This window comes from Saccoglossus kowalevskii, chromosome 2 (assembly GCF_978046115.1).
Source record: "Saccoglossus kowalevskii chromosome 2, keSacKowa6.1, whole genome shotgun sequence".
Lineage (NCBI taxonomy): Eukaryota > Metazoa > Hemichordata > Enteropneusta > Harrimaniidae > Saccoglossus > Saccoglossus kowalevskii.
Genome location: NC_140642.1, coordinates 12,853,755 through 12,965,508, shown reverse-complemented (window position 1 = coordinate 12,965,508; position 111,754 = coordinate 12,853,755). Strand labels below are relative to the sequence as shown.

The 111,754-nt window shown below is 35.8% G+C and overlaps 6 protein-coding genes across 6 annotated transcripts in view; 1 reads left to right on the top strand and 5 right to left on the bottom strand.

Moving 5' to 3' along the window:
- The window catches only part of LOC102801078 (gamma-aminobutyric acid type B receptor subunit 2-like), an 18,723-nt gene extending 872 nt beyond the window's left edge, over positions 1–17,851 (bottom strand). Inside the window, exons 1-17 of the mRNA XM_085504777.1 lie at positions 17,579–17,851; positions 16,549–16,686; positions 15,890–16,060; positions 11,953–12,054; positions 11,787–11,852; positions 10,065–10,262; positions 7,626–7,889; positions 7,326–7,386; positions 5,342–5,525; positions 4,852–5,045; positions 4,277–4,354; positions 3,993–4,158; positions 3,703–3,835; positions 1,571–1,678; positions 1,297–1,419; positions 949–1,095; positions 262–450 (exon numbers count right to left, since the gene is read on the bottom strand). Coding sequence (XP_085360903.1) covers positions 262–450; positions 949–1,095; positions 1,297–1,419; positions 1,571–1,678; positions 3,703–3,835; positions 3,993–4,158; positions 4,277–4,354; positions 4,852–5,045; positions 5,342–5,525; positions 7,326–7,386; positions 7,626–7,889; positions 10,065–10,262; positions 11,787–11,852; positions 11,953–12,054; positions 15,890–16,060; positions 16,549–16,686; positions 17,579–17,851 — 2,595 coding nt within the window. The remainder of the gene's footprint in view (positions 1–261; positions 451–948; positions 1,096–1,296; positions 1,420–1,570; positions 1,679–3,702; positions 3,836–3,992; positions 4,159–4,276; positions 4,355–4,851; positions 5,046–5,341; positions 5,526–7,325; positions 7,387–7,625; positions 7,890–10,064; positions 10,263–11,786; positions 11,853–11,952; positions 12,055–15,889; positions 16,061–16,548; positions 16,687–17,578) is intronic.
- Positions 17,852–34,582: 16,731 nt separating this feature from the next.
- On the bottom strand, positions 34,583–39,420 carry LOC100373662 (centrosomal protein 15-like). Its single transcript, XM_085506372.1, has 4 exons — positions 39,077–39,420; positions 37,066–37,189; positions 36,383–36,457; positions 34,583–34,813 (listed from the first exon to the last, which is right to left on the bottom strand). Exons 1-4 carry the CDS (start codon positions 39,127–39,129, stop codon positions 34,703–34,705), a joined length of 363 nt encoding a protein of 120 aa, XP_085362498.1. The 5' UTR covers positions 39,130–39,420; the 3' UTR covers positions 34,583–34,702.
- Positions 39,421–43,754: 4,334 nt separating this feature from the next.
- LOC100373807 (uncharacterized) lies at positions 43,755–52,889 on the bottom strand. The gene is made up of 6 exons (XM_085491592.1): positions 52,522–52,889; positions 49,797–49,994; positions 48,848–49,109; positions 48,575–48,759; positions 48,182–48,351; positions 43,755–46,060 (listed from the first exon to the last, which is right to left on the bottom strand). Exons 1-6 carry the CDS (start codon positions 52,787–52,789, stop codon positions 45,839–45,841), a joined length of 1,305 nt encoding a protein of 434 aa, XP_085347718.1. The 5' UTR covers positions 52,790–52,889; the 3' UTR covers positions 43,755–45,838.
- A 226-nt stretch (positions 52,890–53,115) lies between these two features.
- On the top strand, positions 53,116–65,564 carry LOC100373961 (uncharacterized). Its single transcript, XM_085491583.1, has 10 exons — positions 53,116–53,442; positions 55,237–55,798; positions 56,043–56,191; positions 56,387–56,669; positions 58,098–58,224; positions 58,873–59,129; positions 59,832–59,987; positions 61,293–61,450; positions 62,797–62,985; positions 63,650–65,564. The coding sequence occupies exons 1-10, from the start codon at positions 53,286–53,288 to the stop codon at positions 64,033–64,035; spliced, it is 2,424 nt and encodes an 807-aa protein (XP_085347709.1). The 5' UTR covers positions 53,116–53,285; the 3' UTR covers positions 64,036–65,564.
- Positions 65,565–68,815: 3,251 nt separating this feature from the next.
- On the bottom strand, positions 68,816–78,217 carry LOC100373512 (N-alpha-acetyltransferase 20-like). Its single transcript, XM_002733912.4, has 6 exons — positions 78,054–78,217; positions 75,150–75,174; positions 74,374–74,464; positions 73,808–73,937; positions 71,204–71,340; positions 68,816–69,204 (listed from the first exon to the last, which is right to left on the bottom strand). The coding sequence occupies exons 1-6, from the start codon at positions 78,104–78,106 to the stop codon at positions 69,119–69,121; spliced, it is 522 nt and encodes a 173-aa protein (XP_002733958.1). The 5' UTR covers positions 78,107–78,217; the 3' UTR covers positions 68,816–69,118.
- A 2,117-nt stretch (positions 78,218–80,334) lies between these two features.
- LOC102801554 (uncharacterized) lies at positions 80,335–111,032 on the bottom strand. The gene is made up of 8 exons (XM_085491576.1): positions 110,861–111,032; positions 110,272–110,460; positions 93,064–94,987; positions 88,164–88,390; positions 87,331–87,493; positions 84,494–84,570; positions 83,740–83,831; positions 80,335–83,336 (listed from the first exon to the last, which is right to left on the bottom strand). Exons 2-8 carry the CDS (start codon positions 110,350–110,352, stop codon positions 83,153–83,155), a joined length of 2,748 nt encoding a protein of 915 aa, XP_085347702.1. The 5' UTR covers positions 110,353–110,460; positions 110,861–111,032; the 3' UTR covers positions 80,335–83,152.
- Positions 111,033–111,754: the final 722 nt, after the last annotated feature.

The following is a 111,754-nucleotide window of genomic DNA, read 5'->3' as shown; positions in this document are numbered from 1 at the left end:
ATTTATGCAAATGTGATACTAAATCTAAAGTATAGTGTTTGAATATGTCTTGTGTATTTTTTGTGCCATGACCCCTCCCCTCGTCTAAGGTATTTTATTTTCAATTGGTGCCCACGCATCTTCATGGTTTTTACATGGTAACAAAGATGGCATTGTTACATGGCAAAAATAAAAATCACATTAAAAACTAACCATATCATTATAAGCAACGCTTTTCTACATAACGTAGATTGCAGAATAAAGATTCTTTTATAACCTTACCTTTGGCACAAATACAAGTAAGAGCGTAATTGAAGTACAGAACAATGCAATGGCAGACTGGAAAGCAAACGACGCGTTCACGTTGTAGTGTATAATGGGACTGACAGATACACCAATGATGCATAAAATGATGACATTGTAGACACTCATACCAATATACTTGCTGTCATTCAACGCCGGAATAGATACCTGTGTGGAGTGCCGTTTGAGTTTTTACTTATACGATTTCATCATATTGTATGAACATCAGATATAATCGTTTAAATAATTAATATTCACAACAATAAATATATCATGAAATGTCACAATCAAATTCTTTATAAATAATGGTGTTATGTATATTTTTGAACATATAATCAACAATGACACAAATTATTTATGTATTGTATACTTATTATAAATAAATAAGTTCATTCCATGATTTTGTTTCTTTATCTGTATATGAAAAACGCAAGTTTATAGATTCAAGCAATAAATCCGTATGAGAGAAAAAGTTATATGTTATTATATACATTAATCGAAACACATTGGACAGATTCGTCAATATATATACTACAATAGAATATAAACAAGGCAAATATTTGATACACACAATTAATGTTAATTGTTAATAATTACGCGTGGATATCAATTGTCTGTACGATGCCAAATCCACCAAATATAAAAGACAATGAAACACAACCGTACCGTTCTAGTTTCCCATGCCAGAAAAGTACCAAATATGAGTAGGAGTCCTTTATAAGCATATAGTGCACCTAACCAGTAGGTAAAATGTTGACAAGCACAGTATTCCAATATTGGCTGTATCTGTTGGTTAGATACGTCTGGGTCATCCTAGACGCAAACAAACAAATTGGATGCTTAGTCCATTTATTCTACACAAACGACGTGTCAGTATTATTCTTCAAATGTACCACGTGCAATTGAATCATGTTTCAATAGTAAACGATACAATATCGGGGTTCTCTTAAATAATGTTGCTAGCTATCAAATTCAGTGAATTATAGTGATTCACATTTAATAAATGCAATGTACCTCCAAATGAAGCATTTCTGTTTCGCGATAAAGTGGGTCCATTATCTGCCATACAGTCAATATGGCCACGTCTATCATTACCAGCACTAATACCATGACATACAGGTGTGCGTCGGTTACGATCTGGAGGAGAAAACGTATAATGTTTTAGACATCATACTTGTGTCGTGGTAATAGTTAATTAACACACATGAAGGTTTGTATCCATACATCGAGAACAAATCTAAAGCGATGTTAGAGAAGTGTCTCAATATTACGACAATTTTTCACCTACCCTACGTTTAGGGGTATTGAGAGCAGCCACTCGGTGTACCCTCCAAGTTTTACTGAACATTGCACCGTAAGCTGTAACAAAACCAATTGAAATAATCCAAGTACGGACCTATACAAAACATAAATAATCAAAACTCTCAATCGTATATTCAATATTTTAGAAAAAATACAAAGTGTAGATAGCATAACGCGAACAATGTTTCAAATAATTCAAATAATCTACTTTTATAATGTTTTGACAATAATAATATTAATTATTTGTTTCCATGTGAAACATCTACATATTTATTTAACAAATTCAGGCCACAAAAAAGAATATAATGTATATATCATATATATCTATGTATTTTAAATACAGGCTTTAATTGGTTTGTTCTATCTTATTTTGCATCATTTTTATTTCAGTTAATGTTAAGGATGTAGTAGACTTTTGTGGTGATTTTTTTTTTTCTTTTATTAACCGATGACTTGTATCTATGGGCAGCCGTGTGATCTTGATTTTTTATTGAATCACGTTCTTATTTCAAGAAAAAACGTTTTTTTTAAAAAATAACAAATAATTTACAAGTAGCGGAAATCCCGGGAATGTGTTCTTCGGCTAAGCCCCTCTGAGCCGAAACAATAAAATTTGTAATTACCATAATCCCGCAAATAAACATCGCGTGTACGCGTCCGGTCAAACGACCGGATGCACTCACTCGTTACTGATAGTTCATCGCATCGCTCTTCTCTACTATATATTACTGTTCATTTATTTTGTATTGACTATGTTTAATTTGAAAAATGGCACGGGAAAAAAATCGTTAAGTCGTAATCGTAAGTTATTGAATACTACGAAACACAGTCCCTCTACGAAACAAAATCGGAAGAGTCGACAGCAGACGAGTGAAAACCCAAGTGACATTTGCTCCACCACACCGGAGCCTGAAGACACCACCATAACCACCTTAAATGCTAACGATGATGACAGCACTGTATACTGTCACTGGAGGCTGAACGACACGAAATCAACACACAGGATGAGCATGTCGAAACGAAAAATATCTCCAGCGAAGTCTGCAGTATCTTGCGGTGAAGCGAATAACACGAGGCCTGGATATATTGATTACGAATCTGACTGACCACTGTAAATGTTATCGGTGTAAAAAGAGAAAATATAAATCCATGAAGAATCTCGTTATGGCTGTTGTCTCACTTTAGTCATCGGTGCACATGCGGCCTTTCGAACAAAAAAATACGAGGTAGTCAAATATAGACTAATCAAGTCCATTGTGTCAAGTGGGACGGCAAACTGACTTTCAAATGAATTTGAGTGACGCGTCAGTGGTTCGTATACAAAACAGTTACACGTACATTTATAGCTCTTGGAAATGAAAACTGTTTGTGCTAGTAATAATTGTATAACAATCGTACTGAAAGTTGACAGAAATAAACTAAACGAAACTCCGATTGCAACGAGTTATAGAGTAAAAACGAAGACCTGTAATTCACGACAGTGCTGTCGTATAACTTGCTCCCAAGCGGATTCAGTCAGCAAATAGTTTTCACGTTGCTTTTTTCAAATTATCGACTTTTCCATAACTTTATCGGCCATGTACCAAACGGGTTGTATTGATTTTTATAAAACCAACACAATAGCTATCTTAAACATCAAAAAATAATTAGAAAAGTAACATGTCTAAAACCACAAAAATTACGATTACGCGAACAGTTCTTGACAGATTTCATCGATTTTTTGAGAGATTGAACTCAATATCAATTGAAAACACAATGTAAAATAATTTTTCAAGTATCAGTAATATTTCATGACTGTGAAAACAAAGCACTCTAATTTATTACAGAATTCTTTTCCACCACGTTGTAAAAGTACCAAACAATTCAGAAACTACCTATTTTACATTATTTTTGATAACATTGTAGTCTACTACATCCTTACTTCATATAAAGAGAGGAGCTAGCTACTGTATATAATATATTCTCTATAGAGGTCAACACGTTAAGCCAAAATCAAAATCAAATTGAGTGACTACCTGATTCATCCGTGAGAATTATTATATCCAGAATATGTCAAAAAGAAAAGACAATAACTAGCATAAAATAGTCAACAGAAAACCAAAATACAATAACTCTCACCTGGCATACAGCCTGAAGGTACTTCTCACCCATACTGCTGTTGTCCAAACCGAATAAGAAAATCGCCGCATAAACTAAAATACTTCCAAGAATAATGATGTTATTCAAATTCGGACTTGACATCTTGACATATCTGAAACAACAATGTGCGCAATCAGTGTAGTTAACTAGTTAGTGCATTGTGTTAATGAAAAAATATATCGGCATATGCATATAAACTATAAATGCACACTGCATGATTGGAATTATCTTTGTGATTATTACACATAGATGTAATGTAGGTCCCTTACTTCTGTTCTCTGTACTTAACGTTGAATCCCAAAAAGAATAAAGCCATTAGAATTCCCACAACAGCCAAACTACACAGAATATAATAGACCTCGGGTAAAATACACAGATAGCGATCCACTGTGGTTATAATAATCTGTGGCGTATGGTCCAATGGAATTTGTCCTCCTGAAAATAAAATGAATAAAGTTTTTTTCTGTAATTCATAATGTGTTGATATCTTTAAAAAAACATATCGGTTCACAATGAAAAAGTAAGTTAATCATTAGGACAATAATAATCTCACCTTGCCATTCAAACTCAGAGGTATACTCCAGTATGCCATCCTTTTCTTTATATAGAGCAATTTGTTTTTCCATGTATTCTACAACGACAAAAACTTACAAAGTGTTAGTGAATTCAGTAGGCAGTTATTAAAGCATTTTATTACACAATGATGCATTTTGTTACTATACAATTCACAAGAGATGCTTTAACTTTACGTGATTGTTAAATGTAATGATTAAAGCTCTGTGTGAATAAGCTTTATTAATAATATTATTTTCATCTTTTTTTTAACATGTTCGTTATCATAGATAGAGGGAAAAGTATATGCAGAATGTCTGTATCCACCTTTTCAATTGTCATTTTATCCAAAGTTGTAATAGTTACGCTATTTTTTCATTATGCGAACAAAATGTCAAAAGACAAACTCATTGTAAAATATCAGACCCTGAATAAGAGGGTCTTGGAGATGGTTATGCACACGACGACGGTTCCATTTCCTAGAATTGTGTTTTACCTGAGAAAGATGCTTAATTTGCAACTGGAAATATTAGACACATAAAGTCTTTGTTGACTTTATTTCAACAAACAGCTTACCTTCATTTGATTTACATATGAAACTGTTTATTTGGTGACAGCTCGTTGGGTCCAATACGTTGGTGTTTTTATTAATGGTAACACAGGTTTGGTTCGAATCAACCATATTAGGTAGTTGGTTGATGAGGGACATATTACACACTTCTCCATTGAGCCAAACATAATTGACACCGTCGAAGGTAAGACCAATGAACCTAATAATGAAACAAATTGCAAAATTAGCTATGATATATGTTTAGAGAATGCAGAATGTGGATTTTCCATGTAACTATGACATGACCATTCCGGCTTAGCAGCATTAATAACACCATGGTGCTGCCTTAATATTTGAAAGAACAAAGACAACATTCTGTGTTTGGTAATGTAAGCAGAGCGTATATTCATTTAAACGATAGACCAGTGGTATGGGAACAAGGTATTTCCACTTGTAGGTGTATTGCAACCGATAACTGCGTGCTGTTACAATTTTAAGGGGAGCAGTCATACTTACCACTTACTTCGTTCTTCAGTTTTAAGTTTAGAACGAATATGTTGCATCTCATGTAAAGATGTTATAACCACCAAATCGCCGCCATCACGTTGGCACAAGTCGCGAGCGTCGTGCCACGTCATTCCGGAAGTATGTAGAAGGTAGCAATGAGAGTTCCACTTTGAATAGTTGTCTTTGCAGCTGGCTAAGAACATAATTAAATCGGGGTTCACAAATGGATATTGTTAGTCTAATAACCAAAATACTTTCTCTATTGTGTTACTTATTTAGCACACTATTGCCTGCACCACAGATACTTCAGAATTTCTTCCGTTTTGAGACAGCCGTGGATACCCCTTTTCAAAGTCTTGTAAACGTCTTGTATTTCATGAATGTATTAATTTAGGGTTATAAATTGATTATCTTTTTATGATTTTTACTTTTTTTTTTAATTTTGACTAAAGGTCATAGACAGATATTGTAGGCTGAATTATGTCCATAATTACCACTTATTGAAATGTACATATTATATACACGTTTCGTAAAAATGTGCACACTAAATATCAGATAAACATCATACAAAGTTATAATGAAATGTGTAGGTAGTACATACAGCTTGCATGAGATTGCGCGATCGAATTACTATATTACTATACTGTTGCTGAGATTTCTCCTTAAACAACGCAAAGATTGCGAATTTGTTGGGAGAGAGCTCCATTCAACTAGCACTCTGCTGTCATTTAAGAAGAGGAGGAATGCTGATAAAAATGGATATCAATTATATTTTGCGTAACGTTATAAAACAACCCCGATTACTAAAATATGTACCGGGTATGTAATGCGATCAATTTAACATGATGCAATAATGTGTTATAATCGATTACCCGGTATTTGGTAATTGTACGCGCAGCACTGTATTGAATCGCTTCAAGTTGTCGCATCTAGCAAATCATATCCGGGTCCCACACTCTGGATGCATTGCAATGATCTTGCCATTACAACATATAATTCATATTAACACCCTTGTTTAACATCCTTGGACGTGTAACTATGTTAATACGGGAAGGTGTGTGGCATGTCAGTTATTAATGTCCGTTATATCTATCACATACATTGCAGAATATGAAATTACCTTGGACGTGTAACTATGTTAATACGGGAAGGTGTGTGGCATGTCAGTTATTAATGTCCGTTATATCTATCACATACATTGCAGAATATGAAATTACCTTGGACGTGTAACTATGTTAATACGGGAAGGTGTGTGGCATATCAGTTATTAATGTCCGTTATATCTATCACATACATTGCAGAATATGAAATTACCTTGGACGTGTAACTATGTTAATACGGGAAGGTGTGTGGCATGTCAGTTATTAATGTCCGTTATATCTATCACATACATTGCAGAATATGAAATTACCTTGGACGTGTAACTATGTTAATACGGGAAGGTGTGTGGCATATCAGTTATTAATGTCCGTTATATCTATCACATACATTGCAGAATATGAAATTACCTTGGACGTGTAACTATGTTAATACGGGAAGGTGTGTGGCATGTCAGTTATTAATTTCCGTTATATCTATCACATACATTGCAGAATATGAAATTACCTTGGACGTGTAACTATGTTAATACGGGAAGGTGTGTGGCATATCAGTTATTAACGTCCGTTATATCTATCACATACATTGCAGAATATGAAATTACCTTGGACGTGTAACTATGTTAATACGGGAAGGTGTGTGGCATGTCAGTTATTAATGTCCGTTATATCTATCACATACATTGCAGAATATGAAATTACCTTGGACGTGTAACTATGTTAATACGGGAAGGTGTGTGGCATGTCAGTTATTAATGTCCGTTATATCTATCACATACATTGCAGAATATGAAATTACCTTGGACGTGTAACTATGTTAATACGGGAAGGTGTGTGGCATATCAGTTATTAATGTCCGTTATATCTATCACATACATTGCAGAATATGAAATTACCTTGAAGCTGCTCTATTTGTATTACACCTAAACGATCCCCATTTCTAAAACCGACAGGTCCCTGTTTACAAAATAATGAACACAAAAAACAAACGTCAAATACAATCGACGTCGAATAACACTGAAAATCTCGCAATTAATATAATTATATCTTCAGATACAAATACACATACTTCAAGTAGAACGAATTCTTTAAAAACAACGTCGAATAACACTGAAAATCTCGCAATTAATATAATTATATCTTCAGATACAAATACACATACTTCAAGTAGAACGAATTTTTTAAAAACAACTCACCGAAACGCCAAGAAAATCAGCTTGTGAGAGGAAATCGAAAAATAATTGAGACATCTCTTTGTCGTCATAAGTAAAATCTTCGAGACGTCGGAATGCATCGCCCGACAGCGGTCTTTTTTCGAGAGTGGACGCAGCTTTGTCCAACGTCAGCGCGATTGCCCATGCTGCATCATATGCATAGGGTGCTACCTCATTCCATATATAGTCTCTGTTTTCAGGCCATTCCATTCGCTCTCGCAGCTCCTGTTCATACTCCCTGGCCGTCTAAGTTGAAAGAATGAAAGCACATAGCTGGGAGAGAATGTATGATTAAGCAACGCATGTTTTGGGGTAATTCCCCTACAATTATATAAGAGTAATGTTTTGTTTTACATAGACATGTTCGAACTCTTTTCTAATCTAATTTCTTATTTCCTAAAATGAATTCAATTTAAAAATCATTACGGAATCCGTTGAATAATGTGCCATGCAATGGGCTAACCGAGATGAAAACTTGAGATGTTGTGAGTGATTGATAGCTGTTAAGTAACTTTCGCATCCATAGACTTGAGAAATGACTCAACAGACGACCAAAGTCTGTATTTAAATAAGATCGTGATGTACTGAAGAACCTGTCTGATATCCGGACAAATCGATTAAACAATATAGCGTTCGTTACATGAGCCCCTCATTAACAAACTTGGGCCTACTGGAAATAATAACTTAATATCAACCTAATCATCAATATAACATTTTCATTATTTTTTTCACTTTGTATACCGCTATGCTACATTATCGGGTCTTTGTTTTGGTAGATATAATAAACTTGATGATGATCTGTGATGACACCGTAGATGACTTATCACTTTCTCATGTTCAAACCATTAGATTATGAATCATTTATGATGGGTGCCATGTCAAACAGAATGTATTCTTTTTACCTCTTGGTTGTATTATGATAGCGACTTCACGTTCGCACATTCGGTTCAAATGTCTATCATGATTTATATTTCAGCTTAATGGTGGTTGCCATGGCATCTACTGATAGGGGTTAAATGACGAGGCCAGTCAGCTTAATAGTGGTTGCCATGACATCTACTGATAAAGGTTAAATTACTGATAAAGGTTAATGATGAGGCCAGATGGTACGGTGATCGTAACCCAAAACTGGGTGTTTGCGATTTCAAACTCATGCGGTATCTTTGTGGAATATTATTGCAAGACTATTAAACCCATAAATATAAATTGACGTTGACAATATGATAGTGGTTTTCTTAATAGATTGACGATTAATCAATTGATTATGATGTGTAAAACTTTCATGTGATTGGTTGTTTGTTTGAAGGCAAGGCCTGGGAGTCTCTTATACTGATTGTAATTGGCTAATGAGTGATAAGTAATAAAGAATGATTTAAAGCTGTCTTGGGTGAAAGCTGGGGACAAGCAGAGAATCGGATGGACATGAACGGAGCTTGTGTGTGTGTGAGTCCAGCGTGGGGAACAATCGAATCCCGGTTACCTAAGTGAAAGGTTTTCAAACATCAAAAATACCTATCACATGTCATTAGACTATTGTTTAGAATCAACAACTTGCATGTTTAGGGTGGAGATTATAAATATATATTACAGGAATTTTATAAATGAATTGGCTTTAACCGTGAGACACATCCTTGGTAATCACGTGGTCGTGCCAACGACTGCAGCGACTGGCTGATCGTATGTTTACTCCGCCATGCCGTAATGTTTAGACTTTTAATATGGAGAGTTTGTAACCTTTGTAAGAGAGAAAGAACGAGAGAACGGTACAGCCGGGGGATCCCTCAGCTGACTGCTTGTCTGAATAAAAGGTGGACTATCTGTAATGAACTAATGTGTATTCATATGGGTCGAATCTGGTATCTCTACGTATAGGTGAAATCAGGCAAGCGAGACGAAGTTCCCGATCCCCGAACACGACGCTGTTTTCACAACAGTATACAGCATGGTCCTCTAATATGACCGTGTAAAGTAAATAAGTTATACCATGTAAAATTCTAGCCATAATTTGGCAAAACGTAATATCTGTGATGAAAACAAAGTATATGCTAAGACTGTTCATTATTCTTGATTCAATTCATTGTCCGTGACATTACCATTCATTCATGCATTCATTCATTCAGACAGACAGACAGACAGACAGATTTCCTGATTATTATATTAAATCCGGTTTGTTTCAGAAATTGTTGTTATGATCACTTTTTGAGTTTCAAGGATTTATGATGTGCATGGTGATATATAAACATAGGCTTTATCCATGGTATAGTTTTGTCAAAGCTCTGTATTCTGTATCAGTCACATTGTCTCTATGTAAAACCACTGGTTTTTGTGTTATCTGAACAATATTGTTGTCTGTGAAACATTGTCAAAATAGCCACAATTCAAGCAAAATAAGTTATAGAAAAAATTATTATCATTACTTACGATACCAGCTACTGTTAGTTCTTCTGATGTAGACAACTGCAAACTCTCTGATGAGATATACCGTGAACCTTCCACAGCGGCCTTCAGTTCCTCGATGGTACAATCTACATACGGGTCATCCACTTCCCACCATTTTGGACCAAACCATCCAATAATGAACCACACATATTCCGGTCCCGTCATCCCTTGCTTGTATGCCTAAGGTGTTGATAACAAATTGGTATATAAAAATTACTAACTTCTCATATAAAGGGTCATTATAAAAGATTATAATGACGCAAGGAAATCCCCCCACTCCCTATATTTAGGCGGCCTATGCTTGATCCCTCATTTTTTTGACCCCCCCCCCTATCTAGGGAAAAGAAGAAAATTTACCCCCCCCCCCTTTCACGGGCTTTTCCGATGAATTTCACCCCCTATCTAGGGAACTTTTCAGTCTAGAACTCCTTTTAAACCCCCCTTTTTTGTATATCTCGGGAAGTGTTTTGAAATACACCCCCTATTTTGAGAATCTCGGGAAAACAAGCAAAAAATACCCCCTTTTCTACGATTTTCTCGGGAAAATGTTCCCGAGACAGATCGTCAAAAAGTACCCTCTTTCCCGAGAAAATGGGAACGCGCATACGGCCCCCTATGGATCCTGAGTGGGGGGGGAGGAAATAAACTCAATAGCGTAAACTATGCAGGCGGTAATGTCCCCGTAATATTACATGAGATTGACAGTTTGTCTTTAAAATAGAATGACTATTGTCTTTAGGGCGTTTATTGTACAAAATAGAATGACTATTGTCTTTAGGGCGTTTATTGTACAAAATAGATTGCTATTGTCTTTAGGGCGTTTATTGTACAAAATAGATTGCTATTGTCTTTAGGGCGTTTATTGTACAAAATAGATTGCTATTGTCTTTAGGGCGTTTATTGTACAAAATAGATTGCTATTGTCTTTAGGGCGTTTATTGTACAAAATAGATTGCTATTGTCTTTAGGGCGTTTATTGTACAAAATAGATTGCTATTGTCTTTAGGGTGTTTATTGTACAAAATAGATTGCTATTGGCTTTAGGGCGTTTATTGTACAAAATAGATTGCTATTGTCTTTAGGGCGTTTATTGTACAAAATAGATTGCTATTGTCTTTAGGGCGTTTATTGTACAAAATAGATTGCTATTGTCTTTAGGGCGTTTATTGTACAAAATAGATTGCTATTGTCTTTAGGGCGTTTATTGTACAAAATAGATTGCTATTGTCTTTAGGGCGTTTATTGTACAAAATAGATTGCTATTGTCTTTAGGGCATTTATTGTACAAAATAGATTGCTATTGTCTTTAGGGCGTTTATTGTACAAAATAGATTGCTATTGTCTTTAGGGCGTTTATTGTACAAAATAGATTGCTATTGATTTGTGAATAGCTGATAAATACTGTAAAACATGTTGAAAAAGCTACATGCAATTTTAGCGAATTGTAGTAAAATGACGTAATAGCGAAATGTTGATTTAGCGAATCTTTCTTGTCATTGTTGATTTCTTAGTTTGGCGGCCATTTTGAATTTATAATAAAGTCATTAGCGACATCTTGAATTAGCAAATCAGTTCACTCGCTAAATTCGCGAAAAAGACATGCTCGCGAAAAAGACATGTTTTACAGTAAACAACTCATTGTAGATATGTGACAATGCAAAATCGTAAGAATATGTGTACACTAAGCTACGTGTAAAACATTACCTCGCAGAAAACTCGCCTTGCCATACGTGCATACGTGTTAGCGACAATGATTTTAGCATCGTCTTTCTGTAAAAAAATCAAAATATAGTATTTCATAAGACAGGCCCATACTAAGTAGACAAAGTAAAACCTGTGAAAATTAAAAGAACAAATAATGAAAATGTACCTTTAAATTTTCAATTTGATTCTTTGGATTTTCGGAGAAACTCTCGGATTTGATGGCAGTTATATTATTTTCCTTCATCAAAGTTAGAAGATTGTCAATTGCCTGTGTCAAGGAAATATACGGAATAATAAGTTTATTGTACTTTCAATTCTTAGAAGTTTAATCATGTATTGTTATTACTGTTTAAGGTAGCGAGAGGGGAAACATAATTTATAGTTTAATGGAGTTTAGGACTTTCCTCACCAGTTACTAGGCATGCAGTTATGGCAATGTATATGTTTTCAGAAAGCTGAGATATAGCAAAATACGATCATATATGTTTCGTCTTGATATTTGCTCAGGAAATTAAGTTACGATCGTTCCCGTTAACCTTCTAAACGGAGAGTTGTTTTGCGGGATTGGCCGTTTCTCGGTGTTCCTTTTTTCCATGTTTCTGATCTTTTCACTGTTGCTTTATAAGATAATGATCTTTGAGAATGCGTCTCGAATTTTTTATGTGTCCCATAGTTCTGGAGATAAAGCCTGTTGAACTTTATGGACTAAATTTTACGAACATCTTCCTGTTCCCAAGGCCGTAACTCAACGTCAACGGCTCACATAAACGTCCACGAGACATCATATTTTAGCCCATTTTGTGGCGAATAGATTGTGTAATTTGTACATCGTTAGCTTAGAGAAAAGTGTTGAAAGATGACATCTTCAATAGTTATGATAGTCAAAACGTTTTTTTTTTTAATTTGGCCACAGATAAACAGCTAATTAATAACAAAATGTCGACCATTTCGATCATACTTTGTAATTATACAAGTATCTGATATGCGTGGAATGTTAGATCGTGAAAAATTGGTTGGTTGTTTCCTAAAACGTGACAAAACTTAGCAGTTTCGTCGAAACAGGGGTGCTAACTTGAGCAAGATGGCGTACCGCGCAATTAATTTATTCAAGTCCCTTTGTTATGTTGAACAGCGTCAACAGTACGATCGGTTCTCTAAACATAGGGCGGGCCTTCGTGACAGCATATATTTTCTTACGGGATTTACATGCCTTCAAGTACCGATATGTTTGCATTACTCTCAGCCTATGGAGCGTGTACCGTTATCGGATTTGTTATAATCAGTTAGCTCTAAGTCAGCACTACCGAATTCGGCCGATACCGGGGTATCTTATGGAGGATTCGATTTTTTTAAGAAAAATGTGGACCAAAAGATCGCCCGGGCGATGTTATGGCAGATATCACGAAGCCCATCTTGTCTGAAAAAATAACCCTGCGCTGACAAAAATGGTCTCAGAAAATGTTTAGAAAAAATAATGTTTCGCGTTGACCAAATATAGTCATTCAAAGTATAAATTCAAAGTGTTTAATACGTTGGTGAGAGGTCGCATTTTACGTGAACAAGAACATGTACTAAAAAGGAAAAGCAAGCCAAAGTCGAAACGGGGTGCATCATGGACATGACATGACACAACACACGATGCGACAACTGAGTGATCAGTGACATCATTTTGGGGTGCAATTGAACTTCAAGTACTTCTTTGCGAAACTTGCTGCGCGGCGATGCTTACATCAAGTGTGTGTTGACCGAGGTTTGACCCCAAATCACGCACTGAACTGGCGCGTTACCTTAGCAACCTTTTTCTTTCATGCTCCGCGCGTCGATCTAGTAAACTTATATCCGACCGGACGGTACTGTAATTACGCAACTTGTATGCAACTCTGTACTTTGAATATATCAACATCGTTTACTTGGTGCACTGCTTTTCTAATTATTACGCAAATGTGTTTACAATATTGTACCAGCTCTGAATATTTCAACTTTGTAATGTATTGCTTTCATGATAACTACGCAGAATTCATTTTATCTTTTACTATTGCTAGGGCACTGACCCGGGGTATTGGGTCTGTGAATATTTCAATATTACTGAATTTATAATGCGTTGCATTCGTAATAATTACGCAAACATAAACATGGGCGCATTTAAATCATTAAAAAGGATAGCAGTCAGGTGTCTACGGAAAGTCAAGAAAATATTTTAAATACTTGTGATTCATCGATGTTCAAATGAGGAATTATTATATTCGAAATGAAGTGAATATGTAATATAAACCATACCGTGCGTTATATATAATATAATAAACTCTGGGCAGCGCACTTCGATCGCATTATTCACGTACATTTCGAATGAACTCTACTAACCACGTGTTTGAATTACGTGCGGCATTGGGTAATGACCCCCAGAGTTCACGCACTGATATTTGAATTCGGACCACCCAGCTTGACCCGTCGACAGAAACCGCTATATCCACTGTTTTTTTTTATCGGTGTCACCACTCTCGTCTATCTCCGCCAATTTTGTTTTCTTATTTCATCGGCGGCATCTTGAAATTCTTGTTCTAATAGTCTTTTAGCAACGTCTAAAACTTTCCTAGTGTTTTCTCTGAATGTGGTTCCAGATATAATAGAGGAGGCGGTAATCCCATATAGCTACTAAATTTAAGCATTGCGCGACGACCCTTTCCAATGCCACGAGCCGCGATCACCAGCTTACGATTCACATCGAAAGAATGTCCACTCTTTTTTGACGCAGGAAAAATGTCAGTCACGGAGTTACATTTTTGATTCCACTCTGCGGGCTGACTATAATATGAGCCCAGGTCACTTTCATTTAGATATATTTTAACGGCGTCAGACATTTTTCGGCGGCCAGTTTTTTTTCATCTTAGAACTACTTCCCATGATATATTAGGTTATTAAAACATCGAGAAAAGCTTGAAATACTATAGTGTAATGTTTGTTTGTGCTTCGATCGCGTAACGGACACTACCTATAGATTACACAGGATATAATAAAGCTGGATGGTCAACAAATCAGTATGCAAATTAAATCCTTTGTCTTAAGTCTGTCACTCAACATGATATGTCAATGCATGAAGGACGTGTTCACCTACAACTAAGTTTCCGGGAATAAATTGAAATTACTCAACAAATGCATCGCGCACTGTAAATTCGGACCAAAGAAAAAGAAAGTACACAATATAAGGTTGCATAATCCGGGATTTTTAGAAAAAAAATTTTTTCTAGTTTTTCTCCTCTCGCTACCTTAAATGCTTTTAGGTTAAACAACTGGATAACGGAAGTTTGTGTATTAATTTCCATATTACTATTTATATGCAAATATGGAAAAACATATATACTGATATTTTCTGTTAAAATTATTAATAAATTTTTAGCATTCGTGTGAATGGTGAATGAATTGGTTAACGGTGATAGTGTTTTGTTTGAACTCCCTAGTGCATACTGTGTAACTCAAAATGTAACACAAATGTCATTTTTGTGGATCAACAACAGGATATGTTACACATGGGCGAGGAAATGTATCACTAGGCGCTCATCATATCCTCCATCAACATCAACAAATCCCTGTGACGATTCCATGCATGTGTATGCAACTCCTGTCATTCGTTGTTTGATGAAGAAAGGTGAGAACTATTGACATGATTGTGAATATGATCATTTATTTGATAGTTTAATACACAATGAACAGGATTCTTATTCCATCAGATACCAGTACGCAATTTTATGTTCAGCTACGAGTGACTTTGGTATGAATCACAGTCCCTCCACAGGGAGGGACTGTGCATGAATACAGGGCAGAAACCCCGGAATGCGAATTAGGCCAAGGCGCGAAAAGAGTTTCGGAAGTGTATATGACTCCGGAGGATGACTTTCCGTGTGCTCGTGTTGGAAAGTCCGGGCGGGTGTTTGGGGCCTTGTCGGGGCTATGGGTCCGCCAATTCGGGGCCAGAGGCGGTAAATGCAGACATTAGCATTGTAAAGGGGGCCTATTTGCCAGCGGGCCCGCTTTAGAAGGTGAAAAACACCCCGCTAACGGCATATAGAGTGATCCCCCGTAATATTAACGTGTCAACATGAACTTACCAATGAAAACAGCTCATAGTTTTCGTGAATGGTTGCAACTCTGGTCCATCCAAAGTCCTTCATCAATCTCACCCTGGCAGGGTTGAGGGCAGTGTCCGGAAGATATGTACGAAAATATGTTGGATATCGTTCTCGATTCGAAAGTGCCGAAGATGCTGCTGAATAAGAAAGCTGGGGGAAAACAGCATGAGATTTGAAAATGTAATTTGCATATATATATACACATATTCCTTCATTCACATGTGATTGTATTGCAAGCCATGGCTATAATACCCTGGATCAGCCTTAGCATTGTGTTGGGTACGAATAAGCTGACTACGATCAAGAAGTCAATATCGAAAGCAGCAGGCTTAACAGGCAAACTGAGTAACCATAGCGCCATCAGTGGATTACGGCAGTTGAATGGCATGTTTGCCAATGCAAAGATCTGTGGAGGAACTTTTAACTTCAACATAAACTGTGTCTGTCGTGGCCCCAACGAAACGTCCACGAGTTATTTATTCTGGTTGCCATCTTAGTTTTCTAGTAAGAATTAACTTTTTCAGGCGTTACAATCAACTCTCCAAATACCTTGGACACTAAGCAAGAAACTGCGTTTCACTGTGACTCGTCCAGAAATACGAAATAAAATTATTAGAATATATACCATTATAACTTACAATTACGAGGTTCCAGTGAACTGCCGTCTCTGCCATGGCCTGACTTCCAGTGGAACATGGTGGCCCTAGTACCATGAGTTTCTGTGGGGAGTGGTATATCTGGTCAAAAAATACTCTTGTGGCCATTCCTGTTTCGCACTGGAAAAGATACATATTATACATGTGTATGTTATGCGCTTGAAGTAATGCTCGAGATATCGAAGAACTGTTTTTTTTTTACAATAAAGCACTAGTCTTAAAGATTGATTGTTATAACCTATTTTACTGATAATCGACTGCGTTACCAAGGTAATTCATCACAAAGTTTTACTTCACTTTGGGATCAATAATTGATCAATAAATCTATAATGCAGCTGAAGTATTAGATATCAAGATATATTACAATGCAAGTGAGCAAAACTGAATTAGAAATTGTTGGCACTCAGGTTAATCTTATACTATTATCTCTGTTATCTAGATTTATCTCTATTATATAGCTCAATGCCATGCTAAGATTACTTCTGGGATTTCATTTTAAATACTATGTACAAGAAAACTTTGATCAAACGCTATATGCGTCTGTAAGTTACGTAACGTAAGTTTTGATATATTCACTTATATATGCCTATATATTTGTTTCACGTCGGTCAGTGTCAGCATAAATCATGTTATTTGCTTTTTCTGATAAACAGTATGTCATACTCTTTACTACACCCCGTTGTGAGTTTCTTCTTTAAATTAAGTTTAGGATATGAAAAAAAATAATTGTATAACTCGAAAGACTAAATTTGTTTGCTTAGAAACCATGTCTACGTACGACAGAAATTGTTAGACGACCAAATAAATTGAATTTGTCAAGGCTGCATGTGAAAATTCAATATGTAGAATATTTACAATCTGGTGAACAAATATGTACTTGTAGTAGACATACAATAAAAAATAAATAAAAAATGAATAAAAACAGTTTTCATTGGAATGGCTAATCAGAAATAAAATAAATTGTCTGGAATATGTAATAAAGTATTGAAATGACAAGAAGACAACTACATACCCTCGTATCATTCCACACCATTCGTAAATTATAATCAGACAGGACATCTTCCTTGGCATTAATATGTTCGAATGCCATTTCTACGGCAGGGATTACACCACCTCCTTCCCAATTGCCGCCCAACGAAAAGTAGGTACCGATGTAAATATCTGTTTTGTTGTTCTGCTTTTGGGGGTGAGCTATATTCGACGGCCAGTGTGTTTCATTCTGTCCGTGCACTGCCCGAGAGAAACAACAGTTCAAAAGTATATACGCACAAAGCAAAACAGCCATGGTGTATGATGCCCAATGCGATGAAAAGATTAAATGATCCACCCGTGGAATGTGCTCTCTTTTCATATACAGTCAAATTGGAAATCGATTAGTCGCACAAAAGATATTCTTCAGACCCGTCAAATGTCTTTAGCTTTGAAAATGTCTTCAAAAATCGAAAATGGTTTCTATAGAAACACGGTAGCATTATCATAAACTGATGCTACTCTCTTATCCAACTGCATCTTCCTTTTTAATATAATCAGTCACGTGATATCAAGGTGCGAAACAGATGTGGATTATGGACTGTATATCTGAACGTTGATTTATCGGAGAACGACTCTATTTTATTTCAAATAATACGACGATTCAAGAATTTCAAATTACTCATTAAAAGTAAAAATACTATTCATTAAAGTGAGGTAGTGATATCAGTTACAAATTTGTTCATTTTGAATATTTCATCTTACACGTATGTTAGAAAAACATACTTCTAAATATGATAGCTTTAAATCCTTATTAAAATCCTTTTAAATTGGACAAATATTACCAACAACTGTATTTTGTACGTGCGTGGGGATGGACACGCAGCTATGAATACACATGTTACCTCAGTTATATATAGAAGACTGGACGTATCATAAGCCATTAGCGATATTCTTCATATATCTGATGAGATCGGAAATTGTTGATGGAATAAGTAAATCCGATACGAATAGCGCCCTGAGAAACTAATATACTATCTGTATAAAGGTCAATTGTCTAGTTAATGGTGTCTTTGGGACACGACATAATCCATACATTTTTTGAGCAATAATTCAATACGATGTTATCTTTGTGGATATGGTCGTTGTTATAATAATTTCCCTCTTTACAATTTAATAATCTATTCTATAATATATGTAAAGTTCTGTGTAATCAAACTGTGTAATACTGTTCTTTATCTCCTTCTTGTGTAATCTGATTGGTCCATGCATAAATATGGTACTATTGACACCATTACTGGTTACCTCAAAATACGCCATTATCTTGTGGATTTACACAATATTTCTTAAATCATTATTAGGTATTGTATTAATTCGAATAGTTTCAAATGCCGACTAAAGCCCCGCGTGTGTGCTATAAAACTGCATATATTTGAGATGTCATTTCAAATTCTACCAACCTCAACTTCTTCTCGCACAGAAATACACTTATGTCTAGTGGCGATTTGTCACGGATTTTCACGGATTACTAATTGACTAATTAATAATTATGTTATCAAAACAACTCCGATTATAGGGATGATTCCGAAAATAATTATATTAGTTAATTTCAATAGTTCACACTAACGGAGATCGGTATTCATAAACAGCACTGGTCTTATTTTCAAATGAGCCATAATGCGCTACAATGTTTTGAAAACCCTCTCACAAATTACGATCACTGCGTTACTTAGTTTTAGCTTTCATGAGCTGCAACATGGGTAAAGATGATATCAAATTCGAGACCCTGAAGACCTCGTAGTCAGTAAAAGTTAATAAGGTGAACAATTCTCTATTTAATATTCTTAGGTTTCCACATTTTGTATTAATTTCAACTTTAAGTATAATTTTTATCAACGTTGCCATTGAGTAATATTATTGAAAATCGTTTTCGACATGCTCAATATTTGCGATTGATTTATTTACCATGTACATTTCACGTACTATAAGTTGAGTGCGCGTGTAGGTTATTTAATTGCACCTTGTGTATGTGGTTCTGGGGTGCCTTCAATGTTTATCGTATTTTTATGTTATTTTATTATTAATATTTTACATACCATCAAATGTCATCGGCCCACAACGATTACATTGCAAGGTAAGTATTCTAGATAATTTATAACATAGTAATTTTACTTGTAATGCATGATTGGAATAAGCAGTCAGTCGTGTAGAACGTCAGTGTTTTGAGAACTTAGTAATTCTATGATTGTCTCAAAAGATGGTGGAACATAATACGTGTCTGTAAAGTACATAGTGTGAAAATGATGGTACACAAGAACACACAAGCAGGAATTAATGGTTCTTTCTGTCGCAAACTGAGCAAATACGCCGACTTATTTTTTTTATAGTGCTAATGCAACGGCGGAATAGCGCGCAAGAGATCCTTTAAGAACAAGCCTTGTATGGCACAGTCCCCGTTAGTTATCGATATATAGTTTTGTTTATAGTAATATAGCTGAAATATAACCATGTCAGGATTATGATTATGATGATTGTTTAACATTAAAATGATTGATATTTGTATCTGATCGTCAAACAAGTACTTATCCATATTGAGAGATATTGCTCTGGAACAGCGTTATTTAAAACAGAGTCAGCCATTTTGAATACATGTATATATCGATGACATGATGTATAATGAATATTACAAATTTGAGCATAATCGGTCAAAACAAGTCAGAGATATGGGTCTAGAAGCCCATTTATTAAAACAAAATGGCCGCCAGTCAGGCATTTTGAATCCGATCTGAAAAATAAAATGAAATGCACCAGGAATCCGTAATGTCTAATGTATGTACCAAGTTTGAACGAAATCCGTCCATAAATACTTGATATTTGATGAATTTTTAGCACAAAAATGGCTACCATTCGGGCATTTTTAATAGAATCGTCAAATCAATATATCTGTATATCTATGGCATGATGTATAATGAATATTTAAAATTTGAACATAATCAGTCAAAACAAGTCAGAGATATGGCGTGAGAACCACATTCATTAAAACAAAAGGACCGGCAGTCGGTCTCATAATGTCTAATGTATATACCAAGTTTGAACAAAGTCCATCTGTAAAAAGCCGAGAAATGCTTGATTTTGATTTATTAGCACAAAAATAGCTGCCATTTGGCCATCTTGAATCAGATCGTAAAACAAATTGATGTGCATATGTATAATATCATGTATGATGTATGTGTGAAGTTTGATTATCATTGGTCCAGGCATTTCTGAGATACAGGTCCGGACGCACGCATGTACACACGCACGCACGGACATACACGGGTCAAAACATAAGTCCCCGTTTTCGGACTGCGTCTGAACGGGGACTAATAAGTGGTAGCAGAAAACAATTATTTTTTCTGGTTGAACTGGGTTTTTAAATTCCCGTTAAATACCAAACTTGTCTAATGTTCATATGACACTACGCCACTCAAGGTGGATATAGCGTTTGAAACTTTCGCCAAAAGTAGTTACCAATTGTTGGATGTTTTTAAAGCGCGTTGGTTGTCGCGTAGCACGTGTTCGAATTTCATATGTAAATAAACAATGTATTTTACACGCGTTGTATACGTCGCTATGTGATCCATATCGAACACGACGCGGCACGACGACTGCCGCCCTGCCCGCGACTTTTTGTGAATACCAAACATGTTCCAAATAATACAAAAATAGCAAATTCTTCGCGTCGGCATTCCACGTACGATTTGACCAGACACTATTGTATATAACATTTATGTGGATATCTGTTACATGACATATTTAATCAATTTCGTCCAGTATTTAATGCAACGCTTGGTCATGTATTAACACTCGCCAAAAACACAGTTATTATGGAACTTTGTAGAAACAGTTAGAAAATACCTGCATGCGAAACAATGCGCATCTAATAGATGACATATATATTTTCTGAAACCACAAATTTTTGACCCATATTTTAAATTGGTAATATCATAGAATCAAAAATGCGTCATAATTTAGTGATCCAGTTACGTTATGTTTCTGATAATAGACGTGAATGCTTTTTGACTTGCTGTTCCAGAACATGGTTGCCCTGCAAGAGAATTTAGGCAGAGGGTTCTGGGAACCGGCCTATTCACATAGTTCATGTGCACCATAGACTTCGGTCAGTCAAAATTTTTAACTATAGGCATTAATCTGCGATTCAGCCAATGACGGAGAAATAAATCTAGGTCAGGGGAAGCCCCATGACCTCAAGATTTTCCCTCACGTCACGAACCACATGACCGAGGCCATGAGGCATAGCCATATTTGCCAAATACGTCACTCTGGTTCCTTCTTTCTCTGCGTCCAGGACTAAGCCAAAGCTACGGAAAAAGTGGGGTGGTTGGGGGGTCTATGATGGGTATGAATTATGTGAATATCGGTTTCCGAGAACACTCTGCCTAAATTCACTACGTTGAATTACCCACCATGGACTCTGGTCAGTCAAAATGACTATTTTGAACTGTAGGCAGATTCAGATGCCGATAGGTGGCGGGTTTCCCTGTAAACAGTAAGTGATGAAAAGTGTGTTCCAGTCCGGAATAATGCTCTCCAGTAATAGACTACCACCGAGTTAAGACCAATGCAGGAAATGGTGTCTTATTACCTTGCCTGTACCGTCCTTGAAGCATGAGCCAAAATGATGCCACGGTGACGGGGTTCGGTGTGCCCTAGAATGCTAGACCCCCAACCCCAATTCTGGGGTAACTAGCTTGAAATAAGGACCAACAAAGTTATGCATGAGAGCATAGGTCGAAAGCGAGACCTGGTAATTGCAGGGAGTGTCGAAGGTAGAAATCTGTCCACAAAATTGCTGAGATCCCTGTGGTCGTTCGGGTTGGGTCAGCAAGCAAAGTCTGACTCGCTACGACGGGACCCATCCTGAAGAGACCCTCCTCAATGGATTGAGTATCTCTTAGGTAGTAGTTGATAAAGACGTTCTGCGTTCTCCAGAAGCCTGCTCCCACTATATATTCGAGGGGGCGCCTGACACTAGCGCTAGTGAGTTAGCAATTGCACGGACCTCATGCGCTCATACTTGGTGTCTCTGCAAGTTTTGTGTCGAGGAACTAAAGACTTCTAACACAGTCGCAATAATCCACCTTGTGATGGAAGTCGGGGAGGCTGGCCTGTCCTGCTTGCCTTGGCCGTAACACAAAAACATGTGCTTGGCACCCCGTCTCGAATCCTTAGTACAGTTTTCGTGCAACTCAGTGCTCTATTATATTTTACAGCCGGGGGATGATGATCAGCTGAGGATCGTGTCCTAGGATTTGGTTCTTGGCGAGAAACCCGATTTGCGACTTTAGCACAACTTGATTGTCCATAAAGGCGGCACACTCGTCTGAGAAGGACAATGCCCTCAGTTCTGACTGAAGCCTACCTGAGGCAAGGGCCAATAGGAAGACTGTTTTCCACGTCAAAAATTATTATCTGATTATGGAAAGCAGTAAACAGTCTCCTTATAATAGGATAATTGGCTAGTCTTGTTCCCAAAGCGTTCTCAATCTCCCTTCCACTACACCAATCATTGTATGCTTGCCACTTTGAGATGTAGGCAGTGTTGGTGGGATTCCTGATCACCCTGACCAGGACGTTGGCAGCCCGCTCAGACAAGACTTTCGTCTGTGCAAGTCTACTGAGATCCTCTATGTGTGTAAGTGATACACCGCTGGGCTCGTTGGACGTATCATAAGCCATTAGCGATATTCTTCATATATCTGATGAGATCGGAAATTGTTGATGGAATAAGTAAATCTGATATGAATAGCGCCCTGAAAAACTAATATACTATCTGTATAAAGGTCAATTGTCTAGTTAATGGTGTCTTTGAGACACGACATAATCCATACATTTTTTGAGCAATAAGTTCAATACGATGTTATCTTTGTGGATATGGTCGTTGTTATAATAATTTCCCGCTTTACATTTTAATAATCTATTCTATAATATATGTAAAGTTCTGTGTAATCAAACTGTGTAATACTGCTCTTTATCTCCTTCTTGTGTAATCTGATTGGTCCATGCATAAATATGGTACTATTGACACCATTACTGGTTACCTCAAAATACGCCATTATCTTGTGGATTTACACAATATTTCTTAAATCATTATTAGGTATTGTATTAATTCGAATAGTTTCAAATGCCGACTAAAGCCCCGCGTGTGTGCTATAAAACTGCATATATTTGAGATGTCATTTCAAATTCTACCAACCTCAACTACTTCTCGCACAGAAATACACTTATGTCTAGTGGCGATTTGTCACGGATTTTCACGGATTACTAATTGACTAATTAATAATTATGTTATCAAAACAACTCCGATTATAGGGATGATTCCGAAAATAATTATATTAGTTAATTTCAATAGTTCACACTAACGGAGATCGGTATTCATAAACAGCACTGGTCTTATTTTCAAATGAGCCATAATGCGCTACAATGTTTTGAAAACCCTCTCACAAATTACGATCACTGCGTTACTTAGTTTTAGCTTTCATGAGCTGCAACATGGGTAAAGATGATATCAAATTCGAGACCCTGAAGACCTCGTAGTCAGTAAAAGTTAATAAGGTGAACAATTCTCTATTTAATATTCTTAGGTTTCCACATTTTGTATTAATTTCAACTTTAAGTATAATTTTTATCAACGTTGCCATTGAGTAATATTATTGAAAATCGTTTTCGACATGCTCAATATTTGCGATTGATTTATTTACCATGTACATTTCACGTACTATAAGTTGAGTGCGCGTGTAGGTTATTTAATTGCACCTTGTGTATGTGGTTCTGGGGTGCCTTCAATGTTTATCGTATTTTTATGTTATTTTATTATTAATATTTTACATACCATCAAATGTCATCGGCCCACAACGATTACATTGTATTCTAGATAAGTATTCTAGATAATTTATAACATAGTAATTTTACTTGTAATGCATGATTGGAATAAGCAGTCAGTCGTGTAGAACGTCAGTGTTTTGAGAACTTAGTAATGCTATGATTGTCTCAAAAGATGGTGGAACATAATACGTGTCTGTAAAGTACATAGTGTGAAAATGATGGTACACAAGAACACACAAGCAGGAATTAATGGTTCTTTCTGTCGCAAACTGTGCAAATACGCCGACTTATTTTTTTGTAGTGCTAATGCAACGGCGGAATAGCGCGTAAGAGATCCTTTAAGAACAAGCCATGCATGGTACAGTCCCCGTTAGTTATCGATATATAGTTTTGTTTATAGTAATATAGCTGAAATATAGCCATGTCAGGATTATGATTATGATGATTGTTTAACATTAAAATGATTGATATTTGCATCTGATCGTCAAACAAGTACTTATCCATATTAAGAGATATTGCTCTGGAACAGCATTATTTAAAACAGAATCAGCCATTTTGAATACATGTATATATCTATGACATGATGTATAATGAATATTACAAATTTGAGCATAATCGGTCAAAACAAGTCAGAGATATGGGTCTAGAAGCCCATTCATTAAAACAAAATGGCCGTCAGTCAGGCATTTTGAATCCGATCTGAAAAATAAAGTGAAATGCACCAGGAATCCGTAATGTCTAATGTATGTACCAAGTTTGAACGAAATCCGTCCATAAATGCTTGATATTTGATGAATTTTTAGCACAAAAATGGCTACCATTCGGGCATTTTTAATAGAATCGTCAAATCAATATATCTGTATATCTATGGCATGATATATAATGAATATTTAAAATTTGAACATAATCAGTCAAAACAAGTTAGAGATATGGCGCGAGAACCACATTCATTAAAACAAAACGACCGGCAGTCGGTCTCATTATGTCTAATGTATGTACCAAGTTTGAACAAAGTCCATCTGTAAAAAGCCGAGAAATGCTTGATTTTGATTTATTAGCACAAAAATATCTGCCATTCGGCCATCTTGAATCAGATCGTAAAACAAATTGATGTGCATATCTATAATATCATGTATGATGTATGTGTGAAGTTTGATTATGATTGGTCCAGGCATTTCTGAGATACAGGTCCGGACGCACGCATGCACACACGCACGCACGGACACACACGGGTCAAAACATAAGTCCCCGTTTTCGGACTGCGTCTGAACGGGGACTAATAAGTGGTAGCAGAAAACAACTAATTTTTCTGGTTGAACTGGGTTTTTAAATTCCCGTTAAATACCCAACTTGTCTAATGTTCATATGACACTACGCCACTCAAGGTGGATATAGCGTTTGAAACTTTCGCCAAAAGTAGTTACCAATTGTTGGATGTTTTTAAAGCGCGTTGGTTGTCGCGTAGCACGTGTTCGAATTTCATATGTAAATAAACAATGTATTTTACACGCGTTGTAAACGTCGCTATGTGTCCCATATCGAACACGACGCGGCACGACGACTGCCGCCCTGCCCGCGACTTTTTGTGAATACCAAACATGTTCCAAATAATACAATAATAGCAAATAGCATTCAACGTACGATTTGACCAGACACTATTGTATATAACATTTATGTGGATATCTGTTACATGACATATTTAATCAATTTCGTCCAGTATTTAATGCAACGCTTGGTCATGTATTAACACTCGCCAAAAACACAGTTATTATGGAACTTTGTAGAAACAGTTAGAAAATACCTGCATGCGAAACAATGCGCATCTAATAGATGACATATATATTTTCTGAAACCACAAATTTCTGACCCACATTTTAAATTGGTAATATCATAGAATCAAAAATGCGTCATAATTTAGTGATCCAGTTACGTTATGTTTCTGATAATAGACGTGAATGCTTTTTTGACTTGCTGTTCCAGAACATAGTTGCCCTGCAAGAGAATTTAGGCAGAGGGTTCTGGGAACTGGCCTATTCACATAGTTCATATCCACCATAGACTCCGGTCAGTCAAAATGACTATTTTTAACTATAGGCATTAATCTGCGATTCAGCCATTGATGGAAAAATAAATCTAGGTCAGGGGAAGTCCCATGACCTCAAGATTTTCCAAGATGTCACGAACCACATGACCGAGGCCATGAGGCGTAGCCATATTTGCCAAATACGTCACTCTGGTTCCTTCTTTCTCTGCGTCCAGGACTAAGCCAAAGGTACGGAAAAAGTGAGGTGGTTGGGGGGTCTATGATGGGTATGAACTATGTGAATATCGGTTTCCGAGAACACTCTGTTTAAATTCACTACGTTGAATTACCCACCATGGACTCCGGTCAGTCAAAATTTCTATTTTGAACTGTAGGCAGATTCAGATGCTGATAGGTGGCGGGTTTCCGTGTAAACAGTAAGTGATGAAAAGTGTGTCCCAGTCCGGAATAATGCTCTCCAGTAATAGACTACCACCGAGTTAAGACTAATGCAAGAAATGGTGTCTTATTACCTTGCCTGTACCGTCCTTGGAGCATGAGCCAAAATGATGCCATGGTGACGGGGTTCGGTGTGCCCTAGAATGCTAGACCCCCAACCCCAATTCTGGGGTAACTAGCTTGAAATAAGGACCGAAACAGTTATGCATGAGAGCATAGGTCGAAAGCGAGACCTGGTAATTGCAGGGAGTGTCGAAGGTAGAAATCTGTCCACAAAATTGCTAAGATCCCTGTGGTTGTTCGGGTTGGGTCAGCAAGCAAAGTCTGACTCGCTACGATGGGACCCAGCCTGAAGAGACCCTCCTCAATGGATTGAGTATCTCTTAGGTAGTAGTTGATAAAGACGTTCTGCGTTCTCCAGAAGCCTGCTCCCACTATATATTCGAGGGGGCGCCTGACACTAGCGCTAGTGAGTTAGCAATCGCACGGACCTCATGCGCTCGTACTTGGTGTCTCTGCAAGTTCTGTGTCGAAGAACTATAGACTTCTAACACAGTCACAGTAATCCACCTTGTGATGGAAGTTGGGGAGGCTGGCCTGTCCTGCTTGCCTTGGCGGTAACACAAAAACATGTGCTTGGCACCCCGTCTCGAATCCTTAGTACAGTTTTCGTGCAACTCAGTGCTCTATTATATTTTACAGTCAGGGGATGATGATCAGCTGAGGATTGTGTCCTAGGATTTGGTTCCTGGCGAGACACCCGATTTGCGACTTTAGCACAACTTGATTGTCCATAAAGGTGGCACACTCGTCTGAGAAGGACAATGCCCTCAGTTCTGACTGAAGCCTACCTGAGGCAAGGGTCAGTAGGAAGACTGTTTTCCACGTCAAAAATTATTATCTGATTATGGAAAGCAGTAAACAGTCTCCTTATAATAGGATAATCGGCTAGTCTTGTTTCCAAAGCGTTCTCAATCTCCCTTCAACTACACCAATCATTGTATGCTTGCCACTTTGAGTTGTAGGCAGTGTTGGTGGGATCCCTGTTCACCCTGACCAGGACATTGGCAGCCCGCTCAGACAAGACTTTTGTCTGTGCGAGTCTACTGAGACCCTCTATGTGTGTAAGTGATACACCGCTGGGCTCGTTGGCAGTGCACCGTCAGGTTGGAACAGCATGTCCGGTAAGTCCGGAAGCACAACTGGTTTTTCGACAAGCATTTCCAACAGAAGTGGAAACCAGGCCTTGTTTGGCCAATTGGGTGCTATCAGTGTTAATATGCAGGTGTGTACCTGCCAAAGTTTTCTCTGGTATCTGGTGAACAAGTGGGAAGGAAGGAAAGGCGTACACATCTAAGTGGGTCCACGGGATCGACAAGGCATCCCTGGCCCAGGCTCCTACAGTCGGCAGGAGTGTTACGTACGTCGGGAGCTTGGCGTTCCGGGGTGTGACAAACAGGTCTATCTTTGGACCATCCCACAGCAGATAGTTCATCCAATAGAGGCGCTCACCAACCTTGGAGGGAGGCATCTGTTACCAGAGTCATAGCTGCGGCAAGTGGGTCCAAGGGGACCCCCTATCCTAGGTTGGCCAGTGACGACAACCAGGGCAAGGCTTTCTTCGCTTGGTCCGAGATCAATACCCGCCTGTCTAGTTCCCTAGGAGAGCTCGGTGTTGTAGCAACAAGCATTGTACAGGGCGGCTGCGTAATGCGGCCTGGGGAACTACCCGATGATCCGCATTAGTTCTCGGAGGGACACTGAGGGAACGCTGACTAGGCGTTCAGCTAGGCTGCTTAGTGCCAAGCAACACGCTTGAAATAGATATACCAAGCCTACCTCTGTGTCAAACTCCATGCCCAGGAACACCAACTGTTGAGTTGGGTAAGGATGGGACTTGTCTGATTTACTAAAGAGCCCAACTGGTGAAGTAAATCCTGCATTAGCCTTACTTGCTTGCTCGGCTAATAACCCCTTGTTTGAGTTATGTAATAACCAGTCGTCTAGGTATGGATTGATGTGTACTGACGTTTGGTGAAGCAGCAGCACCACCTGTTGCATCCATTCTGGTGGGACATAGGGGGCTGTACATAACCCGAAGAGGGGGCACCCGAGATTTGAATACTTGGCCCAGCTGGGTGACTTGAAGGAGATGGCAACTTAAGTGTAGTGAGGCTAGTCAGTCAAAACGGTGGAGAGAAGAATGCTGAATGGCGTCTCCATGCGAAACTGATCGAGGAGCACGTACTGATTCAGTCTGCCTAGGTCCAGAACTAGACGCCCCCTGTCTGATTACTTCCGCCCTGCGGGAGTCCCCTGACAGTGCCCCAAATGGGGGAGACATTGATGGGGGAGATGGAGATTTCAGTGGTATCCTGTATCTGTATGTCTCCACCTGGAAAGTCCAGGGATCGGTCACCCGCTGTCTCCAAACTGGACTACACCAGCGCAATTTGTGTGCGACAGGAATATGTGGCCACGGGTTTGGCAGTTGCGAGGTGTTTGTGCTCTCCCATGTGGTGAGTTTCCCAAAGCCTGTGGTAGTAGTAAGTTGTTTGAAGGGTATGAGCGCTTGCCTCCTGGCTGACTCTGGCTAGCGGACGTCGCCTTAGGGCATTGTGTTTTTTGTGCTTGGGGCGCTCTCCGTTTACCCTTGACAGTGGCCAACTGGCTAGCAGATTAGATCTGAACCATCTGGTTTGTTGCACTACTAAGCTCCGAGACTGCACCCACCATCTCCCCCATCAAAGAGGGTGGAAAATGTCCAGTCTGCGTGAAGACCGCGTCTCATTGCACAGTAGTAGCCCCGGCCAGGAGAACTAGGTGACACTGGGGGATGTCGCACGTAGCTGTGTGGTGGCCCACCAGTCAATGTGTCACCTGGTCTAGGAGGCTGGTGCATTCTGCCTCCGAGGTCTCAGAGTCCTGGGCGTGCACAATAATGCGCTCCAACTCTGCCCTCAGGTTGTGATGGATCGTCTCAGACTGAGCTGGCGAGAACGCCCATGGAACGGGGTCGTCCCCCTTTACTGGGTTTGCCAAACAGAAATTCATGGTACTGGGCTCTGGGGAAGGAGCCTTGGGATCTGGTTGGCGTTTGGTCTCATCCCACACTTTGGGGTCTGATCCCGAAACCACATCGACCGGGTAACATTTGGTCCAGGGGAAAGCAGGGGCCTTAAGCATTACCTCCTCCACGGCTGACCAACGTCCGCCCATAAACACCATCTGCACGCCCTGCTCCCCACTCAGTCGGACAGGGGGAGACATGCCAGCGGGGTTGCTTTTGATCCGAGCGCCTGCCATCACATAAGCATTGAAGGGTGGGGGTATATACATCATATCACTAGAATTGATGATACTCCGCATCACCCCCAACGGCGTGGCTCACCAAGTCGTTACGGATGGAAGACTCTGAGGGACTGCCGAGGTACCAGCTGTATCCGATGCGAGCGAACTGTCTCCTTTCAACTTAAATATGTGAGTGAGAGCGTGTTCGATTGTGCGTCTCATGACAGTATCGGTTCTCTCCAAGGACACCCGTGGGTCAGCAAGAAAGGAGTCAAAACCAACAGCGGAGCCCGGACTCAAGGGTAAATTTCTGAGTCTGGTACCGCACGACAAACCCTGGCAGGCTGAAAGTAGGGAGGAGGCACAACGTGTGCCCTGACCTGAAAGCCCTGCCCCGAAATCAGAGGTTTGGCTGCAAGCATCACCGTTGGCATTCAGTGCCTGAGATCCCAGAAAAGACCTGGTGCAACTAGCCTGAGCCTCAGCCTCACCAAAATCAGCAGGAGAGTTGCATGGCTCTGGAAAACATCCCAGGCCTCAGAGCTCTGGTGAAAAACACACGCCTTCAAAGCAAAAACCCTGATCCCCGCATGCAGTCACGGCAAAAATATCATTTCGAATGTGGGTTCTATGCTAGTAAATTCTGATTATAACCACTGCACAGACGCCTCGAAAAACGAGGAGACAAAACAGATGGCGAGCCTCTGGTGCTGTCATTACATCTATCCATTTCTAAATGCATTGGTAAAGCATAAAATGAACACGACATGCATGAGGGGAGCGAAATTGGAAAAGGTGATGCAAGAAAAACCAACGACATGGTTAAATTGTGTCGCCGGGTTTTATTTTCTTTATTGTGAAAATTATATACACAAAGGGGGAAATCGACATGGGGGTAGAAAAATAAGAAAAACTTATCCTACCAGCCACAGTGTCAGCTACCGCAGGCTGCAGTAGCAACCCAGTTAGAGCCGCTAGACTTCATCCCCGCTGATGCGAAGATAAAGAAAGAGTGAAGGTCAAGGTGAGCTGGTGTCACCACATTACCTCGGTCACGTGGTTCGTGACGTAAGGAAAAAAGTCTTGAGGTCATGGGGCTTTCCCTGACCTAGATTTTATCTCTCCGTTATTGGCAGAAACACTTTTAATGCCTACAGTTCAAAATAGTCATTTTGACTGACCGGAGTCTATGGTGGGTAATTGACCGTAGTGAATATATCTAGATATTTATAGTATGACAATGTTTCTGTATCAGCTAGCTGGCTACTAGTTCAAAACATAGTTGAACTCTGGTGACCTTGCCCTTTGTTATATTATATAATTCCCTTTATTATAGTTTGATTCAATATAAATATGCATTGTCATAATTAATTTTGAATACAAACGAGTTTTGGGGTAGAACCAACAGTGGGGAGTCAGTCTACCGAATGTCCTTAAAAGATGTAAATATCTTACAAAATCATTGGTGCCTTATTTGTTTAATTATTTTAAGGGACATAATTTCCAGCTTTATTCAAAGTAATTCAGATATTTTAGTATAAAAACAAATGTCTCATTGCAAAACAAAAGTGCTGCATTTAGATGTGAATAGATTCATAAAACATGCAAGATAACAGAAAATTTTAGCTGGCTTTAGTCCAAGTATTTTGTACAGGTATCTGTCAAAAATTAATGATTTACTGAGACAAATATGAACTGCCTCATTGTGTGACTACTGTATTATATGAAAAGTAAAAAAAAACACCCTTTATGAATAGCTATCATGTTGCAAGCTCTGCTTTGTATGCAAATCAACTTAAATAGTTAGTTGGTGTCCAGTGGAGGGAGAAGTCAACAGTACCGTTGCCTCCTGAGAATCTACATCTTCAAACACTGCAATCTTTGAAGTCCGTTTTTAAACTAGTATTACAAAAACTCTATCATTCTGTTCTAATAGCTGAAACATATTCCTGTGAGTTTTCATTTGTCGAATGAACTGTTTGTCAAATACAGAATACATATATTTTAGAATAATTTTCTTTTTAAAATGTGGATGAAATGTTTTGCTTTTAATGTATTTTTTATGTATTGTTTTTGATTTGATAACTTTGAACTAAACAGATTTTCTATTAGCTTCAGATCTTGATCAAAGTTAGGTACCCAGTTCATAGGAGTGCTTATATTGATTTTCTGACATCTTGTTTGCTGTAAAGATTTTATTGGTAGGTTTGCAAATGTGTATCAGACTGTGCAATCTCTCCATGAGTTGGTTTTGAAACCCAGTATGCGATTCTGAGATACATTACCAAGGATATTATTACAAGATAAATCATTTGCTTCATTGAACACATACAACAATGCATATTTCCACTGAGATCAGTGACCTTTGATGTGTATCACCAGTGATCAGTCAAGTAGAAACAGTCAAAATATTTTATCAGATTTTCTCAATTTTTGCATGATATTTTCATACAGGACATCTGTTGTTCAAACTCAGGGAAGACTTTATACTGATGAATAAGGTGACCAAGTTTGATAAAGTTTGGAATAGAATTAGTAAAGTTATTATGCACACAATAACAATTATTAACGACGACGACGACGACGACGACAACGATGACGACGAGAACAACAACAACGACGGACAAAATTTTTCCCTTAATATACCTTTCCCTTCCATCTTTGATGGTACGGGCAAGGTAAAAAAACACTACCCTCATTTTGTCTTAATTTACATGCATTTTCCATTTTTCATAATACCGGTATATATCAAGTTTTTCAAGAAGTCTTTGTAGACAAATAACGCTGTCTGAAAACAAAGCAATGTCATCAGCAAACAAAAACAACACATTCAACAAGCTAAAGAGAAAGTTGTATACCATGATGCTCGGATTGCGGAAGCTCACTTGCTAATTCATTTATTAAAAAAATGAAAATAGAAAGATTCTTAACATGCACCCTTCTCACATTCATTTGGTGTACACGTGATAATAAAATAAATTAGAAAAATTACAAATATTTACTATATGGGGGCAGCCATCTTGAATACGGCTTGAAACTAAATAGAGATTTCCAGATTGCTATAAATCAGCACAAAAAAAATGTTTAAACTTTTGCAGCCAAACGATTCGTTTGGTTAACATTAAACCAATCGCAAAACAAAATTCGTTTGAATTCTTTGTTTTTGTGTTGAAAAATCCCTTGCAAACGAACACCTCATTACACGAAGAACATAGAACACTTTCTGTTTTTTTTTTATTACCTATTTATTTACTCTACTTGAAATCACGAATGTGCCGATATTTTAATTACATCCTGAATCAAAATGTTCACATTGCATACAAGTTAATTTACCATGAAGCAACCCACTATTCAATGCATGCATCATCGACAAGTTGACCTAGAGATTATGCAACATATACAATGTACGTAAAATACGTTACTTATTAATTATTCATTTCCCCTGCCTTAAGCATTTAAATGATGGATCAATAAAAATGATTGATAAATTAATTATTTTAATGAAATCACAGAAAGTATCCCTGGGATTCAATTCTGCATTTAAGTTTCCAAATAATTTAAATTGTAGGTGAAATTCAGTTTGAATAAAATACAATCTGATACAAATACAATTAAATTTAACACTCTATCGCCACGTATTTGTATACAAAACTAATTTTAAACTAATGTTAAGATACTATTCAATTCCAAGACTGAATAACTAATGCATTAACATTTGATCTCTATGCACACAACACTGTTGAGAACACACAACACTGTTGGAGGTTAAGTATACACTATGTATGTGGAAAAAAAATAATATTAGCTGTGAGTAAGCAGGCGTGTGATTTGTAATGACAATCTCACAAGAATTTAACAAGATTCACACAAATTACGAGATGGTTACAAACTTATTAGAAATTCTAATACATCCACATTTTCTGCTGCAGATAATTCTTTTCACACAATAATGATTTAAAATTAGAACCAAATACCATAAAGTACATATTATCAGATATCATATATTGAAAATTGTGAAAAGGAACCTAATTACATATATATACATACATACATAACATTACATATTGGTATGTAACAATATTTGGAGTGACTTTGATATAGTATTAAAAGTGAAACAATGTTTGCTCAATAACTATTAGATTATTAAATTATTATTTTTTCATTTTGGTAGTGGAAGGGGTTTTGGCATGTTTTTTTTTCTTCTCAACACCCATTAGTCATTCCCTACTAAATTGTAACTAGATACTGTAGTTGACATTTTGGAGCATGAACCAGAAGAACACTGAGGCAGAAGTATAGTATGCTTGTGTTGATGCCCAGAGACTAACACTGACTGAATATTCCAGCTGGCATCTTTAAAGAACCACATACTAGTATTCACCCTGGGAATGGTGACTAAAGTACAAGTGGAAAATGGAGAAAAATAGATTTTGTTAATCTGCGAGATGCACTGGTTTACTCCATACATGGTCATGTTGCTCCCTTGATTGTATGTGTGTGTGGCACTATTCAATGGATTGGAGCTTGTGGTGGTCTTGGAGACCGTGGTGATTTCCTTGCAGACTTCACTTCAAGCTTCCAGTGAGGAAGATCTTTCTCAACCATTGACCAATAATTATCCTGCAAAAATGAACAAAAATCAAGTGACTAAAACATTTATGCAAAATAATATGAGGTTATTACGAGGATACCTCAAAGTATGTACGAAGACAGCTGGAGTATCGACCGACACACAGCGGAGGTCGTTGCATGGCGTACTGTCTGAGTGCATACTTTGAGGTATCCTCGTAATAACCTTATTATTATACATCTTTTGCTTCCACGGACACATCATGGAAATGCAAAAATCCAAAAAGCAAACTTCTTTGTGTAGCTGGTTGTTTGAAAACCCTACCCCTTATCAGGCAGAAATAAACTCAAATTGTCTACCCCTTTTCAGACAAACTGTGGATATTTGACACCCCTTTCCAGGCAATAAGCATAAATGGTACCAAGGGAAAAGCAGGTGGATTCCTGAGGACGGACTTCGGCAATCAAAATGAAGTTACAGAAAGAAAAAAATCGACTTCATTCTCCTGATTGTTGGATTACCCAAACTCTAGACATAAAATGTGGAACCCTTTTCAGACAGAAATAATGAAAAAAGGATACCCCGTTTCAGACAGACAACGTAAAATAACATACCCCTTTTCAGACAGAAGTGGTGAATTTAGGACCCCTTTTGGTGGCACATATACATATACTTCAATGTGAGTACCCCTGGGGGGGGTGCTGTCAAACCCTAGTGGCAGCCTTGTTTGTTTTTATTATCAGAGGACGCTTATGTGCGTAAAACATACCATATTTCGAATTTGCATTTCCTAATATGGTAGGATGAAAATACCCAATAAAATAGCGCAAAATTATGGTACGCTGTAACTTATGGCGTTACGGTGACAGATGTATAATAATATATAATATTTTGTTTTTGTTGGCTTATTGTAAATTAATTGTAATGAATTGAAAATGTAACTGCCTCCTTATTTTTTTAATTGAATAATTCATTTTGATATTTGACATTTGTTCAGGCAATGCATTATGTATTTAAAACTCTAGAAAGAATGTGATTGGAAAGCCATTATTTCCCCCATGTGAAACAATTATCTTTCGACAAATTACGTTCACTAACGAGCCTTAATTGCCTTTAACACAATATGCAGTAATAGAATCATGATCAAATCAATATTGCTATGGCAACTAAATGCACTTAAAACCAGGTATATGCATGGCCCGAAAATCCAGGAGATGTGCAAAGGTAAAATCATGGAATTTATGATGCAATACTATTCCCTGGCACAATACGGCTAATCACTTGTTTAAGGAGTTTATCCACGAATTATGCTAAATGCAAATGCAACATTTTTTTTATTTAGTTTCCGTTTCATGATTTTTACTAAGATGAAATGACAAAGCAATATAATTACACTTATTGAACTGAAAAACTGTATAAAAATATACCGGTAGTTGAAATTATTAAGCATGAATATGAATAACATAAATGAACAATGAGGTGGGTCTGTATTGTAATTGGTCACTTCACGTTTTCTCAGTAAAACATGCCACTTTTTTTATTCTTTTTAGCAGTCATCTATCATCTGTAGGTCATGAATTCATTATTTGCATAAAGTCAAAATCAAAAAACATCCTCACCTTTAATGCTTGTAGTTTTGGGGAATTTCCTTTTACTGCATTTCTTCTGAGCTCTGTTTCTACTCTCTTCACATCCTACAGAAATTTAGAAACCATTCTCAAATTTTATAATAATATTATACAGAATGTGCCATGAAAGGGTTGGTATTTAATTAATTGATAATAGCAATAGTTGATTTTGCCTTCACTGTGAGACCATGTGCATTTCATGAAATGAGCCGACCAAATGCCTGCTGACAAAATCAAATTATTTGATTTCGAACTATAATCTTTTTTTTATAGCTCAATGTCTAAATACAGAACATTCAGAGAGGAATTTGGCGTTGAGACACTTCATCAAAATAGACCTTCATCAAATGTGATATATATCGCATAATTAGTATACCTCGAAAATACTTTAGCGTTTGCCGAATTTCATGCAATGCAACACTATGACCTTTGCTCGTTGAGTTTTTTTTTTGCTTTCATGTCAACATAGTAAATGCTAGTATCATGTGTGCTAAAGTGCACTGGAATGTTTTTGTGTTCCTGTGAAAAATTAACACTTTTGTTTGACAACAGTTTGAGGGTCCCTTTATAGGGACTGTGGTTATTGTATTGAACTTTGCACAATAGGGCTGCGAGTGGATGCTTAATATTCAATCTCAAAAGTTGTGACTGACAAAATAAAAAACAATACTCACCTCAATCAAACTCTGATTACGTGCATTTGCAAGGATAAGTTCATCAGCTGCTGATTTTTTTTTCTTCTCTAAGCTGCCGAGATGCCACTCGGAATGGCGCAGAAGAACTTCTCTTCTTGCCAAGCTGAATGCAAGAAAATAGTCACAATAGTAAGAGATAAAAACATAGAATAATATATATATAAATATATATATACAATTTTTGCATGCGTGTCAATATTGTATATGGCGGGTGGGGATGTTTTGTTTTGTAACAAGTTCTATTACCTCCAGAGAATGAGAAGATATGAATAAAGACACATGTACACATTAGTTATGCACATATGATTAGTATGCATAACAATTTATCACACGCATAATGTGCATCTCTCCAGTGTGTGGCTTAATAATGCCGACTTAGTTTGATGCTGCATACTGTCATAATGATTTGTTATCATTGTACACGCCTGAAGGTTGCCTGGAGATTCTGGGGTTTTATATACAGTCTGAAAACTACAAATTGTGAAATGATTAATTTTCAACAGTTTGCAAAGTCAGTGTTAATTTCAGGATTATTATACAGTCCCTCAAAAAAATTGATTGAAGCTTAATGAAATCTTAGCAAATTGGTGCAAAGTTCATGAATTAGCAGAATATCCACACAACATATGCAAAGAGTTTGCGTGAAACAGAACACCCTTGTATCAACAAAATTGGCACACTGATATATTATTTCAAAAATAGTTTTAACACTCACTTTTTTAAATTTTTGTCTGTGAAAATATATAATCCCACATTATTTTAGGTTGAGGTCAACAGGCACTTGTGATTACCATTAGTGACAGCATAAATTCTCGACAAAAACTTGAATTCATAGAAAAAAATTTTGTGTCAGCTGACCTCAACGTATGGTAAGAGTAAATATCAATTATACCACCACAGTTTTGTAGCAATCCGAGTCATAGGATTAATTAATGCAACACTGGCGGTAATCATCAGGAGAAAATATTGTCCGATTATATAAAACATATATCAGTGTAATCAGTGCGCTCCTGAACATTCTTGGCTATTTTGAATCTAAGCATTATAGTGGCCATTAATCCTTGGCCAAAGCCAACTTCAGGCACCATCCAAAAAATATTTTTATTTATAGTCTCTTCTTTTTTACATAAAATATTGCAAAATATTCAAATTTTGTTATCAAAAACTATAAGTAATGTCACATATTGTTTGTTTTTCCAAAAATTAAGATTGAATTCAATAAAAATGACAGAAAATGTAAACAATTCTATCCCAATTTGAGCGTGAAAAAATTTGGTGCTCAAAAATGTGCTTAATGCTTAAAATTCCATGAGAGAATAATATAGGCAACAATATTTAGCAAACTCTGTAATATTTCTATAATCCTATGAATGCCAGATAATGACACATTTTGCATATTTTAACTATATTCTGTTTATTTTAAATCATAAGTTTCTAAGCTCCAAATAATAATAGTAGTTATGCATTTTTATTCTGTAAACAATGACAAAAGTTAAAGGGCGGCAGTCGTCGTGCCGCGTCCTGTTCGATATGGGACTCGTAGCAATAGTAGTTTATAAATAAATAAACGCTGCTCGGACTGATAAATATGATATATAGAAGATAATATTTGGTAATCGTAGTCCTAAATAACTATTTAAAATAGCTAGACGTTTCGAGCAATGGCTCTTTATCGATAGCATAGAAGAAAAAAGAGAGCCATTGCTCGAAACGTCTAGCTATTTTTAATAGTTATTTAGGACTACGATTACCAAATATTATCTTCTATATTTCGTTTTGTGATGTCTGATAGGGGGGGGGGCATGGCATTCCTGGATATGACATCACAGTATGTATGACATCTCTATCAATAATAACATTTAAACACATCTGAGATATGGATGAAACTAGTATCTACACACACAATAAATGTTTCATGTATATAGACACAGAGATATAAATTACATGCCTCCGTATTTGTTAACGTTTCTGACATGGGTGCCATACTTACATATCTTCATGTATCTGATTTAGTTCTATCTCTCTCTCCAAATAATCATCCATCGTTCAAGCCACGCCAGTAATCTTCGCACTACGTGATGTGTTTACTACGTACACGTACATCAACTGACACGAAAATTGTCGTTGACTCGTTTCCCTCCCACCCGCGGTTTTCATAGCGGTTCCTACACTGTTTTCAATGTACAGCCTAGAACATAACTCATTACATCTGTCTCAGCGTCGAGAGAAAAACGTCATGAACACGATATCACTGCATTCGATACAGAAAATGGTCACTGTATCTTCAGCTCGCTAACAGATTTACAACCAGGTACATGTACATTCCATTCATTTCAAAACAAAAAAAATAGCAACGCTAGGTTGACCTCTAACCCTTATAGCGCCCTCATAGTTTACTACGTGTTCCAATTTTACCCAAAGCGCGCTGGACGTAAATAACTGACTTGGATGTCATCACACACAAAAAAGGATGTTAAGATATCCAAATTTTAGTCCGGCGTGAATGAGAAATGTACAACAAACTCACCACAGGTACCAAGTAGAATTAATAAATCATCATACACATTTATTTCACCACAAAAATAATAATAAAAACGAGTTGAGGGATAAACTCAGGTCTATAAAATAACGGTTTTTACATGGCAGAAAAACAACAACATGTAAAAGTGTAAGTGACAAATTATAAATAATAAACACATTACAAACATATATAAACGTGAATCATCTGGAAAATACTCGGGACGTTCAACTACAGGAAATATTTGTGTTCAACAATATTAAATCATTCTATAAATAAAACACGCCCTATTTCGCAAGTGAATTTCTTGTACGCTGTCGCGCACATGTTTTAGTTTATTCTTTATAAAAAAAACGATTAATAATACTATGAACAAAACGGGAGAAGACAAATCAGATAAAGTTATAATGGTCTTATTACCCACGAGGGATTGTGAATATTGCATGTCTCCATTAAATGGTCGTAATAAAGCATTATTATCGCAATTGTAGTTTTCCGAACCGAGAGCAAATTTAAAGATGAAGGAAATGTAATTTAGACGATTTACCGCAGTAGATAAAGTCTATGATCATATGCTGTCATTATTCCCTGTGTAATACGTAAGCCATGTCACGTGTTCGACAGTAACTTGTAAAACATTGCTTGAAATTTCGTTTCAACATTTTTTTCGTTGCAAATATGTGAAATACCATCAAATGTTGAGATTGTGGATGAGCAAAGGAAAATTAACTTCAGAATATAGTTTTTTTTTTTTTTTTTTTTTACAATACATTAAATTTTAATCAAATTATAAATGACATCTGCTACATCATTTACATACCCAGTCACCATTACACGTTTTTATTGCACATTAAGTTAACATGATTACAACTATTAAGTATTCATATACATCCAAATACATGTAAGCATGTATTAATAAATTAATATCACATAATAATAAAAATCAGATACACAATTTTATGAACCTCCAAAAACAGCTCTGACAAAGGCATGCACAGTAACTTAAACCATGGAAGGCACTAACGTTTGTACCTTACATGCTTAAGGTAGCGAGACTATTATTTGTGTTGAAAATTACGATTTTCACATTTATTTATTAATTGATGAAATGCACTAAAAACTTTCATGTGATAAAGTCAACATAACATAGAATGTCATGTAAGTTGGTTAAAATGTAGATTTTCTGAAGGGAAGCAAGGCAGCCTCAGTAGTGTTTTCCAAAATCAACAACACAGGTTTAATCTGTGTGCCTAGAAGTTTCAAAAATAAACTCAAGACAAAGCAATGTTAGGATGTGTTATCAGTAGCTATATAACACACAATGAGTGTTTCCAAACATTTGAGTGGTTAGAATATAGTTAATAGCCGTGATTTAATCGATTTTTTTACATCAAGCTAGATTTGTAAACAATTGACACTCACCGGGTTAGTGGGGTTTGTTTGTCATTCAACTTGAAGGTCAGTTCCATTGTAGATATGTTTGTCAGACCACCAGTATTTCCAAAATAAAATAGATGGGACTCTCTGAGCAGAATGTCTACAATTAAAAATCGAACATGCGCTGCGCGACGACCACCGCCCACATGTCATATCTCCATCATAGAAACCGATCTGATTAAAATAAGATCCTAGTTTTGGATTTTATTTTATTTTATTTTTGAAATTTTTTGAAATTTTTTGAAATCTTTTTAAAATTTTGATAATTGCGAAAGCCATCAAGACGATAGTTAAAACATATACCGAATCACAATTATGTGTCAAAAAAAACAAAATAATTAAAACAAATAGTAAAAGTTAAATAAATATATAAAATAAAATACACGCCACCAAGACAACAGTTAAAACATATACCGAATCACAAGTACGTAACAAAAAATACAAAATAATTAAACAAAATAGTAAAAGTAAAATAAATATATAAAATGAAATACACGCCGTACAATACATCAGATTTTAATCAGATTGCATAGAACCCAATGTTGAAAGCGTTCCAATATTGTTGAAATGGCCGTCACAATTCACTAATATTCAAGCACTTTCTCGAAAGAGAGGCTAGTGACTTCAAACTTTTCTAAAAGCTAGCATCATTATATTGGCCAGGAGTACAATGTATCGCAGAATAGATGACTTCTGGGTGTTTTTCTTCATGCGTTATATGTCATCTATCTTAAGTTAACCGCGTAATTCATACCGCATGCGCATTTGCGTTATAAGAAGAAGAGAAGAGAACAAAACGACCGTTGTAATATCCAAATTATATAACTACGTGGAAAAGAAATGTTTTCGGACTCTTCATGAAGTAGAATGGTAAATGGAAAACGTTAAACTGCAGGGAAGATTTGAGTTCAACAATAAATAATCAATAAAACTCACAGTCACGATTTGATTTGTACACAATAAAGATTAATTATTATAAAAGTATAAACGAAACGAGACAAATCAACTAGTAAATAACGCTATGATAGACTTACCCATAAGGGATGATATTGCTCCATGTCTCCATTAAATGCTTACAATAAATCATTAATATCGCAATTGTAGTTTTCCGAACCAAAAGAAAAGCTGCAGGAAGTTTAACTGAGACAATTTACCGCAGTAAGTAAAATGCTGCCCTTAGTGAAGTATTCAAGAAGAATCGGGTTTCTCGTATTTTGTAAATCGTTTCACGTGCTCGGGGTCGAGGTCGATGCGGAAATCTGTCAAGATGTTGTAAAATACAGACGTTTTTTGAAATATCATTCCCACAAGCTTACTTGATATGGTGAACTATTTTCACCATAAAAAACATTATAACAACGTTTGAATACCGACAAAATGGTTGCCATGTTTGACTAAAATTTAATCATTTTGTCGAGAAATAGACGTTTTAAAAGTCAGCATCACTATATTGGCCATGAATACTGTTTATCTCGGAATTGATGAATTCTTGGTTTTCTCATTCAAGAGTAATTTCGCATACAATTTTGTTTTGTCAAAATAGTGAAACCGTTGATACGTACATACAATTTTCAACGCAAGTGCAGTTGCGTTATCCATCTTACTTGATCCCCAAGTATTATATGATTCCGTTCAGGGGATTTTTAACTGATTCGGATTCTGCATTTGACAAAATAAATGAATCTCTTCTTTGTTGTATACGAATTGTGTGTTTGCAGGTAAAAAAAACATGATGATGACGTCATCAGTCATCATAAAGTTCAACCAGAAATGAAATATAATCGTCACGTTTATTTGCTTCGTTGTCCACTTAGATACCACCCGTTGTCGTGGTAACCCGCAGTAGTCGGATGGGCATGTTCCGGTATACTTTGATAGCTCGACGGGAATTGTTGAACTCCGGAACTAGGCACATGTTATATCTGTTATCAGGTCTTTATTGTAGTCTAACGCCTGTCACCCGGACAAATAAATAAAACATGCAGTAAAATCAACTATTTTTTTTTAAATTGCATTTCTTAGTATTAATGAGTGATACAGATAGAGAGGAGATATGCTGCATGAGGTTGTACTACGTGGCCGTCAACCGTACTCATCAAGTCAACACAATTATTATATAATTTTAAAATATTATCTTAGATTGTATTTTTTTAAAGATTCTAAAAAAACGACAAATTATTAATAAATTATATCTTCAATTTTAAAATATTTACATGAGGGATAGATTTGTTCACTTTTTTTCAGTCTCATTTTTCCTGACAGTTTCTATCCTGAGACAGTGAGACGAGCAACGAATACGCGATACGCCTGTGAGTGGGGACAGACATGGGAAATATTTATCGTTCATGTTCAAGAAATGGGTCAATACGTTAGACATTTTTAGCACCCCAGACCTCTTGCATATTGCACTATAATATTTTAGTTGTTTGACATTAGTGGCCCAAATTTAGTCTCGTTCTTGACAGAGACATTTCTAAGTGGTGTAGCATCAAATAACATTTATAGAGGCACCTTGTCTTTGATATACTTGGTCCAATACTTGACGCATCGCTGTGCAATCTACTGCACAATTAGGGGTATTTTGAGAGACACCTAAACACATTCTACATGCAAGATATTTCACTCTTACGTTTGCATAAACCCATTAACGTTTTTTTTTTTACATTTGTGAATATTAACAATTAATTTTAAAATCATGGTAGCACAGGGCCAATTTAGTCGTTTTCCTCTTTATAAATTTATTTTCTGCACTTGAAATACAACAATTTTAATCTTAGAAAAGTTAAGTCATTTTCACAAATCGCAAAAATATCTTAAACTATATCTTTAACGTTAGAGTAAATTCTAAATAGCATCCTTTTCCGCTCAAGAGTGTCAAATTCTTTTGAAAAATCCACAAAGCAAGTAAATACCCCCCTCCTCTATTTTGACAAATATTTCTGCACCACAGACTGTAAAGTAAAAACGTTATCAATTGTCGAATTGCCTTTTCTGAAAGTTGCTTGAACGTCGTCAGACGTATATTTAATAAAATGGATGTGCATATTTTACACAAATATACTTAGAAGTGAGATGCCCCTATAATCCGGTGAATCTGACTGACGAATCATGTTTAAACAAAGAAATGGTAATGGCTTCAGACCAACCCTCTGGATAAGAACTATTATCCAACATTTTATTAATTTAAAAGGACATATAAGTACAGTGTAGTATATAATCACTGGATGCTTGGAAAAACTCACTTATTAGACCGCGTGGTTCACCAGCTTGCCAATTTAAGGTTTATAATGCCGGGATGATAGGATATTTTGAGTAGTAATTTTTTTAAACGACAGTTTTTCGAAATTCGATCACCGGAAATCGTGTATTTTTATATATGATCTAACGATATTCCTTTTTAAACTGGCCTCAGCAAACACCACTGCCAGAGTTTGTATTAATCCGAGCCGTAGGCAACTTAATACAGAGTCACTACGTACCAAAAGGTCAGAAGTGTAAATGTGCCATCATAGTCCCAAATCCAACTAATTTGAGACTATGAGTGATGAAGCTACAATAACACAACGCCATTTCCAACAACATGTTAATCAGGTGTGCCAACGTGCTAAAAAGCTGTCTTTTCCCGTCTTTCGAAATTCGATCTCCGAAAATCATGTATTCTTATATACAATTTCTCTGAGATTGACGTCAATCGTCAGTAAACAACCAGCGCAGAGTTTTGTATTAATCCGAGCTGTAGGTGGAAACTGGTGCTATTCTGGCGGTAGTCAAGAGTGTCTTCTGACGTCAACATTAGAGGAAATATCATGGATTATATATTTCGCACGTGCATATGTTCATAGCCCGAAAAGGTAAAACGGTAATAACTTACATCAATCAGTGATAACAATGTGTGTTGGAATCATCTCAATGAAGACATGACTAAATCATTTGTATGAACACATACTGGAATTTATCGAGTCGTTCGCCGGCTCTTTCGTGCAGTAGCTACGGGAAGTTATACTGTCCAGTAACCGCAAGCGCAGCTTATATCCTATGACCACGAGACTGAACTGAACGGAACCACATCTAAAGCTACAAGTATCAAATGTTATTTTTGTACCTAATTTGTTCACCAGTAGTTTTGTGTACTGAAATGTATTACATATGTTACAATTATTATTTTATCATACGAAATCGTTGTTCTGACAGGCACGCGAATAATAAAATAAAGGTAAATCTTTCCAAACAGTCACATTAAAACAAGAATGAACGTATAACAATACATAAACCCTTGTAATCAACCAACTTAACTTCTTGCAAGAAAAAAAAAACATCTCAGTTTTAGGATTAATTGAGGTCATCAAATAAAGTTCTGAAGTGAAAAGTGACTATGTGACTTGGTAAGTGACTTAGAAGTTGCCGTGTGGTACGAAGCGATTTGGGACGAGGTTACCGTGCGGTACGAAGTGATTTTGGACAAGGTTGCCGTGCGGTACGAAGTGATTTGGGACGAGGTTGCCGTGCGGTACGAAGTGACTTGGGACAAGGTTGCCGTGCGGTACGAAGTGATTTGGGACGAGGTTGCCGTGCGGTACGAAGTGACTTGGGACGAGGTTACTTGGGATGAAGTGACCTTAAATGTCCATCATCCGGGACATTAAAATTACATTGCCGGGCAATAAAGAACGAATCTCATTAATTGACTAGCTATTGGGTGACTGCAGTTACTTGAGCATTATATTAGTCAGTGATCAACTGCTGAAAACAAGCAATGTTTCTTGAACTAGAAGAACCCCACTTTGCACTGGAACATGTTCAATTTCGAGGCGTGTTTCCCTGAAGCCATTCGAACTTGCGTTTGGATAATCTGTTCATTGTCTGGGGAAGGTCGACTAAACAACCCCTGTCTTCCCATTCGTAGCAATAAATTAAGATTTCTTTGAGACATGCCAGCTCATTGTCATTTTCTTCCATGCACTTCGTCAAATAACATGGACTCCTAAAATTCTTAACATCGAAGTAACAACGCTCTTCTTCCTGAGAAGAAATAATATGTATAGTATAACTTTTCATGTTTTTTGTTTTTGTTTTGCGTGCACAATTTTCTTGGATTTTTACATTGATATCTTCATACAATGAATAGTACCAGAGGTACATTACTTGGGGTTTGCAACTCGCATAGTACTGTATGGTGACATCATGTCAAGATGCCATTCAAGTCTCTTCTCGTAGATAGCGAGACTGAGGCTACGACCTTCTGACATGACGCGTATCAATGTTCAAGGTTTGTAATGAAAAAAATAAACTTTTCTTGTCACTATCATAGTGAAAAATGTAATACATCGAAAATGTACAGAAAATATAGTTCTCGTAATCCGTCATATCGTGGGCAGCTATTTTGATCCACCTGGACATCCCAATATCCTAGTTACCTCGGGCATGCGCATTCGCATTTTTTCTGAGTTGGAACGCTTATGCGAGAGCGAGATTGTGACGGGATCTTGGTATCATGTCACCGTAGTTACAAACCCCAAGTAATGTACCTCTGATAGTACACAGTTCTGTGTGTAATATAAACATTGAAAAACAGACGATTTTCCGTTCAACTGCGAGATCTCGCGAGTCGCGTGAAAGACGCGCGTCGAACTTTTGCCGCAAAAATCGAAAGATTTGATTTTGAACTCGAACTTTTTTATTTCGTAGCTCACATCGAAAGGCCGATCTTTGACAGGGGAATATTGCGTTTGAACACCCTTACTTTTTCAAAATTGACCGTCATCAAATGTGTACAGCACATTATTAACCATGGAAATAACCCCAAAAATACTTTCTCGTTTGTCGAATCCCAGTTCGATACGCGTTACTTATCATCACTGCACAAAGTAGTTTATAAATAAATAAACGCTGCTCGGACTGATAAATATGATATATAGAAGATAATATTTGGTAATCGTAGGCCTAAATAACTATTAAAAATAGCTAGACGTTTCGAGCAATGGCTCTTTATCGATAGCATAGAAGAAAGTGTGTGTTATTTAGGACTACGATTACCGAATATTATCTTCTATATATCACTGCACAAAGCAGCTTTGCATAGAACTCATTTGCATATTCGAATATGTTCGAACTACAAGACCCCGTCGGTTAACACAGTTACGCTTAAGCCACCGTGTTACTTGAATCACTTTAATAAAACGATTTACGTCCTAAATCTGAAAGAACTGTTCGGTTAATTAAATTAAAACACACATGTTTTACGCTTGGAAAGTGCAGTCCTTTCAAAGTTATCAAGACATTACATTATACAATAAATTACTAACTTTATAAACTTATTAGAACCTGTGTGTTCTATAACTGTTAGACGCGGATAATCGAATCCGTTCAAGCTACAAATAGTATTGAAATATTCACCAGAAAACAAGACGAACGGATTTGTTAGGAAATCCCTTCGAGAAAAATTAGTGTTTAACGTTTCTTCCCCCATCTTATGTACATAAACAAAACGCTGTTTTCCCTAGTTTTAGTTTATCATGTGCGCCAATTCACTACAATAACATTACCTTGCAAAACATAGTCCGTGATAAATTGCTTCGTATTTACGTTTTTACTGAAGTCTGACATTAATAAATAGTTCGGATGTCACATACGTTTTTTTTCCCGTTTTTGTAATACATTTTCAGATGCCAGTGTAACAACTACTGGAAAATGACCGTGCGTAGTGAGGTGATTGACCACAAAATTGAAGGCTGTCTGTGGCAAAGGCACTATTGCGTAAAGCGCAAAGGCCTCTGGGAAGGAGATTGATTTTTACGTTCGATTTCATACATAACGCGGGATCTCGCAGAGAACGGAAAATGGTATATTACAAATATATGGGTTTTATAAAGAAAACATGTAGACTAACTGGAGTTGTTATTGTCTGATCTGCCCTGCATTGTACCCTGTACCCCTTTCTCTCCGTGTTACGACTAAGCTCTAATCGTATACTGAAAAACCATATTAAATTTCTAGAAATTTGGACATTGGGCGTTTAAAAAAAAACGAATCAAGTTCCAATCCAATTCAAGTTCCACATTGACAAATATAAACTATGACATGCATTACGTAAAACTAGTTAAAACATGCGTCAATCAAAAGAGTACATCAACTTCGATTTACTTTCATGTCTAGGTCATTGTGGGTCTCGTCACTCGCCGACTCAAATTCGTATTCACTCATACGTTGTTCCATTCCTGTACACTGGGGGCGCTCTGTCATATCCACGATTTTGTGAAAGAATTCTTCGTAACGTATCAACGCATCGCTGAACGACAACTTTCTAGATAAATCTATAAATAACAAGAATTGATTGAATGTGTTTAGTTCATTCGAAAATCACCGATTCATTTAAAAAACATAAAACTTAATCAAAAATCAATAAATAAGTAAGTAGGAAATAAAATAAATTAAGTAGGATATAAGAAATTTAAAAAATATACGCGGAAAATGTGAACAACTCATTAAATATGTTAATGATTATATACTAATTGGAGGGAGACATCATGAACATACCATCTGCATGTGCTTGGTCCTGATAATTCGCCACGCCCGCGATAACGTTTCTATTCAGCTTCCACTTAAAACTCACCATCTTGTGGTGCCCTTCGTGTAACAAATAATGTCGCCACCACAAGTGAGGGATGAAGAGCGTGTCGCCCTCGTTTAACTCAATGCTTAGCCGGTGGGCATGCCTTACTCTATGGAAACCCAAAAGAGATATATTAACAGTGTTTAATAATGTGCAAAATATCGACACGCGTCATTAAAATGCTAATAATTAAATACCTAGGAAATTTCTCAAGATCCATATTTGTGAAACTGATGGGAGATACGCCTAGTTGGTCTCCGTCGTCGCCGTACACGTCTTTACTATATAGGGGCGACACGAGAGTCACGGTCTGGTTGCCTTTTACAGCGCACAAAAAGACGTCGTCATCTTCTATGTGCACAGAGGTACTCGTCCCACCACTACCTATCTTCAAAAAGCTACCCATTTTCTGTACATACATGTTGTCGCACCGTAAACACGTTGGTAGAATAACGCTGTCTGCAATAGAGAACACAGGCTTTTAGTTACATCACAGTCCCTCTGGGGGACTGTGGTTATATACACTATTATGTTAATATGAAGTGCAAAGAACAGGAATGCGTAAAAATCCCAATAATTGATTTCAAGCACTCAGTTCAGCTCCGCCTGCTGATGCCAACAATCACTAGCTTGAGTAGCATAGCAAACCTTCAACATGTGATGTAATTCAACGTATATCTACTAGGTATGCACGTAGTCGTCGTGGACCCGGGGGGGGGGCTACTTGCATAGAAGTGCAATACGGGTATGTGCCGCCTGACTGGGGTCTCATTTCATGTTATTTTGTTTAGAAGTGGGTGGTCATTTATCAGTGGTTTGGTTTAGAAGTGTGTAGCATTCATTTACTTTTTCACAGGTCCTTATATTCAAAGCCAAATACTGGAAAAGCTGAATAAAATGCATTGCCTAGATGCGCTCACTGGTTGCGAAAGTTGTGAGCTGGGTGTTTTTTTTTCGTTGAAAACACTTGTGTTTAGAAGTGGGTATATAAATAGAAAAGATGGTTTATAAGTGAGTATGGTTTACGAGAGGTGGGCTTCACACCCTTACCCAATTAATGTGGAAGTAAAGACACCCCCCCCCCACCCCCGGTCGTCGACGCAGGCGATAACTTGTCATTCACTCGCCTAAGTCTCGTAAACGTACCATGTAACTTCGACACGATTTCGTGCGAGAACTCAAGATGATGTTTCTCATAGGATTCCATGAAATTTTCAATAGTCATAGTTATTCCTTCTTCGTCTTTATCATGGGGTCGCTTAACGAATACATCTACACCATGGTATGCGTGGGATAAGTACTTATCTGTCCAGTCGCTAAACGCAGGCCAATATCTAACCACATCTTCCAAAAAACAAGAAAATGAAAACTGTTTTAACAGAATTATTAGAATAAATGCTGTCAAAAAAGGAGATGAAGATCATTGATGGAGAATTATCATTTTTATCATGTATAATCATTATCATAGTTATACAGCCTATCATATCCCCATCGAAGAAGGTGCAATTTAATTCAGATGAGTCATGTAATGTTGTAATTGCATACCAATTAGCGGTCCGTATAGCCGAAATAAGTACGCCTAAAATCAATCTGATTAACATAGTTGAACTCTGGTGACCTTGCCCTTTGTTATATAATATAATTCCCTTTATCATAGTTTGGTTCAATATAAATATGCATTGTCATAATTAATTTTGAATACAAACAAGTTTTGGGGTTGAACCAACAGTGGGGAATCAGTCTACCGAATGTCCTTAAAAGATGTAAATATCTTACAAAAACATTGGTGCCTTATTTGTTTAATTATTTTAAGGAACATAATTTCCAGCTTTATTGAAAGTAATTGAGATATTTTAGAATAAAAACAAATGTCTCATTGCAAAAAAAAAGTGCTGCATTTAGATGTGAATAGATTCATAAAACATGCAAGATAACAGAAAAATTTAGCTGGCTTTAGTCCAAGTATTTTGTACAGGTGTCTGTCAAAAATGAATGATTCACTGAGACAAATATAAACTGCCTCATTGTGTGACTACTGTATTATATGAAAAGTAAAAAAAACAAACACCCTTTATGAATAGCTATCATGTTGCAAGCTCTGCTTTGTATGCAAATCAATTTAAATAGTTGGTGTCCAGTGGAGGGAGAAGTCAACAGTACTGTTGCCTCCTGAGAATCTACATCTTCAAACACTGCAATCTCTGAAGTGCGTTTTTAAACTAGTATTATACAAAACTCTATCATTCTGTTCTAATAGCTGAAACATATTCCTGTGAGTTTTTATTTGTCGAATGAACTGTTTGTCAAATACAGAATACATATATTTTAGAATAATTTTCTCTTTAAAATGTGGATGAAATGTTTTGCTTTTAATGTATTTTTTATGTATTGTTTTTGATTTGATAACTTTGAACTAAACAGATTTTCTATTAGCTTCAGATCTTGATCAAAGTTAGGTACCCAGTTCATAGGAGTGCTTATATTGATTTTCTGACATCTTGTTTTCTGTAAAGATTTTATTGGTAGGTTTGCAAATGTGTATCAGACTGTGCAATCTCTCCATGAGTTGGTTTTGAAACCCAGTATGCGATTCTGAGATACATTACCAAGGATATTATTACAAGATAAATCATTTGCTTCATTGAACACATATAACAATGCATATTTCCACTGAGAGCAGTGACCTTTGATGTGTATCACCAGTGATCAGTCAAGTAGAAACAGTCAAAATATTTTATCAGATTTTCTCAATTTTTGCATGATATTTTCATACAGGACATCTGTTGTTCAAACTCAGGGAAGACTTTATACTGATGAATAAGGTGACCAAGTTTGATAAAGTTTGGAATAGAATTAGTAAAGTTATTATGCACACAATAACAATTATTAACGACAACGACGATGATGACGACAATGACAACAACAACAACAACAACGACAACGACGGACAAAATTTTTCCCTTAATATACCTTTCCCTTCCATCTTTAATGGTATGGGCAAGGTAAAAATCCGATGTAGGTATGAGGCTCCATTTTTTTTTTTTTTTTTCTAGTTAGAGGCGAATGGAACACTATTTTCTAAGAATTGATTAACGGCAAGAAAAAACAAAAAATCGACATATTCAAACTAAAATACAAATAAATATAATATAAAGGGTCACACACAAAAAAAAATGAAAAAAAAAATTGGAGCCTCATACCTACATCGGATTTTAATCAGATTGGCCTAAGTAACAAGTCTGCAAGATGGGGCATTCAAGTACTTGTAAAGAATTAACATATCTTGTAACATATATATATATATATATATATATATATATATATATATATATATATATATATATATATATATATATATATATATATATATATATATATATATATATATATATATATATATATATATATATATATCTTCATGGTATAAACGTTATAGAATTTTTTTAAATCGGAAAGTACAGAGACACAAATAACATATATATTCCGATAATTCATTATATGCTTTAACATTCGGTTTCAATTTGTCTTTATTGATTGGTTGTTAAAGGGCGGTAGTCGTTGCGCCATGCATGCGCGAGATATATTGGTCTTATATAAACAAAGACTTTGACTGTTCTGCAGATCACGGGGACTGTGTGTAGATCAACAAGTACGAGCTGAGACGTTTCCAAACTTTAATTAAGTAATTTTAGGTGATTGGAAAGTATCGAAGGAGTCACTGGCGGTAATCAGTGCAAGTCGCGCCCAGGTCAAACCTATCAATGTTTATCAACACAAATGTCGCACATGCGCAGCGCGACGACCACCGCGCTTTAATAAATGCGTCAAATTAACCCCTAAACCGTAAAGAAAAGAAATGGCAGTGCAATACCTCGAATGGCTACAGGTTTTCGTTTTATGACATATCTAGAAAAAAAGTCTTCTGGACTAATCATGTACTGCAACGTTTCCACAGCACCGATATTGTCGAAAAGTGTATCATGTTGTGTGCCGTCTCCAGACTTCCTGGTGTTCGTATCCGACGAATATTTCACTTGTGGATCTTCGTTGCAGCTATGCCCCTCTAACTCGGTGCTGGCGCCACAGTATTGGTACAAATACACCATCGACAACAAAGCTACTGAATGTGGAACACGCATTGCGTGTTATGAAGATGCGGGACAACTTATCTTTCTATCACATTCTCCGAGTCGTTCAGACAACAATGCGGAAGTAAACAGTGTCAATCCTAAACACGGAAGCAGGTAAAGGCTTTTTTAGGCTCGTTCGCAGTAAATAATTCCAAAATTTAATTGATGTATCAAAATATATACCTTTATTGGTGTATAATGTTCAATATTAGTATTATATCTATATAAGTAGGTAATTGTCAACTCAAAGACAATTAATCGTATTAAAAGAACAGTTACTTGTGTTACTAAAATCGAAGATGTGAACGAGAGTTGCGCAGTAGGTTACTAACAAAATAATGGCAGACGGCAGACTATTTGTTCAACTACTGACATAGAGAACTCGCCGTTTATTCGTATGTAAAGGGTCGTGGCAATGAATTGTGTACATATATAGTATCCCGGAATCTTTCTGTTTCTAACACGCCTCCCTGTGCTGTAAAGTAAGGAGAAACTGATTTCAACGATGTCTCTGTTCAGCGGCATGAAATTAAAGGTCGCGTCTTCTTCTGCAAGTGCAACTGCAAGTCATTTGTCAACCGATTCGATATCGAAGAGCGGTGCGACTTCTAAAACAGGGGAACAACGGGCTCAACAAAGCTCATTGACACTTCTCGATGCGGGTTCGTTAGTATGACATATTAGCTGCAGTACAGTAACTACATGTATTACTGTAAATACTTTATTTTAGCTGGAATTAATTTTCACTGAAAAGACTATTTGGGTGTTTTATATGGAATTTACTTCTCTGATTTTTTTGACAACTATAAAATATATTTTTTTTGACGAATTTAAAATTTAGGAAAAAATGTATATAGTTGCTGGATTTTATTTACACTGAATCATTCCTTCAGCGAAAATTAATTCCAAGCGAAGATAGAACATTTACAGTAGTTTATAGCTTCACCCTGTTTTCATCTCCTTTTTTTGTGCGTGTATTACAACCCTACCAGGTGTAATAACCCAACAATTTTTCTTTACAAACTTGCAATTTTTTTATATCACGGTTCACCACAATGAAAAAATGTTGTATTCACAGTTTTTTTTCCTTGCTTTGAAATTATATTATCACTGGGAGCTGAGGAACTATAAGTCACCAATGATTTACCTTTACTTTATCAGTATCAGTAAAAGAAATCATGGAAACTAAACATATTAGCTCTTCTCACGAATTCTGAGTGATTTTTTTTTTTTGATTTTTGTCACTTCGCTCATCCCCTCATACAGTCTGGGCATTCAAGTGATTATATAAACTTACTTGGCTCCTTGTGATAAGAAATGTGCATGTTCAATAGATGAGTTTAGAGTTCCTCCAGTTTCCTGGTAGCTGTAGATTTTGATCTACAACATTACCCTGTTTTAATTTTGTTATTGTTGATGTTTCTTTTAACATTTTCTCTTGTTGAACACTATATGCAGACAAGACATCAGCATTAAGTAAAAATACGACTGACCATGAGCCTATGAACTACAGCTATTTCTCTGATTGCTACAGTTTTAGCTGCTTCAATTGGACTATAATAAACTATTGTCATGGCCAGAGAGCTGCAGGACTCTACGTAGAGTAAACAAACAGTTTTTCTGTGATACATACTGTTAAGGTAGATCACTTAAAGGGTGGTAGTCGTCGTGCCACGCATGTGCGAGATATATGGGTCTTGTATAAACAAAGAGGGCGACTTTGACTGTTGTGCAGATCAACGAGTACAAACTGAAACGTTACAAAGCTTTAATTAGGTATTTTCAGGTGATTGGAAGGTATCGAAGAAGTCACTAGTGGTAATTAGTGCAAGTCACACCCAAGTCAAACATCGTACTTCAATTAGAAGAGCGCAATGGATTGTGGGAAAATCAATGTTTATCAACACATATGTCGCACATGCGCAGCGCAGCGACTACCGCCCTTTAAAATGACATGTGTGGTATGAATTGGTAGATTAAAAGTTGAAATCCACTCTCATTCTAGTTCTGTGGTGGGATAAATAACATTATTATTTTAATATGCTTCTTTTGATCGCTCAGAATATTATTAGATTTTATAGAAATGATATTAATATAAATATATAAGTGTTTGCTCTAGATTTGGACCTGCAGCTTCTTGGCCATAACATAGTGCAACACGGGCCAATCGGAGCTTCTAAAATTGCAGCAAGTTTCCTGGTTGATTCTTTTCTGAGTGTGCAGCCACAACATAAGAGGGCGGACAAACCAGTCGTTCTTTAGCTAGTGGAATAGAATTGCTCATAAAATACCTCGTAAACTATCTTAAATAGAAAATTTATATTTTTCACATTGGTATTGTATCCCTTCCTTCTTAGACACATGGTGACAATGAAACCAGAGAGCATGCAAGTTTTAGGTGCTCTCATCCATTGACAATAAACACAGATGAATAACAATTGGTTTTCTATTTCTAGGACTAAATACTGATATAGTTAAAAGTGACACAGTTTTGAGTGGTTCCATCAACAGTGAAAATACAGCTTCACAAGAAACAGTTGACTCAACATTACATGACGAGTGTCACAATGAGGATGAACTTAATAAACTAGGACACAATTCTGCAGAAAACATAACTTATTTTACAGGACATATTGAACCTTTGCAGAGTAAATTCAGTTCTGACCTTGAAGGCTTGGAGTTGAACTTTCAGATAGAGCAAACTGATGATGTTGATAACAATGAAAAAGATGAATGTGAAGTCCGAAAATGTGTTGATGAAGAGCAGGATGATGAAGTTGCTGATAATGATGTTAAGACAGAGGCTGTTGAATCTATTGATGGATGTAAGAGTGGTTTCAGTTTTATTGGAGATGAATCTTACGATCCCAAAGATGATGTAGTAGATTCAGAACCTCACAATGGCGATAAACCAATTGATTCTAGCAGTCAGCTGCCGCGCTATGAAATTCATTTAACAAAGAATGAAGAATTTGAGTTATTTTTACAAACAAGTGAAGCAAATATTAACAGTATCAGGTAAGCATTTCAGCCTGGATTTTTCAAACTCTTGACATTGTAAGAGTCAGGAGAAACCTTGTCCTACATGTGAAGAAAACCAAGATTACAAATCCAATAAGGCAACATAATAGTTCATAAATTTGGATATACAAGCTCAACTAGACAAAACTTGTTGTATGTGTTCAAACTAAAAATTATTAAATTTTTGATCAGGCCAAAAAAGAGTGATTTGTCAGTATTTTTGTTTCATGTTATATAATAGAGAGGATATATTAGAAGTTGAAAAAAAGCAACAGTACTTACTTGACAGCTACATCAATGTAAATGCTCAAAAATTAGGAAAAATTATGGAAGTGAAGAAATTACAAGATGAGCAGGCACAGTCTTTGCAGAATGAAGACTTTGAAAAAGGTGAGCATATATATCCCATTGAACAGTTATATTTTCAAGGGGTGACTAGGTTGGCAGTTTGTCATGTTTTTTTTATTTTACCTGAATCTGTTCTCAGAGGAGCAAATGTGGAATGTCTTTGTTTCTTTCAGTAACTTTTTTAATACACTCTTAATAAACCACTATCAGTAATAATGTCAACTTTTTTATGCACAGCTGTGGAAATTGACAACAAGATCCAAGCGCTACATGACCAAATAGAGTCCATGTCACAAACTACATTGCCATCGCTAGAGGAAATAACAAGTTTCACAAACACTATATCTAGTCTGTATAGTCAAGAAATTCAACTGAAAAGAGAGAATTTGAACAAAATGAACATTTACAAGACTAAAGAGGAAAATGAATTAGAAGAAAAGAGGAGGAAGTTTGCTGAGGGTTTGTCTAAAGAGGAAGAAGTAATAGAGTTGAAAAGAGTACAGCTACTAAAAGCTACAAGGTAAGTATTTATAGATTCGCTCATCTAAAGTTGCATTGAGATGGGACATTTAGGTTTTGTGACTGTTATGGTTTGAAAATGCAGAAATTATCAAAAATCTCACTGATTTTCAGTGCATTTGAATGTTGGCAATGGGCAATCTATCTGTGTTTGAATTTTTATTTTCTATGTTTTTGAATTGTATTTGAATAACATAGAATATTTCCTTCAAATGCATCTAATGCATTTCATATATTTTGACCTGCTGAGTTGGATATGTATAGCATTATGGCTTCGTTTAAATTTGAGCACTATATAGTAATCTGGCTATTAATATTAATATTAATATACAGTATTTGTGCTAGTGCAGAAGTACAAATAAATGATCACCTGTGATGTGATTCAAAATGTTCAACTGGCAGCCATGATGCTGATAATATGTACTTAATATATTTCCTAAACTTGATAACTCATGAGAACTATATGTAATGCAATTACTTGTTATAAACTGGACCATTCAATTATTACTTATTATTTTGGCCATAGACACACCACTGACATTCACTTATAAACATATGCGCTACTAATTGAGCAAATATGGTAATTATGTTTTCACTATTAAAAATATCCATTTACATGACCTGAAATGCTCCTTTTTGTAATTTATGGGTCAATTTTTGTTGACACTGGATTCCTGAAGTGTATATTCAAATAACTGTGGTTGTATGATTTACGAATAATTTTCAACCACCAACCACATTTCCCTATGGCTACACAGGTAATTTATACCTAATGAATTGATCTCCGGTAATAGCTGAAAAATTTAAATAATGAATAAATAATGAATTGGAATTTTCCATCCAATTCGAAAATCTAAATGTCACTAATTCGCTAGCCATAATTTGTGGAATTATATATTCTCTTTCTCTGAAAACACTTTAGAATATTTTCATTTGCTAACATCATGTCGGTTACCAGTAGCATAGTGGTAGTTTTATCAGACTCATGATCAGTTAATCAGAGTTCAAATCTTACCTTTGGTTAACATTAGAAGGGATTGTCACAGACTCAATGGGAAGGCTAAATCCGAGATTCATTGACTAACAAATGCAACTTTGGGGGAACCTTGGTGCAGCTGCTTGTATGTTCACCTTGGCTGGTTGATCCATGCAAAACGTTTTTAAAAAAAATAACAACAAAATATGATTCTGAAGAACATTATTAAAATCCAGTGCAAAATAATTTGTTTGCAAAATAACTCCTTTTTGTTTGTAATATATATGAAAAATCAGTGAAAAAAAACATTTATTTACTCAGCCATTAAATAAACGACTCATTTATTTGATCAGCAAGTCGCTTTTCACACCATCAGCATCACTTAAATCAAACGAGATACATAAAGAAGCCTGTCATACAGTAACATATATATGAATTGGTTTTTTTTTGCAGTCATTTGTCAATTGATAAAGAACATTTAGAAAAATGTGAAAAACAATTGGAATGTAAAATTGCAGAAAGATGCTCATCATACATTGAAAAGAAATGTGAACTTCAAGAACAGCTCTCTCATGTTCAGGTAAAATTCTTTTTAGTTCTGATTAGTGTTTTATCTATCTTTCTAAACTTATTTCATTATTTATAAGCAGTTCAACCTACTTATCTTATCATTTGATATGATGCCACAGTTAAATTTATTTTGAAGAGTTGTTTTCATTTGTCTAATTTTAATACAAGATTATTCTCGGACTATACTCTATTGCTAGGAATTGATAATTCTGAAAAGATTATGAGGTTATGACGAGGATACCTCAAAGTATGCACAAAGACAGTACAGCGAAAGTATCGACCGACGCGCAGTGACAGCTGAGTACATACTTTGAGGTATCCTCATAATAACCTGATTAGAATACATCTTTTCCTTCCAAGGATACATCATGGGAATGCCGAAATTCAAAAAGTTTGTAACAGAATCAGCGAACTTCTTTGTGTGGAGTTCGGTCAAACCTTGGTGGCAGCCATGTTTGTTTTTATTATTAGAAGACAATTACGTGCATAATCATTCCATATTTGGAATTTTCAATTCCTTATATGGTAGGATGAAAATACCCTGTAAAATACCACAAAATTACGGCACGCTGTAACTTATGGCGTTACGGTGACAGATGTATAATAATTATGTATATTTTCTATTGATTAACTGCTTTCATTCGTTTTGCTTTTACAGAATGAAATTTTAGAGGTTGAGCAGAAATTATCAGCACTCAGAAAAAAAGAAAATGAAATAACTAATGGGATTTCAGAAGAAGATGCAAACATTTCCATTGTAACAGCTGATTTTGCAGAGGAGACTATCAAATTAAAAGAAGAGCGGAACAATATTGAAAGCAAGGAAAAGAATCTCAATGATGAAATGACTCAATTCAAGAAGATGGAGGAAACAACAGAAAGTCTGAAAATACAATTTGAAAAAGAAGATTTCAAGTAAGGAGAAAAATTAATTGAATTTTCAACGACCACCGCGCTTTAACATTTAACAGAACTTCAAGTTACAGGAAACTTTAATAGATTTATGTTGTTGTTAAACATTAATGAGGTAAGCTTGTTTGTTGCAGCTTTTGGCTTTAGTCGCTAGGCATGCGGTGTGCTTGTAGAGTACCTATTCAATACTCAATATAGTCAATACCTTGATGTTGGTATAGTTCATAAATCCAGCACCACTGCAAAGTCACTTGAGACAGGGAATACTGTGACAAATGCAAATGAGTATGGTCTGTTGATCAAGTGTGTGCCCTCTGAAGCAATATGACGCGTCTCTGACACACAGATTTTTCGTGATGCAAATATCAGTAGTTATGCTCATTCCCTTGCATGTCATTGACGCAACAGAAAATAATACATTGAAAAATTTTCTTAAAAATTATACTGTACTTGAGGTAAACAGAGCAAGCGTGAAAACAAAGGAGATCAGAGGCTATGACATTTTTGTTAGCTTCGGAGTCGCTCTCGGACCAACCATATACAATCTTGATTGAAGATCTCTATGCACACCAGTCAACAAGCTGAACCAACTTGATATTTGGCATTCCATATTGACTCATAATCCATACAAAATCAGTCTTTTTAGGTGGCACACTGAAAAGCAACTCCATAATACCATAATTTCATAATTAATTTTTATTTTAGATTTTCAAGTATCATAGATGTGATTGATGGGAAGGTAACACAAGAAGAGAAATGCATTGACCAATTAATGGCTGTCCAATCAAAGATAACACAACTGTATCAAGAAGACTTAGATTGGCCTTCTTTACAGAGGAAAAATAATGAAGTTTTTCTAGAGTAAGAATTGTTGTTACATTGTGATGTTTTTATTACAACAGTCAACTTTTTTCATTTGTATAAACAATTTACTGCCGGTCACTGGTAGCATAGTGGTTGTCGCATTAGGCTGAACATCAAAGGGTCGACCCCTACCCTGGGTGAGTGTGCCACAGACTCAATGGGAAGGCCAATTCCACTGGCCGAGATTCATTCACTAACGAATTGTTTCTTTATCAGAAGACATCTCTTTTAGTTTTATATGCTGGATTTTGTCATATGTACAGCCAGCAGCCATGCATGTAACTTGGCAGTAGTACATCACACAATCAAAGAATATCTTACATTTGGTACGAGTGTAGCCATGAGGCTTATGACATGCATGTATGTTTGAGAATATATTCATAACTCACTGCAGTGCAGGCAGTATATATTATTCTTAAATAATGTTCTTAAAATGAACTAAACAAACGATCTTATGCCCTCATGCCACATAAATTAAATTCCTTTTGTTTTTATCTATGCTTGATGCATACACAGGCTGTGCAATGCTATTTTTATTCTGATGACATAAATTTTAAGACTAAGTAAGCTATTAGTAATAAAGAGATACTGGAAACATCTGAGTGGCTGAACAGTTTAAAACTAGCATAAACATTCCGATTCCATTGTGTCATTAACAAAAAGTAATAAAATTAGTTATGGTGATAATATTGTCTACTAGACCATTTTCCATTCATCATGAGATCTCACAGCATGTGTGAAATTGTAATTACATTAAACATCACATGGGATTTGACAAACGGGAAAGTACAGTGTATTTACACGCTTATTAATATAAACATTTGATGATGTTCAATATTGATTGGTATCTTAGGTAAGGGTATCTTAACACAATCTTCCCCTCTCAAAGATCGGCATTCCAACATTAAGCTATAAAAACGAAATTTGAATTCAAAATCAAATCGTTTAATTTCCGTGGCATACATTCAGTTCGCTCTTTTCACGCAATACACTAGATCACGTAGTGAATCTAAAATCACCTATTGCATGTGCAACTATCATGTAAATTTTTTAATTCTTGGGATTCCACTACAAAAAACAATACTACATCTTTTCTTTCGCAGACTCTGAAAGAACTGCCAATCTCTACCTCTACCCCAACTATAATGCAGATTGTTATATAAGGAAAGGACTACATTAAATATGCAGTTAGAGGGCACTTTTATTGCGTCTGAGAATGACATTGTGTGTACAATGCAATGAATTGTTTGATTGCCCATGGTTCTAGTTCATTCTTTTATTTATTATATGTTTGTGTTACAGCATGAAAAAGAAAGTAACTACTATGGAAACTGACGTGAAAGAAAAAACAACACATGTTCTTAAATTACAAACCTTGGTGACATCATTGAGGAAGAAAGTGAATGACATTGAAGAACAAATCAACAGTCTGAATGAAGCCAAAAAATTAGCTGTTACAGGTAATGGCCACTCCCCTACTTCCATCCCAGGTGTTCATTTGAAATCTATTTAATTTGTGTGTGCTAGTGTATTTTGTACATATTTGACTTCTAAACCAGTAAATAAAAAAAATAATGTTCCGTTTCCCCAATAGAAATGAAATTCCATTGTTTAAACATGGCATGAGTGCTCAATACAGCTTCTTAGTTTAGGCATATAGATCCCACAGTCTGTTGTGGCAGGGTCTATGGATTAACTTCAAGTTCAAATGTCAATCTGTATAGTGCAAGAAAGCTGTTTATAATATAAAATATATAAAACACAGGTTTATCTTTTTGCAGTCATACAAAAATTTAAAGATAAACTCATCATTTTTGAATTGTTATGATAATGACACAACATTTGGTTTATAGCTTACTGAATCCATTCTATAAGGTTTACTAGTTTATCATACCAAAGACACTAGAGTCTTAGATTTTACTAGTCTAAATATTTAATGACAACAATATTATATTTCTTACTTCTCAGTATTAGCTGTATATAGACTTATAGACCTATTTCTTATCTATGATTAATTATGGAGTAGAGCAATTGACTTTAAGATTTGAATAACAGTAATACAAATGCACACAACACAGACAATAGTCATTACTTCCATATGCCACACACAAAGTTGCATTCACTTTTTGCATACATGTAAATATATAAAATGCATAAAATATGTTTTGACTAAAAAATATAAAAAATGAGAAGTAGCTATGTTTGCCCTCACCTTTCCATGCATTTCATATTGAGAGTACTGGAGGTTTTTACCTCTTAGACTAACATATCTACAATGTAAAGACTCAGGACCAAGTTGGCACATGCCGAAAAAAACTTGATCTCAGGACAGAAACTCGGCAAGTGTCGAGATTTGCTGCCTGAACACTCAGCACGAGCAAAAATCACACACTGGGTGGTGAATTTAAGAGAACATATACTGATTCATATCGTTCATGTGCACGATGACTCATAATAAATACCATAACAGTAAATATATATAATTTCAATATAGCAATTATTATTAGCATCATATGCGTATTGTTTTCTATGTTTGGGTCAAACAATAGGTTGAAGAATGAAGGCGTGATTTCGGCACAAGCAAGTTAGTCTCAAGTGGGTCCCGACTAACGTGAATGCAACTTCCCTAATCTCTCTTCAAACACAAAGATTTATATATTTCAGCACATGCCTAGATCCCTTAGCAATTGTGGCTGCAGTTAGTGTATTAACTCTTAACCTGATGTAAACCTCCACAAAAAGAATTGGACAAAACATGCAGGCGATATGTTTCAACTGTAATTAAGATACACTTGTATTGACACAGGAAGAAATTTTGTGGAAGCAAAACGGCTTGCAAATGAGGTAAAAGAGTTGATTGGCAATGGAGAAGAGACACAGAAACAGTTAGAATCAACTGTTAAAGACATCACCAACGATAGCAAGCTAGTGGATAAACTACAGGAAAAGTACAATGCACTAAAGGAGGTTCTACAAAAACAAGATTTTGAAATAGGTATTTTTGTACTAGAAAATACATTTACTATTGTTATTGCTTAATATCTTGAGTTGCCATAACTAGCAGTTGTCAAAATGGGTTCCATGCCAGATATATAACACATGTAAAATCTGTTTTAGACAAATTTGAAATACATGTATTATTTGATTAGTTTATATTGGCTATGACCTAATAAGAAAAGAATGGTCTTCATTGTTTACATTTTAAAAATTTGTCAATATCATTGTTCATTGGAATGGGATTGATTCGATACTAAAAATAGAACTGACATAAACTTAGGACTTTGCTCTATGATTGAACACGTCAAATATAGCCTAACAGCATGTACGTACAATGAACATGTTTTTATGAAGTATTCATGAAGGCTATACAGCGATCAATAATGATCAACAAGCAGTGGTGGCCAGTGCATACATGTATGACATCTTTGTTTTATAGTAATAATTTTATGGATGATAACATTGCGTCAAATGTAAACAAAAAGAAAAGTGTTCAAATGTGATGTCAATAACCTTGAAAGTGTCAATGTTGGTGATGTAGGTTACCCCATACAAGGGGAAATTTAAACATTGAAATTAAGGGAGATATACAATGTATGTTTTGGAACAGGTAAATTCTATTATTTTTGATGTATAATGATGAATTTTATTTCCTCACTCAGATATGGAACTTAAAGATTATGCCACTGAGACAATTCACAAATTAGAAGCACAGTTAGATGTAGATGAAATACCAACATTTCATAGACACTTGTTAGAGGCAAAGCTATTGTCTTGCTATTTCACAATCAAAGAAATCTGCATCAGACACGACGTTGATGAACCAACTAACCTTAAAAACTACTGTCTGACTTTGAGAAAAGAAGAAGGCACAGTTTATACTGATGCCGCGGCAGATGCAGTATCCATGATGACAGAAGTAGGTAAAGAAGCAGATGATAATATAAAGCAGTTGGAGGAAGAATTACAGAAAGCTGTAGATGATGAAGATTATGGTAAAGCTGATATCCTTATGATTTATTATGTTGAATGTAGAACAACCTGTTGATTTTTCAGGCAATTCAATTTGGGAGAATGGTGAGCAGTCGGGAGGATTGGGCAAAACATATCTGCTTTGTATTAGTGATCTATGGCAGGATTCATGTATATAGTTAAACAGATCCTTGTTCAGGGGAACCTCCAAGCAAATTTGGAACCCTGATTATGCAGTTAATAACTGTATTTTGTGTCTAGTGATCTACCCTACAACAAAATTCTACATGTGCATTTTCTCAATAAATATAAACTTGTGTTTAAGGTTTACTCTCTTACGTTATTGTCTCCTTAACTATTCGCACAGTTACTGAACACTGAAATTGAACTATTGAAAAGTGATGTACCAACGTAATGCAGCTACACTTTGTTGTGAGACGTGCATGTACAAACCATGCAGTGACTTGAGTTACACAAGTGCTTCGTCAAAATCTGGGAGTTGGTAGCAGAAGAAACAAAGAGTGATATATTGTCAGCTAAAAAAGTTCAATGAGCACTTTACCTCCAATCAAAACTTAATCAAATTCATTCAGTTGCATTATTACAATTTAAAATTCAAGGTGTTGGTTTTCTTTAGAGGGAAGCATGTACTTTCTAGATGTTGGACTGATGATACGTTTAGTACTGTAATGTCAATTTTGTCTCAAACTTGGATTGTTGGTGTGAATGGTTATGATAGTAATATCTCACTGATGAGGTGTGCTGACAGTTGCATTCTGTCTTTCAACAATGCCAGTCATAAAGAACTGCTCACAACACTGTTGTCCAACATCAGTTAAAGTGCCTGTGAAATGGCTGCTATTTTCACGCCTAAAATTATCCATTGATACATAAATATTATTAATTGTTATGTTGTTATGTTGTTATGTTAATAATTTGCATACAGAAATTCCCCTTGTGACGTCAGAAGGGGAAGTCGCATGGCAGCTTGCATTTCCGATACGTGTAAATAAGGCAAATTTCTTGTGCAGTTTTCTCGTCTTTGACTAAATTGTCACTTATGTACTTGTTCGTCGAGGAAGAATGGACCATAATGAACACATAGTATCAATTTTTTTTGCTTTGGGTTGAGTTAGATGCGAAACATGTCCGTTCTGGTGTAGCTGGTCACCGTGATTGTCACCGACACCGGCGCACGTTTGTACACTGTCGCTGGACAAAATAGAATTTGACGTCGGAATAATCTCGTTATTTAGCAGGTTACTCGGCACGTCACTACACTGTTTTATTTTCATTGATCGTCTGAGTCAAACTTTCAAAATTAAAATAAGAGAACATATTTTGACATTCTAAACATTAGACTATAGTGATCACTAAAAAAACGACAAATCAGTTACTAAATAAATGACAGCCGCGTGGAAATAAATTGATATTTTGTTGAAACAGGTGAACGCGTCGGGTCATGACGAGGGCAAGTGTGTTAACAGCGGCTTTTAATTGGATAACAAAAATAATCGAGATCGACACACATACAGATAAATTCAGAGTGGATTTGAGTTATAACATATAATTATAACATCATATTAAAACTTTATTTGGTGGAAACACATTGACCAAGCCCGGATTCTTATTTCATAAATTATTACGCAGATCAAGCTGCAAGCATGGAGGTAAAAAAAGAACAGAGGTGTGAATTCGACATTCAACACCAATCACCAAACAATTCAGAAACTTTTAGCCTTTGAAAATGAAAACAATTAGCAGTGTGTAAGGGCTGTGTAATTTCCTGTTTGCCCGACGCTTCGTTTTCGTGTCACTGTCAAAATTTACTTAACACTGAGAGACTAAATGGTCTCTATAAAACGATAATCTGGATCGCAAAAAAAGTCAACTGATTTGAAACACTTGACGGACGTCTCTCTCTTTTCTAAAATCTGCCTCGGTGATCAGGGGCTGGTCCGGAATCTATTTCTTTCAAAAGTGTTGCGCCAGGTTTACGTTGTCGGCGTTTCTCTTTAAACCTTTTTTTTTTTCATGGACGAAGACAGTTTTTCCAAAACAAAAAACAAAAAATCTGAGGTTAAGTGGCTTTCGTCCACTGATGTCGCACCTCCGGATCGATTAGAAATGTGTGAATACATACACTATGACTATACGTTTCACTGCAACTGCCCACAACACAACACCTAAAAACTCTCTCTCTCAAAAAAAAAAATAGACAACAAAAAAAAGAAAAAATTCCGACCGAAAAATGTATATCGTTTAAAAGTATACTGAATGACCAGTGTTATTACTGCTCAGGGGTATGACTTCCTCTCACATTTTGTCATTTGGTGGCGCACTTTCGGCGAGTCTGAAATCTGGAAACAGTCGACTGTTTCAGGATAGGTGGGCGTGGCTACAACACGAGAAATATCCCAAATTTACTTGGATACGAGTAATCATTTTCAGCAAAAAAATCAATACTGTCCATTTCAGTAGGACACAGATCTAAAATGGGAAACGTGAGGGTGGGCATTGCTCAGGCACTTTAAAGTGCCTGTGAAATGGCTGCTATTTTCACGCCTAAAATTATCCATTGATACATAAATATTATTAATTTTTATGTTTCTAAGCATGAATTATTTTTTTAAGTGAAAAAGTGTTTTAACCCAGTCTACAGCAACTTTATTTTTGGGTATTTTAAAACGAGGCTTCTCATTAGCTTCTCATTTGCATACAGAAATTCCCCTTGTGACGTCAGAAGGGGAAGTCGCATGGCAGCTTGCATTGCCGATAGGTGTAAATAAGGCAAATTTCTTGTGCAGTTTTCTCATCTTTGACTAAATTGTCGCTTATGTACTTTTTCGTCGAAGAATGGAACACATAGTATCAATTTTTGTTGCATGGGGTTGAGTTTGATGCGAAATATGTTCGTTCTGGTGTAGCTGGTCACCGTGATCGTCACCGACACCGGCGCACATTTGTACACTGTCGCTGGGCAAAATAGAATTTGACGTCGGAATTGTCTCGTTTTATTTCATCGATCGTCTGAGTAAAACTTTCAAAATTAAAATAAAAGAGAACATTCTAAACTTTAGACTACAGTGAAAAACGACAAATCACAGTTACTAAATAAATGACAGCGGCGTGGAAATAAATTGACATTTTGTTGAAATAGGTGAACGGGTCGGGTCACGGCGAGGGCAAGAGCGTTTAAAAGCAGCGTTTAATTGGATAACAAAAATAATCGAGATCGACACACATACAGATAAATTCAGAGTGGACTCGAGTTAGCGTGATCCATGGCGTGATTGTCATAACATCATATTAAAACTTTACTCGGTGGAAACACATTGACCAAGGCCGGATTCTTATTTCATAAATTATTACGCAGATCAAGCTGCAAGCACGGAGGTAAAAAAGAACAGAGGTGTAAATTTGACATTCAACACCAATCACCAAACAGTTCAGAAACTTTTAGCCACAGTTCCTCTACAGATAGAGGGACTGTGCTTTAGCCTTCGAAAATGAAAACAATTAGCAGTGTGTAAGGCTGTGTAATTTCCTGTTTGTCTGACGCTTCGTTTTCGTGTCACTGTCAAAATTATTGCTACCTTTTTACTTAACAGGGACTAAATGGTCTCTATAAAACGATAATCAGGATCGCAAAAAAGTCAACTCATTTGAAACACTTGCCGGACGTCTCTCTCTCTCTTCTGAAATCTGCCTCTGTGATCATGGCTGGTCTGGAATCTATTTCTTTCAAAAGTGATGTGCCAGGTTTACGTTGTTGGCGTTTCTTTTTAAACCTAGTTGTTTTTTCATGGACGAGGACAGTTTTTTCAACAACAAAAAAGAATCCGAGGTTAAGTGGCTTTCGTCCACTGATGTCGCACCTTCGGATCGATTAGAAACGTGTGAATACTTACACTATGACTATACGTTTCACTGCAACTGCCCACAACACATCTAAAAACTCCCTCCCAAAAAAATTAGACAAAAAAAAAAAAAAAAAATGCCAACCGAAAAATGTATATCGTTTAAAAGTATACTAAATGTCCAGTGTTATTACGGCTCAGGGGTATGACTAACTCTCACATTTTGTCATTTGGTGGCGCACTTTCGGCGAGAGTCTGAAATCTGGAAACAGTCGACCGTTTCAGGATAGGTGGGCGTGGCTACAACATGAGAAATATCCCAAATTTATTTAGATACTAGTAATCATTTTTGGCAAAAAAAATCAATAACTGCCCATTTCAGTGGGACACAGATCTAAAATGGGAAACATGAGGGTGGGCATTGCACAGGCACTTTAATAATGCATGTCACTTAAATGTGTCTGGACCTTACAAAAGCTACATGCATCCTGGTATATTCTGGGGACACAAATTCACTATCGACAAGTTTCTCATTTGAATTTCAAGCACTGAAGTTAAAAAAAAAAAAGTCTCCAGAATGTTCTATGGTGTCTGACATATCGTACATGAATTGACATAAAGATTTGATTGGCATTCTTGTGTAGTGTAATATGTAATACGACTTTATTTTCACTGGGTTTAAATTTCACTGATTTAGCATTTCAGGCATATTCAATGGGGTTTTATCATTCAGATAACGTGTTCTATGCTGAATTTTACATATTCTCTGGGTTTTAATTTAGCGCATTTTCCAGTCAGCAAAATTAAAACCCAGTGAATAATTAACCTTTTTACAGAATTTAGACTCCAGGGGACCACAAGGCAGAATTTGATACAAGCCTCTCACCGTTAGGTTGCCTCTGAAAACTGGGGCTCAAATTTCACGGAATGTAAAATAACTACTTTTTTCATATGAACCAAATGGTTGGTCAGGCGTGACACTTCACAACTACAAAATGAACATGTCCTAACTGGACTATATTTTATTACGAAAGAAAATACATTTCTCATATAAAAGCAAAAAGATTCAATAAATTGCTCTTTTTTTGATTTGCAAATTATTTTATATTTGATGAATATGTTGGCACATAATTGACCTAATTTTATTTGTTTCTATAATCATAATAGAATAAATTGATAACAGAAAAGTCAAGCTACCGGTGATAAATTCATAAGAATGAGAAAAAAAAAATACATCAGTTATAAATAAACTAGTTGGTGAACCGAGCAATAAAACCTGCCAAGTTCACCAAATTAGTGTCATTCAATGTCTTCAGGCCGGACAGGATCTTTTAGAGGCTGAACAGACTTCATGTTTACATCTTTTGATAACGCTTTTCTCATATCTGAAATACAACCAATAGAACAATTCAATAAACACTGTCATCTATGCAAAATGAACCTGTATTTTTGAAAATTTCCCACAAGTTGCAGGTGGAAACAAGCAGCCTGTCAGCTGAGATAGCTCCGCTGTTAGCAATTCACATAAGAAAATGTACAATATGTATAGTATTAAAGCAATCAGACTTGTGGTTTTAAACAAGAAATCAAAAAATGAACAAATATGTAATATCAAAGCAATCGGACTTGTGTTTTTGACTCCTGTGTGCGAAGCACAAAAAGGAGTCTTTGCAGTTTCCCTGTCTGTATGTCACTTTATTTGTTCCACCGTTATCTCAAGAACCATTAATCAAATTTTGGTGAAACTTGGTAAATAGATACTCTGGGATAATGCGCAGAGTTAATTAGGTTTTGGTAAAAATTTATGAATATTAATTACCTAATTTGCATGATAATTAGCTGATTTTTAGCTCTTTCAAGACTGTTCCACTGATATCTGAAGAATTGGATTTTGATGAAATTTGGCACATGGATGCTCTGAACTAGTGCGCAGATTTGATTAGTTTTGGGTAAAAATCTATGAATATTAATTACCTAATAATTAACTGATTTTAAGCTGTTCTATGACTGTTCCACTGATTTTTGAAGAACCACTCATTGGATTTCAATGAAACTTGGCACATGGATGCTCTGAACTAATGCGCAGATTTGATTAGTTTTGGGTAAAAATCTGTTAATATTATTAATTACCTAATTTACATAATGATTAATCAATTTTCGGTTTTTCCACTGATATCTCAAGTACTAATCATAACATTTCAATAAAACTTGGTACATAGGTGTCATGTGACACTGCACAGACCTGATAGTTTTTAGGGTAATATCAGTACATATTAATTACCTAATTTGCATAATTAATTAATTTTCAGCTTTTGATATTTCGAGTAGTAATGATCAAGTTTCAATGAAACTTGGTACATAGTTACTTGAGGACTGTGCAGAGACCTAATTAGTTTTTGGGTAAAATATTTGTGCATATTAATCATCTTATTAGCATAATTAGTTAATTTTCAGCTTTTCACCTGATATCTCAAGTACTAATCATCACATTTCAATGAGACTTGCGACATTTTTTCTAGGACTATGCAGAGACCTGATTAATTTTGGGATAAATAATTGTGCCTATTAATTACCTAATCTGCATAATTAGTTAATTTTTTGCTGTTCTATGGCTGTTGCACCGATGTCTAAAAACCACTCATTGGATTTCAATGAAACTTTTAAAGAGTACCCATCACATTTCAATGAACCTCAGACTATGCACCATATTAATTTTTAGTAAATATTTATGCTTCTTAATCACCTAATTAACATAATTAATTAATACTGATATCTCAAGTATTGATCATTGCATTTGAATAAAACTTGGTACATAAATGCTCTAGGACAATAGACAGCCTGATTAATTTTGGGTTAAAATCTGTTCATATTAATTCTCTAATTAGCATAATAATTAATATTTTTTTGGTTCTCATCACATTTCAATGAAACTTGGTACATTGTGCAGACCTTTAGTTTTACACTTAAATCTGTTCATATTAGTTACCTTATTTGCATAATTAGTTTTCAGCTATTCCATCAATATCTCAAGTATAAGTAATTTGTGTCTCCAAAACTTTCAGCACACGGGAGTTCTTTCTAAGCTTTCTTTGATTTAACAAGAAGTCAAAATATCACTTTTTACCAAAAATGACAAAAATATTCACAAAAAATAGAGAATTTGAGATTTTGACATGAAATGAACACGTATATCAAATTTGAAAACATTCTGACTTGCGGTTTCGAAGAAGAAGTTGAAATTGTAAAGTTGGAGACGACAGACAATTAGTAATATGAACAGCTCTGCTGTGTCGACAGTGGCGCTAAAAATTATACATGTAAATTTTGTGAATACATTCTTAACAAGTTTTACACGTATGATCTACCATCTATATAATGATTTACCGTAAGCATCTTCGTCAGGATCTCCAGAGTAATATTCTAATACTGTCCGATAAACTGTGTATCCAATTCGCTTGTACATATCTATTGCTACTTTATTGGAAACTCGTACAAAAAGGTCTACGAAATAGTTGTTTTTTCTGTTGAGAAAAAAAAATAAGTGAGGCAGACAAGTAGACCAACACAGTCATTGTCATATTGATGTTGGATTCAGTTATAAAGTGTCAGCATATTAACACTAGAGGTCACACATTTTACCTAATGTTATCGGCAGCATCATGTCACTACAAATTGTCAATTTTTCTGGTCAAAATTGTTTTTGTTTTTTTTTAAATGTGGCAGTGAGGCAATTTTGTTTTTTTTGCGAAGATATTTGACAGTGCACAAGAGATAGGATACTATGCAGTAGTGAAATAAGAAACAGGATTTTTTTTTTGTCTGCCCAGTAATAAAAACTTGCATATTAAAATAGGAAAAATGAAGCGAAAACCTAATTTGTATATTAACAGTGCGGTCTTCAATACCCTTACTTGTCAGTACTTCTCGGACTTAGAAATAATGCGTGAAAGCAATGAAATTTACTTGATGTATGATATTGTTTGTTATTCAGAACATAACTACGGTACACTGTGAATGCCCTTCCTTTCACCCACTCTGAAAATTTCACAATGATATATATATATATAGCTAATACTGAAAACTGGCACCTGCATTAGGTGGCTTCTGGGTATTTTATAAAAAATTAATGCTAAGCTAATATATAGCTAATAGCGAAAACTGGTACCTGCATTAGGTGGCTTCTGGGTATAAAAAATTAATGCTGAGCTCAAAAAGTAATCAGACTGAAGAAGCTAACCTAAATACTATGCTGCTCAATAGTATGGGCAGATTGGATGAATTAATAAACAAGACTTGCAGCACTTTACACCAGTCTTCTATAGTTTATGACAGTAAACCATAATACTGCCATACATGTAAGGTTTACCTTAATTATGTACAAATCAAGATTCAAGTATAATATATGAATCATGCAGGAACACACCCACTCAGGCCATGCTTTAGTACTATCCAGGGTGACCAGGGTCTCCAGCAACCCCACAAATGTGACTGCACATTGTTTCCTGTTCTTGCATAAATGCCAGGGTACTGAAACTTCATTGATTGGACACACATTAATTGCAGTAATTAGAAACTTTGAATATTCTATTTTATAACACATTAAACCAGTAACAAGGGTGGAGGCAATACCCACACTGTGAGTGAGGCAAATGTTAAATGACAATAGAAGGCCCCCATCTTGAAACACCAATAAGTTACCCAGCTCCCTCAAGTCCGTCATTTGCACAGTGAACAAATTCTAAGGGGTCTACAATACATCACCCATCTACATTATATAGCCCAGCTAACAGAAGTATATTTAAAATAACTAGAAGCCACCTAATGCCCTCCACTATCAGTAGAGGGCACTAGTTACTGGTAATAATTATAAGACAAGCAGCCTCTCGGCTGAGATAGCTCCGCTGTTAGCAATGCACATTTCAATTAAAGAACTGAAGACATCATTAGAAAATGAACAATATGAATAGTATCAAAGCAATCGGACTTACAGTTTTTAACAAGAAGTCGAAAATATCACTTTTTACCAAAAATTACAAAAATATTCACCAAAATAAATTAATTAGAGAATTGAAGATATCATCACAAAACGAACAAATCTGAGAGAGGTCCACATGTAGTACCTATATATGTAATATCAAAACAATCGGACTTACAGTTTTTTACAAGAAGTCGAAAATATCACTTTTTACCAAAAATGACAAAAATATTCACCAAAATTAGAGAATTGAAGATATCATCACAAAATGAACAAATCTGAGAGAGGTCCACATGTAGTACCTATATATGTAGTATCAAAGCAATTGGACTTGCGGTTTTTAACAAGAAGTCGAAAATATCAGTTTTTACCAAAAATGACAAAAATATTCACCAAAATTAGAGAATTGAAGATATCATCACAAAATGAACAAATCTGAGAGAGGTCCACATGTAGTACCTATATATGTAGTATCAAAGCAATTGGACTTGCGGTTTTTAACAAGAAGTCGAAAATATCAGTTTTTACCAAAAATGACAAAAATATTCACCAAAATTAAAGAATTAAAGATATCATTACAAAATTAACAAATCTGAGAGAGGTCCATATGTAGTACCTATAGATGTAATATCAAAGCAATTGCACTTGCGGTTTTTAACAAGAAGTCGAAAATATCAGTTTTTACCAAAAATGACAAAAATATTCACCAAAATTAGAGAATTAAAGATATCAACATGAAATGAACAAACCTAAGAGAGGTCTACCCAAGGTACATATACACCAAGTATCAAAGCATTTAGACTTGTAGTTTTCAGGAAGAAGTCGAAAAAGTAAAACATTGACACGGACGACGACGACGGACAATCACTCGTATGATAAGCTCCACTCGACAAAGTCGACAGCAGAGCTAAAAAACCTATATTTGTATAGTGAACCTGAGTGAAATATGACAGTATTAGTGTTAAATGTTATAAAGTACTTTTCTACAATATCGTACAGCTAGATTCACTTACAGTTCTGAACTTTCTTCCAAAACCTCCATAAGTTTGGCAGCAAGACCTAATCTTCTGTACTCTGGCGCTACTGTCAAAGCTGTCACATGACCGTGCCAATTCTCACCTGACCCTTCAGCCTTTCCCATAACTGAAATAAAGAAACAAACCAATTTGACCCAAAATACGGCTGGTGACTTCTGAAACCAGATATAGGACTAGTAAACACCACAATATTCTAGTGTGACAACATCAGACAGAAGGGAAGTCAAATATGTTGATAAATGATTATTGTGCAATTAGTGTGGCTACAATAATTGATTCAACAAGAGACCATCTCTCAGCCCTAATTTGTTTTATGTTTCACTAAAATTGTAATAATCAAACACGCCATGAACATCATTGCATTACAACAGGGTAATTACATGGCATTTGTACAGGATTTACTGATCATGTTACGATACTTTTAAAACTCCATACAGCTCTGGTTACATGCATTTGTATGTCATATACCGGTATAAATATTTGAAATTAAATGAACTAATGGCAGTGGAATATTATTATGCGGCTAGCGAGTCAAGACTTACTATATCCCATAATACGTCCATCGGGTGATTCAGCCACTTGAAAATACTCAGGCCAGCGTGCTAAATATTGCATGTAAAATGGTAAACCATACTGATTGCAAGATGTAGGGACACAAAATTCACTGGATTTTTGATAAATATTAGTAAATTACAGCCACACACATACACAGTTATAAATTATTTCAAACTGTATTGTCATCTATTGGTGACCAAGTTTTCAATTTTTAATATTAAAACTTTGGCACCAATATTGACTATACATTCAAATATTGACTGTATATTCAAATATGGTCGTTAAACAGCCGCTTTACAAACAAATTCATTAAATAGCTGACATAACATTAGACATTATTAGTATATCATATCATATAACTTTCGTGACTACAGATTTATTCAGTTCATTGTTTTCTGACGAGTAAAAACATCCAGTCCACATTTATATACCCAGTTATATGTCAGTACTCGCACTTGCATTAACAGCAAAAAAAAAAAATGTCAGGATAGAACAGTGACAGTGTCGAAGAACTGAAGCCTGACACAAAAATATTTAAAAAAGCAAAAACAAAACATGCACATTCAATCCATCAGAACAAAATCAGTTGCACATTTTCATTTTCTAATCCTGGAAATTGCAGACAGAGAACATTTGATGGTTTGACAGTTTTATTCATTTTTAGATTACCAGATCCTAATGATCATCACTTTTAGACCCTTCTATGTATTACACACATTTTTATAAATCCACACAAAACATTGCAAGAAATTTTAAAGGATACAGTTTCTGTTAAAGGATCCAGATTCCTGAAAGAAAGATAAACAAACTTTTTAATAAATTTGTTGTCGATGCACATGTATTGGATATACATGTACATGTATTTTTTATTCAGATTATTGAATTTTCATCAAAAAATTGCTTTCATTTGTGTTTAATTTTTTTTTCTCCAAATTTTTCCAAAAAAAAAAAAAAGAAAAAAGAAAAAAAGATGTGCACAAGTTTTAACTGACACATGTAATATCTAGAATATTTTTGTTTCCATCTTACAAACAGTGCTTTAAGTGAAACAATCTTGTCCTGAACGTGTGTGTTTTTTTCCTGTTATTAATTATTATCACTTAAGGATGCTGTACACGTTTTTGGCATTGATTTTCTAAACTGATATTTTCATATAAAATATTTACTGAACAACACAAAGCTATATATTGATGGAAAGCTTATTTCACACTGGATATGAAATAGACAAGATAGTGTGTGTATGGACGTGTATAGTCACGTGATCTTTGTGTAAACACAGAAAGCCATTTTCGGTAAAAAAATAATTGAACCAATGAATAAACAAATTTAGTGGAACATTGGCAACAAAACAGTTTTTCAGACGACGCTCACCACCATTCCGTGTTAATTGAGATATATATCTACATGATAGTTGGAGAAGAATCAATAATTTAGCTATCTTGAAAAAACAATGCGATCTGGTTCTTTCCGGTATTCAGAAATTAGAATGTAATTTCGAAACAAATAGGAAAATAGAAAAATCCCAGCGTGGCTTGAGAGGGAACATATCGAAGAGTGTCTGTGCGAAAAATTAGCATAATGCGTCCACTAAAACTCGAGATCAAAGGCCTGCAGTTGCCGTGAATCGCTGTTTTGTTTAACTGAGAAAATGGCAAAAACAACTTAGCAGCAACGTATCGTCGGCTAACTCAAAATCCGTTTGTCCCATGGATCAAAACAAACTCATAATGAATAGTCATGGTATCTGTCTGTCATAATCATGCAGATGTGTGGATATGCGTGGTCGCAATTGGTTATAAAGTACGAAATTATGCTCCCGAATCCAATAGGAAACACTGTTTCACGGCGTGACAAAGCCGCGCCAAAATGACGTCATGATTTACATATTCATTAATACGTTGTGGGAGGAGACACTCCTTTTCTGGAAGACTCATTACCATACATTGCCCTCCATGGAAGGTCATTCTCTTGCTCAGCTGCTGAACCAATAATCGTGGCTGAACGCACCACCAGAGTCAACTAAATGTAGTTTTCTTTCCAAGATTTATTTTTTACTGCGCGAGATGTCTCGACAAAGATCTGTATTATCTGATTTGAATGGCAATGAGGGGGAGAGAAGTCACAGCGAGCGCTGAACTGAATCGGGAGATGCGATCGCTTAGGTTTAAAGTTGTCTGTCGATCGGGCGGTGAATTTTCAGTTTGTTTGCTCCGTTATTATTTTGTTGATTTGTAAAATAACCTGTTCGCCATAAATCGTGTTTTCCGTTTTTTAGTTCCCAAAACTGTTGACAAAATTAGTGTGATGATTCTTTTTCCATCTTCAATGCGTAGTACCAGAACAACTGCCGGCGGGGACTACTGCCGGTATCATACATTCAGTTCACTTTCTATATCATGTATAACAAATCTAACTTCATTGAATCCGTCAAATTATTTATTGAGAATGTGAAGATTAAGAAAAATAAAACAGGTAAAACAAGGATGCTCACACACACACTTTTACAGCTGCTTGTCTCGTGCTTTACGTGTAGCCATGGTGTAGCCAAGTCCGGGCCCAAGTGTTTCACTTCCAACTCGTTAGGGTCGGAGTCCATGACACGTAATTTGGTCACGAAAACTAAGTCTGCCATGTGCTCAAATTTTCTACCTTCTGTTTATACCTCCATGGTCTGATCAATTAAATCATGGAAGGTACCTTCCATGATTAAATTTTCATAATAATCGCTTTACATACTGTCGACGTTCTTCTCCAAATTTCCTTTCATTCGTTTTCTTTCGTCACTGTCATAGTCGACCTCAAGACGGTTTCATAGTCAACTGCTTGAAGAGCGAGAAATTCAACGAAATTAAATTTGTGGACGATCGTAAATGGAATGCGTGTAACTTGTACCTCGGACTACTCATACTTGTATTACTAATCTGAGCTTGTACTGAATGCAAGAGACTGTTTATATTTGCTATGGGTGGTGACTATTATGCAAATTATCTGTCTATTATGTCTTTGGCTGATTAGCTTTCAAAACAATGACATGTGCTTTTGTTTTTAATTAACAAAAATTGATTTTTACACCCTATAAAAACATCCAATTCACTTGCTTTCCTACTAAGTGTTTGCTCCTTGTAGTCCAGCGTTGAAAAATACAAAAAAGTAGAATTTTGGGTTTCAAAGCAAAAAAAGGTGTACAGCATCCTTAATGACTCATTCTGCACCTCTCATCTAATCGCAAGACAGGTTTGGGAACTGCGCATGCTCGGGTCTCTGCTTCAAAATATCCGCGTAGAGGATATTGTAGTTTTGCTCTAGTGTTTCGATTTTCACAGGATTTAACCTTTAGTTCGAATAAAAGTACATGTAATATAAGTCGATCTATAGTTTCTACCGATATCATGCTTGAGTTGTGTGAAGCGGATCGAAATATAATTTCGAAAATCGTGTCATTTTCGGGAAATTTTGATGTCATGGTGTCCATGCTTTCCTATCTTGTGTTATTATATGAGTGGTAGGCGAATGTACCGGCGACTGATTAACTATGCCGTCCCTACTTTAGGTATTTTTTTATTATCCAAGAAACGTTCCGAGCGCCTGTGGATTGAACAGCTGAATATTTTAACGTGGTCGTCTTTACAAATCACACACATTCGAAAAAAGAAAATGTTTAACTTACACGTTGTTAAAATGAAACATGTCATCACAAATAAACGGCCTTAAAGTCGTCATTGTTCTGGCGGTCAAAATTCACACGAGTACGACCTGAAAGGCGGTTGAAATCCCTGTAAAAATAACCGGCGTCAGTGCAATTCCGACTTCTCACATGTCCGCCATATTGATGAACTCCCTAAGTGCTTCTTATTTTGCAACGTTATTACGCATTTGGTTGGGGTTCAAAAATACCGGTACAAGTCTGAAAAGCAGATCTATGAGTTATGTGGCTTGAATGTTAAAGAGTGGTTTCTTTGATTATTAAAATCATGTAGTAGTTGATTGGCTTATTAGATTCAATTACCATGAAAAATTTTAAATAAACACTAAACCAGTTTTCATGAAGGTGTAAATTTCAGCAAATGAATAATCACTGTTATTCGGAATCTATATTTTGAAGACATCCTGACAAAGACCCATGCCCGGGTAATGAGTGTTACAAAATGCTTCTGTAGCAAATAAGAGCATTTTCCTTGAACCTAAATGAAATGTAAGGGTGAATTCTGGATAAATGTTTAATAAATAAAAATTTATAATATGTCCATAAAATAAAATCATGCCATCATCGGATCTGGGGTATCATCACAGAAAATGACTCAAAAATGCAAAGGTATGTTTGGCTTAATTATTTATACTATCCACACACGAAACCCATTACGAACACGTTTATAAATACTTATATATTTCAATGGCAGTTACAACAAACCAGCCAAGTGCACAGTGCACAATGATGTCATTTGAAAATGTTCTGTTATTCTATCAGCCAATAGAAATATCTCAGTTTCAGTTTGAATTGTGATATTATAAAATAAATGGGTTTTTGTACAACTAGCACAATGGCAAAGTGATGGACAAGGCGAGTATAGCAAATCAGCATCACAACTGGTGATTTTCCACATTATAAAGTGACAAGCCATTGTGTTACTGGTCATGATTGAGAATCCCAGGTAGAATCATTTTAATCATTTAGTGAAGGCGTAAAATTGTTGATAGGGAAATTATGTTGACCTTGCCTGCTATAAAAGTGTATAAGTAGGTAAAACCATGGGACATCATAGAGATGTCATAGTCCTCACAACACCCTACTGTCTTATTGAGTCACTTCATGTAATATCCCCTTTATCAAATGAGCGACTATGCACTGAGGACCCAGGTGGACAAGGATGTTGGATGTGCCATTACAAAAATGGTTTTCATTAAAATCTCGTCAAAATTTGTGGGTGTCTATATAGGTAAAAATATAGTTGAAATGCTAGAGTTTGAGCACCCTGTGGAACAGCACAGCTTATTCAGGATAAACAAATACAACTTTGGCGGAATCCTAGCTGGTTCTACAGATACAAATGCTCATACAGAAATGTCATATATTCCTGACCACAGTAAATGATTTTTCTGGTAAAATGCTGTATGCAGATTGAGTTTCCGCTTGTAAGTTGCAATTGGCAAACGTCACAATATGGATAAAATGACTTGAACATCCAGAGACATTGACACAAAAGAATACACTCATTACCAATATTTTTTTTTTTTCAATTTTTATTACATTCACATCTAATGCATGGAGAGTACATACATATATATGTATATATATGAATAATGTGGCAGTCCAATAGCACCATTCCTAATAATAAAGTTGATTGTATTTTATATATGTACATAATAGTATATTCCTTTGGTATTTTATCAATCCATATATCATGTTCTTAATGTAACGCCCACCTATACAGAAATGACTGCTTGCTTCCAAATCAGTGTAAATGATATTATTAGTGACTCTAGTAGAATTGGACTAGAAATAAACATGGTTAATATCAACAGAAGTTGCTGGCATTCTTTCACACACATCACGGATACACAATTTACGTCTGAAATCTAGGTTGTAAACCAACCACACATGGCGACATTTAACACCAGTTTGATGACTCACATGGGTGTTGAAATATAATACAACATATTACGGTTCTTGTATGGCAATTCTCGTCCCTTATAGGGGAATGAATACACAAAAGGAGGTAATAGATTATCAGAATGAAGATAAACAGATACACAGATTGCAATATTTATCGCTCTAATTGAGAGAGATTATACGTGTATATATATATATGTCATTTGAATAGGTTATACTATCTAAATGCTATTTATATTTACATTTGAATTGACGCACGTTGTTGAGTTCACAAAAACTCATCATACACACATACTGTTCTAAAGTCTAAATATTGATTCACTCTAGAAATGAAATGACATTTTCATTCTTTTTCACAAATCTATATGCTATTCAAAAACAAGAACATTTCAAACAAGTAGAATAATGACAAACCAAATAATATACAAATGGAAACCCAAGCTTTCAAGGCAAGAATACTATCGTATTCTACCGTATTTACGCATCTTCAATAGAAGTACAAAAAAATGTACAAATAAACCCAAAATTCCAGTTATTGTAAGCTGGATCATTAAAATAATACTTATTTTGTCCAAGATACATTTACATTTGAGCTACTAATAGAGCGAAAATAATACATGTACATGTATGTGTAAAAAGCTATAAAAACAGCACTCTCCATGTCCTTGTCCATGTCCAAGCCCAAGCCCAACAATAATTAATACATTCAGTTCAATATTGTACCAAGCTTGGTTGGTTCCAACACAAATGGTCATTTGTTACGAAATAAATACATTTCAACGAATCAAAATAAACAAAAAGATAAACAAGATGAAGAAAACGTAACAAAAATAAAAGACACATTGGGTGTCCACCCTGAGAACAAATTGTTGTAACCATGGCAATAAAACTCATCACACACTTTCTATTCTTGGAAGATTCCAAATTCTGATTCGCACAGAACAATTTGCATAAAGTTTCTCTTTCGGTCACAATACTATAACATACAATGAAAGAAAATGTAAAACATGAACAACAAACAACTTTCCATTCATTTACAATCTCCTCATGGAGACACGACATGACACGCGGTGAAAAATGCACTGTACGTGCATACACATTGGGTAGTACAATTTAAGTGATTATGGGTTGTATTCTCTTATTTTTACTTAAACTGTAAGCAATACTGTGGAATACTTTATTTTCGCTGGAATTAATTTTCGCTGAAAAGGCTTTTGGGGCGTTTTGTATGGAATTTATTTTCACTGATTTTTCACGAGTTTAATGTGAAATATAGGAAAAAAGTATATTCGCTGGATTTTATTTTCACGTAATCATCCCTTCAGCGAAAATAAATTCCAAGCGAAAATAAAGTATTCTACAGTATCTAGATCAAAACTGTTGAGCTGTGTAACTACAGTTATGCACAAATGAAAAGTATCAAAGCAATCTAAACTTATCATTAGAGCGCCCTCAAAAAAATAAAATCAGCATCAGCCTAAGCATTCCCTCAGCTATTAAAAATTAGCATTTTAGCACACTGAACTTAGCATTAGAGCGCCCTCAACTAATAAAATTAGCATTTGAATACACTGAACTTTTGCTTGTTCCCGGCGTCCTTTGTGAATGGTGCGCCATGACACTTGAGGCGGGAACCAGCTAACACTGAACTTAGCATTAGAGCGCCCTCAACAAATAAAGTTAGCATTTAAGCACTGAACTTTGAATTAGAGCGCCCTAAACTAATAAAATTAGCATTTGAAGACACTGAACTTTTGCTTGTTCCCGGGGTCCTTTGTGAATGGTGCGCCATGACACTTGAGGCGGGAACCAGCTAACACTGAACTTAGCATTAGAGCGCCCTCAACTAATAAAATTAGCATTTGAGTACTCTGAACTTTTGCTTGTTCCCAGGGTCCTTTGTGAATGGTGCGCCATGACACTTGAGGCGAGAACCAGCTAACACTGAACTTAGCATTAGAGCGCCCTCAACTAATAAAGTTAGCATTTAAGCACTGAACTTTGAATTAGAGCGCCCTCAACTAATAAAATTAGCATTTGAATACACTGAACTTTTGCTTGTTCCCGGGGTCCTTTGTGAATGGTGCGCCATGACACTTGAGGCGAGAACCAGCTAACACAGAACTTAGCATTAGAGCGCCCTCAACTAATAAAATTAGCATTTGAGTACTCTCAACTAATAGAATTAAATCACCATTGAATTTGAGTGCCACAGAATTTTTTTTTTTTATATTAGCATATTGCTATGATGATAAAAATTTATCGTCATAGAAATGTAGATTTAGAATAAAACTTGATTAATAGACCACACTCAACTATTCTGCACCATCAAATATGGCAGTAAAAACAGCTTGAAATATCCCAATAAAAACACAAGAAAACTAATGCATGAAAACATCACAACCAGCATAAGACTTGCATAAAGTTTCCCAATACCAGAAAAATACTTGTTCAAAACTGTAAATTTAGTAAAATCTACATACCGGTACATAGCAAAAATATTAAACACATTTGTAAGCAAGTCAAAGAGGCACAGATAATTTAAATAATTACACAGTAATTAGCAAATCTTGAATTACATTAATATTAATATTCAAATATTAAGTTTTTTTTGTTTTGTTTTTTTCAACAATCAAGCAGTTGGAGATATCCACAATCGTATTTAATATCCAAACAAAAATAAAAATTGTAAATAACCACCGCGATAGGTGCCAAAAATCTAATATGGGAAACAAAATTATGACATAATTATTATTCAGTGACAGTGCCACATAGTTGATCAAATTTCCCGTTACAAGTTTTTTATGTCACATGCAACACATACTAAACATAATAACTGTACAAAAACAAAACCTTCACAGCCTGAAGTCTGCTAGCTATCGCATGTTGCAATTGTTCTAAATAGCTGGATAATGGAGTAACGCTCACATTGCCTTGGTAACCAGTAAATATAATCTGACAAATATATATTCAGTAACAGGAAATAGAATAAATTTGTTTGTGCATGTATATGGCAGAGTAGGATAGGATGGGATATTTAACATTCTGGTCCAAAAAAAAATGGTGTAAAAAGACAATATTATTTACATTACAAATGTATTTTTTCTAAGAAGTTTCAGATAATAAGCCGATTCATATTTATTTTGTTTATTATCAACTCACGAGGGATTTTTTAAAATTCTCTTCAGTTTGTAGTCATAAACATGGCGGCAGAAATACGTCAGCTCCTTATCAATGTACTCTGAGGGAAGTCGGTCCTTTCGGGGGTATTCCTCGGCGAGTGGAACCAACGGTATCCCATTTTTGATGCCTTCCGCCGTCATTTTAACAACTCTACAGTGTCTGAAAGAGATGAAAATGAAACACAATTTTTTGATGGTCAGTCGTCATCAAGTGAGGTCATTGATCAGCCAGGTTTGTCGTTGCGAACCACGTCAAGCTTAGTTTATTCCATTTGATTTTCAGACATAGTAAATAATAATAGCTGTTGACTACCATGAACTTCAAAAAACAAATTCAATAGATCACTATAGCAACTTGGAGCACTCGACTCCACTAGAACAATATACTTGTTAAGGTAAAAAAGGGATCAATAAATTTGATATATTGTAACATATGCTAAGTCACTGTGAAAAAAATGAAATGTGTCAAACAAGCATATGATGTCTATTATAACACATAAACACGCAAGGGAATCTCCTAGGATAATTTAATGAAAGGTATACGTGGCTAATGAAGCATATACCTGTTATATTCAGCAAGCGTGAGTACGTAACACCTGTCTTCTATGGTGGCTACGCTATTATGATCCTTGTGCTTCGATGCGAACAACTCAACCTACATAAAAAAAAAAGAGCGTGATTATAAAATACTGTGTCAGGTAATTTTAATATACTAGAATTATTGATTTCTAATTGGGCCGATTGACTACAGGTGTTCGAAAACTAGCAAACAAAATGTCTTGATATATAACTGTACAGTTAAGATGCAATTCTATTTGTGGAATGATTTAAAATCTTATATTTAACCACGTCACTGATAATGTTTAATACTGACCCAAATTTTTAATGCAGATATTTTGAATTTTCTATTCTTTGCAAAGTGGTTGTTATATATTCTGGTTGATAAATACCTTAGGACTGAAAATTTATTACTGATTGATTTTCACAATTTTTGTCATACAACTTCATCCAAACACAAAAATCAATTACAGAGACTTTCACAGTCCCAAATTTGTAATAATTCACTAAAATCAAATATTTTTTAATTAAAATGGCATCGCATCTAATAAAAGATTATAATACATCAGTGAATGTTTGTTATAATTCACATTAAGAAAAAACGGCAAATTCTATAGACTATACCACATTATTCTCAGGACTAGATATGACACCTACCGGTATACAAACAACCATATACGATAATAAAGCAACAAGATTACAATGTGAATAATATATAAAAAATCTTACACACAAATTACAATAACCACTGGTACAAACCTCATGGTGATGGGGTTTTCTTCCACCTTCAATATGTTCCGGTCTATAATACCACAAAATGCTGACCATCAATTCACCTGAAATGAGTGAGAACAAGTTAACAGTGAGGGACGACAATGACAAGGACAGACACTTAGCCTGAATGAGTTTCTCTTCATATAGATTTTTGATCTTAAATTATGAATATCATTTGTATCATACTGGAATATACTGTGTACACGGTTTTATTTGTCAATGATACAAATGTTCTTGATTTGGTGATGCTTTGTGAGGAAAAAATATCGAGATATTCTCTGCAACCCTCACAAAATTAAAGTGGTTTACCATATATTTACACGCAGCATGCTGCATTTAGAATAACAATAGCGCAAATTGTATGCACGTTATGAATATACTATAGCCATAAAGTCTGGAGGAGAGGCAATATCCGAGACATGGAACAGACGACATAGACTGTGATATCAAATAACTGACGTATTTGATATAATACTCAGAAAAAGATGTCTATACTAGTTGAACCCATTAAAATGCCAATTATTAATATGAAACTGAAAATTTTTTAAAATTACTTCATCCAGCCCGAGATGACTGCAGTAATTATTCTATTCAACTAAATTTGCTTATTAGTTATTAGAAGACCATACCTATATTTTGTGAGTACTGAAATACAAACGAGTAAACATTTTTTTATTTACAGCCTTTTCAGTTTTTGTTTATATTTCAAATGTACACTAACTAGTATCAATTACATATTTGTGTCAAAATGCAAATTAGTAATAAAATTATTTATTTCCTGAAAACTACTGATGGTAAAAGCATGAGCGTTTATAAAGTACCCCTGTAGGAGCCAAAGAAATTAATTTCCAGTTTTTGATGGGAGTTTTATAACTACAGCGAATATTAACATTAATATGTCATATCTCAAGCTGTCAATTGTTTTTTTTATAATATACACATTACATTATGTAATAACTTACACATTTAATAACTTATAGAGATAATTATAATTATATTGCTGTAGGTAATTGCTCCTAATTCTCTTTCACTAAACTTTTTCAGATTACAATTATCACCACACCTATTAACTAGAACCTTTTAATTTTCCATTACCATGGTAACACCTGAGTGGAGCAAAACAACTACATAATATCGTGACATAAAACAGTCTCCAAAACAATAATAAGAACAATTGCATTCAATAGCATCATTATTTCAAGATTTAATGGAAACATTTTATCATGTGGAGCATGCATTCATATTTCTGTCAGAGTTGTGACTCCTGACAAGCAACTTGTTGCCAGCAGTTACCCTTTCACACAGATGTTTTAACGCAAAAATATTAAGTGAAATGTATTTGCGGTAAATACAAAACATAATCAGACTAGGTATAGTTTATAAGCAATCTGAGCTGAGTGACATGAAAACCCTGTATAGAATGCTTGTCATTCTATAACCAGCTAGTTTTTGTTGATCATACATTTATTTCGCTGTCAATCTTGCCACTGATATTGTTGTTTTTAGTATCAGACTTGATTCCAATAACAAAATTGACGTATAATCAACATGACTTTTGCTTCAAAATGAACAAGTCATTGAAAATGACACAGTCCCTGTTAAACTTTTGAAAGTTCTCTTTGTGCTCATCATGTTAAAGCAAAGGGGTTGTCGCGAACGTGTTCTTGAAACTTGAGTCTCAAGTGGCATATACAACAGAATGTTCATTTACATCAAATTCGAATAAGTGTTGCATGACAACCCCTCCGGTTTAAATTGAGGTGCATGTCTATGATATTGCACTTGCTAAAATTGTTTAAAGTATGTTTGAGAAAATGCAAGTCTGAGGATGGGAATGAGGCACTAAAATTAAATTACCATAATATCATGAATATGAATGCTTGTTGCCATGGTGCCCTACACTAAATCTTCACATGGGGCTTACAATGTTAAGATATGTGTAATATGGGATTCTGGGATAGGGAATACAGCAATTGCAACTCTTTGTAATTGTATTGCTAGTTCAGGACTAAAGTGGCTAATAGAGTCAAGCACCTTCTTGTGTTGAATAATATGGTGAAGGCAGTTCAAAATAATGCATTGAATAAGACTTAGCTAGGCATAGGCCCGAATCAAAAAATGCCTAAGCATGTCCAAGTTTTCACATTTTAAACAAACAAGATGGCAGCAAGTCGGCCATATTTGATCAAATTGCAAATTGAATTGACATGTACATGTATCCATTTATGACATGCTAAATATCAATGAAAATGATACATGAGTGACAGAGATATAATAGTAATATGGTCAAAAATAAAAACAGCTATTATTCGGCCATCTTTGATCTGATTATGAAACAAACTGACATGTATGATTTATGTGCTAAATACGAATGAAAATTGTACATAAATCTTGGAAATATAGTAGTAGGGCCAAAAAGTCAGATGGCTGTTAAACGACCATCCTTGATCTAATTGCCAAAGAAATTGTCATGGACATGTATCTTAACATGTATAATCTACAAGTTTGAATGAAAACTGACAAAGCATGTTCAAAAACAAGATGGCTGCCAGTCGGCCATTTGGAATCAAATCGCTAAAACAGTGCATGTGCATATGTCCCACATAAAGTACTAGGCACATGCAAAGAATGAACGGAATCGGTTCAAAGGATTCTGAAATATGACTTGGAAAGACAGACGCACAGATGGACATACGAAGACCAAATTATAAGTACCCGTTTTCGAACTTCGTTTGTAATTACGTGAGAAAACATCATCCCATAAATTCACACCCTGCTATTAACTACTGATAAATAATGCAATAAAATTATTATAGGTATACCTTCCTCTGGGTCATCCCATATGGCTGCAACTTTTGCAATGTACGGAAGGTCAATTTTACGGGGTCCAGACTTCAGAAGAATACAGTCCAGCACGTTGATGATGTCACCACCTTTTCGTTTCATAGCACTGTAGCAGTTCCTTACAACGGAAGGTGCATCATTCTGAAAAATCAGAAATAGATAAAAATGACCAAAGAGTTTGAAAATATCATGTTAATACTGCATACTGACATGCAATAGCGACTGGACTAATGTGTCTGTACTCCTACTATATGTAATTAAAATTGAGACAGACTGGATTCGTACATTGAAATTAAGTTTGTTTCCCATTTATGGCACTACCCGTAGTTCCTTTTGTCTATTCTCCATATAAATGTCTATAAAATATAAGGGATGACACAGATTTAAGAGAAGTCAATGAATGGACAATTGATACAATGTATGCAAAAATACACCCCCTCCTTGATAAAGGTTAACTGCAATGCAAGTTTTGCATTTGGTATAATGTTGAAGAACATTTTATTACAGTTATAATTAGTTTGATTATCACCCAGGGCAAGGACCAATTTGCCTCCCCATTAGAGTATGCAACACACTCACCCAAGGGTAAGGGCCCATTTGACTCCCATTAGAATATGCAACACACTCACCCCAGGGGTGACCTATTAGAATATGCAAAACACTCACCCTGGGGTAAGGACCAATTTGCCTCCCCAATAGAGTATCCAACACTCACACCCTGGGGTAAAGACCATGTAGTCACTCCTTTTTTCTATTTAATCTCCAATAATTAAGACATACAGGCTGTTTAAGAAAGAATAAATCAATTTACCTGTAAAAACACTGATTTCTGAAATTGTTCACCAATCCCTTGCCAGCCATTAGTAGACTTTTTTCGAATTTTGGGTTTTAGTGATGGTGGTGGAACAGTTGTCTTCAACTCTGCTTCACCTTCAAAAAGTTGTTTTTTAGGTTTCTTTTTTTTCTGCAACGTTTTGTACTGCTTTGTAATAAACGTTTCTGGTACTGACTGTGGCAAAACAGAACCAGTGGAGAAAGCTGGAAAAAAAAGAAATTCGTTGTTAAATGAGGCCTCCATATTATCTACACAATGGCAAAGGTCAACCAAGCAGTCTACTTTTTTAAATGAAACAATGATTGTACTTCTTTGTGGAAACATCTCTGGGAAAAGCACGAGAACATTTTGCAGTTAAAAACCGTATTCAATCCATTGAACCCCATGATTTATGGTCAAACATTTTGCACATTTTTATGTTTTTTGACATAATTTATTAATTCCCCCATTAGCTACAGGTCCACCTACCACTGTGAAGTCCCTCCTTTCACTGTGACTTTCCTCCTTCCACTGCATTCCACTCTACTCACTGTATTTTCCTCCTCGCACTGTGACTTCCCTCCCCAAACCATGACTTCACTCCCTAAACCGTGACTTCACTCCCCAAACCGTGACTTCACTCCCCAAACCGTGACTTCACTCCCCAAACCGTGACTTCACTCCCCAAACCGTGACTTCACTCCCCAAACCGTGACTTCACTCCCCAAACCGTGACTTCACTCCCCAAACCGTGACTTCACTCCCCAAACCGTGACTTCACTCTCCAAACCGAGACTTCACTCCCCAAACCGTGACTTCACTCCCCAAACCGTGACTTCACTCCCCAAACCGTGACTTCACTCCCCAAACCGTGACTTCACTCCCCAAACCGTGACTTCACTCCCCAAACCGTGACTTCACTCCCCAAACCGTGACTTCACTCCCCAAACCGTGACTTCACTCCCCAAACCGTGACTTCACTCCCCAAACCGTGACTTCACTCCCCAAACCGTGACTTCACTCCCCAAACCGTGACTTCACTCCCCAAACCGTGACTTCCCTCCCCAAACCGTGACTTCCCTCCTCACACCGTGACTTCCCTCCTCACACCGTGACTTCCCTCCTCACACCGTGACTTCCCTCCTCACACCGTGACTTCCCTCCTCCACTGTTATTTCACTCCTCCACTGTGACTTCCCTCCTCACACCGTGACTTCCCTCCTCACACCGTGACTTCCCTCCTCCCACCGTCACTTCCCTCCCCACACTATGACTTTCCTCCTCCCACCCTGACTTCCCTCCCCACACTATGACTTCCCTCCCCACACTATGACTTCCCTCCTCCCATCGTGACTGCACTCCCCACACTGTGACTTCTCTCCTCACACCACGACTTCTCTCCTCACACCACAACTTCTCTCCTCACACCACAACTTCCCTCCTCACACCACGACTTCCCTCCTCACATCATGACTTCCCTCCTCACATCATGACTTCCCTTTCACTGTGGCTTCCTCTCACTGCATTCCCCTCCATTCCTTGTATTCCCCTCCACTCACTGTACTCCCCTCCACTCACTGTACTTCCCTTCTCACAACGTGACTTTCCTCCTGTCACTAGACCTCCCTCCTCTGAGTGCGACTTCCCGTTCACTGTGACTTCCTTCCACTCACTATATGAATCCCCCCTCTCACTGTGACTTCCCTCCTTCTCACATAAATGAAAAATTCATTCATGACCAAAATCTGGTTCTAGAATGGCAGAAATGCTTGATTTGGATGAATTTTTAATATTAAATGGCCGCCACTGGGCCATATATCTGAAATTGAATTGTCAAATGAATACATGTACATATGTGCAACATGATGTATAGACATGTAATGCTTGCTTTTGATGAATTTTTAACATTAAATGGCCGCCATTCAGCCATCTTGAATTTAATTGTCCAGTGAATACATATACATATATACGTGTATATGTTCGGCATAATGTATGATGTATATATACAAGCAGCCTATCGGCTGAGATAGCTCCGCTGTTAGCAATGCACATTTCAATTAAAGAACTGAAGACATGATTAGAAAATGAACAATATGAATAGTATCAAAGCAATCAGACTTACAGTTTTTAACAAGAAGTCGAAAATATCACTTTTTACCAAAAAATTACAAAAATATTCACCAAAATAAATTAATTAGAGAATTGAAGATATCATCACAAAACGAACAAATCTGAGAGAGGTCCACATGTAGTACCTATATATGTAATATCAAAGCAATCGGACTTACAGTTTTCAACAAGAAGTCGAAAATATCACTTTTTACCAAAAATGACAAAAATATTCACCAAAATTAGAGAACTGAAGATATCATCACAAAATGAACAAATCTGAGAAAGGTCTACATGTAGTATCTATATATGTAATATCAAAGCAATTGAACTATTGGTTTTTAACAAGAAGTCGAAAATATCACTTTTTACCAAAAATTACAAAAATATTCACCAAAATTAGAGAATTGAAGATATCATCACAAAATAAACAAATCTGAGAGAGGTCCACATGTAGTACCTATATATGTAATATCAAAGCAATCGGACTTGCGGTTTTTAACAAGAAGTCGAAAATATCACTTTTTACCAAAAATGACAAAAATATTCACCAAAATTAGAGAATTAAAGATATCATTACAAAATGAACAAATCTGAGAGAGGTCCACATGTAGTACCTATATATGTATTATCAAAGCATTTGCACTTGCGGTTTTTAACAAGAAGTCGAAAATACCAGTTTTTACCAAAAATGACAAAAATATTCACCAAAATTAGAGAATTGAAGATATCATCACAAAATGAACAAATCTGAGAGAGGTCCACATGTAGTACCTATATATGTAGTATCAAAGCAATTGGACTTGCGGTTTTTAACAAGAAGTCGAAAATATCACTTTTTACCAAAAATGACAAAAATATTCACCAAAATTAGAAAATTGAAGATATCATCACAAAATGAACAAATCTGAGAGAGGTCCACATGTAGTACCTATATATGTAGTATCAAAGCAATTGGACTTGCGGTTTTTAACAAGAAGTCGAAAATACCAGTTTTTACCAAAAATGACAAAAATATTCACCAAAATTAGAGAATTGAAGATATCATCACAAAATGAACAAATCTGAGAGAGGTCCACATGTAGTACCTATATATGTAGTATCAAAGCAATTGGACTTGCGGTTTTTAACAAGAAGTCGAAAATATCAGTTTTTACCAAAAATGACAAAAATATTCACCAAAATTAAAGATATCATTACAAAATTAACAAATCTGAGAGAGGTCCACGTGTAGTACCTATAGATGTAATATCAAAGCAATTGCACTTGCGGTTTTTAACAAGAAGTCGAAAATATCACTTTTTACCAAAAATGACAAAAATATTCACCAAAATTAGAGAATTGAAGATATCAACATGAAATGAACAAACCTAAGAGAGGTCTACCCAAGGTACATATACACCAAGTATCAAAGCATTCAGGCTTGTAGTTTTCAAGAAGAAGTCGAAAAAGTAAAACATTGACACGGACGACGGACGACGACGGACGACGACGACGGACGACGACGGACAATCACTCATATGATAAGCTCCGCTCGACAAAGTCGACAGCGGAGCTAAAAATATACATAACCAGTCAAGGCATTCAGAGATATGGCTCTGGAACAGCATTAGTTTGAACAGAATGACCACCAGTCAGCCACTTTGAATCTGAACTGAAAAACAAAATAATATGTATCAAGGCCTATATTGTCCAATGTATTTAACCAGTTTGAACAAAATTTACCTATACACGATATCTAGATACAGTTGAGTTCTCAAATGGCAGAAATGTTTGCTTTAGATGCATTTTTACCAAGATGGACACCATTTGGCAATCTTGAATCAAATCATGACACGAATAAACATGCATATGTCGCCTAAGATATGTGATGTATTTGTGAAGTGTGAATGTGATCGGCAAAGAATTGTCCGAGATACAAGTAGGGATGCACAGACACAGGCACACACAAAAGTCAAAAGAATATGCCATCTGAAGTTTTCTCGCATGGAGACTAGGCAAAATTTGATTTTTTTTCAAAGGCTAAAGGATGAGACATGTAAAATTATAGTGGGTAGAGCAGGAATCATATAGCAAATATTCTAGAGTCTATTTTTTGGTAGCGATGCAGAGAAACAGACTTAGGTAGCTGGGTTGGGAATGAGGGGAAAGCTAGTAAGGGATCCACTGTGGCTGAAAGAAAACTCTATTGACTGTCCATCCAAAGTCCGCAGACCACTATGGAGGACGAACAAATGCTCAAATGGAACCCAAAATAGATTGTGGCAACTGAACATACAGAAACCACACAAAAACATCAGAATGTACCACTAGCTGTACAAGGCTTGCGTTAAAACTAGTCTGTACCAAGTCCACACCAAATTCTTTTTGCTCGTCAGCTTCGAAAAAAGGAACGAACTGAAAATGAATAATGGTGCTACCCATGATGCCATGTGTTGCTAGGCAAACCAGGATTGTACCATTAAAAATGGTTGGTAATATGCAGCGACTTTCCCATATTTGTGTAAAGTTAGACCTAACTATATCCAACAAGGCCATACAAAATTACACACAAAGTATTAATATGTTCGTCAAATGCAATAACTTTGAGACACCATATCTAAAATATTTACTGTTCTTAGCTTCATAATTTGAGTCTAGAATCCTGATCTGTTTGTTTAATAAACTCCTTAATGAGCGAGCACTTCTATAAACCAGTATTGCCAATAAATGTTATCTACAATGTGATCAACCACATCTGACATGCTGAACTGATGACTCTCAATGAAGACAGGAAAAATTTCTTTACCTTGTGAAAAGTGATTCTTCCCGGAGGAGGTGGATGATGGTGTAAACTGCACAGGCATAATAGGCGTACTTAAGCTACCAATTCCACCAATGGTGACTGTCTGTCCTTCTAAACTGCTAGGTAATATAACATTAGTTCCAGCTGCTGATGCTAAAAGCTGTTGCCCAAGGCCTTCAAGTGGAGTGTGTTTTTTCTTTTTCTTCTTCTTAGCTGCTGAAATTGGGAATGCAGCTGTAGCATATGATGGCAGTGTTGCGGTATTGCTGAGAAAAACAGCATTTCCTGTGTTGGGAATAAAGTTGTATGTAGGTCCTAGTCCAACTATCCACTGTCCTTTTTCAGCTGACAGGTATTTCTTTTTTTTGGCACGAAACTCTGGCTTGTTTGAACCAGACCTTACTTTATGTCCTTGATTGTATGACGTCATCACAGCCTGTGCATGTAGGCTAGCAGTTCGGCAGGAATTACGAACTCCATGTGACGGATTTTGAAGTTTCTTTTTCCACTTCTTTCTGGCAGTAAGCTTAGCTTTCTTTTCTTCTGATAACTCTGCTGTCTTTTTCTCTTTACTTGTGACAGTTTGAGACAGCTGCAATGCAGAGATCCCACTTGCACTTTGCAACGGAATGAACTGTGTCTGTGAATCAATGTACATTTTGTTCACGGTCACGTTTACCGGCTGCTGCCATATTGCTGGTGGTGTCTGTAACCCGGCAACTGACCTCGCAACATGAATAGCTTCCGACACTAAGTTACTTTTCATTATTACTTTCCTAGATTTCTTAGTTTTGCTCAACAAATTCAAATCAGATTTTGACATCATATCTTTTGTTTTGCACTTCTTCTTTAGCATTTTCTCCGGTTTCTCAACCTTCTTTGTGGTTTCTTTGACAGTGCCGGTTTTAGTGTTTGTTTGACCCTTGTTCTTACTGTCCTTCAGTGGAGCTGAATTCAGACGTACCTTTTTCCTTGGTACCCTGACTTCATCCTTTTCATATAATATTTGCATTTTGGTTTGTGCCGTAAGACTGGCTATTCTACGTTTTCTAGTTTCTGGCTCAGGAAAAGACATATATTCTGCCTTGCCTTTTTTCTTTTTAGAAACTGACGCTTTTTTTAACAGTTCCTCAGTCTCTAGCTCAAGACTTGGTTTGTCTTTCAGCTTAGTGAAAACATCATCATTGTCGTCAAATTGCTCTTCGGTTTCTTTGAAATTGACAGGTTTCTCGTCCAAGACTTCTTGCTTGAGTGCAGTGGCACGAAATGAGATATCTGTATCTATGTAGACGTTTTTTAGTGCCTTCTGTTGAAGTTCGGTCATCTTCAAAGTGTTGTTGTTCTCTTCTTTGGTAACAGCAGGCTCATTAAACTCCATCTGCTGTTCATTTTTATAAAGTTTGTTTAGAGACACAGTTTCACTGTACGAGATGACTTTTTCCACAGCATTTCGTTCACCAATATGATGTCTGAATTTGTACTCCTCAGCTGAGAGTTCGGCGAAACTATCAGAGAGCCACGGCTTTAATTCTGATTTGTTATTGTCAATCTGTTCACCCACGTTCTCAATTTTACAACATAATCGATTCTTTCTCTTCTTTTTTGAATTCGATAAGCTTTCCATAAAATCAAGTTTTCTCTTTCGGCTTAACGTTGGTGTAATGTTCTTTATATAGCTTGAGACCTTAGATTCGGAAGAACAGCGTCTACTCGAAGATGCTTTGGATTTTTTATTCACTAGTTCGGTATCAATGTGCAGCGATTCAAAAACATTTGAAGAAGACATCGTCAACGGGCATAGTCCCTCATTCACTGTTGTACTGTTTACTTTCTTTACTAGACTGTTCTTTTGTTTTGGAGATTTTCTTGGTGAGTAATAAATAGTTTTTTCTTTTTTCTGTGCATTCAGGCCGTCCATAATAGATTCCTAGTAAAATACAAATTAAAACAAGATGGTAAGAGTTAAGGTCCTATTGTTGGGAAAACTTTGTTGAACGTCCTTTCAATTTTGAGTACCTTAGGCAAAAATTGAAAGTTGCGTCGTTATCAAGTTATACCAGTACTGATCAAAACCTGATGCATTGCACTATTTATCAACTATTTTATTTATTGTTTTACTACAATAAATCCTGTCATGCATTGCTGTTCAGGTACGCACTAAGTGCAAGTAACCTAATAAGTTTGTAACATTCAATGTTCTAAATTCACTCGCACACAGTGGTAAGATGAGTAAAAAAATTATTTCTACAAATTAAAAAAAAAAGAAACCTAATTGCTATAAAGGTAACAACTAAAGATGTGTGTGGGTGTGTCTCAACCTAATTTTAATGGAAATTATATTACATTGAGTGTTGATTCATTTTGTAAAAAAAGTCCATTTTCAATCGTCGAACAGATAATCCTGCATAAAATTCATTGACTAAATGACATCCTAAGATGCTGAATACTCAACAACTGAAGCGAGGTGATATCTTGCCATTTCTGTAGATGTTGTATTTATTACATTACATAATCCTTAACATGTCAAAGTTTTTCTGATCCATAATTTTGTCAATAATACAACTTTAAACATCAAATTGATTTTAACCTAAACTAAGTTTTTTACCTGAGTGCCAACAAATAATAAGAACACCAGATTAAACTATTCACTACAAACAACAATTTTTATTAATTCCAAAAAACAAGATCAGTTTGTTAATGTTATTTCAATCTATTAGCAATGTTAACTTGATAACTTCATGAAACCTTTCAACTATGTATGTCTGAGTTTTACCAACATACCAAATTTTATTTAAATTTGGTGTGCGGTTTTTTTAGAATAGTTGATTAAATTCAACTAATTATAATAATATGCAAATTAACACATTTATATGCAAAGAATTATCAGGTATGTGCTGGTAAATTTTCATCAGAATAGGTTCACATGCATATTCCAACATGGCTGACGAAATCTGTAAGTGATACTGTATGCATAAAACAAAACTAAATTGTTTGTTTGTTAATTTGTTTGTTTTCATGATGGTGCATCTATAACATGCAACATTAAACTGAATCTTTAAAACTGTTTTGGGATAAGCCTGACTCAAAATGAATGGACATTTAAAGTAATATGGCCAAAAAGCAAGATGGCCGCAAGTGTGTTGTACATGCATAGTATATGCAATCAAAATGGATATGCAAATTGGTCATGTGACTAGCTAACTTGTTTCTGATCAGTAATTGAGATTGAAAAATTTATTAGATAACTGCTAAATTTGCAATCTAATATATGGTCACAAACTATTTGCTATTTTTCATATGAATGTATTTGCAACCAGACTCAACTATGTTATACTAAATGATCTAAATGTAACTTGTATATAGTTGTATTTTCAAAAACAAAAATGGCTGTCGGTCGGCCATCTTTAATTCAATCACTAAACAAATTGTCATGGATAGGTATCTTAACATGTATAATGTATGTACCAAATTTGAATGAAAACTGAAAAAGCATGTGCAATATATCAGTCAGCCATTTTGAATTGAATTGTTAAACCACTGCATGTGCATATCTCCCAAATAAAGTACTTGGCACATGCAAAGAATGAACGGATTTGGTTAAGAAGGTTCTGAAATATGATTCTGGATGGACAGACAGACAGACAGACAGATGGAGATTGAATTATTATAAGTCCCCATTTTTGAACTTCGTTCAAACATAATCACAAAATTTTAATGAGTATACCTAGTATAAATAAATTTTTCTCTATTTAATGAGGTTGACCCACGTAGCAAAATGCTACTAATATTCCTAGAGGTTCTCAACATAAAACTAATACATCACACAAAAGCAGAAACTCAAATTCACCGTATATTTTTTACCCTATTAAAAAATATTGAAATCAAATGCTTGGAAGACATCAATGAGACGAATGAAATAAAAGATGAAGCTCATTTACAAATAATATCATACTAACTGTTTTCGTTATTAACAATCTCTCTGCTGTAACATAATGGTAATTTGATAGCATCCGAAATAATCCGACATTCTAAGTGAAGCTTCGTTACAGTCAGCACGTACTGAGATGAAGACAAAATGACATTTTCAGAATAATGTTTATCTAAACACTAATAAGGCCAATAATATCTACGGATATAATCATTCAAATTAACACATCAGCTGATTAAAAACGTATTCAGGAATGTTTCAAATTACAGTTGACATAATTTAGTTGTCAACAGATATAGGACAGGCATGACATCACTGTACTAATAGGGCTTGGAATTGATTCATTCAGGCAGGTCGTCGTCTCACAATGGGCTATGTTTCGTAAATGAGATATCAATGATAATTAAAATTACGCACGCACACCCCCTAAAAGTCAACGATGGAGCAGGCAGACAGTCAATATTTCAAGTCCAGTCAAAATTAAATTCATAATGATTCATATATTGCCAGTCCACCATTTTACGTCAACCGTTTATTTCTCGCCCCGGGAAGTAAAGCGTGGCACAGAAAATCATCCAAGGATCATCTTACAAATCCTATACACATGCAATTGAATGAGAAAGGTAGTCGTCTAATTATTGCTTTGATTTCACTTAAAAATGCGAAATCTGTAAACGTCCACTAAAATGTTTACACTTAACTACTTTAAAAAAATCCTTGACTTTTCAGTGTACATTACATTCAGTGTGCGTTCAAATCAATTGCGGTGCGATTTAATCTTTGCTTTGTATCTCAAAGTTTTCCATTCTAGGAGATAATACTAGTAGGCCGTACTATATAATGCATCTAGAAAACGGAAATTTGTCATTGTTGTCGTCGTCGTATTACGCAGGGGATTATCAATTCAAACCAATGCATCCTCCTACTGCCTTTCAAAACACTTTTCATGCTTCATTGGCCGTTTTACCTGAATGCACATGCACACAATCTTAACGTCCCCATGAACTATTTCTTTTATGTTATGTACTTTTCCAGTCTTTGAATTTGCAGGCTATATCATGCGGAAATGATAGACGTAGCAAAACATCTTCTGTACACGTGCATCATTGATGTTATCGTGAGAATGTAATAGTTACAAAAAAATCGTAGGAATTTAGAGGATTAAAAGTTCAGATGCAGGAAGATAAATCAATGATAACGTCATTATTGAAGAAAGACTATTTGTCACCATCGTCTTTAAACACTAAATAGGTTTTATTTTTTGATATAAATCTAAATGCACATTACATATCATGTACTTGTATGTTATCAAAGTGCTTAAATAAAATGAATGATTTTTTTTGTCACCGTCTACCAATCCATATAGTAGACGCTTGTAATCGTTTAAACAAAAGCTATGCTGTCCCTATTAGACTTTACATAATTGAAAAGTGGTTTTACTTAAGGTAGAGATGCAGTTTATTTGGCTTGCTTTTTAATTGAGTAATTAGACAATGAAAATAGTATTATATATCCAACATGTTATATATTTTCTGAAAGCTTATTATACAAACTTTGTAAAACTTGTCTTTATTTTAAATATCCAGAATGCGTTTTTGATTTTGGGTCAAAAATATGCTTTTTTGGGCAAAAGTGGTTTAAAAAAAATTAGCTTAAAAACTAATTCAAATGCGTCCACTCATCTTGCTAACGGCTTTCAAAGTCGCACAGCATGACCTCAAAGTTCACTCTTTTCTATTTTTGCATAATTTATATATCCATGTTAATTGCGAACTTGTTATTTTTGTTCCACTCGCTGTAATAAACTGTTGAAGGGGGAACACACCTTGTCAATAATGTGTGAAAATTTCGAGGCAAATGGCCAAAGCGTCTATCAGCTATTTTAATTTAAAACCCAAGAATTCACCAAAAATAGAAGACGAGAAAAAGGCTAACTTGCATATTTGCACGTTAAACCGAGAATTACTGCTTTGTCATACTTTGTCATACTTTCTAGACTATTGAAATTGAAAGTTAACGTATAGACATAGACATTTGATGTAAAATCGTTGGACCAGAACAACTGCTCTTGAATATATAAATCAGAAACACGTCATTCATACCAGTGTTTTGATGGGGTCGGTAAAAACAGTGGCAATGCCCAGTAAATATGACGTCATCTCATGAATTATTAAACAGGGGGCGGGGTCCTAGGAAGGTGACCTTTTATCACGATAAAAACATCATGGCTTCTCTTCGATGTATTTTCAATAAAAAATCTACGAGTACTTCAGAGCCTATGATTTACCATGAAGAGTACAAAGTGGGATATTAAATTATTTATCCTCGATGATTTTTATGTAGTATTGAGAACCAACTCCAGGAAGCGAACGCACAATAATGAAAAATCGCGTAATCCTAGAATCGAAACGCGAGACACAGAAGTTTTGTTCAGTGTTTCCAATCCCATTTTTCCCACTGCAACATATTTGTTAAAAAGAAATATTTGAATTCTGTTCATTTTTCAAGGAGGCAATCTTTTTATTTTTTCCGATTTTGGTAACGCCTTATTCAGGGATTTTCTAAGACAGTTGCAGACAATCAGCGCACGGTACGTACGTACGTACAAAACATGCTGTTGTACTACCGGCGACGGTCGCCTGCAAGAAGAGAGCTCCAGCTCCTAACGTAAAAGTTTTAAAATTTCGACCGGTTTTTAAATAATTTGTGTTGGAAATCTGACATGTTTTAAGAGTGCAAAATTAAGGTGCATTTTCGAGCGGTCAAATTTTTCTGAATAGAAATCAGCAAATGAAAAAAATAGGAGTGCTAAACAGTGTGCTTGGTTAAAAAATGTCAAATTGGCGTAAACTTCCCCATTTTTCACGGAAAAAGAAAAGGTCGTGGCCAAGTTGCAGGCTAAAAAACTCAAAAATCAAAACAAGATCATCAATCAGTAAGTATTATGACAAGGAAAACAAAACATCAGATGCCGAGAAGCGGTCAGAACGTCAAAAGAGTTGTTAATGTATCAAGTTACCTCCCTCTGTGATTTATTTTTCATTGAAATTATTTGCTTGTTCTCAATTAATTAGCGTACCTCTGCAATTTATTTTAGCATTGTCAGTTGTTTGCTTCATTGAATTAAACGGAGTTCGTCCGGTTGCAAACAAAGCTGTCTCGCACCACCTAGCAAAACTTGCGAATGATCAAAGTACAGGTACCCATTGGACAAAAGATACACGAAATTTTGTATCTCCCCGACCCAGTGCAATATATTCGGTTAGAATCAAAGCTCTTGTGTTCATTATTTGAGGGACCAGATTCTGCCGTAAATTCGGGATGGGATTTAGAAAAAAATAAAATGGGACTTTTAAGGTGTATTTTGGTGTCATTTTCGGACATTTCAATCATTCCTGATGCCTAAAATAGAGTAAGTTTTACCATAGTCATTGACGCCTATTCAAGAGTATGATGTTTATTGTGACTAGCGTAAATGGGTAAGCTTCGTTTCGACAATGAACTGTTATCACTGTAACCAATGTTAAATTATTCTTCACATGCTCAGTTTATTTTTTGAGAACAATTATTTAAACAATAATGAACGACCTGACAACCCATAATGGGCGAAAGCTTACTTTGTGCGACATACATTTACAAGGCGTGAGCCGAGTACATATATCGAGCACAAAGTTTGCTTGAGTCCATTATGGGTTGTCGGGGAGTTCATTATTGTTATTATTTTGTAGCGTTGTCAATACCAGGGGATTTGCTGCCTCTAAAAAGCAAAAAAATTGCAGAAAAATCTACAGTGGACGGAATAGTTTCACAGTTTCTGGCCCGTGAATTTGAATAATTTAAAATGTTTTTTTCTGGAAATTGTTTCCACAATCTCATATGGCAAACTAGGAAAGAAACTAGTTTTAATCCATCAGATATTATTGTATTGAACTAATTTACATTGCGGGTGAATGAGTGACTGTTGTGTGGTGTGGAGTAGCCTTACAGTGATCGCCCGAGCGAACGGCACACCGTGACTGGTACGCCGTATCGGTGTCCACTGCGGCCTTGCACTACACTACGCTAGATTGCCGCCGTGGTCCAGCTGGATCGACTGTGCGTAGGTAGATATTATTGGCAACTGTCCTGTCTGTGTAATAGTTATTTTAAATTCCACGGGAAGGCGGGGATTTGACGAATACTAAGAAGCCAAACGAAACTTACAGATGTAGCTGGCAAACGAACATGACCGGAAAGCTAGTGGGTGTTAGCCATCCTAGAAGGAGAACCAATAGTGATTTTAATCTCACTGTATAAATAAACAGATACACACCTGAGAATACGGATATTTTCATTTATTTATGCAAACTGTGCCCGAACTGTTACATTTACCGGGAGTCAACGCTGAGGAAATACACGTCATTTCGGTCATCGTTGATCTCATTTCACAAAACTGTACTACTCACTACAAAAACTGAAAAAATTCATCTCTCTGTACTCGTAGACATACATTGTACCCCATTTCGTTTATCACATTTGCTTGGATAAATTATCCTCAGTTAACCCATGGAAGGTACCTTCCATGGTTAACCTCACTTCATCAACACGATAGGGCGAACTAATCAGGAGGCCACCGGGACAGCGGCATCAGTCACGGAATCTAGAAGCGCGCGTACTAGATGGAACGCTTCAACCGAACGCGAGTTAGCGTACAGAGCAGACGACGATGCCCTCAAAATATTGTCTGATTTTGATATTAAAATCTGCTGTTATTGGTTATGAACCGTTTTATTTGATGACGATTTTGGTATTAAATACTTGTTATCTAACAATTTCTCTTCTTTTTTAACGGTTTCTTGTTTATTCGTTTTCGAAAACAACATTGTATTCATATTCATATCCATGGGACAGGGCCTTGATGCTCAATAATGTAATACATTATCGCGAATAATCTGCTGCAATGATGTCATAAAATCCACTGGTATTGATAATGCTATAATATAATTAAAAATAAAATCAGAAATTCGGATTCACGCCTTCAGGGAAAGTCACGTTTGGACGCTCACATCGAATTTGTTTTTCGTTCGGCGGGCTGATTCCTTCAGTGTAGCTTTTGCCTCTTCCGACATAAAAATCATCTGAATCTTCTTTCTACCTCTCTTTCTTTTCACACTAAGCATAATGTAATGATAAACATTAGGAAAAAACGCTGAGGAAATATAATGTTTGGTTTGCTAGCGAGCGATAACTGATTTGAGAATAATTGCACATGCGCGTGAATTGAATGAATTATGACCCGTACAATCTCGATTTGCATATTGTCAATCAAAGGTCCTGTTATTTGATTGCTCATGCAAATTAGGCAATTGGACATAAACATTGCCACGTGTGAGTGTTTTTTTATTTTTAACCAGAAAATAAACAGCAATTTTAACGGTGTTCCAATAAGAATACATTGGTCAAATTTTCACAGAATGTTTTTTAGATAAAAATCTATATAAAAAACGAAAAAAACTATTTTTGATTGAAATTCACAAATAAACTGCATCTCTACCTTAAATGAATAATAAATTCTTAAAAGCACAAGACATCGTTAGCCAATAGTAGTTGTACCGGTAGTACATGTTTTAAACAGTGAACACACACAGAAGACCATGTCATGTGAACAACATTACCGGTATATAGCACATACAATTGTTAAAATGAACGAGAAGAGGTTGACGTAAGGAGAATAGGGAATAGGTTAATAGAGTACAAATTACAGAAACGAACTAACGCGACATGTCACATTAGATTAAAACAATTTACAATCAAGTAATGTATTGTTAATTACCAGCTTTCTATTTGACCTACAAAAACTGGGATGCATCAATTTAGAAAGATCATACTGTACACAATCATATGGAATTGCTGTACCATATTTTTCCTACATTTTCCCAGTATTTTGACATGAGATTAATGAATTAGATATTGTTATATTTCAATAATATGCGACAACAACATATTGGTGAAATTCCATTCAACGAGTACACTAAAGTATGCAACCAGCATGTGAATTAAACTCACTGCCTGCATCATTGTGCTCAAAGGTCATTATTTACCAACGGAGATGTTTGGGCAAGCACTCAAGCGTCTTTTATTCCGAGAAATTCTTCGTTCTCGTCAGTAAACATCTCATGTTTGTTTTACATATTCTACTTGAAACTGAATTAATTATGTTACATGGAATGATGACAGATCATACTGTTTAATTAATTTAATTTATCATATACTTCAAAGAGTATTAAATTCTGAGGACACATAATGACAGACAGCTGGAGGAGGCAGACATATAATCACTGTCATTCCCCTACCACATAATGGCCATGGTGCAAAAAAGAAAGAATTAACAGATTCCCATACATCACATGAATTGTTTCATTACTGAGGGTCACTTCCTGAACAGAGCCAGTAAACTGTGGCACACAATAGCAGATAATTTATGAGAATGCTCAAAGAATAATTGGGTCATTTGACCTTGTTTATTTACCCTTATAACAGGTTGACCATTAAAAACACTGTACTTTTTTTTTAGTGGGGGAGGGTGCTTTTCTGTATCAAATTGTAAGAGTGGTTGTTGTTCTCAAAAACTTGTATATTTTCCGTCCTCATCCCTGTAGAATTGTTTTGCAGTGCAGATTTTCTTTTTCCTGACGCCCCTTTCTTTTCCTGCATTTCTAGTGGGCATTTGACCAAAATTACAAAAATATTGCACAGACAACTATATAGATTTTTGAAAGAAAAAAGCACTAAATCCCAAGGACACGCAGTGACATTGTGCTGTGTAGTCACCTCCTTATAGCAGTTACAATCACTAATGGATGAAAAATGAGATTTCTGGTCGATGTACAAAATAATCAGTAAATTATAACCTTTATTATTGGGTATACTTGCAAAACAACGATGCAATGAAACTATCAAAGCTTTGTATATTTATACAGTTACTAAAATTAATGTGTTTCCTCCTAGAATAAAGCAAGACCCCTATAGATCAGATGCTTGTCCTACTAACTAGGGAAGCCTTTATGATGGAATATCTGGCATGCTTTAACAGAGCTCTAGCTACTACGGCAATAGGAAACCATGACTGCTGTGTCCGTTTCCTGGCTGTCCTATACAGAGTACTTTCTGTTTATGTATACCACTACACAGTGGGTGGAATTTTAGGTTGTCAGCCATTTAAGTGTAAACAAATATAATAAACGGTGAGACACACAATAAAAGATGTTTCTATTTGAAAACTGGAGGCGGACTGGAAGAAAACAAATCGTCTTGGGCAAACATCAATATTTACAGAACGCAAGTTTAAAGAGGGGAAATGCAAAAAGAAAGAATGTCGCCAGCGCGGATGATGCAGAATTCAGACGCAGAGAGAAAATGTGCATAATGAACCTTTTCAAACACAAAATATTCAGGTCTAAGCACAAAATTGTTTATATGTATTTCTAAGGATTATTTAAAATAATATTGATCCTAAAATCCTATTTGCGATGTTAAATATTGATGGGTTCTAAGAAATGTAGTTCACAAGTAAACATTTTAAATATTTATGTAAAAAATTATTACTTTAGACATTGTATGACAGGGATTGGAGAGAAAAATAAATTTTTGGTCAGCTGTTTCATGTTGTGTTTTTCAAGTAATAGGGCATTTTCAAATAAAAACACCATATTCCTGAAAACCACTACTAAGAGTGTGAACATTGTACATTTACAGACATGGCTTATGAAAACACATTATAAAACACACAACTTTTAAATTTATATAGATCTCTCCCCTAAATTAGACTTACAAGTACACATATCGAGATAAGCTTCTGATTAAAAGTGGAGAAATATGATAATAATTTTTCCCCTGGGAATAATAAAAATTATTATTCGGCGAGTGCAAAAAGACTCAGTAATCATGTTTTGGTATTCATGGTGAGTGCTATTATTATGATATAGAAAGAATTCACTCAGTAATTAACTCTGTCATTGTGTCAGTCTATCAACAGCAACAAGGTATATTTATTAAATCCAAAGCACACACATGATTTGTACTGGCACCTTCCTGGAGTACACTATACATATGTCAAATAATATTAAATGTTAAAATTTGCCAGCGGAGCATTATAAACCTTCATTCAAAGTTAATGTGTTCATGGAAACCTCACTATTATTTTGACTTTGAACATCATGAAATTTTTTTTTATAAATATTATTTTGACTATATATATTAATAGCTCAATCATGCTAATGTAGCTAAAACATTATGCAAGATATTTTCACGGAGCTCTCTCTCAATTCAAATAAATGCCGTAATCTTAATTGCCAAAATTATGCTGAAACATTTTGTCATTTTTATCAATTTTTTTTTATGACTTCTTTATTAATTTTGGACTAAATAGACATAGTTTCCCATTGACTACAGGCCTTGTTTATCAAGCTTGAACAAAATTTACTACAATTGCTATTCACAACATAAACGCATATTTCAGCTGATTTAATTAAAGATTCTTTTCATTCTGAGACTTAAGCCAAATAACAGAATGCAACCATTTCTAATGTATTTTAGTATTCTTGCTCACAGGCATGAGGAAATGGAGGTGCGCAAAATGAAGTACCAAGGTATCAGTTCACTATAAACATTCATAGAAAACCCCTTAAGATAAGCGTATGCTACTTAAACAGTTGACATGTATCTCGAAACCAATTTACAACTTGTATTTATTTTATTGCATTCAAAAGAGTGAACACTCTCTTGTCTAGTTAACGAATCTCACTGCCCGCTCACATCCAAACAGACATATAGAGGAAAACCGTAACAGGAAACTCTTCAATCGAAATGTGACGACAAAGATAAGAAGCATATGCATCAGAATGTTATGGTTACTGTAATAAAAAAAATGGCATCTTGAGAACTACTTAAAATTTGTAAGCACCGTTTTCTTTTCGAAATGTGTCCACTACACGGGAAACAATTTAAAGTATTTAAACCTCTTCAACGTAAAACAGCCCATTACCAGATTCAGAATATTGTTAATTCTTGCATTGGTTTCCTTTTTTTTTACACAAGCTTAATAATCAAAATATCAAGATAAATAGACAATTTAGGTCGAAATTACAATGAAACTAATGTGAGTAAAACAAAACCAGATGTGTGTAATCCAGAGCACAATGTAATATTCATAAAAGCAACTTACAGGGGCATCTTGTATCAAACCATATCACATAAGTTAAGGTTTTTAGTGAAATTTTACAAAAAAAAATGGTTTTTGTCTAAACTGTCCAGTAGCACTTTTTGCCAAAAAAATTATGACAAATTAATTTTCATTTGAGAACTCCTCCCTCATAAATCATTGAGTCAATGAAATTATTTTTATCAAGTATTTAATTTGACAGAAGTTAATAATATGAATAGCTAGAGTGTTCAAGTACTTTATACTTCAGTGACCAATAAGTATTACCCTTTTCACCACCAGTTCCCTCTTTTTATCATAAATTCACAAAATGGTTTTTATATATATGTACTTTCCTTCAGATGATTGGGCCAAAAATAGTAAAAACAATTTGAGTGAAAACTGAAAATTGATTCAAATTCTGTCTGTTGGCTCCAAAATTAGGGTTCATATTTCCATAAATATTGAAGAGTTATAAGATGAAAGTGTAAAAAAAAAATTGTAGAAAAATTAGGGTGAGACTTGGTGGTCAAAAGGTTAAATAATACTACCGAGTAGTTACTATGTTACCCTGTAAAAAGCATAATTATTAACGCTAAAATTTTTCAAATTTTCATGTATTTCTCGATTATATCTTTGTTAGTTTTGGATCAAATAAACATAATTTCCAATTCTCCACATATCTTGATCAAAATATGTGAATAAAATAAAGAAAAATTGATTCTAGGTTGTTTTTGTGAAAGAAGACAAAAAAAGTTGAACATTGTCATTCAAACATTTGAAGTTATCGAATCCAGCCACTGTACGACAGCAATATTTGTAGTACTGGTATTTTTATATCTTGGAAAGTGCTATCTGGACGCATGCTCCCATTGTCACCATTAATTAAGTAGATACATGTATAGTACGGCTGTCCAAGATAAGACGAAAGTAAATTATTATTTTGCAATCCCAAGGTATGCAGCATAAACTGCTTTGATAAAAAAACTCATTAAAAATGAGAAATCGTAAGGCGAGTGTACGGTAGTTAGAACCTTTATCAGCCGAACTACAGTTTGAGTATAAAACCACGGACAGTCAATCTAACGCAAATAATTACTGAGTTTAATACCATATCATGCAATACTACGTGTTCTTGCATAGTTCCTTAGCATGAACTAAGAGGTAACAACAAAATTAGGCTGCATGAGAAACAAATGCACATATCTGCTTAATACAAATTAGGAAATGGCTAGATCAATCAATACCCTCTAATAGATTTCACAATTGATTACATTAAAGACGGTGTTGGTTGAAATTCAAGCATCCCAATATATATATATATACATGTAGATTCTTCGTCTGTACCAAATGATAGGGCCTTCCATGTGTTTATACTATAAGTGTGTCCTAAAAATAACTATAGCCATCCATCTCCTTTCCTTCCCTCCCCCTTCTACACACACACAAACAAATTAATTTACGTATTTTTTTCTCAATGACCAGAAAATGAAACCAAAAATATTCCTACACCCACTCTAATCATGCTCTCTGCCCTAAAAGCAACACATCATTCACTACAGGTGCCATAATGACAATATTCCCTAACATATGTACATTGCTTTATACAAGAAATTTCAATATGTGCTACATGATGACGCAGATCATCTTTTCATTCAGACACCCGAGTCCCAATGTGTGTATTACTATTCTGATATGGCACTGTTCACATTTTATGTTGACACTTGATCATCTTCTCAGATCTGAAAATTGACACTTGAAAGGGAAAATAGTCCAATTCACAAAATCCATTTAAAACTCTGAAGAAGATATTAGACAGTAAATTAGGTGGAAATGTCGCATAAATAATGATAAACGATGAGACAGCACTGAAAGACAAATACCAGTTTTCTACAGAGTAGTGGAAATTATGCGGAAATAAGGAAATCACCTTATATTAATGATCTGTCACTGGGAATATATAATGTCCATCACAAAATTATGAAGACATTTAAAGAATTAATTATAATAACAGGCCAATCATGCAATCATTGTATCGTCCTACAGTAATAGGTATCAGATTGTTTTTTGCTGGTAATTTTAACAAGAAATTTCACTGAACACCTGACATATTGTAATTGATCACTGGGGGAAAAAAAACAGTTCCCAGTCTATGTCATGCACTGCAGATTTCCCACACAAACAATCAAAGAGGGAAAGTAAGGGAAATGTGGTACATGTCACATGAAACCTAACATTGGGTTCACAATTAAAATATTTAAGTAACTCATCAACAGTTCCCTTATTACAAAATAAGCAGGGAATACTTCTTTTTGTAATATGCGTATAGCTGAGTACTCAATTTTCTATCCTGAAAAGGGGCCATCACTGATATGAATGATATTTGCAGATCACCACTCATATTGATTACTCTGGACTGAAGGTCACATGGATACTTTTCCCAGCACAGGAGCAACAGCTCACTGTACAGTGTGGATATGGTACAATTTAGAACAGTACTAGATGGAGCCTCTAAATGTAATTTTATACACAGGAATGTCTAGGTGAAGGTCCCAATTGTTGCACCTATAGTTTGCATTAATTATACAATCAACAGATTACTTTCAGCACAACCAAGGCATTCCCTTCAATATGAATATTCAAAATTTCACACTGAAACCAGCAATTTCTATTAAATAATATTGCTTTTCAAATGATGTTCCGCACTGTGCTTGTTGATTGGCCGGTTGGATTCTACTGCCATCAAAATAAATAAATATTTATAAAGATGAAGGGAATGTTTTTGCTGCACGCTAAGAGTATACAAACTCAAATACTCTTTAAATTTAGGAAATAGAACAAGAAATGATATAAATTTGCCTGTACATGTATTGTATTTGGCCAATATTCTTTTATTTTAACATTTATATTTATATTTTAACATCGTATTTGGTAGACATGTGTAAGATAGACATTATCCAAAGGAAATGAGAGGAAATGGTTTAAGCCTTGGGTGTTGCAGGTGCTTTTCACCACCAGTTCTCTCTTTTCATCACAAATTCACAAAATAGTCCAGTTTATAGTCTGCACTTTCCTTTAGAAAAAAATAGCAAAATTTTTTGAGTAAAAACACAAAATTGACTCAAATTTTGTCTGTTGGCTCCAAAATTAGGGTTCATTTCCAGAAATATTGAAAAATTTAACAAAAAAGGGCAAACAAAATTTGGGAGAGAAAGTCTAGTGGTGGAAAGGTAAAGGAGAAAAACAAATGGTATTGTGAAAATATACAGAATTCTACAGAGAGCTTTGAACCAAGCAAATTTGATTTCCCACTAACTTGGTTCTGGCATAAAACGTTTTACTGTTATTTGCTGGTTTAAGTAATTTAATACCCACTAACTAGCAACAAATAAACCTGTCTAATAAACACACCTTACCAATTAATCCTCAACAAATAAAGCACTTCTTCTAAATTTCCACAATTTGCAGCGATTAAAATATCGTACAGGCCAGTGTACAACGAAGCCACTAATTGGAGTCACGATATCAACTTTCAATAAGCCAATTTAATTTGAATACAGAAAATGTTATTCCTAAAATATCTTACGAGTCATGGTTATGCATCAGAACGTGAGAGTGACGCGGCGATATACGAGGGGGAGGGGCACGAAAATTCGTGACAGCAAAAAAAAATCCACAGCTCATGCTTGCCCCCGCTATAACCAAAATGGGCTGAACCCGCGATTGAAATTTTACGCCACGGAAACGGCGCTTCGAATTAACAGCTGGCGATTCTTTAAGTACCGGTTTGCAAAGACGGTTTTTATACGGCAAAGAAATCGAAAATAACAGTTTAAAAACGGCTAACAATCAACGGGATGTTTAAAAATGAATGCATATATATATACATACAAGTCCCGCCATCGTGATGCAGTCGGTGCTAGCTAGGCTAGCCATGGAGTTCAATCCTGGGAACACGGGATTGCCTGGGATGCGCTCACAATATTGGAGTAAACAGCCAACTTTCAAGTTCCATATTGTCATCGCATGGGTGGGACGCGTCATCAACGCAGTGGCAGGGGATGGCGCGGATAGTATAATAATAATGTGACCAGTAGTCACATACCTGTGTCATTGATGCCGAATTCATGGGGTCACTCCAACATGCGTGTTTTACTTCAGCGGCAGCGCTCTCTACTGTCGCCATGTTGTTGCTCTGTAGTAAATACGTCACGAATATAAATAAGTCACTTGCTGACGCAGACCTATCACGTTTAGCGCCCCCACGATGTTCTACATTTTCATCACGTTTGACCTTAAAGAAAGAAAAATACACATTACATTTAATAGTGACCAATTGTTGATGATTTTTTTTTTCAAATACATATAAGTTAACCGAGCACGAGCCCGAATAATGACTGAATTCTCTGGAAAAAATCGTGTAGGCGGGAAAATGTCTTAAATGGTGACGTAATTCGAATATCCAGTCACGACCAGAAATCAGAATGACACGTTTTAAATTTAACAAAATAGATGAATATTACAGTGATATAGTCAACACATTCAGATTAATTTTGATTTTTTTTAAACAAATTCTTAGAATATACTAATAGTATATTTTCTAACTGCTTCCGGTGTTTATTATTGAAATTGCCAATAAAAATGACCACTCCCGTTATTCTTCAATTTGATTTGTAGAGCACAATTTTACAAACCTGTCAAGACGAGTTAACACTGGCGCTGACGTGTATTTTTCTCGACAACATCCGGGATATTCGCGGCCATGTGATATTGGTTGGAGAAAAGTTACTCCAATTTTCACAATAACACGCTCTTGGTCTGATAAAATGGTTAGCATGCGCACACAGTCCGTGTGACGCCCAACCACGCTAATACTATTAATTTGCAATATGTTTCGAGAAACTACGTCCGTTCGAGACATTTCATTTGTTTACTGAATAAGTATGCAAATTACCCACTCGTATTCATTCATTCATGCAGGCAGCATAGATTTCCGACGTGCCCCCAAGGGTGTCAATTTCTTTTCTATTTTCGCCTACCCGTATTGAGTTATATCAACTTTTAAAATATGGAAAAAGGAACGAGGGATGTTCAAGCTGTTTAATATTTCGACAGCGAATGTTTTCGATTTGTTTGGTATACCGTAAAGATGGCGTGTTTTAGACCTTCGTCTATTTCAATGTAGGTTATTCTTTTTTGCCCCTGCGTTTTAATGATCTAATCTGTCATCTCCATCTTCTGGTTTTCTCCCATGTGACCACGATGTCAGAATATCAGGTCACGGTTGGTTGATAAGTTTTGGGCAAAATACATGACCAATGCCCTACGTGCCTTTGCTGTGTTCTGTCTCATTTCATTCGGCGTTGCAATTTTCTGGTATTTTTGAATTCCTCGTAAACAACTTGAAGGCTGTCGACACGACACAAATTGTTTAGTTAACAAGACTGTTGGCTATTTTGTAAAATTATAAACGGATATAAAACTCAGGACGCAAAGTCGTTGGGCCGTCGCACTGCACATTTTGGTGAATTGGCGTTGTCGTAGCAATGTAAATTTCAAATAAGTAACACAATTCAAGTTTAAGTAGT

Coding starts and splice junctions, on each gene's coding strand:
- LOC100373662 (XM_085506372.1), bottom strand. CDS start 39,129: ATGGATGATTATTTGGAGAGAGAGATAGAACTAAATCAGATACATGAA. Junction 37,190..39,076: donor AATCAGATACATGAAGATAT/GTAAGTATGGCA, acceptor TCTTGCATTCAG/CTTGGCAAGAAGAGAAGTTC. Junction 34,814..36,382: donor CAAAACTACAAGCATTAAAG/GTGAGGATGTTT, acceptor TCATTTTTGCAG/GATAATTATTGGTCAATGGT.
- LOC100373807 (XM_085491592.1), bottom strand. CDS start 52,789: ATGCGTGTTCCACATTCAGTAGCTTTGTTGTCGATGGTGTATTTGTAC. Junction 49,110..49,796: donor AATCGTGTCGAAGTTACATG/GTACGTTTACGA, acceptor TCTCTATTGCAG/ACAGCGTTATTCTACCAACG. Junction 46,061..48,181: donor ACAATGACCTAGACATGAAA/GTAAATCGAAGT, acceptor ATTTCTTCTCAG/GAAGAAGAGCGTTGTTACTT.
- LOC100373961 (XM_085491583.1), top strand. CDS start 53,286: ATGTCTCTGTTCAGCGGCATGAAATTAAAGGTCGCGTCTTCTTCTGCA. Junction 56,670..58,097: donor CAGCTACTAAAAGCTACAAG/GTAAGTATTTAT, acceptor TTTTTTTTGCAG/TCATTTGTCAATTGATAAAG. Junction 62,986..63,649: donor AAAACAAGATTTTGAAATAG/GTATTTTTGTAC, acceptor TTCCTCACTCAG/ATATGGAACTTAAAGATTAT.
- LOC100373512 (XM_002733912.4), bottom strand. CDS start 78,106: ATGACGACTTTAAGGCCGTTTATTTGTGATGACATGTTTCATTTTAAC. Junction 75,175..78,053: donor ATGTTTCATTTTAACAACGT/GTAAGTTAAACA, acceptor TCTTTCTTTCAG/GAATCTGGATCCTTTAACAG. Junction 73,938..74,373: donor TGGACGTATTATGGGATATA/GTAAGTCTTGAC, acceptor TCTTTATTTCAG/TTATGGGAAAGGCTGAAGGG.
- LOC102801554 (XM_085491576.1), bottom strand. CDS start 110,352: ATGGCGACAGTAGAGAGCGCTGCCGCTGAAGTAAAACACGCATGTTGG. Junction 94,988..110,271: donor ATTCGGCATCAATGACACAG/GTATGTGACTAC, acceptor GTATTTTACTAG/GAATCTATTATGGACGGCCT. Junction 83,832..84,493: donor GAAAACCCCATCACCATGAG/GTTTGTACCAGT, acceptor TTTTTTATGTAG/GTTGAGTTGTTCGCATCGAA.